The 122424-nt window shown below is 44.7% G+C and overlaps 1 protein-coding gene and 1 pseudogene across 2 annotated transcripts; one reads left to right on the top strand and one right to left on the bottom strand.

Annotated features, from left to right (window-relative positions):
* Window positions 1-25832: 25832 nt before the first annotated feature.
* Window positions 25833-84204, bottom strand: CD38 (CD38 molecule). Of its 2 annotated transcripts, none has more exons than XM_088836531.1 (8): window positions 83888-84204; window positions 50500-50629; window positions 47786-47918; window positions 39398-39483; window positions 35288-35361; window positions 33138-33224; window positions 32387-32472; window positions 25833-26105 (listed from the first exon to the last, which is right to left on the bottom strand). In XM_088836531.1, exons 1-8 carry the CDS (start codon window positions 84097-84099, stop codon window positions 26014-26016), a joined length of 900 nt encoding a protein of 299 aa, XP_088692657.1. In that variant the 5' UTR covers window positions 84100-84204; the 3' UTR covers window positions 25833-26013. The 2 variants fall into 2 exon arrangements, with proteins under 2 accessions (XP_088692657.1, XP_088692656.1); XM_088836530.1 differs by lacking the exon at window positions 25833-26105 and adding an exon at window positions 27789-29173 and having other exon boundaries at window positions 32386-32472.
* Window positions 73614-74858, top strand: LOC148777934 (F-box only protein 31 pseudogene; annotated as a pseudogene).
* Window positions 84205-122424: the final 38220 nt, after the last annotated feature.

Below are 122424 nucleotides of genomic sequence, written 5' to 3'. Positions count from 1 at the left end.
CATTCATATTCTACTGTCTTCCTCAGCATGACTTTACAAGATATACCTTTTGCTCTTTTGTGCCTTAAAAGAAGCTCTCACTAAAATCATCTTTGTACAGCAAAGCAACAAATTCTTTATGAATGGAAAAAAAAACTGCTGAGTCATGCTTCCAAGTTGCTGACTGGTAAAAACAAATTGTTCCATCACCACCTTGAACAATATGACTGCTATTCCAGGAGACATCTGTTTGCCCAGGAAGATAAGAAGTTGCAAATGATCTTGTTGTTTGGGTCAGGAACTTCCTGAGGTCAGATCGATTTAAGAGAACATCAGACTGCTTGATATTTCAATAGGTGGTTAACAAATAACAAGACTCATCTAAAACTGTGTGTGTGAACCCCTGCCTCATTGTGTCCATTAATCCTAAATGATTATGACATGATCCTTGCCCAGTGCTAATCAACACCCTGCATTGAAAGACCCACCTTAAACCAGACCCCAAAACCCATAAATATCTGAATATCCTAACTTTGTTTTCTCTACTCTGAGACTCTATTAAGACCTTTTCAGGGTGCAAATTTGGATTGACTGATCAACTAGTTATTTCAGTGGTATTTTGCAAGAAAAAGTACTTGAGAATAAATAAAACAGTCCATGGTATTTTCCAGGCCAGAATACTGGAGTGGGTAGCCTATCCCTTCTCCAGGGGATCTTCCCAACCCAGGGATCGAACCCAGGTCTCCTGCTTTGCATGCGGATTCTTTACCAGCTGATCTGCAAGGGAAGCCCTGAGAATAAATACAAATAGCTAACTAATCTTAGACCTGGGTTTTGTGAGTTTGTGTGTGTACCCTATGTGCTGTGAGGGACTTTCTGAAAACTGACACCCAAGTGAAGTCTTTTTTGTCCACGTACATTTCCCCTATTTTTTACCTGGTTTCTCCTGATCAGCTGACCTTACGGATCTCTTTTCTGAGGCCACCTCTGAAAGTGTGTATAAGCCCCTATACCCTTGTCTTTTAAAGCAAAATGCTGACTCAAGGGTTTATGATTATGGCTCACATGATGGTGGAGGCTTAGTGGGTCCAAAATTCTCAGGGCAGACATGCAGTCTGGGGGCCCAAAGAGGAGTTGCAATTTGAGTCCATAGGATGGCATCTTTCTTGGGAGAGGTCAATCTTTTTCTATCAAAAATGTCAACTCATTGGATGAGGCCCAACCACATTGTGAAGAGTAATCTGCTTTACTCAAAGTCTACTGCTTTAAATCTTAACCATGTGTTTAAAATGCCTTCCCAGCAATATCTAGAATAATGTTTGAACAACTCCCTGTGTACTAGGGCCTAACCAAGTTGACACAAAAAATTAGCCATAGCACAAACCCAAATTTCTGTTTCAAACAACAATAACAACAAATCCAACTTGGTTTATGTCATTTTCCCAAACCCCAAATATTACTATTTTCTACTTTTCTAAAGTTACCAGCTATCAGTTACCATTATCTTTAAATTGATTCAATTTTAAATTTAAATCCATTTTAAAAGGAAGGCTTATTTCAATGCATTAAACTAAAAGCTAATATAACTTTATATATATAGAAAGTGATTATGAAAATAAATATAATGTGAAGAAATTCAAGTTATTAAAGTCTAGCTAGATGAAATTCTCTGGCAGTCAAGTGCTTAGGACTTGGTGCTTTCATTGCCAGGGACCAGGTTGTATTCCTAGTCAGGAACTGGGATCCTGGAAGCCACACAGAACAACAACAACAAAAAATGTGTCTAGCTGGAAACCATAGTCTCATGTGAGTGAGTCATGTTTTCTCTCAGATAAAAGAAAATAAAAGAAAGAAGACAGGCTTTATGGGGGAAAAAAGAAGATTCAATAGCAGCAAATTGAAATCATTCTTTTTGATGTAATTGGACTGAGAATAAAACTTAAAGGGAATACTTTTTCTTATCACAAGATGTGCTACTATGCTCTTTCTGGGAATGGTCTAAAATCATTACACATGCAACCAAAAAGTGTCTCCTATGGATTCATATCTTACTCCTTGGGAGACATGGACTCCTGAGGGAGGTTTGAAGAGATAGAATACAGTGCCCAAATTTAAAAAAAAGAGAGAGAGAGAGACTGGAAGTATGTGTTTGACGGGGACCTAGGGAAATGCTACAGGCTCTGTAAGGAAATCTTTCTATTTCTTCTAAAAACCTTCAGTGAAATCTACATCTGACGTTAATGCGATCATTCTTAACCAATGTAAAAAAGTGTTGGGTTGTGCATCAAAGTTGCTGCAGGGCAAAAACAAAATGTACGATCAGAGACAGTAAATGTATGGGTTATAAGTCTATTTAATTCAAATGATTATTGAGCACCTGTCAAATGCAGGCACTGACGCACACCTTGGGAATACAGAAATGAAAACATGGTCCCTCCCTGTGTGGAGCTTGTACGTACGAGTGGGAGGGACGTGGCGGGAGTGAGTTGTCTCCCACAGGACAGAAGCATTTTTGTAGGGTATACATTAGTTTCTTCATCTTACTTTTGAGAGTAAGAAAATAATTTTAAAATAATATTGTGTTCTTAAGACAATGAATGAGATCCACTAGCTGGTTCAAGGTTTCCTGTTTTATTTCACTGCTTCAGAAGAGCGTGCTTAAGTCTGTCTCATCTGTCAGTTCTCTGCCTATCGATCCTTTTCAAGTCTGGAGCCAATCCATGTTCTACTGTTCACTAAGAATCACAGAGCTATGACACTGAAAGACGACACATTGGTGGCCCATTGTTTCCTGGGTGATTCTTGGATTACAAGAGCTTCCCTATACAGGAAATCTGGAAAGATACACTAAGTGATCAAACTTGTATTGACCATGTTTGAGCCTGAAGACAACTGAAAGGAAGCAAATCTCCCCACCCACCAGACCTTCAGGGCAGGTTTGAAACAACTTCTCACTAAACCCAGTAGTGACTCATCTGCTTTAATCACTTTCCCTGTGGCTTCCTCAGTAAACCTCTGTGATTAAACGAACTCATTTTTGCATTAGCCTGAAGCATCTTTTCAACACTGGAATTGAATTGAATGAAGAATGTGTTGCCTTGCTCTCCAGAATCAATGCTTTGCTTAAGTGAATGGAAGAAAAAAGAGTCACAGGACATAATTATTATTAGAAGTTCCTCTAAGCCCATATGCCACAACTACTGAGCCCTCTCTTGGTAGAGTGTTGACCAAAACGCAGGTGGGGTAAAGTCAAAGAACAGGAAGAAAGGAATAAGAATCAATCAATATAATCAATCTTTCCACGGAACTTTGCTTCAAAGGGGAGTTGAGAAATGAAATCACCAATGCAGGAAGAAAAAAAAAAGGTGTTTTTTTTTTTTTTTTTTTACATTTATATGTCTGCTTTTGTTAAATGGTGGAGTTGACTGTATGTTTGTGTGCTGATGAGAATAATGTAACAAAGATCCAAAAAATTGAGGTTGTAGAGAATAGAAGGGAATGACTAGGAAAATGTGCTTGAAGAGGCAAGCAGAGTCGAGAAGCTGGTCACAAAGTGACTGGCTTCTGATATCACCTGTGGTGTTAGCCCAGATGGTGAGTGTGCAATACAGTTATTGGTGGATGGAAAACTGCTTTGGGTTTCAGCTTCCTCACCAGTACTTAACTGGGGCTTACAGTGCTCATCTCACACAGACTCTCAGACAGTAGAGTCTGCCTGCAATGCAGGAGTCCTGGGTTCGATCCTTGACTTGGGACTATCCCCTGGAGAAGGAAATGGCACCCCACTCCAGTATTCTTGCCTGGAAAATCCCATGGATGGAGGAGAATGGTGGGCTACAGTCCATGGGGTCACAAAGAGTCAGACATGACTAAGCGATTTCACTTTCACTTTATAATGCTCGTCTCACACAGACTCTGTAGAGGCTGAATGAGTCAATAGAAGTGAGCCTCTGGTTCCCAACTGTACTCAGAAAATGACAGCTGGGATGGAGGTCCAGTGGTTGACTCTGTGCTCCCAATGCAGGGGGCCAGGATTCGATCCCTGGTGGAGGAAGTAGATCCAAAATGCAGCAACTAAAGACCCTGCATGCAGCAGTGAAGACTGAAGATCCCCTGTGCTACAACTAAGAACTTGCACAGGCAAAGAAATAAAAAATCATTGCTCATAAGACACAACTTCCAGCTCTGGAAATCTCTTTATTAGGAAGATGTACATCTGGGACTTCCCTGGTGACCCAGTGGTTAAGAATCCATCTTCCAATGCAGGGGACACGGGTTCAATCCCTAGTAAGAGAACTAAGATTCCACCTGCTGTGGGGCAACTAAGCCCACGCGTCTCAACTACTGAGCTCACTTGCTCTGGAGCTGGCAAGTAAAATAAATTAATTGGGCAAATAAGGTTGTACATTGATTAGATAAATTCAAGAAGCTAGTGAAGTTAGGTTTATCCATAAATAACATATCAAATTTTTAAAAATATTTCACTCAGCAAAACATCTTGGGATTCTGCATGAAATACCTCTTATGACAATATTAAATCAAAGGCAATAACAAAATCTGTCAGAGCAGCATATTTTCAAATCTTTAGAATCCCGTTCAGACAGGCACATTCTAAACATAAAAACTAATTTAAATATTTTGCAGCTTTTATAACAAAGTTAAGGTACAGGAACTGCTTCAGGCTGTGGGTCTGAATTTGTGAGAATTCACCTCCCTCTTTACTTAATTTCAAAGGGCAGATCAGCCAAATGGATGAACCAAGAGTCTAAAGTCAGCCAAGTGGCAATGTTTAGCTCTGCTGAAATGGAGGTAAAGGGAAGTTCCCTAGAAACAGGGAACCCTAGGTTTTAGCACTGAGGTTAACCTCTGCTGTTGGGCATGGCCAGTGGCTACATGCTGAGTTGCTTCAGTCATGTCTGACTTTTTGTGACCCCATAGAGTAGCCAACCAGGTTCTGACCAGCAGAAAGACCCTCAATTTTCAAACCCTTAATCTTCTGGGACTCTGTGTCTTAATCCATGAAGCAAAGGGCTTAGACCTGATGGCGTCACTTCACCTTCCAGGGTCTATGATTCTGAGAGTTTGGGTGAGAAGTAAAAAGACACCGGGGCCACTGCTAACCCACTAATGGAACTTGAACAGACTGTTCAACTTCTTTGAGTCTCAGTTGCATCATCTTTCCCCTGAGTTGTGAGAACCAAATCCTGTTTGCTTGAGAATGTGATATGAGAATCCGATTCCATTAGCAAGTCACTGTTGAGGGTACTCTGCTACGCCAAATGAAGAGGCTAAGGCAGTGGTCTCCACCGGGAGGGGGCAGGGTATGTCAGGATTGACCTGGGGAGTGTATTCAAAATATTCACATCCCTCCTACCCCTCAGGAAATAAGCCAGTGTGGTAGACGGGTTTCATCTCTTTTTAAAACGCTTAGCTTGATGATTCTTGTCTAGGGCCTAGTCTTGAGAAGAGTGGTAAGAATGCAAGAGGACCTCATTAGAAACTTTTGTGGTTGATTGACGGTGTCTTTGGGCTTCCCTTGAGGTTCATGGTGCTAAAGAATCTGCCTGCAATGCAGAAGACATGGGTTTGATCCCTGGGTTGGAAAGATGCCCTGGAGAAGGCAATGACAACCCACTCCAGTATTCTTGCTTGGAGAACTCCATGGACAGAGGAGACTGGTGGGCTACAGTCCTTGGGGCCACAAAGAGTTGGACACGACTGAGTGGCTAATAATTAACACATGTGCTAAGTCACTTCAGTCAAGCTCAGATCAGAAGTCTCATGGCATCGGTGCATGGTGGGCACTTCTTATCTGCAAGACTAATTTTATTGGGGCTTCCTCATAGCTCAGTTGGTAAAGAATCCGCCTGCAATGCAGGAGACCCCTGTTGGATCCGGGGGTTGGGAAGATACCCTGGAGAAGGGAACCACTACCCACTCCAGTATTCTGGCCTGGAGAATTCCATGGATTGTATAGGCCAGGGGGTCGCAAAGAGTTGGACATGACTGAGCGACTTTCACTTTCACTTTCTTTCACGCTCAAGAGAATAATAAACAACAGGTTACATTGGATTTAGGAGATGCCCACCTTTCCCCACCTTTCTTTGTCAGCTACAGGGACACTTATCACCTAAAATGTGTGGTTTCCTATCAGTCTAGAAATTCCTGGTTTTCTTTTTCTGTCTATGGACTTCCCAATCCCCACCATTTGCAAGATGTGTGATTTCCTGCCACCTGGCCCCTGCCTCATTTCTCTGCCCATCCTTAGCTACCTGCCTGCTATAACAATTTGACAAATAGAATGCAGCCAATGTGATGTTCTGGGTCTTGTGGGCCTAGACCCTAAGGAGACACATGGATTCTTCTTTTACTCAGAGGGGAATCCAACCAACCACAGAAAGAAATCTGGGTTACAGGTCCCAGACATGAGTGATTTCAGCCTAAACTACAGGAAGAGAGATGCCCACTCATACTAGTTTGTCCTCAGCCATTCCTGCTACTCCAGCCAATGCTCTGGTCATGTGAGTGAGGCCGTCTTGAACCCTGAGGTCCCAGGGCAGCCATACAGAGACCCCATGGGGGCAGACACGAGCTATTCCAGCTGGAAACTGCTCAGAATTGGGACAAGAAAATGGTAATTGTGCAAGCCACTAAATTTTGAGAAACTCAAGGCTCAGATGAGGAGTTAATTGCCTTACCCTAAGTCACAAAAGTGTGAAAGTGTTAGTCGCCAGGCTCCTCCCATCCATGGAATTTCTCAGGCAAGAATACTGGAGTGGGTTATCATTCTCATCTCCAGGGGCTCTTCCCAACCCAGGGCTACAGTCCATGGGTTGCAAAGAGTTCACTTTCGCTTAAGTCACAAAAAGAAGGACTGGCATAGCTGAGAGTAGAACACAGACTAGGCTCCTCAACACTGACAAAATTTCTAAAATGTGTGTGTGTGTATGTGTGTGGGTGAGTGTTCAAATTCCATGATACAACATGGAGAATCTTGGGTGGTAGAATTTTGTTGTTGTTCAGTTGCTGAGTCATGTCTAACTCTTCGCAACCCCATGGACCGCAGCATGCCAGGCTTCCCTGTCCTTCATTATCTCCCTGCTCAGACTCAAGTCCATTGAATCGGTGATGCCATCTGATCATCTCATCCTCTGTTGCCCCCTTCTCCTCCTGCCTTCAATCTTTCCCAGCATCAAGGTCTTTTCCAATGACTTGGCCCTTTGCATCAGGTGGCCAAAGTATTGGAGCTTCAGCTTCAGCATCAGTCCTTCCAGTGAACAGACAAGACTGATTTCCTTTAGGATTGACTGGTTTCATCTCCTTGCTGTCCAAGGGACTCTCAAGAGTCTTCTCCAACACCACAGTTTGAAGGCATCAGTTCTTCTGCACTCAGCCTTTTTTATTGCCCAGCTCTCACATCCGTGCATGACTACTGGAAAAGCCATAGCTTTGACTATATAAACCTTTGTCAGTAATGTCTTTGCTTTTTAATATGCTATCTAGGTTTGTCATTCCTTTTCTTCCAAGAACAAACGTATTTAAATTTCATGGCCATTGTCACCATCCACAGTGATTTTGGAGACCAAGAAAATAAAGTTATGACTGTTTCCATTGTGTCCCCATATATTTACCATGAAGTGATGGGACCAGATGCCATAATCTTGTTTTTTTGAATGTTGAATTTTAAGCCAGCTTTTCCACTCTCCTCCTTATCCTCCATCAAGAGACTCTTTAATTCCTCTTCGCTTTCTGCCATAAGGGTGGTGTCATCTGCATATCTGAAGTTATTGATATTTCTCCCTGCAGTCTTGATTCCGGCTTGTGCTTCATCCAACCTGACATTTTGCATAAGATACTCTGTATGTAAGTTAAATAAGCAGGTGATAATGCACAGTCTTGACAAACTCCTTTCCTAATTTTGAACCAGTCCATTATTCCATGTCTAGGTCTAACCATTGCTTCTTGAACTGCATACAGGTTTCTCAGGAGGCAGGCAAGGTGGTCTGGTATTCCCATCTTGTGAAAAATTTTCCACAGTTTGTTGTGATTCACAGAATCAAAAGCTTTAGTATAGTCAATGAAGCAGATGTTCTTCTGAAATTCTCTAGTTTTCCTATATTCAACAGATGTTGACAATTTGACCTCTGGTTCCTCTGCCTTTTCTAAATCCAGCTTGTAAGTCTGGAATTTCTCAGTTCACGTACTGTTGAAGCCTAACTTGAAGGATTTTGAGCGTTATTTGGCTAGCATGTGAAATGAGTGCAATTGTGTGGTAGTTTGAGCATTCTTTGGCATTGCCTTTCCTTGGGATTGGAATGAAAACTGACCTCTTCCAGTCCTGTGGCTACTGCTGAGTCTTCCAAATTTGCTGGCATATTAAGTGCAGCATTTTCACAGCATCATCTTTTAGGATTCAAAAAAGCTCAGCTAGGATTCTATCAAAACCTGGCCCACTGGAGAAGGGAATGGCAAACCACTTCAGCATTCTTGCCTAGAACCCCATGAACAGTATGAGAAGGCAAACAGATTACTGGGCTAAAGGTGGAAATTTTCTTACGGGCCAGAGAGATCCTGGGAGAGCAGGGATAAAGAGTTGAAAACCTTCCTGTTTGAGCCTCGGTGATAACAGAACATATTTGTTGGTTGCAATGATGTTTGCTGAGGTTAGGCTTCCAGTGGAGAACTCAGAATGAGGAAGTGGAGTCTCGGGTTCCAAGCCAAGGTCCCATGATGGAGATGCCCACTGTGTCAGGCATGTGCCTAAGACTGGAGCTCCACCTTAACCAACATGCTTGGACCAAGATCATGCTGCTGAGGACTTGTTCAGTTCAGTTCAGTTCAGTTGCTCAGTCGTGTCCGACTCTCCGCGACCCCATGAATCACAGCACGCCAGGCCTCCCTGTCCATCACCAACTCCCAGAGTTCACTCAAAGTCATGTCCACAGAGTCGGTGATGCCATCCAGCCATCTCATTCTCCGTCGTCCCCTTCTCCTCCTGCCCCCAATCCTTCCCAGCATCAGAGTCAACTCGTTGCATGAGGTGGCCAAAGTATTGGAGTTTCAACTTTAGCATCAGTCCTTCCAATAAGCACTTAAATTTAAACAACAGTGTTTCCACCCTGGGGGCCTGAGCCTGGGCCCCGTTGTCCAAGTATGACAAAGAGTTGGATCCCTTTGAGGAGTTCCTGCCTCCCAGAGAAGACCACTGGGCTTCTCGGATGATTGACGGGGAGGAGATGGGTTCCATCAAAATTCCCCTCCCTGCTCTTGATAGACTGCACTGTGCCTGATCACTGTCAGGCTTCCCAGGTAGCACTAATGGTAAAGAACCTACAGCAGTGCAGGAGACATAAGAGACACGGGTTCGATCCCTGGGTCAGAAAGATCCCCTGGAGGAGGAAACAGCAACCCATACCAGGATTCTTGCCTGGGAAATCCCACAGACAGAGGAGCCTGCTACAGTCCATATGATTGCAAAGAATCAGAAACGACTGAGCAACTAACACTTGCACTTTCTGCTCACCCTCAGATTTATCCTTCACTCTGCCCTGCTCTTCTCTGTATGCAGGGCAGCTGATCCCTGAGGGCTGCCATGTCTTCTGGCTTCTTTCAGTATCTGCAGGAGTTGATGGAGACACGAAGGTGAGGGAAAGGGCGACATGAGGGCTACCTTCCACCTTCTCTGCCTTTCCTTCAACAGGCTGGTCATCTCTGGGACTCCCTACTTCTGCCCAAGAGGCCCGCCTGGTCCCATCTCCAGCCCGGTGAACTGGCCCCTAGGATCGAGTGACAGGTTTTCCTCCCTTTGATTTTCCAACCTCAAAGTAGTGAAGGCTTCCAGCTGTTATTCTACTCTAGTCCCAATCTCGCTTCCTGGCTTCCTTCGTTACTGGTACAATAAATCCCTCTATTAAATGTATTTTCTTGTAAACAATTAGAGGGCTTTCCAGATGGCGCTACTGGTAAAGAACCCGCCTGCCAATGCAGGGGATGTAAGAGATATGGGCTTGATCCCTGGGTGGGGAAGATCCCCTGGAGGAGGGCACGGCAACCTGATGGGTGGGGGTGTGCTGGTAGAAGATGAGCACTTTGATCTCACAGCTCGCCTTGAACAGGAGCTACAAGAGAGACCTCTCAGTTTGGAGCAGGTCTATCCCTCCCAGTCCGGCTTGACCATGGCTGTAGTTTTGCCAGAACATGAAGCCCTCTTTGTCACGTCTCATGCAGCTGAGGTCCCTTTAAACCTAACAATTTTCCCTCAACATACTCCTATTTAATGTTTACCAAGACAACATCCATATCTGAAGAGAACAGTGAAAAACAAATACTTGGTAACCTTTAGGACTAAGCAGCCTTTGATTGGGTGGACCCCAAAGTGCTCTCACATAAGCCACAGCCAGGAGAATGCGCACAGTTTCTGATCTTTGCTTAAATTATGATTCCCCACTTCAAGCAGATAGAGTGACTGAGGATCATTGAAAGCTAATGGAGTCACTGCAGAACCCTGGGACAATGCACACTTTTGTCAATGGTGCTTCATAATTCTAGAATGATTTCTAGAAACTCCCTCAGAGTTTTACAGGGATCCAGATCTTTAGTTATTCAGATCAGTTCAGTTGCTCAGTCGTGTTCAACCTTTTGCGACCCCATGGACCGTAGCACACCATGCTTCCCTGTCCATCACCAACTCCTGGAGTTTACCCAAACTCATGTCCATCGAGTCGGTGATGCCATCCAACCATCTCATCCTTGGTCATCCCCTTCTCCTCCTGCCTTCAATCTTTCCCAGCATCAGGGTCTTTTCAAATGAGTCAGCTCTTTGCATCAGGTGGCCAAAGTATTGGAGCTTCAGCTTCAGCTATTAGTCTTTCCAATGAATATTCAGGACCGATCTCCTTTAGGATGGACTGGTTGGATCTCCTGGCTGTCCAAGGGACTCTCAAGAGTCTTCTCCGACACCACAGTTCAAAAGCATCAATTCCTTGGTGCTCAGCTTTCCTTATAGTCCAACTCTCACATCCATACATGACTACTGGAAAAACCATAGCTTTGACTAGACGGACCTTTGTTGGCAAAGTAATGTCTCTGCTTTTTAATATGTTGTCTAGGTTTGTCATAACTTTTCTTCCAGGGAGAAAGCGTCTTTTAATTTCATAGCTGCAGTCACCATCCGCAGTGATCTTGGAGCCCAAGAAAATCATTAGAGTCAGCCATTTATATCCCTTTATATTAAAAAAATTTTTTATTGCTTCACAATGTTGTATTAGTTTCTGCTGGACAGCAAAGTGTATCAGCCATACGTATATGTAAGTGCTGTGTATGTCCTGCCCTAAAATTCACTGTGATGTGCTTAGTTGCTCAGTTGTGTCCAACTCTTTGTGACCCCATGGACTGTAGCCCACCAGGGTCCTCTGTCCATGGGGATTCTCCAGGCAAGGATACTGGAGTGGGTTGCCATGCCCTCCTCCAGGGGATCTTCCCAATCCCGGGATTGAACTCAGGTCTCCCGCATTGCAGGTCGATTCTTTACTGACTGAGCCATCAGGGAAGCCCCAGAATACTGCAGTGGGTAGCCTATCCCTTCTCTAGGGGATCTTCCTGACCCAGAAATCAAACCGGGGTCCCCTGCATTGCAGGCAGATTCTCTACCAGCTGAGCTACCAGGAAAACCCACATATACACATATCCCCTCTTCACTGGATTTCCTTCCCATTAGGTCACCACAGAGTGCTGAACAGAGTTTCCTGTGCTGTACAGCAGGGTCTCAGTAGTCAGTGATTTTATACATAGTCGTGTTTGTTTATCAATCTAAATCTCTCCATACACCCCACCACCCCCTTCCCCCCTCGGTGTCCTTGCACTTTTCTCCATGTCTTTATCTCCATTTCTGCTCTGCAAATAGATTCGTCAGTACTATTTTTCTAGATCCCACATACATGTGTTAATGCACGATACTTGCTTTTCTCTTTCTGACTTAACTTCACTCCGTATGGCAGTCTCTAGGTCCATCCACGTCTCTACAAATGGCCCAGTATCATTCCTTTTGTGGCTGAGCAACATTCCACTGTATATATGTGCCGCGTCTTCTTTATCCAGTCCTCTGCTGATGGACATTGAGGTTACTTCCACGTCCTGGCTATTGTAAATAGTGCTGCAATGAATGTTAGGGTGTATATATCTTTTCAAATTATGTTTTTCTCAGGGTATATGCCCAGGAGTGGGATTGGTGTGTCATATGGTAGTTCTGTTTTTAGTTTTTTAAGGAACCTCCATACTGTCCTCCATAGTGGCTGTACCAATTTACATTCCCATCAATAGCGTAAGAGGGTTCCCTTTTCCCCACACCCTCTCCAGCATTTATTGTTTGCAGATTTTTTGTTGATGGCCATTGTGACCAGTGTGAAATGAAAGTTCCATCTCATTTTTTTTGTTTGAGTTCAAAATGGTCACCTTCCTTCAGCAAACCAGGAGCAAAACAACTTAGAAAACTCAAGCTTGCAAAGAATGTTCAAAAGAATGAGCCAGTAGCATTTGAACTATAGTCACAACTTGTTACTGTTTAGTTGCTAAGCTGTGTCTGACTCTTGCCATCCCATGGACTATAGCCCTTGAGGCTCCTCTGTCCATGGGATCTTCCAGGCAAGAACACTGGAGTGGGTTGCCGTTTCCTTCTCTATGGGATTTTCCCAACCTAGGGATCGAACCTGTGTCTCCTGCTTGGCAGGCGGATTCTTTACCACTAAGCCACCTGGGAAGCCCATATGGTCACAAGTAGAAGACAGTTTGAAGGGGGGCGGGTAAGTACTCACCTATTCACATGGCACTTCTGGCACACACTGACAGGATACAGATGGCGTGAATAAATAGAACCCCCAAATAACTAGAAGCTAAGATGGCCCTGCAGCATCCCTGGCAGATGTGGCATAGCCCAGTGGGTGCTCAGATGCCCCGCGAACCCTAGACCATCATTACTCATCTCCCCAGTGTCTGGAAGTCCTGGAAACTGATGGTTCTCAGTTGAGTCCGCTCCAATATTGTTTCTGATGAAGGGACCAGCTTACCTGCAAGTAATGAAACGTGCCTCTAATGACTATTCAGTATTCAATGTTCCAGACCTTTCCTCCAGGAGGGACTCCCAGGAGGACCATCCCAGCTCTCTTTGGGATCAGCTGGGACCTTTTCTAAGGCTGAATGGCAGATTCATCTCTCCTGGTCAAAACTGCTTCTTTCGTTTCCCCTCCCAAAGTGTTGGTCCCAAGAGCACGCTAATAAACTTTCTGCTCTCACATCCTCTTCTTCTGAGTCTATTTCCGATCAGCTTGTTTGAAGTCATGAAAGTATTTCCGAGTTCTCTGTTTTGAAGCAGAAAACTCATTTTTTGTCATTTGGAACCGTGTATTATAATAAGCGTGTGCTTATAATTTTGAAGTGTATGTTAACAAACAGATTACATAACAGTTCCCATGATATGACTGTAATTTTAAATATATATAAATACACACATTCATAATAATAAAGATCAAGGACATAGTCAGTGAGCTAAAACTTCTTGAAGACCTACTTTTTGACAGGGATGAAGCTTGGCATTACACCAAAAATATGAGAATGGTAATTATCCCTGGGTGATGGCATTAGAAGTCATTTTTATTGTCTTCTTCCTCTTTTTCTTAATAGCATATTTTCCAAATTTTGTTTTTTAATTAAATACAAAGTTATACAAATTATATATCAACCTTACATAAATAAACATTCATTTTAATGAACCTTTAAATAAATAAATGTTCAATAAAGTATTTCAATAAACATTTACTGTAATTTTTTGTTACATGTAACCCCAAATCTTCTCTTTATTCTCTGAAAAGCCCAATACCTTCAAAAACAAAATGTGTCAATGTGATAGAAGTTGAAGAGCAAGTTTTAAATTTCAAAATCTGGGATATGTTGAGTTGTCATTAATTCCCCAATACTGAAATAAACGGCCTGAGTGTTTTCTGAATCATCTGCATTTTGAAGCTAGAAAAGGGGACTTTGGGTACTTCCTGATGACCTCATTACATGACATGCAGCATTCTCGATTGCATGATAAAAAGAACATAAAATTTTCCCAGCATTTAGTCTTTGAGAAAGACACCGCAGGCATCAAGAAAGGCAAAGCCTGGACTTGAGAGTTTGGGACCACACCCTAAATGCCCTGGTATTCTTTATCAATCCAATCTATAATTTGTCATTCAACAATTGTATCCTCTAGTTTTTCTTGGCCACATGTCTATTTAGAACATATTCTTAACTGAGAATATTTGGTCTTCAGTTCAGAGAGAAAATACAATATATCTTCACTCTAAGACTAAAAGGACAAAATGTAGGCACAATTTTTAGATACATATTATTAATTATTATATTAACAATATTATATTGTGATATTGTATAGTCCTTCCAGTACAGCATATATTATTATTGAGTTGGTCAGAACAAACTTTCTGGTCAACCCAATGTCAATATTATTCTGTTATTATTAATTTAAAATATATTTTAGTATTAATAATATAGAATATACTATTAAGTCTCCAAAATCGATTTGTTTTGGTTGGTTTTTTGTGCATGACTCAAATAAGTGTATTCTATTACGTCTTTCAGGCAAAAAAATTTTTTGACTAAATTCAAATAAGAATACCTGCTGCTGCTGCTAAGTTACTTCAGTCATGTCCAACTCTGTGCGACCCCATAGATGGCAGCCCACCAGGCTCCCCCGTCCCTGGGATTCTCAAGGCAAGAACACCAGAGCGGGTTGCCATTTTCTTCTCCAGTGTGTGACGTATTGCTACATAATCCTTCCCAGTAGTCTATAAGTTTCTGCCAAGACAGAATGAAGGGTGAGAGGTAAAGATAAGCTGACACTTTGTAAAATGATGAGTCTGTCCATTATGGTGAGTCCAGGCCGAGGCACACCCAAACTACTTTAACGCGGGGTAACCTCAGAGATGGAAGTGAGGGTCTCTCCACGGAGATAAGGTGGAGACCCCTTTAACAGTGTTTCCCATTTTCTCTGGTCTTGGAACAGACAAGAGTGTAGCAAGGACTTTAGGGAAAACAAGAGTGTTCATGGTTTTCCTTGGAAGAAAAGCAATGACAAACCTAGGCAGCATATTAAAAAGCAGAAACATCACTTTGCTGACAAAGGTCCTTATACTCAAAGCTATGGTTTTTCCAGTAGTCATGTGCAGAGGTAAAAGTTGGACCGTGAAGAAGGCTGAGTACCCAAGAATTGATGCTTTCGAATTGTGGTTCTGGAGAAGATTCTTGAGAGTCCCTTTACAGAGAGATCAAACCAGTCAATCCTAAAGGAAGTCAACCCTGAATATTTATTGGAAGGACTGGTGAAGCTGAAGCTCCAATACTTTGCCCACATGATGTGAAGAGCCGACTCATTGGAAAAGACTCTGATGCTGGGAAGATTGAAGGCAAAAGGAGAAGGGGATCCCAGAGGATGAGATGGTTCGACAGCATCACCGATTCAATGGACATGAGTTTGAGCAAACTCAGGAAGACAGTGAAGGACAGGGAAACCTGACATCCTGCAGTCCATGGGGTCACAGACAGCCAGGCATGACTTAGCAACTGAACAACAATAACAGCAACTGTTACTAGGGGCAGTGAAGAATGAGAATGCCTCACTCACGCTCCACTCGTCTGAGATGCAGTTAGCGTAGGTGAACATTCACGAGGAAAAGGGCCACTGAAAGCTCTCTGCGCCTGCATTCTCACAGCACCAAACCCTCGCATTCTACTGCCCTGGTCCCCAAAGTTTCGAGGGCTGGCAGGGCATTTAAAGGGAACATACCTGTGAGCTGAGGTGAAAAACCCCAGAGAAGAGAGGGAGGATTTGCCTGCCTCTCTGCCCCCTAGTGGCCCAGGATAAAATTAGTCATCCACCGCTTATTACCTACTTAGAGTTTGAAGGCGAAGGCAATGGCACGCCTCTCCAGTACTCTTGCCTGGAAAATCCCATGGATGGAGGAGCCTGGTAGGCTGCAATCTTTGGGGTCGCTAAGAGTCGAACATGACTGAGCAACTTCACTTTCACTTTTCACTTTCATGCAATGGAGAAGGCAATGGCAACCCTCTCCAATGTTCTTGCCTGGAGAATCCCTGGGATGGGGGAGCCTGGTGGGCTGCTGTCGATGTGGTTGCACAGAGTTGGACATAACTAAAGCGATTTAGCAGCAGCAGCAGCAGCAGAGTTTGAGAAAACTCTGGGAAATAGTGACGAACAGGGAAGCCTGGCATGCTGCAGTCCATGGGTTCGCATAGAGTTTTTTAACAGAGTTATTTTTAGCAATAGTTCACAATCAAAGACATCGAGCTTGGGTCAGTAAGCAGGATGGCTGGACACTAAAGTCAGATGGTCCAAGTCCTGAGCCCATATTTTTAGCTACTGTCTTTAAAGAGATAGGGCTTTCCTGGTAGCTCAGTTGGTAAAGAATCCACCTGCAATGCAGGAGACCCTGGTTCGAAGGAAGATCTGCTGAAGAGATAGGCTACCCACTTCAGTATTCTTGGGCTTCTCTGGTGGCACAGTTGGTAAAGAATCCACCTGCAATGCAGCAGACCCCAGTTCGATCCCTGGGTTGGGAAGATCCCTGGAGGAGGGAAAGGCTACCCACTCCAGTATTCTGGCCTGGAGAATTCCATGGACTGTATAGTCCATGGGGTTGCAGAGTCAGACACGACTGAGAGGCTTTCACTCTCTTAAGGAGATGACTGTGTGGTACAAGCACAGATACGTAAATAGATCATTTCTATTTATCCCTCTATCCATGGAGCCATTCAGTGAGCATTTACTAAGCCCCTACTATATGTAGACAGGATGCTAGCCTCCAAAGATACAAACTCCAGGGAAACGTCAGGGTCCCAGAGTGCAGAGAACATGAGTTTGATCCCTGGACCGGGAACTAAGATTCCACACGCAGTGAGGCAAGTAAGTCCATGTGCCACAACTACTGAAGCCCGTGTGCCTAGAGCCCACGCTTCACAATGAGAGAAGCCATTGCCGTGAGAAGCCCACACACCGCAACTAGGAGAGCAGCACCCACCCCACAACTGGAGGAGCCTGTGCAGCCGCGAAGACCAGCACAGTCAAAAATCAATCAGACATTACAAAGCATCTGGAATCATGATAGAACTGGGTGAAGAAATGAATCCTGAAGTCAGGCATACGGGTATGAGGGCCAGCTCTGCCCCTAACTGCTTTTTGTATAAGTCATTAAACTTCTCACAGCTTCGGTTTCCTCATCTGTAGAATGGGGATAGTAATCCACTTCGTGGATCATGGTGAAAGCTAAATGGTATGATAGTTAACTTTATGTATCAACTTAGCAGGTCACCTACCAGAATCAGAAGATATTAAGAAGAGGTGGCAAGAATACACAGAAGAACTATGCAAAAAAGATCTTCATGACTCAGATAACCACAGTGCTGTGATCACTCACTTAGAGCCAGACATCCTGGAGCAGGAAGTCAAGTGGGTCTTAGGAAGCATCACTACAGGCAAAGCTAATGGAGGTGATGGAATTCCAGTTGAGCTATTTCAAATCCTAAAAGATGATGCTGTGAAAGTGCTGCACTCAATATGCCAGCAAATTTGGAAAGCTCAGCAGTGGCCATGGGACTGGAAAAGGTCAGTTTTCATTCCAATCCCAAAGAAGGGCAATGCCAAGGAATGCTCAAACTACTGCACAACTAAACTCATTTCACATGCTAGCAAAGTAATGCTCAAAATTCTCTAAGCCAGGCTTCAACAGTACATGAACTGTGAACTTCCAGATGTTCAAGTTGGATTTAGAAAAGGCATAGGAACCAGAGATCAAACTGCCAATGTCTGTTGGATCAAGAAAAAGCAAGAGAATTCCAGAAAAACATCTACTTCATTGACTATGCCAAAGCCTTTGGCTGAGTGGATTATAGCAAACTGGAAAATTCTGAAAGACCACTTTACCTGCCTCCTGAGAAATCTGTATGCAGGTCAAGAAGCAACAGTTAGAACCAGACATGGAACAATGGATTGGTTCCAAATTGGGAAAAGAATGTATCAAGGCTGTATATTGTCACCCTGCTTATTTAACCCACGTGCAGAGTACATATGCAAAATGCCTGGCTTAAAGAAGGACAAGCTGGAATCAAGATTGCTGGGAGAAATATCAATAACCTCAGGTACTCAGATGACACCACCCTATGGCAGCAAGTAAAGAGGAACTAAAGAGCTTCTTGATGAAGATGAAAGAGGAGAGTGAAAAAGCTGCCTTAAAACTCAGCATTCAGAAAACAAAGATCATGGCATCCAGTCCCATCACTTCACAGCAAATAAATGGGAAAACAATGGAAACAGTGAAAGACTTTATTTTCCTGGGCTCCAAAATCACTGCAGATGGTGACTGCACCCATGGAATTAAAAGACACTTACTCCTTGGGAAAAAAAGGTATGACCAACCTAGACAGCATATTAAAAAGAAGAGACATTACTTCACCAAAGTTTCATATAGTCAAAGCTATGGTTTTTCCAGTAGTCATGTATGGATGTGAGAGTTGGACCATAAAGAAACCTGAGCGCTGAATAATTGATGCTTTTGAACTGTGGTGTTGGAGAAGACTCTTGAGCGTTGGGCTGCAAGGAGATCAAACCAGTCAATCTTAAAGGAAATCAATCCTGAATATTCCTTGGAAAGACTGATGCTGAAGCTGAAGCTCCAATACTTCGGCCACCTGATGCAAAGGGCCAAGTCATTGGAAAAGACCTTGATGCTGGGAAAGATTAAAGGCAGGAGGAGAAGGGGGCAACAGAGGGTGAGATGATTGGATGGCATCACCAACTCGATGGACATGAGTTTGAGCAAGTTCCGGGAGTTGGTGATAGACAGGGAAGCCTGGCGTGCTGCAGTCCATGGGGTCACAAGGAGTTGGACATGACTGAGTGACTGAACTGAACCGAGCAGGTCACTGTGTCCAGCCTTTTGGTCAAACATTATCTTGATGTCTCTGAGAAGCTGTTTTTTTTTTTTCAGATGAGATTAACATTGCAATCTGTGGGCTTTAAGTAAGCAGATTACCCTTTATAATGTGGGTGAGCCTCATCCGAGAAGTTGAAAGGCTGAGTAGTAGAACAAAGACTGGCTTCTGCTGAACAAGAGAGAATTCTGCCAGCAGGTGACCTTCAGACTTGAACTATACCATTTTCTCCTCTTGCTCTCAGACTGATGGCCCTCCCTGCAGATTTTGGACTTGCTAGCCTTTGTAATCACAGACACCAACCTCCTAAAATCCATCTCTATCCATTGCCTGTCTATCCATCTATTACCTATTAGTGATCTAGTTATCACCTATCACTTATCTACTTATCCATCTAATCATCTATCATCATCCATCCATCTAATCTATCATCTGTCCATCTCCTATCTATCCACCAATTTAATCATCTCCCATGTGGCTCAGAGGGTAAAGAATCTGTCTGCACAGGAGATCCAGGTTCAACCCCTGGGTAGGGAAAATCTCCTGGAGAAGGGAATGGCAATCCATTCCAGAATTCTTGCCTAGCAAATCCCATAGACAGAGGAACCTTCCAGGCTATAGTCCATGGGGTCACAAAGAGTCGACACAACTGAGCGACTAACAACATCCTCCTCTATCTGCCTACTAATGGTTCTATTTCTCTGCACAACCCCAGCTAATACAAATGATTATTCATGAAGGCCCCTGATATATACCAGGGGCTCAATGGGTATTAGGTTTATCCCCGCTTCCCCAGAGACACTCAGGCTCCTTATTCCACCGTAGGAAGATGGTGGCCCAAAAACGTGCTAGGATTTGTCCACTACCTCAAAGTTCTGAGATCAACCAGGTAATCCATTTTGCGTTTCACAATTTAAGGCGTAGAACATCTCCATGACTGGAGTGACCATTTTCTTTTCTACAAAGACTCCCCGTAAAGGGACTTCAGAGTTTATCTGATCCACAAATGTACAAGGTGTTGGTCTGAGAGTCTATAAGGGTTGGGTTTTTTGTTTTTCTGAAACAAGGGTTTTTTTTTTTGTTTGTTTTGTTTTAGTTTTTAGTTTAAGATTTGAAAAGTGTCACATAAACCTGGACTGCTGGTTTATCTCGAGGAACTGGAAGTTCAGAGGACTTGAAGCAGGCTTCCTCTCCTGCCTGGCAACGTTGGGGCTGCAGCTGAGAGGTCACCACTGCCATAGACAGGATACAGGTCCTGAGGGCATTTTACTAATTTATGTTTCCAGTCGACATCTGCAGACATTCGAGTCTGGAACTCCACATGTCTTCCAGCTCCTTTAATTAGAAAAGCAAAAACAGAGACCCAGAAAGGTCTGGTGTACTTGCAGAAGGTCATGGAGCTGGGATTTTTCAGAACTGGGTCTAAAACTCAGTTCTTGCTTCCCAAACCCCTTAAAATATGCTCTATGCCAAATGAGCACAAATACTTTTATTGATGAATAAGGTGATTCCCAAGCTTTTCCTGTAAGACAATTATTTCAGTTATCAGATCAAGTTTAGTGTTAAAATGAATGCTGCTCTTTAAAATGAAGTAGATTATGACTTGTCTTACTCATCTCTGTGATTATAAGCACAATTTGGGGTCAGATCACACCTAACTCTTCCATTATTGTGGGCAAATTTGTACCTTTTCCTAATAGTTGTACAAATCACAAAGTGCAATAGTGAAAACTAAATGAACTATTTCATGTAAACTGCTAAGTACAGGGTCTGGATTATAGCAAGCATTCAACATATGTTGTAGAATTAAGACCTCAGAGAAATTAAAATATGACAAAATAGCAATGTAGCTAAACAATATTTCATCTGCAAATATGTATAAGTTCACAGTGATCCCATCAACTCAAACTCAACACCTCATTCGTCTTCTCTCAGTTTATATATTCATTCTTTGTAGTCATTTGGTCTAACCTGCAAAACATGGTACATGTCAAAACAAACCTATTGATTAAAGATAGATTTGTGGTTATTTTCATCCTTAGAATACATTCCAATAATACTGCACAGTCAGGATTTTATGTTCAAACAAGACTTGAAGTAATTTCTTGTGCCTGGGTGGTTGAATTATCAGTAAGATGCACACTAGGGTCAGTTTGTTGCTTGTTTGTATTGATTTTAAAATCTGCTTTATTTCATCCTTTATGATATAATTTTGTTTTTAATATGTTATACTTGTTTCAACCAGTAAGGACTGGGTTCATGGAATTAAAATGATGGAAAAGCTTTGTCTATCTCTAAAAATTTAGAGGTGGAGATGGTAGGGAAAACACACATGTAAACAGCTTGCATGTAAGTCGCTTTGGTGTGTCTGACTCTTTGCCATCCCATAGACTGTAGCCACCAGGCTCCTCTGTCCATGGGATTTTCCAGGCAAGAAGACTGGAGTGGGTTGCCATTTCCTCCTCCAGGGGACCTTCCCGACCCGGGGATCAAATCCGCAGCTCTTACATCTCCTGCATTGGCAGGCAGGTTCTTTGCCACTAGCGCTACTGGGGAAGCCCAGTGCATCACTATAACCGTGTCCTGGAGGTAGGGAGGAAGGCTGAAGGGCCATGGTGGTCTGACCGGTAGATGTGCTGTGCTTGGTTATTGTCGTGTTTGACTCTTTCCGACCCCAAGGACTATAGCCCGCCAGGTTCCTCTGTCCATGGGATTCTCCAGGTGAGAATACTGGAGTGGGTTGCCATGCCTTCCTCCAGGGGATCTTCCTGACCCAGGAATCGAACCTGGGTCTCTTGCATTGCAGGCAGATTCTTTACCAGCTGAGCTACAAGGAAGCCCTCTTGTAGCTGACTGATAGATAATGGGAGCTTAATAACACTTGCTGAATGAATCAGTGAATCAATGAATCAGTTTATCGTTTGGTGTGTGACTCAGTGCTAAAGAACCCGCCTGCCAATGCAGGAGACACGATTTCGGTTTCTGGGTCAGGAAGATCTTCCAAGAGTGGAAGCCAGCTCTTAGTGAATGGTCTTAGGAGGATCTCTGGCCAGTCGTTTCAGGTGGGCAAGTAGTCCCCACCTAGGATGATTCAAGGCCCACCTAGGATGAGAGACCCAGTTGGTTGTCAAGAGAGCCATTCCCTACCCTCTCCTCCACCGTCCATGAGGTCTCTGGGTCTCAGCTTCCAAACCAAAGGCTTGTCAAGCAACTTACTCTAGAATAAAAACAGGTTCCAACAGTATTTTTTTAATTTAAAAAACTAAACTTGATGGTACTCTATGTGTCAAGCACTGGTTTTTTTTTTTTATTTATTCTGCCATATATCAACATGAATCAGCCATAGGTATATGTGGTATATGTTCGTAGCCTCCTTCTTGAACCTCCCTCCCACCTCCCAGCCCAAGCACTGTTCATATATATATATGTATATATATCTATGTGACCACACCATGCAGCTTACAGGATCTTAGCTTCCTGACACAGGATTGAACCCAGGCCATGGCAGTGAAAGCGCCAAGTCCACCACCTGAAGAGCTAGTCTGAGAACCATGCATTTATCATCTCGCTTAAAGCTCAAACAACCCAAAGAGTTGGGCACCACTATCAGCCCATTTACAGGTAGAAAAGCTGAGCTCTGTTCTAAGCATTTTATGCATGTCAGGATCCGGGCATCAGATGGATCTGGGTGACCGTGACTGTGAGGCTAGCGTGGGAGGCAAGGGCCACACTCCATGTGCTTCACCATGCACCACCCACTTCAGTTATTTCTGCTCCCAGAAGCAGCAGTGGCCACATCTGACAGTGACAGACAGCTGAGTGTCCTTGGGGCAGGATGACTCCTCAACCTGACCTGTCTGTGGAGTCATTTGCAAAGTTGCCCTTTTAAAAAATATTTATTTGGCCGTGGGAGGTCTTGGTTCAGCACGCGGGACTTTTGTTGCAGTGCACGGATTCTCTGGTTGGGGTTCAAGGACTTAGTAGCTGTGGCGTGTGGGCTTAGTTGCCCTGTGGCATTTGGGATCTTAGTTCCTAGACCAGGGATCAAATCCACATCTCCTGCACTGCAAAGTGGATTCTTAACCACTTGACCACCGGGGAAGTCCTGGAAGGTTGCTCTTGACTAAGTGGCTTCCAAACTGTTCTCCTGCCCGCCTGGAAAACCTGCCAGCCTCTGCGCTTCCCTAGATAATGTATTTCTGGCCAGGGCTGCATTCAGTTGTTGCAGCTAAGGTCACCGGTTGATACACGTGTTTGGCGAACCTTCTTCGGTTTCTCTTCTCTGCAGGTCTGCAGTGGTTCAAGATTCCAAACACTGTTTCACAGTTGTGTTCCTTATTAATAGTCACGCATTTCACTATCTCATCACATCGACTCCTGGGAGGTCTCAAGTGAGGTTTCTTAACAGGACAAAGGTGTGTCATCACGTGATTCTCCAGACTTCCAAGCTGAGATTCTTGCTGGAAAGCAAACAGCGTTATTCGCTCTTCGATGTCTCTGATGGCACAGAGGAATGGTGAGGGTTTATCAGGTCTTCAACAGACTCTGTGGACCCCTCTGAGCATTCCCACCTCCCCCATCCCCAAGACATCTGCAATGACCATCCATCCTCTCTCCGGCTGCCCGACTCACTTAACCTTGGGGTGGGGTTGGCAAGAGGCCATGGTGTCTTTGGAAGAGCATCTCCAGCTTGTTTGATTCTTCCTCCAACCCCACAGAAAATTGTTGCAGGTTTTTTTCCCCAGCTTTATTGAGGTATGATTGACAAATAAATACTGATAAATATTTAAGGTGTACAACGTGATGCTTCAGTTTACATATACATTGCTCAATGATGATCACAATTACGCTAATTAACACATTCATCATCTCTCATAGTTGCCTGTCTGTGTGTGGGGGGGTGGTTAGAAAACTTGATATTTATTTTGTGGTTGTTGTTCAGATGCTCAATCATGTCGAATTCTTTGTGATCCCATGGACTGCAGCACACCAGGCCTCCCTGCCCTTCACCATCTCCTGGAGCTTGCCCAAAGTGCTGTCCATTGAGTTGGTGATGCCATCCAACCATCTCATCCTCTGCCATCCCATTCCCCTCACACCTTCAATCTTTCCCATCATCAGGGTCTTTTCCAATGAGTCGGCTCTTCACATCAGGTGGCCAAAGTATTGGAGTTTCAGCTTCCCTAGTCACTACGTCTCCAGAACTTTCTCATCTCGTAACCAGAAGTTTACAACACCCTTTGAGCAGCATTGCCCTTTCCCCACCCCTCTGGCTCTGATAGCCACCTTCCCACTTGTTGTTACTGTGAGTTTGACTTTCTTAGATTCCACACATAAGTGAGGGCAAGCAGTTTTTGCAGACACAATTGCTTTTAAACGAGTAATTCCACAAGGTCCTTTGTTATTCATTATTTGTATAATTCATTGATATCTGTTGTAAATATATTCCAAACTGGAGAGTCACAGATGTTGACGAACTTTCTCACTGAGTCACTTGTCTCTTAATCCCATGGTTTTCACTACCTTGTGCTGTTTGCACTTTGCTTAAATGATTTTTTAAAAAAGCATGATGAGCCATTCGAATTAAGTTCAAGGATAAACACTGTGTTAGGGATCAATTCAAACCCTTCTGTGCGTTGTGAGTGTGATCTGAGGGCCAGCTAACCACTGCCTCTTGGGGTAGCACCCAGAAACTGAGTCCCTGATGGATTGATATAAAAAACATATATTCAAATGATGGCTAGCACTGTTTACAATAGCCAATACAAAGAAGCAACCTAAATGCCCATCAGCAGAGGAGTGGATGAAGAAGATGTGGTACGTCTATCCAAGGGAATATCACTCAGCCATCAAAAAGAATTTGAAGCAATGCCATTTGCAGCAACATGGATGAACCTAGAGATTTGTCATACTGAGTGAAGTAAATCAGACGAGAAAGAGGTATATCGTATGCTATTGGGGACAGATTGGGGGAGGGATAGTTAGGGAGTTTGGGGTTGACCTGTTGCTGTTTAGTCACCAGTTGTGTCCAACTCTTTTGGGACCCCAAGGACTGCGGCCCGCCCTGCTCCTCTGTCCGTAGGATTTTCCAGACAAGAACACTGGAGTGGGTTGCCATTCCCTTCTCCAGGGAATCTTCCTGTCCCATGGACTGAACCCATGACCTCTGCATTGCAGACAGATTCTTTACCACTGAGCCACTTGGGAAGGCCACTGCTATATTTAAAATGGATAACCAACAAGCATATAGCACAGGGAACTCTGCTCAATGTTGTGTGCCAGCCTGGATGGCAGGGCAGTTTGGGGGAGAATGGATACATGTATATGTGTGGCTGAGTCCCTTCACAGTTCACCTGAAACTGCCACAGCATTGTTAATTGGCTATACTCCAATAGGAAATAAAAAGTTTAAAAAATGATGGTTAATGTAGCAAAAAGAAATTAATTGCTTCATTATTTAAAAACTGTGGGAAAACGTTAGGCTAACACTGCATTTGTAAAATGCTGTCTTTCCCTCATACCTTTTTATTTTTTGATTAATTTTTATTGGTGTGCAGTTGCTTTACAATGTTGTATTCATTTCTGTTGTAGAGCAAAGTGAGTCAGCCATACACATACATATATCCCCTCTTTTTTAATATCGTATTTTTTACTTATGGGAAGCTGTTATATAGTACAGGGAACCCTGTCTGGTGCTCTGTGACAACCTAGGGGGATGGGATGGGGTTGGGGGTTGGGAGGGAGGCTCAGGAGGGAAGAGACACAGTTATGACCAACTGAAGCTATCCTACGGCAGAAATCAACACAACGTCATAGAGCAATCATCCTCCAACTAAATAAATAAATACAAATGCCTTTTAAAGTTATGCTGTAGGTTTATTTCAGCATTTTGCTTCATACAATTTTAATTTGCCATACAAAACTTGTATCCATACACATAACCACTTGCCCTTTAAAAACCCACGAAAACACAGAGTCGTTCTGCACCATGTGGATTCGACCTGAGATGCCCAAGTCACAGCCTGGGAAGTGGTCCTCAGGAGAAACTGCTTGCCAGGAAGTAAGTCAGCACAGCTCCTAAGGCATCTCTTCCGTCAGGGAGTGTACAGGTTTGCGTGAGCTTGTTTCCAACGAGAGTTAGAAGGCGCAGAAAGTTGTCAAGCCGAAGAGAATGCATTTTGCCAAAATATTTGCTATATACGTGGCTTTGTCTGCCAAGTATATAAGAGACACAGATGCGGCGCGAAGCAGGTCAACAGAAGTGGGACTACGAAAGACCCACTAAGTGCAGCATCCCTGTGGACTGAGAAAAACGTGTGAACACACAGAGACATGTCCAGGCACACGCGCGCATGTGTATCCTTTCAGCCATCAGAACTGTATTTGAAAGTGTGCCGCAAATGTTACCAGGCCATAAACCATTACAGAAGGAAAACAGTGAGCAGCTGGAAAAGGGAAATTAGGTTACGGTTCATTCCCAGAGCCTTTGGGTGAATACGGTGGTGCGTAAAATTTGGGATAGTAACAGGATTTTTCCAGAGCACACAGGAATGAAGTGGGGAGACAAGGCATAGCAGGTTTATGAGTAAAATATGAGGTTTGATGGGCAATCAGTAATTTGGTAGAGACGTCACTTATAAGAAGAGGGATATAGAGGATGTACTTACAGAAAAAGTCCTTAGGGCTAGAGACACATGATTTAGTCACCGAGTCGTATCTGACTCTTTCGACCCTGTGGATTGTAGCCCGCCAGGCTCCTCTGTCCATGGGATTTTCCAGGCAAGAATACAGGAGTGCGTTGCCATTTCCTCCTCTGGGGGATTGTCCCAACCCAGGGATCAAGCCAGCGTCTCCTGCATTGCAGGTGGATTATTTGCCAGCTGAGCCACCAGGGAAGGCCCGTGATGCACGGTCAATGGCAAAGATGCAAAATCAGAACTACAGGGAGAGCGGAGGCACGGGTGAAACATCATGGTAACGGCGACACAAAGGTGGTGTCAGGAGCAAATCGCACCCCAGCCCCCATCCACCTCCAGGGTCCTCAGGGCACGCTGCGGCAGGCGTGACAACCTGGGACCTGCCTCCTCTTTGGTCCCCACAGCTTTGACCTTAAGCACTCAAATGAGCCTTCTTGGGGGGAAGATTCTCACAAACTGATGTTTACTCTATCCATGTCATCACTGAAAGGCGATGTTAAGGACATCAGTTTCCTGACACAGGGAGCCACCTCATGGGGTATCCTGGCAAACAAGGAAGGAGCATAAAGGATCCAGAACTCCCAAGCCAGCCCAACAATAAGGCAGAGTCTTGAGAAGAAAAACTCCTGGGTTACCCAGTGGATTCGCAGGGACCTATTTCTGAAGATGTTCTGCAGGTAGGCAGGAGGCAAGACTGAACCTTAACCAGAACTGGTCCCTAGCATCTATTTTCATGTCCAGCCAAGACCACATCCCATGAGAAAGTGGAGGACGGGCTGGTGAAGAATCCCTGAGCTGATGGCAGTGGCTGTAGCTGTAAGGACTCCTGACGGACTGGACTGTCAGTCAAGGGGCAGGCAGAAGGGAGTCTGCTATGGTCTAGTGATTTCTTACATATGACTCACTGTGTTAGACTGTCATTTTCTGTCAGCTTCTTTAGTTCTTGCCACACTTTGATGAGGGTGAATTTATAATCCTTTTTTAAGTGACAAAGAAGCTGAAGTTCAGAGAAATTAGGTATTTCACTCTAAAGCAGAGTGATGCCAAAATATGGACCCAGAAATGTCTGACTCCAAAAAGTATGCTGTTTTCAACAAACCTACTGGGTACCCTGAAGGATTTCCAAATGAGTTTATTAATTCTCCACTCAACGCATCTTATGTTTTGACAAGAACAACAAAGAGCTGGAAATATCCGGATGTTTAAAACTTAAGCAACACATTTTGAAATAACAATTAAATTAGAAAATATTTTTAAACTATGAAGAAAAGAGACATATCAAAAATTTTAAGAGCTGCAGCTAAGGCAACACTTAGAAGAACAATTATAGTTCTAAAATGCACACAGTTTGAGTACTGCAAGCTCAGTGATCTAAACTTCCATCTCAAGAAGCTGAATAAGGAAATGCAAAGAAATTAGAACCTCTCTATCTCTAGTAATACAGAGAAAAGTAAAACCTAAATAAGTAGAACGAGAAAATCAACAAAGTTAAATGCTGGTTCTTTAAGAGTAGTAAAAATGATCATTCCCAACCAAGACTAATTAAGTAAAATTCAAGTGAGAAACAAACTGTCATCATCAAGAACAAATAAATACATTTTAACTGACTCCTGTTTAAGTAAGACATCGAGATGAGAAGCAGGAAGAGGATGAAAAAATGCACCTGTTTTGAAGTCATCCAGGAAAATCACGTTTCAGATTCTATTGTATTCAATTTAATCCAACATACATTCATTAGAAGAGAACGCAAGAACTACCAATCTAATATTATCTGCCTAGAAAGGGCAAGCACATGAATTTTTGAAATAAAGTTGAGTTCAAATTCATTCTCTACCTTGACCTAAATGTATGACTTTTGGGAAATTACATAAACTTTCTGAACATTTTCTTCTCATTTAACAAATGGAGGGTAGTAAAATCAATCTCACAGGGCTGTTGGAAGGATTAGAGATAAAACACCAAACACAGGAGTAACTTACATCCTAAAGAATGTAACATGACCCATAACCATGGCATCTATAGTTTATCTGAAGGAAGGATACAGAAATATATCCTGAGATAAGGTCATTCATTTTGATATGTGACCTTTGCTGAAAAGTCTGGGCATTTATTTTTCTTGACTGGCCAATAAGTTTGGAGAGGTCATTCTTCAACAGAAAGGATGTTACCAACATATTAGCAATATAAAAGAATCATATGAAAAATAAAATAAAAAACTATATAAAATTTCCACTCTAACTTTATACAATAACTAATTGTTCTTGACTATTAGATCAAGATAAACACTATGTCAATAGCATAAGCTATTTTAAGATCCCGGAGGAAAAGGCTTCCATCTCTGGTGTTAATTTTATGACGAAAGCTCCCTCCCAAAGTCCCAACTTTCCACCATCATGTCTCCTGAATCGTGTGTGTTGATCTGTACTGCCAGGGCTCAACCATGCTGATTGACTCATCTGCAAGATGAATCCTCAGAATCCGCGAAGAAATTGGTCACGGCTGTGATGAGAAAGAAAAAAGGTCAAGAGGCAGTAAGATACACCCCATGGTCAATTCGCCAATGAAAGAAGGTCTTTCATTAACAGCAAAAGTATGCACGGACCACTGAGCGTCCACACAAGCACAGACCACTTAGCGTCCGCACAAGTTCCTTCTGCGGCAGTGGCGATACCGAGAAAGGTCAAGTCCGAGAGTGAATGACTAAAACTACAGCCCAGGTTAGCTTCATTTCATGCGCCAAGCCAGAGCAGTAGATAACTGGTGTCTGATGATAGCATGTGGAGACGGGAACGGATGTCTGGCTCACACATGTCACAATAGCTGCTGTGAACCTCAGCTGATGGTCAAGAAACAGCAGAAGCAGCAACCAAAGAGGAGAGACCCCATATTTTCCACTGAGGATTGGTTTTCTCTCCTTCAAAAACTTCCTGAGGAAGTGTTGGGTCAAAGCATCAGGCAGCAAGAGGTCACAGACTCTCTAGAAGAGGGCTGGTTGCTGTCAGCGAGAGGAGCCCGATTCTTCGCACAGAATACCTCCTATAGTATCAGCAGGTGAATGACTCTCGCTTTCATAAAAATCAAATCACAAAGCAACGGAGTTCAATGGGAGTGGCTGGCACATAGTGGAGGGGGTTGTCTAGTGGGGGTAAAGTGGTTCCTTAAATAGCAGTCAAATCTGATTTTGTTAAATGTGAGTCAAGAAAGAGAGAGAGAGCCTTAGAAGTAGCTAGCAGCATCCCTGGGCTTCTAAGATGGACCATCTCAGGCTCATCTCTAGCCCTCTGTGACCAGCTGGGCACATTGGCTCTAAGTACAGTCATCCATCCTCATCAACATTGTGATCTGTGATCCCCCACGTGAATACGTGTGTGTGTGTGTGTGTGTGTGTGCACGCTCAGTTGTGTCTGACTCTTTGAGACCCCATGTCTTATAGCCTGCCAGATTCCTCTGTCCATTCTTGTCTGGAATATTCCAGACAAGAATACTGGAGTGGGTTGCCATTTCCTACCCCAGGGGATCTTCCTGACCCATGGGTTGGACCCTCATCTCTTATGTCTCTTGCACTGGTAGGTGGGTTCTTTATCACTAGTGCCACCTGGAAAACCCACATGAATACATTATAGGTGGGAAAAGTATCCTCATCCTCAAGGAAATATTGCTATGGAAGAGGAGTCTACAGTCGACATCTGTACCCGTGACATTCACTTTGAGCTCCGCTAGAGATAAGCAAGTTTCTTGCAAAGTCATCAAACTGTTAGATACAGCAGTTCAATTCAACAGGAAACTGTTAGATACTACAGGGTACCCTGAGGGTCTGGTTATGCTGAATATATCATGACCTCATGGTTGGAGCAAACCAGCAGTGATTTCAAATATGGTCCCCAAGTTTAAGGCCACATGAACTGATGCTTGAGTGACAGGTGCTGGCCTCCTACGTAGGCCACTCCACAAGTCCAGGTGGGAAGGTATACTTAATTATTTTTGCAGGGTGAAGGATGAGTGAGCTCACCCAGAGCCTACAGTTTGGGCCACTCATGAGAAAAAAAAAAGGTGAATGGTTAATGTAAGTAAAGAGATAAAAGAGTTTTGTGAATGGCTCACTTACATTCCCTAATCTTGTCCTGGGTTTCGTATTCCATCTCTCAATGCAAAAGATCTTTGAGTAACTTAGACTGCTCAGATGTCTGCAGTGTCTCTCCTAGAGTGGCTCCTTTGTTCTGTTTTCCCACCTCACTGCTGTAGAAAGCTTGTGCTATGTGCTGGCGGTTTCCAGAGAGAAGCCAGCTGGCTGATGGGGAATTCAGGTCACTGGAGAGACAGAGGCTTCAGCGAATGTTCCTGGACCCTGTTCTCCTGCCTTTCTGACACGGTTGGTGGGAAAGGGTGGTGACAGGGAGTGATGGGAAGCATTTCAGCTTTGACATTCTTTGAGAAAGTGTTCCTCTCTGCATCTGTTCTATGGGAACTATCTGTCCCGTATCTATCCGTCATATATGGGAAAATTTCCAAAGATGCCTTTAGCACAGATCTCTGCCTGGAGTTAAATATTGAGCACACATCTTCAAAATAGTGAGGGGTCTCAGTTATGATAACAGAGTCGTAGGTGATTTTAAAAAACATACTTGGGGCTTCCCTGGTGGTACAGTGGATAAGAGTCCACTTGCCAATGCGGGGGACATGGGTTCGATCCCAGGTCTGGGGAGATCCCACATGCCGTGGAGCAAATAAGCCCGCATGCCACCAACCACTGAGGCCTGCATACTCTAAAGCCTGGGAGCCATGGCAAGAGAAGCCACTGCAGTGTGAAGCCCGCAAACCAAAGCTTGAGACAAGCCCACACGGCAATGAAGACCAGCATGGTCAAAAATAAACAAATAACTAAAATTTTTGAAAACAAGAAAAAAAAAAATCTATCTTTAATTTAAACTTTTCTCCAATAAATATGTGTTATGGGTAAACAGTTTTAAGATTCTACATTTTTTTATTAGAAAACCATAAAGCTTGCTCTTTATCATTTGAGATTATGACTGCAGTTGTTGCTCCACCCAAGGGGGCTGACTCTCAAGGGTCAGGGAGGCCAAGCTAGGACGTCTTAGAAATTACCCAGTCCATTCCAGTGTTATAGATGATGGATTGAAGCTCGGAAGGGGCGGTGGGCTTTAAGGAGAATAAATGTGGAGGCTTGAAGTCAGGCCTCCTGTCTGCTGTGAGTGTCTGCTTAAAGCCCTCCTGAGCATATCCGAGTGTTGGCATCTAGAAGAGTTAGGCACCCAGGGGCGCTGACCTGGGTGTGAGCTGAGCTGTTTGTGTCTGTGTGTAAGCCACCAAGTGTTAGGCACCTACAACTGAGACCCAACCAAAGAAACCTCACCTGCAAGATATGCCAAGTCACAAGGCTTTTATAAATCCTTTGCTTTTGGGAAAATGTGCTTCTACGCCCCTGAAAGCCAGGAGCTCTGGGTCAGGCCTCTCACATGGGAAAGCAGGAAAGATGCCCTCAAACCTGGGTCACCTTTAGAAGCAAATCCCTGCTAGAGTTGTGTGGGAAGGATGAGGAACAGGGCGGGGGACTGGACATCAGGCGACTGGCTGGAAATGGCTTCTGGGCTAAGCTGGGAGAGGGGTGGAGTTCGCTGAAGGTCACCACCCAGACCGCCACCGTCAAGGCCCAAAGGAAGAGCGTCTGCACGTGGCGGGAGAGCATCAGTTACCTGAGATTATCCCTGCAGGTAAATCTGACATTCCTTCCATTTAAGATGGACTCCAGTTCCTTTATAGAGGAGCCAGAGCATGAGTCCCTGGAGGAAAAAAGAAGAAAGTGTTAGAATAACAAGAGCTCATAAGCATTTCCTTGGAGTCGCTTGGTTTCTTCCAGGAGGCGGGCCCTGGGCAAGGCCCTCAGATGAAGACGTGAAGTGGAGGGAGCTTCAGAGAGCTCACAGGTCCACAGCAGAGTCAAAGGTGTGAACTAGGTAGAGACCCACCACGGAGACACAATTAAGAGACTGTCGAGTGAGTGAAAGTCGCTCAGTCGAGTCTGACTCCTTGCCACCCCATGGAACTTAGTCCATGGAGTTCTCCAGGCCAGAATACTCGAGTGGGTAGTCTTTCCCTTCTCCAGGGGATCTTCCCAACCCAGGGATTGAACCTGGGTCTCCCGCATTGCGGGCGGATTCTTTACCAGCTGAGCCACAAGGGAAGCCCAAGAATACTGGAGTGGGTAGCCTATCCCTTCTCCAGCGGATCTTTCGAACCCGAACCCGGGAATTGAACCAGGGCCTCCTGCTGAGTGGATTCTTTCCCAGCTGAGCTACGTTGGGATGGGGTAAAGGTGGAGGAAGGCCCTGTTCATTTCCTGAGCCAGTCTTTTCTCGGCGCCTTCAACCCTGTGGATTCTTTCATGTACTGATTCCTGAAATAAGCCTGAGGATAATATATAGGAGTACAGAGTAGTAACACATACCTGGGAGGTTTTCCAGGGTCATGTACCAGCCAAGCCTGTAGCATAACCACTGACCTCAAGTTATGGGCTTCCACTCGTCCAAATATGCTGAGATAGAAGAGACACAGAACATTATTAACCCCAAACTGAATTGTTGGAGCAGCCACAGCCCCTGTGAAAAGTCATCAGGCGAGGTGTCACTGGTTAGAACCTACCGTTTGGAAGTGACCCATGATTTGCATCAGAATCAGCCAGGTTTACTTATTCAGGATGACCCCAGATAAGTAAGATTCTCAAAGTAAGAGTCTTCATCTGTACATTGATGCTGATTCTTTACACACTTGCTATTCCAAGAAGATACAGTTCTCTTACACTCACTTAGAACAAGGTAAGGAGCTCATTAGAGTCGCAGAATCTCTGCCCACCACCACCTGCTGAATCAGAGCCAGCAGCCCAACAATTCTTAGGTGATCCCCACGCACAGTGAGTTTGAGAAGTGTGTTGTTGAAAAACCCTGGGGTCCTGTTCTGACCCCAGCCCTAAGCTCTCCCCATTAGGCTCCACCACTCCTGTTACAAGTACTTGGGCCCCTAATATCAGATTACAAAATTCTGAAATGTTCACACTTGCACCCAAAAACCCAAAAGGTTGGGGTCAGAAGACAAGAGGACAAAGGCTCCCTGATGGGCTCAAACGTTAACAGAGGACAAGGTGGGGGGCTTCTCTGGTGGTCCAGTGGGTAAGAATCCGCTTGCAGTGCAGGAGACGTGGGTTCAAACCTTGGTTGGGGAACTAAGATCCCGCATGCCATGCAGGCAACTGCAACTAAGACAGGATGTAGCCAAATAAATATTTTTAAAAAAAGAAGAAAGAAGGAACATTCATGGGACGTCTGGAGTGCCCCGTGGTGGCACTTTAGTCACTTGGTTGTGTCCAACTCTTGCAACCCAAGGACTGTAGCCTACTAGGCTCCTCTGCCCACAGAGAGGAATACACTGGAGCATGTGGCCATTTCCTTCTCCAGGGGATATTCCCAACTCAGGCATCAAACTCACATCTCCTGCATTGGCAGGCAGATTCTTTACTGCTGAGCCACCTGGGAAGCCCCTGGGGCACATTAATATATGTTCCCTCACCTCAATCAGCCTTATCCAGGGAAAGGTTGGAGAAGCAAGACTGGAAACGTAAGCAATGTGGCAGAACCAGTAAGTGCAGAAGTGGGTCAGTGGAGGAAAGCAGGGGTGAGACCAGGGTCAGTGGTGTGGGCGAAAGGAGATACTCAGCCAGCACGTCCTCTGTCTGGCACGTGGCTCGGCATTTTTCATGCCCCCTCCTAGTCCATCTTCACGTCACCAGCACCTCCTCAGGTTCACAGAGACCAGTGGGGCCCCGCTAAGGTCACCCAGGTAAGAGGTCATGACCGCTGGAGTCCCCGTTTTTAACCGTGACAATGAACTGATGACACTGCCTGCAAAGATGGATGCAGGTCAAAGGCGTGGCAGAGCTCCTGCTGTTCTCAGCAGCAGATTCCCTGGGATCCATCCTGTCCAGGGAGGAGAGAGGAGTCCTGGGCAGATGTTCGTGGACGAGAAGACTTTAGACAGGCGGAGGGAAGGGGGGGACAGGTCATGTGGGGAACAGGGTGAGCAAAGGGAAATGGGCAGGATTGGGTGCTATGAGAGACGGGGCATGCCCAGTCAGCCAGTCAAGTCCAACTCTTTGTGGCCCCGCAGACGGTAGCCCGCCAGGCTCCTCTGTCCATGGGATTCTCCAGGCAAGAATCCTGGAGTGGGTGGCCATTTCCTCCTCCAGGGGATCTTCCTGACCCATGAACTGAACCTATGTCTCCTGTGTCTCCTGCATTGGCAGGCAGATTCTTCACCACTGAGCCACCTGGAAAGCTCTACAGGATAGACAGCAGGCCTCGAAAAGTTAAGAGGAAGAGTTGGACCCTGTACAAGGACCTTTAGAGAATTTTAAACAATGGAGAAACTGGACAAAAGTTTGATTTAGAAACACAAAAATTTTCACCATAGAACACAACATTTTACCTTTTTTATCCCACATCTTCAGTCCTGAAGGTCGACATGAAAAGTATTTTCTTCTAAAGACAAAAGAGCCAGTAGGAGACTGTGTTAACCCTAACCCACAGGAGGCAAAGAAATAAGTACCTCATTTTATCAAAGGCGTTCTCGATGGATCCATTGAGCACCACCTGGACTGTACCACAGGCATTTTCTGCAAACTTAAAAACAGAAACACCATTCCTCAGCATGCAGACTTAATGCCAGTCTCCAGCAGGTCCATCCCCAACAGCTCTTAACATCAGCTGGTGAAAGAAGAACTGCCCGTAGGGTTCTACCTCAGACAGGTGAGGTCTAAGTAACGTTTACCCCAAACTACTGGAAGGCATATGCTTCCCTCCGGAGTTCTGGAAGCTGTTGTTCCAATCTGTGCCTGAACAACAAAGTTCAGCTTCATCGCTGCTAAGCTGGCGGTTCAGAAGGCAGAAGTCCGGATGAGCAAGAACAGCATCATTGCCGGAGAAGGACGGTAACACTGCTTTCCTAACACCACGCAGTGTAGACACCACACAGCTCATTCAGTGGGAGCAGACCCTTGCGCAGCAAGAAAGGAAGAAAGACAAGAGGAAACGCCAAGGAAACAGGAACCGTGACGGACGGTGGCCCTGAGGCTGCACGAGCCCACTGAGGGGCGGAGAGTAAGTGGACGAGTGAGTATTTCTGAGCACGGGGTTTTCAAAGATTCAGCTGGAATCTTCGCTGGACGCTGGGAAATAAGGTGAACAAAAGTGTGCCATCGAGGGAGCGGAGGACGGACGCGTGTATATGTGTGGCTGAGCCCTTCACTGCTCGCCTGAAACTATCCCAACATTGTTTGTTAACCGGCTATACGCTAATACAAACTAAAAACACTATGCAATCTGCTCTTTCTTCCAGGAGGCCCACCCAGCCCCCGGGACTATCTCTGCATCCCCTTCTCACACTATCCAGCTCTAGGGCATTGTGATGATGAGTTGAACGTGGGTTTAGCCCCTGGGACTGAGAGTTGGGAGCCTGGCCATCCCGCCCACCTCCACAGCGCGAAGCCTTGCAGCCAGGGCACTGTCCAGAGAGGGAGCCCAAGGAAAGTCCATGGACGGATAGCAGGGAAGGAGAGCAAGACGTCCAAATAGCCTGTGATGGAGAGCAGGGAGGAACCAGCAAAGGACAGAAACCAAGTCCTAACGCAGGAGCAGGATTCCGCCTGGTCGGGGTTGAGGCAGGTGCGCACAGAAAGGCCAGGCCAGGGCTGCCGTGCGGTCCAGTGGTTAGCAACCTGCCTGCCGATGCAGGGGACACAGGTTCGATCCCTGGTCTGGGAAGATCCCACATGCTGCAGAGCAACGAAATCCATGCACCTCAACTTCTGCAACCCCTGCGGCCAGAGTCTGTGCTCCCCAACAAGAGAAGCCACACCAGTGAGAAGTCCTCAGGCTGCAACTAGAGAAAGCCCGGGTGCAGCAACGATGAACCCAGTACAGCCAAAAATAAATAAAAGTATTTTAAAAATAAGCACAAAAGCACCTTAGAGTGAGGCCAGAAATACATAGACAGAGGGGAAGATGGTATTTCCGAGCGTGAATTCTGGATCGGGACTCAGACACCTGGGGAAAAACACTTGCTGTGTCTCTTGAGTGGAATGCTTATTTACCTGCATCTCCATTTTGTCATCTGTAAAATGGGTATGATGTTCAAGCTGCCTGCTTCACAGAGTTCTTGCGAGGATGCATGATTTTAATCCACATAAAACCCTTAGGACTACACCTAGCACACAGTAAATGGTCTGCAAATGTAGATTATTAAGACTGTCCCAAAGCTACCAATGATATTTTTCACAGAGCTAGAACAAATAATCTCACAATTTGTATGGAAATACAAAAAACCTCGAATAGCCAAAGCAATCTTGAGGAAGAAGAATGGAACTGGGGGAATCAACCTGCCGGACTTCAGGCTCTGCTACAAAGCCACAGTCATCAAGACAGTATGGTACTGGCATAAAGACAGAAATATAGATCAATGGAACAAAATAGAAAGCCCAGAGATAAATCCACGCACCTATGGATACCTTATCTTTGACAAAGGAGGCAAGAATATAAAATGGAGAAAAGACAGTCTCTTTAACAAGTGGTGCTGGGAAAACTGGTCAGCCACTTGTAAAAGAATGAAACTAGAACACTTCCTAACACCATACACCAAAATAAACTCAAAATGGATTAAAGATATAAATGTAAGACCAGAAACTATAAAACTCCTAGAGGAGAACATAGGCAAAACACTTCCGACATAAATCACAGCAGGATCCTCCAAGACCCACCTCCCAGAATATTGGAAATAAAAGCAAAAATAAACAAATGGGACCTAATTAAAATCAAAAGCTTCTGCACAGCAAAGGAAACTATAAGCAAGGTGAAAAGACAGCCTTCAGAATGGGAGAAAATAATAGCAAATGAAACAACTGACAAAGAATTAATCTCCAAAATATACAAGCAGCTCCTGCAGCTCAATTCCAGAAAAACAAACGACCCAATCAAAAAATGGGCCAAAGAACTAAACAGACATTTCTCCAAAGAAGACATAAAGATGGCTAACAAACACATGAAAAAATGCTCAACATCCCTCATAATCAGAGAAATGAAAATCAAAACCACAATGAGATACCATTTCACACCAGTCAGAATGGCTGCTATCCAAAAGTCTACATGCAATAAATGCTGGAGAGGGTGTGGAGAAAAGGGAACCCTCTTACACTGTTGGTGGGAATGCAGACTAGTACAGCCACTATGGAGAACAATGTGGAGATTCCTCAGAAAACTGGAAATAGAACTGCCATATGATCCAGCAATCGCACTCCTGGGCATACACACCGAGGAAACCAGAATTGAAAGAAACTCCAATGTTCATTGCAGCACTGTTTATAATAGCCAGGACATGGAAGCAACCTAGATGTCCATCTGCAGACGAATGGATAAGAAAGCTTTGGTACATATACACAATGGAGTATTATTCAGTCATCAAAAAGAATACATTTGAATCAGTTCTAATGAGGTGGATGAAACTGGAGTCTATTATACAAAGTGAAGTAAGCCAGAAAGAAAAACACCAATACAGTATACTAATGCGTATATATGGAATTTAGAAAGATGGTAACCTTAACCCTGCATACGAGACAGCAAAAGAGACACAGATGTATAGAACAGTCTTTGGGACTCTGTGGGAGAGGGTGAGGGTGGGATGATTTAGGAGAATGGCATTGAAGCATGTATATTATCATATGTGAAACGAATCACCAGTCCAGGTTCAACGCACGATACAGGATGCTCAGGGCTGGTGCACGGGGATGACTCAGAGGGAGGATATGGGGAGGAAGGAGGTGGGAGAGGGGTTCAAGAAGGGGAACACATGTACACCCGGGGCGGATTCATGTCAATGTTTGGCAAAACCAACCAATATAATATTGTAAAGTAATTAACCTCCAATAAAAAAAAAAAACTGTCCAGGAATCTAAGGTTGGCCAATACCCAGATCAGAGGATTCAACCAAGCCAGAGGTGCCTGGCAGCCAAAGCTCCAAAAAATGGCAGAAGCAAGGAATCTTCATCTAGAGCCTGAGACCTTCCATGATTGGCCACAAAAATACATGTGAAAATCTTTTGAAACACGCTTATGAACATTTTTCTCAGGAAAGAACCCTAAACTTTTGTTTCTAAAAGGATCTGGGATGCTCCCTTCTCCAAGTAAATTAAAACCAACCACCGACTGGGTGACCTCCTAAGCTCTTTGGTCTCCAAAGAATTTCACGTTGGTACTTACCCTTTTGTTTGTTTTTCTTCATAAAGTGAATTGTTTTATTTTAATATGTTTAATTGGAGGATAACTGCTTGACAACGTTGGGGACGTTTCACACTGTACAACGACATGCCAGTGCCAGTGAAGTCGCTCAGTCGTGTCCAACTCTTTGCGACCCCATGGACTGTAGCCTACCAGGCTCCTCCATCCATGGGATTTTCCAGGCAAGAGTACTGGAGTGGGTGGCCATTTCCTTCTCGAGGGGATCTTCCCGACCCGGGGATCGAACCTGGTTCTCCCGCATTGCAGGCAGACACTTGACCGTCTGAGCCACCAGGGAAGCCCAAACAACATGCACCAGCCATAAATATACATATATCCCCTCCCTCTAGAGACTCCTTCCCATTCTGCCCCCACCCCACCCCGTTCTTACTCTTTCGGACAGCACTTCCCAGAATACAGAAACGTAGTTGGTGCTGCAGTCTTTCTTCCAGTCTGGACACGACTGATTGTTCAAATCTGAAAGACATGGTTTGCAGAAACATAAAGTGGGAGAGAAAAGGCGAAACTCATCTCTGTTCTTTGAGGGCTGCCGGATCACAGTGGAGCCACTTTCCACGGCATCCCTGCCAAGACGGAGGACGGAGAACAGGTGCCTCTCGACCCAGGTTAGCTAAGTGCCCCCGGAACCCCTTCCCAGTCCTCAGCTTGCCCTCCAGGCCCCGGGATCACAGTGACCGCTTTCAGTCGTCATTCTGGGAAACTGCAGCAAAAGCTCATCTAACAGAGACAAGCCCCCGGTAGCACTTCCAGCCCCAGGAAGGACTGAGATCATTTCCTCCCTCAGCGCTTTCATTCCCGCACCCTGAGGCTCAGGCACCCTCAGTCTCCCTACACACACCCCAGCCAGCCAGGCTCGGCTGTCAGCGAGGACCCACAGACATAAGGCAGGGACACCTTGTGCTCCCTCTCCCGAGGATACCTGCCCTAACACACCAGCACTTATTTGGATTGCTTTCTATTGAGGTATAGCAGAGGATGAGCTGGTTAGACAGCACGACCGACTCGATGGACAGGACTTTGAGCAAACTCTGGAAGACAGTGCAGGACAGGGAAGCCTGGTGTGCTGCAGTGTATTGGGTCGCAAAGAGTTGGACACGACTTAGCAGTTGAACAGCTGCAACAACAAATAATTGACAAATAAAACTGTAAAATACCTAAAGGGTACAATGTAATGATTTGATATGCATACATATTGTGGAACGATTCTCCCCCATCAGGTTAATTAGTGCATCCATCACCTCATATTCTTTTTTCTTTTGAATGAGAACTTTGAAGTCCTTATGGCGAAAGCTGAGTGCAGAAGAATTGATGCTTTTGAACTGTGGTGTTGGAGAAGACTCTTGAGAGTCCCTTGAACTGCAAAGGGATCCAAACAATGCATCCTAAAGGAGATCAGTCCTGGATATTCATTGGAAGTACTGATGTTGAAGCTGAAACTCCAATACTTTGGCCACCTGATGCGAAGAGCTGACTCATTGGAAAAGACCCTGATGCCAGGAAAGATTGAGGGCAGGAGGAGAAGGGGAAGACAGAGGATGAGATGGCTGGATGGCATCACCGACTCAATGGACATGAGTTTGGGTAAACTCCAAGAGCTGGTGATGGACAGGGAGGCCTGGCATGCTGCGGTTCATGGGGTCGCAAAGAATCGGACACGACTGAGTGACTGAACTGAACTGATGGCTTCCATGGTGGCTCAGCAGGTAAAGAATCCACCTGCAATGCCGGAGATCCTGGTTCGATTCCTGGGTTGAGAAGATCTCCTGGAGAAGGGAACAGCTTCCCACTCTAGTATTCTGGCCTGGAGAATTCCACAGACTGTATAGTCCATGGGGTCACAAAGAGTTGGACGTGACTGAGCAACTTTCACTTTCTTTGATGTTCCGCTGTCTCAGCAAATTTCTGTTATATAATACAGAGTTAACAATTATGGGCACCATGGTGCACATTAAATTCTCAGATCTAATCTGTCTAATAAATGAAAAATTTTACCCTTCTTTCCCTATTTCCTCCACTTTCCAACCCCTGGAAACCACTTACGTAGTCTCTGTTTCTACGACTTCCTTTTTTTTTTTTTAAAGATTCCACTTATAAGTGATACCATGCTGTATCTTTTTCTGTCTGACTTATTTCACTTCGCATAATACCCTCTAGCTTTATCATATTGTCACAAATGATGGGGCTTTCTTTTTTCAAAGACTGAATAATATCCCATTTTGCATGTGTATATCACATTTTCCGCATTTGAGTACACAAGCATTTATTGAATATTATGTCCTGGAGACAGAAAGATGAATTAGATAACAGTTCTGCCTTCAGAGGCCCCAGTGATCTGCTAAAATCAAATAAATCAGGGAGACGTCAGTTTGGGTTGGGGGCGGCATGTGGCACCAGAAGGGAAGGTGATGCCGAACTTGGCTGTGCAGGATGAATAGGATGAGCTAGAGAAAGGGGCTCCACGTGGATGGAGCAGTGCGCAGGCACGGGGCTTAGAATGACCTTGTCAGAGCAGAGGGACGGGGAGGGGCTGGGCTGCTGATCCGGGGTATGAAAGACAGAATGCAGACTTTATCTTGGGGCAAAAGAGAGCTGTTTGGGTTTTAGGTTCGAGACAGAAGCAATCCCACTGGGATGGCCAGACGGAGGCTGACCTAAAGGGCTCGGGGGTGAGCAGTCTGTCCAGCAGGAAAGGAGAGGCTGTTAGTGAGCTGGATTCAGGCAGTGGCAACAGCCACAGGAAGGAATGGACAAGTTCCAGGTAAATAACTGGGTGTGGACTGACTGGGCATGGCGGAGGAGGGCAGACGGAGAGTGAAGGCACAGTCTGGCACAAGGTGTCACCGCGGCTTTGCACCAGCAAGCAGGTCCTGAGGGGCGTGGAGAGAGCCCAGAAGTCAGACACGTAGCAGACGCCTGTCTCCTCTGCAGCTCTGTGCACAGCTGACCCTACAGAAACACCCATCTTTCTGCTTCCCTCTTAGTATAGTTTGAATCGTGTACCCCCCAAAAGATGTGTGAAGGCTGTTTGCAGATGGAATCAAGTCACAACGAGACTGCTACTTCAGTTAAAGTAATTAATTTTAAAAAATGAGGCCGCTAGGTTGGGTGGGTCCTAGTCCCATCAGGCTGAGGTCCTTATGAGCAGGGAGGTTTGGTTACAGAGGCAAACACAGGGAGAAGACGCTGTGGAGACACGCAGGAAGAAGACAGCCAAGTGGGGATGGAGACAGAGGATGGAGTGATGTATCCGTGAGCAAGGTTTTCCAGCAAACACCAGAAGCTGGAAGAGTCAGAGTCTCTCCCCCTGGAACCTTCAGACAGAGCACGGCCCAGCTAACACCTTGGTCAAGGACTTCTAGCCTCCAGAAGTGTCAGAAAACAAATTTATATTATTTGATGCCACATTCATTAGATCATAGAGAGAGCAAGGGAGTTCCAGAAAGACACCTACTTCTGCTTCCTTGACTACGCTAAAGCCTTTGACTGTGTGGGCATGCCAAACTGGAAAATTCTCAAAGAGACAGGAATACCAGACCACCTCACCTGTCTCTTAAGAAACCTGTATGCAGGTCAAGAAGCAGCGGTTAGAACCGGACATGAAACAATGGATTGGTTCCAAATTGGGGAATGAGTATGACAGGACTGTACATTGTCACCCTGCTTATTTAATTTATATGCAGAGTACATCATGAGAAACGCTGCATGAATCAAGCTGGAATCGAGATTGTGTGTGTGTGTGTGTATGCGCGCTCAGTCGCTTAGTTGTGTGAGACTCTTTGTGACTCCGTGGAATGCAGCCTGCCAGGCCCCTCTGTCCATGGGATTTTCTCAGCAATAATACTGGAGTGGGTTGCCATGCCCTCCTCCAGGGGATCTTCCTGACCCAGGGATCAAACTCGCATCTCCTGCATTAGCAGGCAGGTTCTTTATCACTGAGCCACCTGCCAGGAGAAATATCAACAACCTCAGACATGCAGATGATACCACTCTTAATGGCAGAAAGTGAAGAGCAACTAAAGAGCTTCTAGATGAGGGTGAAAGAGGAGAGTGAAAAAGCTGGCGTGAATCTCAACTTTCAAAAAACTAAGATCATGGCATCTGGTCTCATCACTTCACGGGAAATAGAAAGGGGAAAAGTGGAAACAGTGACAGACTTTATTCTCTTAGGCTCCTAAATCACTGCAGAGAGCAAATGCAAAGATAAGATTAATGGACTCTAGCTCCTTGGACGGAGAAGGCAACGGCATCCCACTCCAGTACTACTGCCTAGAAAATCCCATGGACAGAGGAGCCTGGTAGGCTGCAGTCCGTGGGGTCGCTAAGGGTTGGACACAACTGAGCGACTTCACTTTCACTTTTCACTTTCACACATTGGGGAAGGAAATGGCAACCCACTCCAGTGTTCTTGCCTGGAGAATCCCAGGGACGGGGGAGCCTGGTGGGCTGCCGTCTATGGGGTCGCACAGAGTCGGACACGACTGAAGTGACTTAGCAGCAGTAGCAGCCGCAGCTCCTTGGAAGGAAAACTATGACAAACCTAGACAGCATATTAAAAAGAAGAGACATTACCTTGCTGACAAAGGTCTATTTAGTCAAAGCTATGGTTTTTCCAGTAGTCATGTATGGATGTGAGAGTTGGACTATAAAGAAGGCTGAGTGCTGAAGAATTGATGCTTTCGAACTGTGGTGCTGGAGAAGACTCTTGAGAATCCCTTGGACTGAAGGGAGATCAAACCAGTCAATCCTAAAGGAAATCAGTCCTGAATATTCATTGGAAGGACTGGTGCCGAAGCTCAAACAATCTGGCCACCTGACGTGAAGCACTGACTCATTAGAAAAGACCCAGATGCTAGAAGGATTGAAAGCAGGAGGAGAAGGGAGCAGCAGAGGATGGGATGGTTGGATGGCATCACCAGACATGGTCAATGAACGTGAATTTGAGCAAACTCGGGGAGATGGTAGGGGACAGAGGAGCCTGGTGTGCTTCAGTCCATGGGGTCACGAAGAGTCGGACATGACTTGGTGACTGAACAACAACAAAAGTGTGGTTCCTCATTACGGCAGCCTCAGGAAACAAACATAACTGCAGATGTGGGCTTGACCACCAATGACGGAAAATAAAGCTCTAGATCAGATGAGGAAGTAATCCTGAGGATTCCGTAATAATTAAATGCATTAAAAACAAAATAACACAAATTAGAACAAAAACTTTTGCATGTACAAATGTAAATAAATACTGTGGAGTCGAAAGATAAATTTGAATCATCTCCAACAGAGGCAAAAGTGTTGATGATAATGAAGTGAACATGCATTTTGTAAGGTGCTATAAAGCTTTTTTATCTTCACAACCACATCCAGAGAGAAGTTGCTGAGTTTGTCACCTACCTCCTCCCCACAAAGATATCTCCCCCTTGCCACCTGCTCATTAGATAAAAGTTTAAAGTCAAGGGAAAAAAAAAGGAGAGAAATTTTATAATAAAGAGAAATCAAGCACCTAAAGAGCAGAATAAGAAGTTTTTTAAAAAAGGAATTAGAAGGTTACAATGGAAACTGCTGCTGCTGCTGAGTCCCTTCAGTCGTGTCCGACTCTGTGCAACCCCGTAGACGGCAGCCCATCAGGCTCCCCTGTCCCTGGGATTCTCCAGGCAAGAACACTGGAGTGGGTTGCCATTTCCTTCTCCAATGCAGGAAAGGAAAAATGAAAGTGAAGTTGCTCAGTCGTGTCCAACTCTTAGCGACCCCATGGACTGCAACCTACCATTTTCATAATAAAGCAAATGAACAAGGCAAAATTAATGTAGCAAAAAATAAGGAAAAAGCATTTAAGCCAGACTGTAGAACAATTAAAACATAAATTTAGGAATGGAAAGACAGCAAACAAGATAAGGGGAAGAGGTTAAAATCAATAAAAACTGAGGCCAAAGAAGAAGGAAGCTGACAAAATAAAATGACTTTACAGGATTCAGTTGAAAAGAAAGCAATAATAAAGAACTCTAAATGGTAAATAGATGAGAAGTAGATGTTTACATACCTTTCACTTTAAGAAAGAATTGAAGTAGTAAATTGAAAAAAAAAAAAACCTAAAATGTTTTAAGGAAACACATTTAAAAGCTAAAAGGATTAAATGAATGACCATCAAACGCTAAAGCAGGTGGACTCTTTACCACTAGTGCTGCTGGGAAGCCCAACTTACAATAAGCGACATTTAAAAAGGAAAGCAAGAAATATGGCGAAAACTGGAAGTTAACCAAAAATAAAATAAAATGGAGATGCGTATTTATATGTCATATTTCTGGGTGGAAAGTTTAGATGAAACATGAATTGAAAATTACAAAATAAAAACACGATGGAAATATAGAAGACTTCAACCTTGCCTGAGGAAAACCTAAGCAAAATAGGGAACCCAAATGGGGCAGGGTTGACAGACTTCCCTGCCTTTCTGTAGACAAAACACAGAATATAAACAGTATTAAAAGAAAAACGGAAGCTGAGGAAAATAGATCTGTGACAGAAAACAGGCCGGATGTCACGTGGTTAAGAACACAGATCCTTCAGCCAGTAATCCTGGGTCTGCTCCAGCTCTACCACTCACGAGGTGACACTCACTCTGCAGCCCTGAGCCTCAGACTTCTCATCTGTTCAATGGGACCATCGCAGGAGTCCTGAGGGATTAAATGAGCAAACATTCACACAGCACATAAAACAGGGACTGGGACTACTGTAAGTCCCAGTAAATAGTGGCGATCATTGCTGACTTGTATCGAACTTCTTGAAGAAAGCAATAGACATCCCAATAAAAGGACTAATACACAAGAGCTGTCAGTTAGCAACAGGAATAGAAATGTCCACCATTAAATACACAAATATGCTGAGCCTCAGAATCAAAGATAGGCAAACAACAAGGTCCTACAGTATAGCACAGGGGACTACATGCACTCTCCTGGGATAAATCATAATGGCAAAGAATATTAGAAAGGAATGCATATGTGAGTTTAAATGAGTCACTTTGCTGTATGGCAGAAACCAGCGGAACACTGTAAATCAACTATACTTCAATTTCAAAAACTGGAGGAGCTTCCCTGGTGGCTCAGCTCAATTCAGTTCAGTCACTCAGTGGTGTCCGACTTTTTGTGACCCCATGGACAGCGGCATGCCAGGCCTCCCTGTCCATCACCCACTCCTGGAGTTTACTCAGACTCATGCCCACTGAGTCAGTGATGCCATCCAACCATCTCATCCTCTGTCGTCCCCTTCTCCTCTCACCTTCAATCATTCCCAGATCAGGGTCTTTTGAAATGAGTCAGTTCTCCTCTGCATTAAGTGGCCAAAGTATTGGAGTTTCAGCTTCAGCATCAGTCCTTCCAATGAATATTCAGGACTGATTTCCTTTAGGATGGACTGGATGGATCTCCTTGCAGTCCAAGGGACTCTCGAGAGTCTTCTCCAGCACCACAGTTCAAAAGCATCAATTCTTTGGCGCTCAGCTTTCTTTATACTCCAACTCTCACATCCATACATGACTACTGGAAAAACCACAGCTTTGACTAGACAGACCTTTGTTGGCAAACCAATGTCTCTGCTTTTTAATATGCTGTCTAGGTTGGTCACAACTTTTCTTCCAAGGAGTAAGTGTCTTTTAATTTCATGGCTTCAGTCACCATCTGCGGTGATTTTGGAGCCCCCAAAAATAAAGTCTAACATTGCTTCCACTGTTTCCCCATCTATTTGCCTTGAAGTGATGGGACCAGATGCCATGGTCTTAGTTTTCTGAATGTCGAACTTTAAGCTGATTTTTTCACTGGTGGCCCAGTGGTGAAGAATCCACCCACCAATGCAGGAGACACGGGTCGATGCCTGATCCAAGAAGATCCCACATGCCAAGGAGCAACCAAGCCCGTGGTCCCCAAACACGGAAGCCCCTGTGCCCTGGAGCCCGTGACAGCAACAGGAGAAGGCACAGCAGTGAGAGGCCCACACACGGCAGCTAGAGAGGAGCCCCCACGTGCCACAACGAGAGAAAACGCCCTCACAGCAACAAAGACCCAGTACGGCCAGAAATAAATAAATAAATAAAATCTTTTTTTTTTTTTTTAAAGAGTGCATCCTTTTGGTATTTGGAAACAATGCACGTCTGGGTTGAAGAAGCCACACAGTAAGTTTTTTTTTTTTGGTAAGTCTAGAGCAATAAAATAATATTAAGAATAAAATATATAAAGTAAAAGAATAAAACAATATAAAGTAAAAACACCCACATTATAAATAAAAAGAGAAGGAGAAAAAGAAGTCAAAGTGCAGTCAGAGTTTCTCGGTAGAAATGCCTTCCCACAGGGAGGTGTTCTCGGTCTTTCTGGGAAGGTAAAGGGACCGCTCATTCCTGGCAGAGCCACACACAGCCAGAGACAGAGACGCCCGTGGCCCGTGGCCTGTGACCCATGGCCCACTGGGGGCTGATCTGCAAATCAAGAACTTCTGCCTGGTTCCCTTGGAAGCTCCTCCTGCCCAAGAATTCTTTGGTCCTGAATGACACCCTTAGAGAAAGCAGACCACCAACCATTCCAAAGCAGGCTACACCTTCCCTCAAGAAGGAGAGAATCAGGAAGCTTGGACAGTCCCAAATCCTGAAGTCATTTATTTTTCTAGAAAACGTGAGCTGGCCTACAGAATGCTGTCTTCCATTGGCCCGAGGAGCATGAACAGAGCACCAGGCTCCTACACCCTGCACGTCCCCGGGGCCACCCCACACGGTCCCAGATCTCACCAGAAGAGCCGGGCTCTCCACACCAGCTGAGGCCATCCGCAAGGAAGCCCAGCAGCGTGTCCTCCAGGGTCAAGAGGCCCCGCCCTTTCGCATATTCACGAGCCAGCTCCTTTGTTTTGCTCCAGAAGACTGCCTAGGAAAGAATAAACACAATCTATGATTGAGATCAACTTACTAAGTTGAATAAAAACACCAAATCTGCATCTTTTTTAAATGAAAGAAAACACGGGAAACATCACATAAATCACCTGTATAAGAGTAAGGATGGCGGGCATCATCAGTTTCTGTGTGTGAGTGAGAGGGTGCGTATGTATGCGTGTATGCATGCTTGTGTGTGTGAGTGTGTGCGTGCGTGTGTGTGTGTGTGTGTGTGTGTTCTCTAGGTCACAATGTAAAGTGAGGTGATTTTTCTGGACTGCAGGAAAAAAAGCCTGAAAACCACTAATCGGTATCTTATAATAGGACTTCCCTGCTGGTCCAATGGTTAAGAAACTGCCTGCCAACGCCGGGGACACAAGTTCGATCCCTGATGTGGGAAGATCCCGCATGTCAAGGGACAACTAAGCCCGGGAACCATGACTACTAAAGCCTGCGCTCTCCAGACTCCCTGCTCTGCAGCAAGAAAAGTCACTGCACTAGAGAAAAGCCTGAGCTCAGCAACAAAGACCCAAAATTAAATAAATAAAAATTTAAAATAGAATAAAAAGTGCAGCCAAAATTAAATAAACAAAAATGTTTTAAAAATCCTAGAATTTTTAAAGCTCCAAATACATCTGGGGAGGCATTAAGAAGTTCCAAATTCCTAAAGTTCTTGGCAAAACAACTTTTTCTACACGCCATTTTCTGGGACGGTGCTCCTTGGTTCTTAAAGAGCTCTATAATCCCTGCTTTCTCCCTCAAATCTCCCCAAGCCCCTTACAAACAAAGGAAAAGAACAAATACAGTGAGCTTTGTCAGGGACCCTTGTGAAGGTCCCTTGTACAGTCAGATTTCAGAGCCATCTTCTGTTCCATGGAGCTGCTTATTCTCAGCAGGAGGCAGCAGAGGGGGCACGTTGCAGCCAGGCCCTGGAGTCCTGCTGCTTTTATAAAACCCAGCATCACTGCTTACTAGCCCTCTGACCTTGGGCGACTAAAGAATCTCTAAGCCTTGCGTTCCCCTTCCGTAAAATGGTGTGTGTGTGCTTAGTCACTTCAGTCGTATCTGACGTTTTGTGACCCGTGGACTGTAGCCCGCCAGGCTCCTCTGTCCATGGGGTTCTCCAGGCAAGGATCCTGGAGGGGGCTGCCAGGCCTTAGGGGCTTCCTTGGTGGCTCAGGTGGTAACGAGTGCACCTGCGATGCAGGAGACCCAGGTTTGATCCCTGGGTCAGGAAGATCCCCTGGAGAAGGGAATGGTAACCCTCTCCTGTATTCTTGCCTGAAGAATCCCATGGGCAGAGCAGCCTGGTGGGCTACAGTCCACGGGGTCACAAAGAGTTGAACATGACTGAGCAACCAACACTTGCCATGCCTTCCTCCAGGGGGTCTTCCCAGCCCAGGGATCGGGCCTCGGTCTCTTACATCTCCTGCACTGAGACCCTGGTCTCTTACCTCTCCTGCATTGGCAGGCGGATTCTTGACCTCTTAGCCACCATAGATAATAATGGTAAGGAACCCCTGAGATGCTGAGACGAAATGAGACAATACAAGTCACGTGCCTGTCTCCTGTCAGCGGTCCCATCACTTATTCAGCCAGCATCTCCTGGGTGGTAATCTACAAGCAGCTCCTCTGTGAAGGGCCTCGTGCTTGCTGTACCAACCAGAGCGCCATGGTAACCACAGCTCTAACAATGGGAGCAGATGCTGTAATTTGTGGCTTTAAGGCTTCAGGGCTACATGAAGATGATTTGGGGCACACTGAATTTTCACCTGAAACGCCGATTTTAGAAAAGATGCACTCCATGGGAGCGGGGTGTTCACGATGGAGGGAACACATGTATACCTATGGCTGATTCATACTGATGTATGGCAGAAACCATCACAATACTGTAAAGTAATTCTCCTACAATTAAAATAAATAAAATGTTTAAAAATAAAAGATGCACTCTGTTAGAGACCTTTTCCAGTATAATGAGTGTATTAAAATCCAGGCCTCTCTGGCTCTAAATCTTGAACCCTGTACATTTCAGCTGGGTACTTTCAAGACTATCAAACTCAGTCATCACTGGTCCCCCAACTCCACGAAGTTTCAGTATTCTTTCTGGTGAAATGGAGATACTGATGCCTAACCTGCCTGTTTCACAGATTCACAGTGGAAACCTAACAGGATAAGGTTCAGAGAGTCTTTTGTAAGCAAAAAGGACCCTCAGAAAATTAAAAAAGGCGTTGCTGTTACCATCATCACTATCACCAGAGGTTAAGGAGACTTTTGAATTTTATCAGGTGGATTACTTTTGTGTGGATTGGGTTGGGATTTATGCCAGGTTTGTTCTGCCAGTTTTTTGTCCAGCTTTCCTTTCCTCTTTCTACCTCCCCAATCCTATCTCATCTCCTGTCCGCCGGGGTGTCCTGAATACCTGTGACATCCTGCTCTCCCCAAGGCCCTCAAGCTCCCTCCCTATCAATCAAGCCTGCATCCTAATATCCAATTTTCCTCTTCCCTCGCCCTGATCATGACCTCTTCCCTTTGGCTTTTATGCTCAGTTTTTAAATCCATAACTTGGCCCCAGTTACCTTGCCACAAGGCACAGTGGGATATGCCAGGTCGATCAGTGGTTGGTAGTCTTCCTTTGTCGCTTTGCAGGGATCCTTGGAAATGAATGCACTCATGAATGCCTGCCTGATCCCTTGGCAGTCTCTGCTTCTGTGAGATAAGACAGGAAGCAAAGTAAAAGATGAATCGTTCGATTTCAAATATATGTTTAGAGCACAAGGCCTCCCAGGTGGCGCTAGCGGTAATGAATCTGCCTGCGATTGCAAGAGATGCAGGCGACGCGGGTTCTGTCCCTGGGTAGGGAAGGTTCCCTGGCATGGCAACCCACTCCAGTATTCTTGCCTGGAGAATCCCACGCACAGAGGAGCCTGGTGGACTACAGTCCATGGGACCACAGAGGGTTGGACACGACTGAGCGCACACACACCAAAGAAGTCTCACTGAGAAAGTCACCGTGCACCAAGTGGCTCATCACACCACGGAGTCTCACGCGTGCAGCATCGTCACAGCATGAACATCAGCCTCCCCTGCCCTCGAGGTTCCTCTCTGGTCAGAGAGACAGATCGGACACAAACAAGCAAATAAGAGAACAAAATAAGTACAGGTGATGATAAGAGCGTAGGGAATCAGTGGGGAATTTTGGTGCAATGACCACCTTAGGAAGGCTGGTCAGGAGATGGCTCCCTAAGACTAGATGTTGGGAAGGGGTGCGGTCCAGGCAGAGGGCCCTGCAAGTGCAAAGGCCCTGAGGCAGAAAAGAACTTGCTGATTTTGAGGAAGTGAGCGAAGAACAAGAGGAGCAGGGGGCAGCAGTCAAGTCAGGAAAGTAATTGAGAGGAGATCACGTGGGTCTTTTAGACCAAGGAAACGGTTCCGAATCTTACCTAATAACCAGGGGAAGATGGTGGATAGGTGGAAACAGGGAGGTGGCCTCTGCTGACTTTTGTTTGTTTTTTTTGAAAAATCATTCTGAAAAAAATCTGTGCCAGCCTCAAAGATGGAGAGAAGTCTTTGAAATAGAAACTCATACCCCACGGCCCCCTCCAAACAGCCCCTGGTGGAGAGCAGGCAGGCAGGTGAGGCAGCAGAAATGGATGGGAGGCGGGGGGGTGGGGTGCTGGAGGGGACCGAGCTGGACCTTCCCTTGTGAGTTTGTGTTGCAAGTGAACCCGAGCCCTTCAGGGGGGCAGGGAGTGGGTTTCCAATGGCAGAGCTCAGCTATCGTCATCAGGACAAACTCTGGCCTTTGGACTTGGCATCCCAAGTACAATATCAGATCAGACAGCTGGACCCAGGGGAGTGAGGAAGAGCCTCCAGTTTTTTATTCCCTCTGAGCCTGCTTTGTCCCTGCAGGGCACTAACCAAGCAGTTATTCCAAGGGTCTTCTGCCTCCTTGACTCAGGCTGGCCAAGTCGAGGGGCTCATTCCTCCTGATGAGCCCAGGAATCGGAGAATATCAGCGAGGCCCAGCCCCTATGGCCTTCCCTGGTGGCTCAGTGGTAAAGAAACCACCTGCCAACGCAGGAGATGTAACAGACGCGGGTCTGATCCCTGGGTTGGGAAGATCCCCTGGCGAAGCAAATGGCAACCCACTCCAATATTCTTGCCTCGTGGGAAATCTCATGAACAGAGGAGCCTGGCGGGCAACAGTCCATGGGGTTGCAAGCGTGGAACATGACTGAAGAGGCTTAGCATATGAAGGGTAACCCCCATCCCCTTTGCCTCCTGGCAGCATCCAGGGAGAACCAGCCTCGTTGAAACTCGGCCAAAATCTCATAAAGCAAGTCCAAATCCTTTAAGTCCCTTCTAACATCCTTAGATGGAGAAGGAAATGGCAACCCACTCCAGTACTCTTGCCTGCAAAATTCCATGGATGGAGGAGCCTGGCAGGCTATAGTCCATGAGGTCGCAAAGAGTCAGACAGGACTGAGCGACTTCACTTTCTTTCTACACTTCCTTTTGGAGAAGGAAATGGCAACCCACTCCAGTGTTCTTGCCTGGGGAATCCCATGGACAGAGGGCCCTGGTGGGCTGTGGTCTATGGGGTTGCAAAGAGTCAGACACGACGAAGCAACTAACACACAATATCCTTAGATGGAGCCCTCTCCTGCCTCTGTGCATCCCTAGGGGGTGAGTGTCCTGCTGTTCTGCAAAGAGCAATAAACCTACCTTGTTCAACCACGGGTGTTCTTGTGTGGGTGCTCTCAGGGGGTGGGGGTAGGTGGGCAGGCATTGATGGTAACCAGCAATCTGAACTGTTTTCCTGTTGTTCAGTCACTAATTTGTGTCCAACTCTTCGCAACCCCATGGACTGTAGCCCACCAGGCTCCTCTGTCCATGGGATTCTCCAGGCAAGAATACTGGAGTGGGTAGCCATTCCCTTCACCAGAAGATCTTCCCAAGCCGGGGATCGAACCCATGTCTCCCGCATTGCAGGCAGATTCTTTACCATCTGAGCCACCAGGGAAGCCTGTGAAAAATCAACATGCTTCATCAGTGTTCATGCCTGACAAGCTCCAGGAGCTGCTTCTGAAAGAAGTGATTTCTCGTAAGCAACTGGGTTGTGCTGGACTCCCAGGCTGATAGCAGTTTGCTGTTTGCTTCCTTAATTGCTGACCTAGAGTCAGTGCATGCAGGCTGGGCACCAATGTCAGGATTCAAGGTCATTGAGACGTCTTCCCCCTTCCTACCACTCAGCTCCTTCCCGCAGACGCCCACCAGCTCCCCTCCCACCATGAGTGTTCCCCCCTGTTCACCGCCGCCCCTTCTTCCTGCCTCTGACCCACTCTCGCTGGCGTCTCCAGTGCCCACAGGCGGGGAGTGCTAGAAGGAGCGCGGAGGGGGCGTGAGCACCGCAGCACACGCCACGAGCTCATCGTGGACGCATCCGACTTAACTCTTACACCAGCCCTCCTTGTGTGTGTGTGTGTTGGGTGGGGGACTACCCTCTCCCCTGCTTTGGAGCCACCTAGTCTCAGAGCTTAGCAACTTGCCCAAAGCCAAACAGTCAGCAGGCAGGACAGGTGCCTTACCGCCAAACTCCTCTCTTTCTGCTTAACAATGCTGCCCCCTTCAGGAAATTTTAAATCATGTCCCTACTTATCCCCGCTGCTGCTGCCGCTGCTAAGTTGCTTCAGTCGTGTCCGACTCTGTGCGACCCCATAGACAGCAGCCCACCAGGCTCCCCCGTCCCTGGGATTCTCCAGGCAAGAACACTGGAGCGGGGTGCCATCACCTTCTCCAACTTATCCCTAGTCAATCCTAAAAGAAATCAACCCCGAATATTCATTGGAAGGACTGAAGCTGAAGCTCCAATACTTTGGCCACCTGATAAGGAGAGACAACTTATTGGAGAAGACCCTGATGCTGGGAAAGATTGAAGGCAGGAGGAGACGGGGACGAGAGAGGATGAGATGGTTGGATGGCATCACTGACTCAACGGACATGAGTTTGAGCAAGCTCGGGGAGTTGGTGATGGACAGGGAAGCCTGGAACGCTGCAGTCCATGGGGTCGCAAAGAGTTGGACACGACTGAGCGACTGTACAACATAACAACTTTTCCCCAGAACGAAGTTGAGTCCTAACGGAAATTAGGATCCGGTGGCTCAGATGGTAACCTGCCTGCAATGCAGGAGTCAGTGGATTCTCAAATCTGAGGCTCCTGGAAGCCTGCGTTGACGGTGAAGACTGCCACCTACTGGGAGGAGAAAGAGATTGACGGCATTCACCGCGGTGGTGAGGATTTTCTCAGCAGAGCCTCAAAGTCAGAAGGCTCTTCAGGCTGAAGGAAAGCTCAGAAATCATTCATTCATTCACCTGGTGAATATTTATTGAGCATCTGCTATGTTCCAGGCACATTTATGAGCAAATAAGATACGCCAGTGAACAAAATAGACAAGACCCTCTGTCCCGGGAGAACTCCATTCTATCAGAGCAAGACTGATAATAGACAATAAAGATAGTGAGTATTAGAGTATCCTAGCAATTTATAAATTCTATGGCAGGGGGAAGGGAAATAGAACAGGAGAAGAGAGTCAGAAGTCATGGGGAGGAAGTGTCTGTGTTTCGTGTTCAACAGGGAGGACAGTGGATGACATCTGAGCAAAGGATCAAAGGAAGCAAGGAAGTTAGTCGCACAGACACCCACCACACTCTGGGTAGAAGGGACAGCGTTCACCACGGCCCTGGTGCCTGGTTGTTCCAGAAATAGCAGAGAAGCCAGTGGGGCGGGAGCAGCGAGCAAGGTGGACAGTGGGCGGAAATGAGGTCAGAAAGGCGATCCCACTGGGCCAGGCTCAGCAAGCCTCTACTCATGGGGAACTGACGAGACATACTGGATGCTGAACAGGGGAGGCACGTGACATTACTTAGGTTGCACAGCTTTTCTCTGACTGCTTTGTTAAATGTAGTCTGAAAATCGGAAAAGGCAGAGAGGTTAGCAACTTTCTGGGTTGAGCTGCACTCCCAGACCAGTAATCTGGATGAGTGCCAATGGTGATTCGCACCAGGGTGGCAGTGGACATGATAAATTCTTGACTCATTGCAGATTTCCTAACAGATAGGATAAGTAGTGTTAGAGAAATAAGGAGTCAATAATTCCAGGGTTTGGGGCCTGAGACACTGGAAGGATGGACTTGCCATGAACTAGGATGGAGAAGTCTTTGGGTCGAGGTGCTATTGATCAGGATATGTAATATATTGTATCGGTTCAGTTCAGCTCAGTCGTGTCTGACTCTTTGTGACCCCATGGACTGCTGCACACCAGGCTTCCCTGTCCATCACCAACCCTGGAGTTTGCTCAAACTCACGTCCATCAAGTTGGTGATGCCATCCAACCATCTCATCCCCTGTTGCCCCCTATTATGCTATAAACTATATATTAAATACTACACATTATGCACTGTATGAAAACTATATACTACATATTATATCAAGTTAGAATATATACGTATATATATTAAACTATAGGAATGCAAAAATCGGAAATATTAACAAATTTAACAAAATATATGCAACTTGTACTCTGAAAACAAAACATTGCTGTGAGAAATTTTCAAATGCCTAAGGGCTACCCTGGTGGCTCAGATATTAAAGAATCTGCCTGCAATGCAGAAGACCTGGGTTCCCTGGGTAGGGATGACTCCCTGGAGAAGGGAACGTCTACCCTCTTCAGTATCCTTCCCTGGAGAATCCCATGGACAGAGGAGTCTGGCAGGCTACAGTCCTTGGGGTTGCAAAGTCAAACACACCTAAGTGATTAACATTTCAAAGAAATAGATACACCATATTTATGGGTTGGAAGGCTCAATGTTAGGATGGTAACAAATCCAGCATGCTTTGTTAAAAATATTGACAAGTTGAGTCTAAACTTTATTATACAAGCTAGCCAAACCAATCAAAGGGGAAAAGCTAGAGGGCTTACATTATTTGATTTCAAGATTTACTAAAGAGCTTCAGTGATCTAGACAATGTAGGAATCATGAAAGAATTGAAATAAATCAAAGAAGTAGAAGAGAGGGCAGAAAGAAACCCATACATACTTGATGCTATAGATTGAATGTTAGTGTCCCCCCCAAAAAAATTCGTAAGTTAAACCTATTTCCCAAGGCGATAGTATTTGGCAGTGGGGCATTTGGGGTAATTAGCTTATGAGAGCAGAGCTGTCATGAATGGAATTAACATCCTCATAAAAGAGACCCAGAGAACTCCCTCCTTAATCCTTGTGAGGACACGGCAAGAAGGGGCCATCTTTGAACTAGGAAGTGGGTTCTCAGCACACACTGACTCTGCTGACATCTTGGTCTTGGATGTTCAGCCTCCAGGACTGTGAGAAATAAATTTCTGTTGCCCATAAACCCCCAGTCTATGCCATTCGGTTACAGCCTCTGAAATGGACTAAGATACGGTCAACTGACTTTCAGGAAGGGAGTCAGAGAAGGCAAGGGAAAGCTTTTCCATAAACGATACTAGCTGTGTCCGACTCTTTGCAACTCTATGGATTGTAGCCTACCAGGCTCCTCTGTCCGTGGAGATTCTCCAGGCAAGAATACTGGAGGGGGTAGCCATGCCCTCCTCCAGGGGATCTTCCTGACCCAGAGATCGAACCCAGGTCTCCTGCTTGGCAGGCAGATTCTTTACCACTAGCACCACCTGGTAAGCCCAAATAATACTGTAGCAAAAAAGTTTTCATATGCAAAATGAAAAGACCCTGATGCTGGGAAAGATCGAGGGCACGAGGAGAAGGGGACTACAGAGGATGAGATGGCTGGATGGCATCACCGACTCAGTGGACATGAGTTTGAGTAAGCTCTGGGAGTTGGTGATGGACAGGGAGGCCTGGTGTGCTGCAGTCCATGGGGTTGCAAGGAGTCAGACACGACTGAGCAACTGAACTGAACTGATAATGGACTTGTATTCAGTATAAATAAAGCACCTACAACTCAATAGTAAGAACAAAAACCTAATTTTTTAAAGATTGGCAAAAGACTTGAATACATACTTCAATAAGTCCGTGAGATGATGTTCAATATCATTAGTCATGAGGGAAATGCAAATTAAAACCACCATTCAAATACCTCTGCAAGCCCATTAGAATGGCTAACACATAAAAGCCCGACAATAACAGTGCTAGAATATTCATACCCTGATATGAATATGAATACCCTGATATGATATGAATATGTGTTCACACACATAAAACTATGCCATTACCTTGTAAAACAGTGTAGCAGTTTCTTAAACAGCTGAACCACAATTGCTCAGCTCTTTTATTTCTGGGAATTTACCCAAGAAAAATGAAACCACATGTCTACACGGTAACTTGTACACTAATATTCATAGAAAATTTACTCATAATATCCAAAAAGTGAATACAAGCCAAATAGCCATCAACAGATGAACAGATAGACACATTGTGGTATACACACAAGGGACTACAATTCAGCAATAATAGGGAAGTAACTATTAGTACAACACGGATGAATTAAAAAAAAAAAAATCATGCCAAAGCTGTGAAAGACACCAGAGACAAAAATATGGAGTATGTAATTCTGTTTGCATCAACTTCAAAAAAAAAAAAAAAGTAGTAACAGAAAGTAGAGGTACCCTACTCAATATCAAGACATTAGTAATTTAAACAATGTGGCGTGGTTTAGAGATAAAAAGATCATAAAACATATTAGAGCCCAGAAATGAGCTAATAAACCTGATATGCAACAAAAGTGGCATTATAAAGCCCTTCATAAGTAATAGATTATTTAATAGATGGAACTCACAGAACTGACTATCCAGCTATAGGGGAAAAAGTGAATTAGGTTCCTACATTATATCACACACAAAAATATATTCCAAAAGTATAAAACACTAATGAAAATCAAATGTTTTACAATTTTTAGAGTATATGTGACATTTTGTGACCTCTGGTAGAAAATAAGTTCTTAAATAACATACAAGGGACTTCCCTGGTGGTCCAGTGGTTAAAATTCCAAGCTTCCAATGCAGAGGGCATGGGTTCGATCCCTGGTCAGGGAATCAAGATCCCACATGCCCTGCAGTGTGGCCCCCCCAACAATAAACAGTTTTTTAAAGATGCAAAAAGGTACAGCCATAAAAGATAGTATGAGTATATTGGACTCTTCAGTAAGTCAAGGGACCTGATAAATAAAGTCAGGTCAGACCACAGGTAGGGAGAAGTTATTTGCAAGCCACATAACTGACAAAAATTTGGAATCTTTATACATTCAATATGAAGAAAAAAATTCAATATAAAAACAGGCAAAAGATAAAAATAGGCATTTCACAGAAGAAACCAGAATGACTGATAAACCCATTAGAAAATGATCAATTGTGTTAGTAATCGGGGGAACAAAAATTAGAGCCACAAAAGATGGGCAAAACATTTTGACAGTTTCCAAGTGCTGGTGAGGATGCATGGTAACAAGTAAATTCACACTGCTTTTGTGAAGGGAAATTGATACCACATATTTGGAGGCCAGTTTGGCCATATGTGACGTAGCAGACAACTTTGCTTTCCAACCTGAATGGATATCCTTCACTCTTCTTCCCTACTGGCAAAGCATGTCTCCTATCATAGAGATTCCAAATATCAAATGCTCACTTTGCAAGCCTCCTCTGCAGTTTGGGGAGCCATGTGTACCAATTCTGGCTAATAACATTCAAGGTGGAAGCACAGAGGCAGTTGAAGGAGGACTCTGGAAAGGATGCTATTCCTTGAGCAGGAGACTTGCAGGGAAGGCAGTTTTGTCCATCTCCCTGCTCTCTGTTCCTGGGTATCATGATATAAGGACGTAATGCCTGGAACTGCAGCAGCCGTCTTGTGACAAGAAGCACAAGGATGAAAGCCACCCTACGGAGATGTTTTCGAAATGTAGAGTGGCAGATATTTTGACTTCTAGAATTCTGTTTTACAAACCCAAGGATTTTATTGAAGCATAGTTTGGAATCTACTGTGAAAGTTTAAAAAGTTTAAAGTGAAGTCGCTCAGTCATGTGTGACCCCATGGACTGTAGCCTACCAGGCTCCTCTGTCCATGGGGTTTTCCAGTAGAGTACTTAAGTGGGTTGCAATTTCCTTCTCCAGGAAATCTTCCCTACTTAGGGAGTGAAACTGGGTCTCTCACATTGTAGGCAGACGGTTTACCGTCTGAGCCACCAGGGAAGTTTTAAAACAACCTAAATGTCCATCCGGAGAAGGCAATGGCAACCCACTCCAGTACTCTTGCTTGGAAAATCCCATGGGCGGAGGAGCCTGGTAGGCTGCAGTCCATGGGGTGGCTAAGAGTCAGACACGACTGAGAAACTTCACTTTCACTTTTCACTTTCATGCGTTGGAGAAGGAAATGGCAACCCACTCCAGTGTTCTTGCCTGGAGAATCCCAGGGATGGCAGAGCCTGGTGGGCTGCTGTCTATGGGGTCGCACAGAGTCGGACACAACTGAAGCGACTTAGCAGCAGAAGCAAATGTCCATCAATACAAGCCTAGAACTTGGTAAATCTATAAAGTGGAACGCTATTATAGAATGAGACAGAACTACACTGATAATTAAGATACACTATTAAGTGAAAATAAAATAAGACACAGACAAAAGAAGGTGTGCAGAAAAAATGAATATATGCATACGTGCTCATAAATTCAGAAAATATTTCTAGAAAGATATAGCTGAATCGAGTATTGCTTGTAACTGAGAAAGAAGAAAATTGAGGGAAGATGTACTTTGATTTTTATCTCTAACATGTTGTTTCTTGGAAATACGACAAAAGTTTGTTAGTTAATTCTGCATGATGAGTAAATGGATATTTGTTCCACAGATATTTCCATGTGTTTAACACTGTCATGATGTAACGTGTTTAAAAGAAAAGACTCGAGAGGATATATGAACTGAGGAGTAAGGAATATTGAACAAAGAAAAGGAAGAAGAAAACTAGACCTGTCAAATACAAAACATACAATGTTTAGCATAAATGGATATGTTCATAATCTTGGTTTCTGAACCTTTAAAATTATTTATTTTAAAGATCAACAATTCATGAATGGAACAGCACCCAATTTAGCGGACAGAAAGGAGCTCCAAAGAGCTGTACAAAATGAAATATGAGTGGGAACAAAGAAGTTATACTAGACAAGAAAAAAAAATGCAAGCCTTTTAAAATTTTTACCAAGAAGTATTTAAACATGAAATCAGATCCCCCAAATACAGTTTCCTTTGATCTGTCTCACACATTCCTCGGTTGTTTTAAATCTCTCCCAGTTTCCATACAAAACTGTATGCTTTCCATCTTTCTCTACTCTTAAAGACTCCCCAAGGAGATTTTATTACTGCTCTAGACAAGCTAATTCATACACAGACTTTTACTCCGAGAAACCAAGATAATGAAGGAAGAAATTTTATTATGCATTTTACAATATTTAAACTGTGGGGTGCCAAAGACAGAAACCACTTTATAATGTTTGCTTGATAGTCACAATAAGAGAAAAGAAACATCTTAAACCATGGCAAGGCAAATACGGATCATGGCTAAGTAAAAGCAGGGGTGGAATTGTTAACTCACTTCAAATCAAGCTTTACTAACTGCTTCAAAACATCCAGAGACTAAAGAGGTACATAGCTTTCTGCTATATAGATGCATTCAGGTAGGAAGTGGAGAACACAGATTAGCAATTTTTTCAATGTCATATTATAGAGGAAATTTGAATTATATCTATAAAACTACTTAGCTGAAGCCACCCATTTAAGCAGGTATACAGCTTCTTTTTGTGAATCTCCTTAATTTTTGTGGTATGTCCCACTAGTATTTAGAATTCCACTTTGGGGCTTCCCTTGTGGCTCAGAGGGTAAAGCATCTGCCTTCAATGCAGGAGACCTGGGCTCGATCCCTCGGTCAGGAAGATCCCCTGGAGAAGGAAATGGCAACCCACTCCAGTATTCTTGACTGGGAAAATTCCACGGATGGAGGAGCCTAGTGGGCTACAGGCCATGGGGTCACAGAGTTGAACATGACTGAGCAACTTCACTTCACTTCCCTTGGGGGTTAAGTGATTTTGTATTCTTCTCTACATTAAAAAAATTTTTTTTCCAAGTGTTCTAAAAAGGCATGTTTTATTTTTAAAATTAGAAGAAAAGTCACTGCAAGGAGAAGGAATGTCATTCTCATGCAGCACTTATTCAAGCTTCTGACCTCAGGTTTCACTTTTATCTTTAAAAACAACCTTCTCATCATCCCTCCCAGTTTCAGAGCAGGTATTTACTGGTGATATTAAAACAACAACAAAAAAAAAAAAAACATGATCTCCTACTGAGAGAGTCAATTCCTAGGCAGGTTGATAAGAAGTCCAGGGTTCCCAAGGAGGAGATAGGGGTCTGGAATTCTCAAGGAGGAGGAAAGGACAAACATTTTTTCCTCTACATTCCTTAGTCTTAGTCCCATAAAAGGTTTTTTCTTTAAGCCTGAAACTGATGATTACACAACAAACGACTCAGTTTAAACTCTGTCCTAAGGATTATATAACAACAATGTATCCTGCTTGAGGACAGTTTCTCCTTCCTGAAAACCTTCTGGCTAACCCTGTTATCTTAAAATGTAAATTACGGGAGTGGGTCTAGTAAAATTTTTACAACCTTGAGACATTCTTTTGATTTATTGTAATAATTAAATAAAAAGTATATGACTCCCTTGCTAACACCAGCAAAGGGGGCATTCTCCATGCCCTTCTGATGTCTATGTCAGAAGCTTTCTCTGAGCCTTTTCTTAACTTGAATAAAACTCTGCTACACAAAAGCTCTTGAGTGATTAAGCCTGGTCCCTGGTCCCGAAGCTAAATCTTCTTCTTCGGAGACCACGAATCCAACATTGTTCACCGTCAGCTACCACTACTCTCCACTCAGATCAGCTACGAAAACTTGTGAATATAATCGCTCGTTCCCTTCCACGCACACACGAAAGCAATTCTTGATTTCCTCCATCGTTCAGTTTCATGTTTCAGCCTCACCATCTGTTCTTTACACCATGAGTGTGCGACGGTCACTCAGTTGTGTCCGACTCTTTGTGACCCCATGGACTGTAGCCCGCCAGGCTCCTCTGTCCATGGGGTTTTCCAGGCAAAAGTTCTGAAGTGAGTTGCCATTTCCTTCTCCAGGGGATCTTCCCAACCCAGGGAACAAATATCCAGGACCCCGCATCACAGGCAGATCTTTGCACCACAGTTCATTTAAAGAAAACTTTGTCCTGGTAGTTTTCTGAACTGAGGCAAGAAAAAGATCTTTAATGGCAAAAAAAAAAAAAAAATGCCTGACCATTTCTAAAATCATTCATTGCAAAAATGAAAAAAGAAACTCTTAACTGACCCATATTTAACTGAATCTCTGCGTTAACCACCACCATTTTTCACTCCCTCTATACAAGTTGCCTGTCTTCTACACAATTAATAGGCTACTTCCTAGTATACCCAAGAGCTTCCATTTTTACTCATTTGGTTCTTTATTTACCTATTCTTAAGTAGGTGTATGCCTATTCTTTTTGCTTTAATTATACCTTTTGGCTCAGAGGCTAAAGCGTCTGCCTGCAGTGCAGGAGACCTGGGTTCGATCCCTGGGTCAGGAAGATCCCCTGGAGAAGGAAATGGCTACCCACTCCAGTATTCTTGCCTGGAGAATCCCATGGACAGAGGAGCCTGGTGGGCCCCAGTCCACGGGGTCGCAAAGAGTCAGACATGACTGAGTGACTTCACTTCAAACTTTATACCTTTTCATTAAATTATTCGCAAATAAATTGGATGAGTGAAAGAAGAAAAACTTTTTTTCCTGTGAAAACTAAGTTGAAGTTTTGGGTAAAAACGACCAGGTGAGTCACTTTAAAAATGTGGCTGAATTTGATATTGGTAGGTCAGTTGTCAAAGACCTTAGAAACCGTAGAAGTTTAGAAGCATTCTTTACTTAGACAACTTCTCAGTCCACTTCAAAGAAGCTGTCTCTCAAACTAGCCCCGATTTCTCCCATCTGTGATCCCCCCTTACCATCCAATCACCAGGTCATTTCTGCTCTCCTTTCCAGCAAGACTCCCAGGGAGAGCTGTCTATTTACAATTTCCAATTCCTCTCTTCCCTTCTTCTTCAGTCCACTATGACAGGCTTTCACCACGACCACTCCTCTAAAACCCATCTTGTCAAGTCATTGATCCGTTGGTCAATTTTCAGTTTTCTTCTTATTTAGCCAGTCAGAAGCACTTGAATAAGACAATTAACACATCTTCCACATGAAACATCTGCTTGAATTGCTACGCACAGTTGACTTTCACATTGATATCTTCAGCCCAGACCTCTCCCCAGTACCCTAGACTCTCAGAAACCAGCATCATTTTCAGTGTCTGCACTTGAATGACAATGGACAATGCAAAGTTAATATGTAACCAAACTGATGGTTCCCGTCCCAACTTGCTTCACCCCAGGCTTTCCCTTGTTAATATAGGGAAATGCATTTTTCTGGCAACTCAGCCCACAAACCTCAGAGTTTTTATTGTTTCTTCTTTTTTTCTAACATCCTATATTCAAGTCCATAGCAAATAACATGAAATCTCTTTTCAAAATCTATCCAGAATATGTCCCCTTCTCTCCCCCATCCATCAAGACCAAATCCGCGATCACTTCCCACCTGAACAACTACATGAATTCCTGCAAGGCTTCCACGCCTCTTCCTACCCTCTCTCCTCACCCCAGCAGCGGAGGGATCCCTCTAACAGGGTGCCAGACAGTCATCCACCAGTGTTCATCACTCTACGCATCACTGCATCACTAGTGGGATGCAGCCTATATCCTAAGGACCAAAAGAGCCACAAAGATATTTACACATTTTGCTAATAACAATAATAATACACATATAATTATTTAATTATTTCATATATACATATGAAAGAAAATACATGATTATGTTAATGCTATTAGGAACCGAGATGTTTAGTATGAAAGAAAGATACAAACAAAAAATTTAAAAGATTAAAAAATTTAAAAAGATTAAAAACCTTGCATCCTTCATGTTGGAATAATCAGTATGAACTCATAACTTCTCTTTCTTGAAAAGGATCTAGCATCACCTACTAAAGAGGCTAAATAGTTATGACAATACAGTGGCAATTAGCATTCTGATGTTGTCTGAATAGTGATGTAAGGAACTCATTAAACATATAAAAAAAAATCATGAGTTCAAAATGATACTTTAAAAAACTCATAGGTCACCTCTGTAAGTTGATAGAGCACTAACCAATTCGTTTTTCCATAAATTGATTTTCTTAAAAAGGTAAAGAATCAAGCATCTCTCCTGTTTTTCTTTCATAGACTCTATTTCAGGACAACCAAATGGTTGATGAAAGATAGGCTTCTGTTTGTAAGGATCAGAGTAAGAAGTGCAAAAGGAATTTTACAATGAAAAAATATCCATTTTACTCATTACTATTAAATGCACATGTTTTTATTTTTTAATGCTACTTGGTGATTGTACATATAATATCTGGCTTAAGATTTTTTAATTTCAAAAAACATTTTATTTTCAAATTTATAATTTTCATCTTCTTTTCCGTCCATTTCCAGTTTCTGTTGTTCAAGTTACATTTGTCATTGTAGACTCTTCTGTTTAGTTTGTACTTGCTAAGTCTTTTAAGGTTGAGAAACTGATGAACAGTAAATAGGACATTTTCTATGGATCAGAGTAAAAGCATTTTGACAGAAAAAAAGAAAACATCCGTTTTACAGCTCCTATGGAAATAATCAGTCTTGGCAGTCATCAAAGGCTGCTAAACTAATTCAATGAAAAGTTGTTGTGGAACTTTAAAATGAATGAATCAGGTGGTTAATGGCCAATCTTGTCAACGCTCCTAGATGCGAGACATCGTGACATTATGTGTCTCCTGAGGTGATGGCCAAGGAATTCCACAGCTCCCTCTATGAAGCATTCCTGACGACCCCCAGATCTAATCTGACTCTAACCTAGCTCTGTTTGCAGGTCATACAGAGACAGGAGATGTAAGAGGCGTGGTTTCAATCCCTGAGTCCGGAAGATCCCCTGGAGGAGGGCATGGCAACCCATCCCAGTATTCTTGCCTGGAGAATCCCATGGATGGAGGAACCTGATGGGCTATGGTCCATGGGGTCGCAAAGAGTTGGAAACAACTGAGTAACGGAGCCCACTTGCCACAGGGACTAGAGGAGAACATAAAACCAGGAGCCAAATCCAGCAGGTAGGAAATTCTACAAGACAAATCACCCAATCTCATCAACAGAGTAACAGGCTTTTAAAAGTGATTATGAATTAAAGGATACTAATAATATATTCTTGAAGATACTTAGAGGATACTTCAGATAGCTGAATGTACTGGGTGAATCTATATTTGAACAAATCAATTATAAAACTACATGATTTTTAAGAAAATCATAGAAAACTGACCACAAGTTGGATATTGGACAACACTGAAAAAACGCTCTTTATTTTGTTGTATGAGAGTATGGTATTACACTGGCTTGAATTTTTTTAATGTTATTTTTCATTCAAAGTTCAGACTGAAGTATTCACAGACAAAATAATGTGAAATCTGGAATCTGCTTTAAAGAAAGTGCTTTAGGTTTGCGATCCCCAAGCTTTTGGCACTAGGGACGGGTTTCATGGAAGACAATTTTTTCCATGGACGGGGTGGGGGTGGGGTAGTTTCAGGACGATTTGAGTGAATTACACTTATTGTGCACTTGGTCTTTTATTATTACATCAGCTCCACTTCAGATTATCAGGCATTAGATCCAAGAGGTTGAGGAACTCTGCTTTAGGGGAAAAAAAAAAGTGAGAAGACAGATTAAAGAAGAATAGCAGGATGTTGATAATTCTTGAAGTTGAGTAATGGTCAAAGGGGGTTGGTTATTATTTTCTCTAGTTTTATATATGTTTAAAGATTTCTGTAACGAAAAGTCCTGATCCTATGTGTGTCCTTGCTGTCTCAGTGCCTTTGCACATGTGTTTTCTTTTGCCTAGAATGCTCTTCTGCAGACTTTTCTAGTTTTTGCTCTCCTTCTTTCTTCAGGGCTTTACCAACCTGTCGCCTTTCACTGAAACCTTCTTTATTTTATTACCGTACTTAAAACTCTAAGCACTCCTTCCAGCACATGTCACCATCCGCCCCACGACATATTTTTTCCTTCTAGTCTGAGACACACCTCCCGCTAGAATATCTGTGCATCTGAGCAACAGTGTAGTCTGTTTTGCCCACTACTGTATCCCCAGGATCCAGCAGAGTTTGTGAGAGGTAACAGAATCTCAATAAAAACTTACTGAATAACTGTGCTACAAAAAACAGACACGATTTGGAAATAAAGCCGAAAGGTGGGCACACATCCTTTCAATGTCCCTTCGGGTCACTGTTCAACAAGTTGGTTGTTACTCAGTTGCTAAGTTGTGTCCAACTCTCTGCAACCCTCTGGGGCCAGGCTCCTCTGTCTTCCACTGTCTCCCAGAGTTTGCTCGAATTCATATCCATTAGGTTGGTGATGCGATCCAACCATCTCATCCTATGCCTCTCCCTTCTCCTCCTGCCCTCAATCCTTCCCAGCATCAGGGTCTTTTCCAATGAATTGTTTTTTTTGCATTAGGTGGCCAAAGTATTGGAGCTTCAGCATCAGTCCTTCCAATGAATATTCAGGGTTGATATCCTTTAGGATGGGCTGGTTTGATCTCTTGCAGTCCAAGCGACTCTCAAGCGTCTTCTTCAGCATTACAGTTTGAAAGCATTGGTTCTTCAGTATTCAGCCTTCCTTATGGACCAAATCTCACATTCGTACATGACTACTGGAAAAACCATACCTTTGACTATACGGACCTTTGTTGGCAAAGTAATGTCTCTGCTTTTTAACAGGCTGTCCAGGTTTGTCACAGCTTTCCTTCCAAAGAGCAAGCATCTTTTAATTTCATGGCTGCAGTCACCATATGCAGTGATTTTGGAGCCCAAAAAAATAAAATCTTCCACTGCTTTCACTTTTTTCCCTTCTATTTGCCATGAAGTGATGGGACCAGATGCCATGATCTTAATTTATTAATGCTGAGTTTTGAACCAGCTTTTTCACTTTCCTCTTTCTTGACAAGTTTACTCCAGAATGAATTAATTATCTAGCAGGTTGTGTATTTGTCTCTTCTTCTGATTCTCAAACCTTGTGAAGTTTGATGGTAACTTGTAGATCTTGTCTGTTACAGATGCAAATAATTTCTGTCTGATAGAAAAGATATTCCCAAAGGTTATGGCTTCTTATTGCCTTGCAGAACATCAACCAGTTTAAAATCTAACCTACCAATCTATTCTAATATTCCCTTTAAAATACTGATAAGTGATGTAGTGCTTCCCAGTGTTTTCTGAGTGGACTTTATCATTTTGCAGATTCCCTCATAAATGAATAAATAAATCTTTGACATGTGTTGATTCTGTACGTTATAAAAGTTATACTCTAAGCATTTTGAAACTCCTGCTTTGACAAATGAATTCAAATAAATTATTCATTTCAAATAAGTTGTGGGACTTCCAAGGTGGTCCAGTGGTTAAGACTCCTAGGCTTCTACTGCAGGGGGCACAGGTTCAATTCCTGGTTGGGGAACTAAGATCCCTCATGTCATGTAGTAGCAGCAAAAACAACAACAACAAAAGCTCAAAAAAAGATTGTGATGAGCTGTGCAAATGTTGGCAGATATTCTTGGCTTTGTTTTGCCTCTTGAGGCTCTGATTCTGCCTTGCTGAACTATACAACACACATCTGGTCCACTCACAACAAGACTCCTTTTCAACTGGTAGAGGACATCTGGTCACCTACGGTCCCTCCCATCAGATTTGTCTTAACCGCACGACTTTAGGCCCTTCGTCCTGAGTCCCCTCTGGCCGCCCCTACTCCAGGACCGCTCTCATTTGTCACTCACTAGTCCACTTAAGCATCCATACCTGAAAGTGAAGGGGAAGAATATCCCCAGGTGGAATAAATAACATTTTACACTTATCTACTTATAAGCAACGTGATTCTGCTGCAGAATCACAAATAGACGTCATCTCTTGGGACCATTCTAACCAACTGCTGGCATCTATCTATTGGGCAGGCTGAGGTTGAACCCAGGCTCACCCCCATGTGCTATGATCAGTCGGCAGTGGCTTCCAGGGTTAGAATGCCTGGTATGAACCACATCCTTCCTGACCCAGTTCCAAGAAGTGAGAGTTCAAGACGTGAGATAAACCACAGAGACTGTGTCTGATAACTAGCGCAGGTGTGGCGCTCCGCGGCCTCACCTGCAGAAACCTGTAGTGTGTCCTGAAGCACAAATATTAGGACCTTGCCTCACTAGATGGAGGCCTGTGACCTCACCCAGCAGCCCAACGACTCGCCTTTGAGACGACGGAGGAGGACACTGGCTGCCTCCTCTGGAGACAGCAGAAATGCTAACACACTGGAATGGGTTGCCTCTGGCCTCGGACTTGCTTAGAACACCCTCCTTTAGAAACCATTGAATGGGATGGCTCCAGGCTTCGCAGTCCGTTCAAAAGCCAGTTCTACCATTTAGCCAGCTCCAACCGTGGGAAAAGCAGTTCCTGTCTGTTTCCTCCCCGTTTGAACGGGCCTGATGATTCCAAGGGTAGAAAGAGATGAGCTTCGGTCCCCACTCTGCCATGTACTAACTTCAAGAGTGTCTTCACGCACTATACAGTCACAGAGAGCCCTGAGCTCAGAAAGACCACACTTAGAGTTTAATGCTCCGAAGTCGCTGTCTGAAAACTTTTAAAAACTGTGCCTTTGCTTTTGTGTTTCTACAAGAGAAGCCCGATAGGACACTGGAAGGAGCGCCAGGGCCTTGAAGCCTGGCTCACATATGGTCCCCCATCCGCTGCTTTTCCACCTCCCTGGGGCAGGGTTTTGCCTGTGAGGACCGTTCCTTGCTCTGCCCACCAGCAGGAGGGTCCGGTGGAGTCACGCACCCCTTCCCTCTGTACCAAGTTGCGGGGAGCAGCCCAGCACCTGTGAGGGTCTGCACTCTTCCTGCCAGTAACCCCCATGCTCCCAGGGGACCCTGCAACCAGGAAAGGTTAATTTTGAATTTCTGCGGTATCTGTTTCTGTGGCTGGAACCTTCATCTTGCCCCTTTTGTTATTATCTGTGTGCACGATGGCTGGCCTCAGGGAGATGAGCTCAGCCGCCCACCTGTGAAGGTCTGCAAGGAAGTGAAACTAACACATGCCCCTGCCTGAGACTTGCCATTGTGGGGGACATTTGTAAGGACTGAATAGTCTTTTTAGTTAGTTTCCTCACCTCCCCGCATCTCTGATCCATTAAAGAACCTGGCTGCCAGGCCCCACAATACGGTTCTTTTGAGGTGCTAGCCTGCCATCTTCTCGGTCTGCGGCCTCCCAAATAAAGTCCTTTCCTGACCGCAGTGCCCCGTCTCAGATTCATTGTGGTGAGCTTGGACTCAGTAACAACCCGACCTCCAATAGCAAGTAAAAACCACCTGGCAGGGCTTCCCTGGTGGTCCAGTGATTAAGAATCCACCTGCCAATGCAGAAGAAATGAGTTCTATCCTTGGTCTGGGAAGATCTCACATGCTTGGGGGCAACTAAACCCGTTTTCCACAACTCCTGAGCCAGCACTCTAGAGCCCATGGTTCCTGACAAGAGAAGCCACCGCAACCAGAAGCCCTGGCACCACAGCTAGAGAGGAGCCTCCTCTGACTGCAGCTAGAGAAAGCCCACATGAAGCAACCAAGACCCGGTACAGCCAAAAAAAAAATCACATAAAATAATAATGATAAACCACCATGTCTGACTCTGTGTGACCCCATGAACCGCAGCCTGCCAAGCTCCTCTGTCCATGAGATTCTCCAGGCAAGAATACTAGAGTGGGTCGCCATGCCCTCCCCCAGGGGATCTTCCCAACCCAGGGATGGAATCCATGTCTCTTACGTCTCCTGCATCAATGGGAAGTTCTTTACCACTAGTGCCACCTAGGAAGCTCAACACCACAGAATAAAAAGAAATCTTCCTCCTGCTTTTTGAACAACAAGCAAGTCATCTTTACTTGTACGAGAGTCCCACAAGTTACCTTGCAAGCTCTAACTGTCGGAAATCACTTAATCATTTATAATATCTGTCTCGGTTCCATCCCTACAATGCGTGTCCTGAGACTTCCCTGACAGGACGCTGATAATGTTGAGCAAGAACCCCCACGATAAAGCTCCTAGCGCACTGCAGACAACCCATACACATGGATTTCCAACCTCTATCCCCTCGAGATTCCTAAACAGACTTTAGGCAGCTGTTTTCCAAGGGTTTTTCCCTCCAAAGAGGAAAGGAGGAAGCAGAGAGGCCGTGAGTGCTCACTGTGGTACTGACTAAAGCTTTTCTTTATTCATGGCCACTTCCTTGGGTTATTAATAACGATACCAGGGCGGGAGCTTGGGCGGCAGGCGGCTGCAAACTGCACCGACCTTTCCAAGAACAACGTCAGAAGCAAAGCCCGAGGCCAGAGAGCCTGGTAGTGGCCCCTCTCCTCTCTCAGCTCTGTTTCTGGCCTTACTCACCCAGCCGTCCAATGGGTGCCCAGCGCCTCCAACTAACCCCTCCTTCTAGAAGATTCTACCCACCCCCAGCTACCTTTCCCCAGATATCCTGGGAGCATCCCGAGGCCCACAGGCCCCACACTCAGCTTATGGGCATACGTACTCCACTCCACCCTTCCCGCCACAGTTAACAGCTGCAGGGTCCGACTTCCCTCCTCGTAACCATAGCAGCAGCGCAGATCCTCGTTTCACTTTCCACATTCACTCGGGTTCACCTGAGACTCTCTGGCCACTGGTCCCTGCTTCAGAAGCCCAGAACGAAAGACAGGCTTGAAGGAAACCTGATAATCACAGAGAGCGCAAACCCGAGGCCTGTGCTGTGCTGATGCAGTTCTTGGTCTAACTGGGAAGAGGGACGATGAGCAGCTGGCCACTCCACATCACAAAGGGAAAACACACTGGCATGCCGTCCCGTGCAAGGACGGTCACCCTCTCACAGACTCGTGTGCTGAGAAAGTCCAGGTTGTACACGGGCCAACATGACCCTCTAACCAGCAGGAGCCTCCCGAGGGCCCACAGCCGTCAGATTTTTGGTCCACGGGTTGGCCAATCTGCCGCAAGCAGTAGCATCTTATCTATCTCCCAGACTTTGTTCAACAGGGTAATACACACTCTTGGCAACAGCCTTTTGTGGAAACCCTACCGTTAAAGGAAGACTTCATGCATGACCTCTTTCATCAATCCCTTCCCGATTCAGGCTCTCCATGTGGCTTCAGTTTGCTGAATCGTGGTGGTGCTGTTCTGACCCTTGGTACATGGCAATTCACGTACCAATATTTTCTGGTTTGATGGGTACCTGAGTACATCCCACACGGCCCTGGGGAATCCAGCAAAGGGCTAATAGCAGAGAAGCGGCCCCTCCCTGCTCAGGGCACCTCTCGTCTGGGTACAATCGTCTTAGCTGCTGTGTATCGCACTGTCCCTTGTTCCCGTTTCCAGGCCAGTCCTCCCAAACCTGCCGAGCAGGACCCCTGTTTTCTTCCTCCCTGAATCCTCCACGTCTTGCCCCAGCTCCACACACACACGAAAGCCCTAAAAGTTCGTATGAGTCTGCTATCGGGTACATTTTTTTACTTATACATTTTTCGGGAAGTGGAAGTTAAGGAAATGCTGAAGTCATTAAAATGGGAGGCATGGGGAAGTAAAAATGAAGCCCTGGCCCTGAGAAATCTTATTGGAAATTTTGAAAAGGAAAGAGAAACCAAAACAAATGATGAACCAGAGATAAAGGCATCAGAAAAGACAGTGGATGCGATCACAGAGGGGTTCATTAGCAGTTGCGAAAAGATCAAAGAAGAATCTTCTCTGATTAGGGCTCTCACTGCTTATGTATCAACAAGCACGGCACGGACTTAAGCAGGCTCAATTCAGCAAGACTCTATAAAGTGATGAAGGACGTGCTGGACCACAGGGAATGCAGAGATGAATTAAACAGCCCCTCTCCATCCAAGGGGAATGGCAACCCACTCCAGTATTCTTGCCTGAAAAATCCCATGGACAGAGGAGCCTGGTGGGCTACAGTCCACAGGGTCGCAAAAAGTTGAACACAACTGAGCATGAGCAAGCAAACAGGGTCTCCAGCCAGGACCCTAGCTTGTCTCGGTACGGGGACAAAAAAAATCATTTATTATGATTTTGTTCATTCCTATTGTTTGTAATATACTGGCTTGTATATTGTTGTTACTTAGTCTCTAACTCGTGTCCGACTCTTTTGCAACCCCGTGCACTGTAGCCCACCAGGCTCCTCTGTCCATGGGATTCCCAGGCAGGAATGCTGGAGAGGGTTGCTATTTTCTTCTCCAGGGGATCCTCCCGGACCAGGATCCAATCCACGTCTTCTGCATTCCAGGCGGATTCTTCACCACTTAGCCACCTGAGTAGCCCCTGCCAGCTTGTACATCACTCATTTAAGCCAGCTAAATATTTTTGCTTATTATATTCCAGGCACTCTTTTAGATCCTCAAGATATATCCCTCAACAGAATGTCTCTAGACTAAATGACCATATATTTAATGAAGCATCTGCTAGATTTTTAACATTTTTAAATCTAGTTTTTTATAAAAGCAATAGAGTAGAAAGAGATCTAACAGAAGAACAAAAAAGATAAGGAAACGAACACTTCAAAGCTAACATAAAGGGTGAAGCTGTCCACAACACCTCTGTCACTCCTCCCATGGAGTGGGCGGGTGTTGTTTCTCTGCCTCCCAAATCTGGGTTGAAGGGGTGACTGTTTTAACCAATGTGGAAGTGATGCTGTGCTGGTTACGGGTCTAAAGCTTCAAGAAGGCCTCTGCTTCTGAAAGTTTGGGAACTCGGGAGAAATCCAGCCCCACCACAGAGAGATCGTATGGTGATGCCATGAGAAGAGGGGCCCTGAGAAGAATAGAGAGAGAAAGCGAGGCCACCACCCCGGCCGACACCACGTGCCACGGTGCCATCTTGTAAGTGCCACGTTTTGGATGTTCTGGCCAAGTCAGTCGCTCAGATGACTACAGCCCTAGCTGGCACCATGTGAAGCAGGCCATCCAGCTGATCCCAGACAAGCCACTCAATTGGGAAAGATAACAAATGGCTGAGGCTTTAAGCCCCTAAATGTCAGGGTAGTTTTTGACGCAGCAAAAGATAACCAAAACAGAAAGTGCACCTGGAAGCGAGCCATGGCCTAACGGAAACCTGAAACATGTTCTGTTCAGTTCAGTCGCTCAGTTGTGTCCGACTCTTTGCGACCTCATGGACCGCAGCATGCCAGGCCTCCCTGTCCACCACCAACTCCCGAGTTTACTCAAACTCATGCCCATTGAGTCGGTGATGCCATCCAACCATCTCCTCCTCTGTCGCCCCCTTCTCCTCCTGCCTTCAATCTTTCCCAGTGTCAGGGTCTTTTCCAATGAGTCAGCTCTTCGCATCAGGTGGACAAAGCATTGGAGTTTCAGCTTCAGCATCAGTCCTTCCAATGAACATTCAGGACTGATCTCCATTAGGATGGACTGGTTGGACCTCCTTGTATTCCAGCATGTGTACGATGGTTCCTTTTCTGCGTCGGCTTGGCTAGCCCGTGGTACCCAGAGATTTAGTCAGAGGCACCTGGATGTGTGTTGCATTTAAATGGAGGCACTTTGAGCAAAGCAGGTGACCACCCACGGTATGGGTGGGCCTCAGTCAGTGAGCTCAAAGCCTTAAGAAACAGACTGACTGCCTGACCTACCGCCGCATCTACCTCCCGCCCAGCCGCCCGGATGACCTCATCAGACCGGGCCTCTTCAAGGGCACCTACAACAGCCATGGCCTGGAGATCGTCATGCTTAGCTTTCATGGGAAGCGTGCCAGGGGCACAAAGATCACGGGTAACCCCAACATCCCTGCCGGGCAGCAGACAGTGGAGATTGACCTCAGGCACCGCATTCAGCTGCCTGATGCCGAGAGCCTGCACGACTTCAACGAGCTCTCCCGCATTGTCCTGGAGGTGCGTGAGCAGGTGCGCCAGGAGCAGGAGCAGGAAGGCGGGGCTCAGGACGCCGAGGACCTTGGCCGGCAGAGCCCCCAGCCCTGTGAGGAGCCGCCTGCCGAGCCGGCCCAGGCTCCTGGGGATGGAGGGGCCACGGCCGCGGCTGAGCCACCTGCTCAGTCAGGGCAGGGGCAGCCGTTCCTGCTGCCAGTGGGCGTGAGCTCGAGGAATGAGGACTATCCCCGGACCTGCAGGATGTGTTTCTATGGCACCGGCCTCATCGCTGGCCACGGCTTCACCAGCCCTGAGCGCACCCCCGGGGTCTTCGTCTTATTCGACGAGGACAGCTTTGGGTTCATCTGGCTGGAGCTGAAGTCCTTCAGCCTGTATAGTAGGGTCCAGGCCGCCTTCCGGAACGCAGACGCCCCGTCCCCGCAGGCCTTCGAGGAGATGCTCAAGAACATCCAGTCCCTCACCTCCTGACGGTCTGCCTCCCCACAGCGGACGGATCAGGGCTGGGAGGGCAGCAGCATGCACTCTGGGGGACTCGGCCAACACCCGACACCCCCCTGCTCGCAGGAGCCTCGGCACGGCCACCCAGACGCTTTCCACGGAGTGCACCGCACACCTGCATATCTGCCAGTAGCAATAGGAAGGCTGAGCATGTCTTGGAAAAAACAACAGAACCGGAACAAACTGACCTGGAGGATGGGCCTCGGGGCATATAGGGACTGAACTAGAAAGACTGGCCGTTTTCTAGGGAGAACACAACCCTCCTCCAGGAAGGGTCACTTTCATGCGTGGGGGTCTGCTGCCTCCAGCTCATGGAAGGAATCCTGGGGGAGGCATGCTGGCTCCACCATCCCCTCTGCAGGGAGCAAGCTGGAGGGCCATGGTGGCTTCCACGCAGCCTGGGCGGTGGGGGCGCTGTGTGCGGAATAGGAGCTCCAGGAAGATGGGGTATGGGGCTCGAGACCCACTTCTCCACCTACTTGCTTGGCTTTTGGACAAATGCACGTCACTCCGATCTCAGTTTCCAAGATCAGTGAAATGGGGCCGGTGATATGGATCACGAGGAGACCCCCACTGCAGGCTGTCTGGTAGCTCGGTGGCCCTGGTCCAGCACCACCCAGCCCTGGTCCCCGCAGCACTGGGTGCCTGCCTGGCCTCTCTCAGGTTTAGAACTGAGACCTGCACTGCAGCTATTCCAACAGGCAGTCACTGAGCACCCTCCCTGCTCCACCGCCCCATACTCACTGGTGTGAGACCATGAGCTATAGCTGCTGGTCTCAGAACTGGGGACAGGGCCCCTCGGAGACGACCCATGTCTGCTCCCCTGCGTGGTTTACGAGGTGCCACTCTTGAAAGGGGCAAAACATCAGGAAGGGTCATGCCAGGTGTTTGATGCCCCTTTGCAGGGGAGAGGGCAGCTTTCTGGAAGTGTCAGGGGACCAGGCCCCTCCAGCGTGGAGACGCCAGGCGCTGACCCTTCTGCTGGCACTTTCCCCGTTGTGTTGACCCCTGCATTTGGGAACCCCCACGAGGCCTGATCTTGCCATCTCCTGAAGAATGGAGCCCCATGTGCCTGGGCACAAACCTGCTGGAGTTCTGCTCAGCCCTCCCTCCAGCCTGCAGAGCATCACCACACCTGCCTGCCAGGGCCAGTGGGTCCCCAGGGTGGACAGATTCTGTCGCATCCCAGCTGCTTGTCCTTGTTGGGTGCCCCAGAGAGGGGGCAACTCTGTGGTGCCTTCACGTAGAGCCCAACCTGAGGTGCCCCATGAAATGTGTCCTATGTTTCCTGGTAGAGTTCTTCATGACTGGCCCTTTTCTCAAGTAACTTCAGTCCCTGCTTCAATCCATTTGGCAACTTGGACTTTCCTTCCTTTGCTGCCCAGAGCAAGAAGCTCTGGGCATGGCCCTGAAATGCAAACTAGGCTTCCCAGGACCAGGACTCTGTGGGGTCCGCCCTGGGCCATCGCCGGGCACCGCTGGCTGAGCCTCATCAGAGACACCAGTGCACACCTCCCAGATCCAGCAGGACCCGCGGTCGGGTGGGGATGTGGTCCCAGTTCCCGTATCTTTCACAGGACTGAACCTCAAAGCCTGTCGCCCTACCCCCTCTCAGCGCGGCTGTTCTTCTCTTGTGCCAAGCGTGGCTGTCCCCGATGGTGCAGCCACAAAGCCTTGAGGACAGTGAAAACGGAGGACAGCTGGGCGCTAGGCTGTTCCTCTTTAGGTTTCACCACTGTTTAAATAAAATCAAGAAAATGCGTGTTTAAAAGAAAAAAAAAGAAAAAAACTGACTTTCCCCAGAGAAAAGGGAACTCTGCCAGCAGAGGCCTTCAGATTAGAGCTGCAGCATCAACTCTTCCCAGGATCTCTAGCCTGCCTGCCCAACCTGAAGATTTTGTCTTGTTAGACTCCATAATCACGTGAGCCAATTCCTTAAACATTATCGACTAGAGGATTTTTGCAGAAACTAATGCCTATGGCCAGCGATTTGTTACATAAGTGAATATTGAATAATGAAAGATTTTATTCTTTTTGTTGGCCTAATAGTCACATCGTCTGAATCAGAAGTATATTCTGAAGAACTATCATCTTCTGAGATCCTAGTATTTGTGTTGCTTGGACAATCAGAGGAAGTATCTTCATAAAATTCACTGAAAAATGCCTCTTCACTCAAAATTTCATGATGTGCCATTTTTTTTAATTTTATGGTAATAAGCTTGCTTAAGACATACATAAGGCTGGAACAAAAAACTAATGGAGCACAATGTGAATGATATCAGCCACAACCTGTATGATGAACACTTGATCAATTTTTAGCTCTAACAGCTTTGCACGGTGATGTTAGCTGTATCCCCCTTAAAAGCACGTTGCCGCGTCTCCGGTCAGTAATACGTTAAATGAGCGCTGCCTCTCTTTCTCTCCCTGCCTCCATCTCTCTGTCTCTCTTCCTGACTACAGCGTGAATTTAGCATTTAGTACTGAGTGACAAGCTACAGTTATTAATAGAAAGCCCTCAAGAAGACTATTTGTGAAGGCTGAACAGACAGGACACAAATTGTTATTGGAGGCTGGGGAAACAAAATCTGTGCTCTGAAGACCTGTTACCTGCCATAATGGAGCTAACAGAAACAGACCTAGTGAACTTAGGGTTTTGGCTAAGGAGATTTCCAGGCAGAATGTTGGAAGTGCCAACTCATTTCTTCTAGCTGTCTGTGAGAAAGATCCAGGGAGAAAGAGAAATAAACCAAAAGAGAACTGTTCATTTCTAAGCAGATTCAAGAGCAAGCATTTCCAAGTCAAGATTTGTTAGGTTTGAAATAAAACTGCTTTTCACTCCCAGTCTTTCCTAGTAAAAGAATTTCAAAGCAAGAAATGGCCTCAAGGCAGTGATCACATCCAGGGTGCTGCCAAGAAAACACATTCATGGGGTCAAGACTTCAGAGGTGTGATGGAAGGTTCTGAGACATCATGGAGAAGAAGAAACTCAGCACTTTCAGCATCCCAGGTGACACCAGCCTTTCAGCTGACCCTGCCACCGTGCCTTTCGTGGAAGTGATGTCTGAGCTCTTTGGGATGCTCCAGCTGAGCGAAGCCCCCCAGTGACTTCGGCCCCAGCCGACATCACAAGGAACAGAAGAACCACCTAGCCAAGCCCCATCAATCCTCAGAGTCATGCAAAATAGTAAAATGGTTTATGTTTTAAGACACTAAGTTTGGGGGTAGTTTGTTACTTGGTAACAGATAAGCAAGATACAAATCACAGATCATTTGAAACTGAAGAGTAATAAGGGAAAAGACCTACCATAAACCTACTGACGGCAGTGGAGGAATAATTATCAGCGGCTAACAAGTCCCTTTACCTAGCACTGCCATATTCTGTCTGTCTTCCTTGACACTCAATTTTATATAGCTGCAATTATTATACTCATAATTTTTATGATAGTTTTGTTTTGCATGATATTACTTGTCACATTTTAATATGTTAGACATAGTTTGAATAAAGTATGCAGGGGTAAGAAGAGCTAGATCAGAGCAGAAATACCAAGTTGAACAGTTGGCATGAATTGCTGCTTTGGCCCACTATAAATGACCAAGGCAGGAGAGAGTAGTCTAGGCAAGAGATGGATGCAAAGGAGGATCACAGAAATGGTCTCAGCTTTCATCAGGGAAAAAAGGGTACGACTACAAAGGAAATAGCATGCTGGACTTTCAACAACATAGGAGGAGGAAGTTATTAATCAAAGAGCCATGACCTTGAAGTTAAAGTCTCTGGGGGAACAGAAATTAAAAGGGCTACAAAAACAGCAGGCAGAGAGAAAGAAAACACCACATATGTAATCTACAATATATGAAGAATTCTCATAGAGATAAACAAGCAACTCGGTGGAAATTAACAAGGATCTGAATAGGAAACTCACAGGAAAAAAATATAAACGACCAATAACCATACACAATATGCTAAGAATCACCAATAATCAGGGAACACTTAGTTGCTATTGTTGTTCTGGTCAGCAATGAAGAGATTGTGGGAAAGTGTGACCTCTGATGGATGGTGATGGGAGTATAAAATGATACAGTTACTTTGGAGAGAATTCAGAAATATTTATCAAATTTTAAAATATGCATCATACTCCCTTTGGCCCAGTAGAAATCTATCCTATAGAAACACTCCCATACGTACACAAATATATGTTGTTGTTTAGTCTCTAAGTCGTGTCCGACTCTTTACAACCCTATGGACTGTAGCGCCCCGGACTCCTCTGTCCTTGGGATGCTCCAGGTAAGGACACTGGAGTGGGTTGCCATTTTTCTCCTCACAGAGATCTTTCGGACCCAGGGATCGAAACTTTGTCTCCTGTGTCTCCTGCATTGCAGATAGATTTTTCACCACTGAGACACCTGGGTAGCTACATATATATATATAAACTATATATATATATATAACAAAAATTATATATTCGACAAAAATATTCATTGCAACATGTTTCTCCCCAACCAGCATGGTAGCTTCACGAGAGTGGGCACTTTGTCCTTCAATCCTGTATTGTCAGAACTAGATCACTTTCTGAAACATAGAAGATGCTCAACAAACATTTATTGAATGAATGAATGGGACTGAACACTGGAAACTAATTTTTTTATCAGCAGGAAATATCTACATCCACCCTACAGAATGGTGGCTTCCCCAGTGGCTCAGAGAGTAAAGAATCTGCCTGCAATGCAGGTTGGATTCCTTGATTGGGAAGAACCCCTGGAGAAGGAAATAGCAACCCACTCCAGCATTCTTCCCTGGAAAATCTCATGGACAGAGGAGCCTGGCAGGCTCTAGTCCATGGGGTCGCAAAGAGTCAGACACGACTGAGGACTAACACACACACACACAGAGGAAATATTTACATCCACCCTACAAAATACTATTAGCTGTTAGATGGTGCTAGTAGTAAGAACCTGCCTTCCAATGCAGGAGACATAAGAGATGCAGGTTTGATCCCTGTGTCCTTAAGATCCCCTAGAGGAGGACATGGCAATCCACTCCAGTATTCTTGCCTGAAGAATCCCATGGACAAAGGAGCCTGGCGGGCTACAGTCCACGGGGTCACAAAAGAGTCAGACATGACTGAAGCGACTTAACCTGCACAACCTACGTGTAATGACACTGAATGATCTCCGGGACCAATTATAAATTTAAAATAATAATAGTGATAATTACAGTAGAAAAATTTTTTCATCATTGGAGGATTGAGTTACTGGATTGTGATTTAAATAAATCTAATCTTAAGCACCTACTTTTTTTGTTTTTTGCTTTTACTTTTATTTGGATTTGTGTGTGTGTGTGTGTGGCATTTATTCCCAGGTCATAAGTTTCTGTTTCTTCAGTTTCTTCTGGGATATCTTTTTCTTTTGTGAAACCTCCTCTTCTGATTTAGGAATAATCTGTTCTTTTTCAGTGAAGATCATCTCAGTGTGGCCGGGAGAACTCATGTATGGGTTGATCCGAACATGAGCTCTACAAGTCTCACACCAACAGCAAACGGTTTTTAGAGGTCACCTTTAGGCCGATTGCTGGCCTTGGTCCATGTTTATTATCATTGAAAGATGTCTGTGATATTGCACTTCCCTCAAAAATAGCATGTTGAATGTTTAGAATATATCAGGATCTTTCCTCCTTATTCTCATCATTCCCCCCATGTGGTAGGTACTGCCGTTCCATTTCACAGCTAAGAACATTGAAGCTCAAAGAAAGTAAGTAATTTCCCCAGAGTTATGCTGTGACAGAGCTGGGATTTGAACCCAGAGTGACTCCAGAGTTCCTGCTCTTAAACTACCCAAGGATAAAGTGACCGTATGTTCTGTTTAAGCCCAGTATAATGATTAATAGTGTCCCCTTTCTTTCCAAAATGTTCCAGACACAGTCAATGCATTATGGTCCCTCTACCTACAGAAACTACATAGGTAGCAGAGTGTTAAGAGTTCCATTTCTGGAGCCAAATTTGGGCAGTTTGCTCAAACTCTCCAATTCAGTTTGCTTGTATGTAACATGGAGATAGGGCTGGTAATGCCTCAGATTGTTGTGAAAGGGCTAAATGGTTTGACATTTTTTAAGTGCCTGGCACACAGGAAGTACCAGATTAATTATTAACCTGTTTATACAAAGTGTGTGTGTATGTGTATTGTGAGATATCTGGAAAGATGTTCAAAAAATAGTAACAGGATATATAATGGGGATATAATTAATATTATATATATACACACACACACACACACACACATATATATTTGCCAACGGATGTGTCTTTTTGGTACTGTGTGTTTTGAATACTGAGTCTGTATTTAACGCTAGCAAAGTCATGCTCAAAATTCTCCAAGCAAGGCTTCAGCAGTATGTGAACCGTGAACTTCCAGATGTTCAAGCAGGTTTTAGAAAAGGCAGAGGAACCAGAGATCAAATTGCTGGATCATGGAGAAAGCAAGAGAGTTCCAGAAAAACATCTATTTCTGCTTCATTGACTATGCCAAAGCCTTTGACTATGTGGATCACAATAAACTGTGGAACATTCTGAAAGAGATGGGAATACCAGACCACCTGACCTGCCTCTTGAGAAACCTGTATGCAGGTCAGGAAGCAACAGTTAGAACTGGACATGGAACAACAGACTGGTTCCAAATAGGAAAAGGAGTACGTCAAGGCTGTATATTGTCACCCTGCTTATTTAACTTCTCTGCAGAGTACATCATGAGGAACGCTGGGCTGGAAGAAGCACAAGCTGGAATCAAGATTGCTGGGAGAAATATCAATAACCTCAGATATGCAGATGACACCACCCTTATGGCAGAAAGTGAAGAGGAACTAAAAAGCCTCTTGATGAAAGTGAAAGAGGAGAGTGAAAAGGTTGGCTTGAAGCTCAACATTCAGAAAACTAAGATCATGGCATCTGGTCCCATCACTTCATGGGAAATAGATGGAAAACCAGTGGCAATAGTGTCAGACTTTATTTTTGGGGGCTCCAAAATCACTTCAGATGCTGATTGCAGCCAGGAAATTAAAAGACGCTTACTCCTTGGAGGGAAAGTTTTGACCAACCTAGATAGCATCTAGGGGCAGGGACATTACTTTGCCAACAAAGGTCCGTCTAGTCAAGGCTATGGTTTTTCCCGTGGTCATGTATGGATGTGAGAGTTGGACTGTGAAGAGGGCTGATGGCTGAAGAATTGATGCTTTTGAACTGTGGTGCTGGAGAAGACTCTCGAGAGTCCCTTGGACTGCAGGGAGATCCAACCAGTCCATTCTAGAGGAGATCAACCCTGGGTGTTCATTGGAAGGACTGATGCTAAAGCTGAAACTGCAATACTTTGGCCACCTCATGCGAAGAGTTGACTCACTGGAAAAGACTCTGATGCTGGGAAGGATTGGGGGTGGGAGGAGACGGGGATGACAGAGAATGAGATGGCTGGATAGCATCACCGACTCAACGGACATGAGTTTGAGTGAACTCCGGGAGTTGGTGATGGACAGGGAGGCCTGGCGTGCTGTGGTTCATGGGGTTGCGGAGAGTCGGACACGACTGAGCGACTGAACTGAACTGAACTGAGGCGTCCTGACAAGCGCTAAAAAGCCACCTGACCTCTATGGCATCCTGCTTGCTATATGGATGTGAACGCCCTAAAGATGATCAACCAACAGGAATTTAAAGACTATTAAATTAAGTGAAAATAAAATGATTGCTTTTATCATTACCATTTCAGATTGTGTATCACTTGATTTGAGCTTCCGGGGTAGCTCAGCTGGTAAAGAATCTGCCTGCAATGCAGGAGACTCCAGTTTGATTCTTGGGTGGGAAAGATCCCCTGGAGAAGGGATAGTCTACCCACTCCTGTATTCATGGGCTTTCCTGGTGGCTCAGATGGTAAGAATCCGCCTGCATTGTGGGAGACCTGGGTTCAATCCCTGGGTTGGGAAGATCCTCTGGAGGAGGGCATGGCAACCCACTCCAGTATTCTTACTTGGAGAATCCCCATGGACAGGGGAGCCTGGGGGTCACAAAAGGTTGGACATGAATGAGTGACTAAGCACAGCACATCTCTGGATTTAATTGATACGTTAATTGAAATCTAAAGGAATGGCTCAACTTCTACATTTTCTCTCAATTAACTAATTGTAAGCAAAACACTTGAGACCATGGCAATCTTTGGATTAGAACAATTTGCAAGTAAGAAATTTAAGTCTCTGCGCTAGAACCTGAACTCACGGGCACCCGCAGGGAGGCTGGTGGGAGGGGAAGGGGGTGTCTCTCTGACCGTTTCCTCCCTCCCCCGCCCGGGGTCAAGTGTGTTCGGAGGCAAAACTGATTTGAATCTCACAGGTGGATATTGCGGCTAGCCTGCCCGCCTTTGGCAGCCTGGAAAAGGCAGCCAGCACATCTTTACTTTCCAGCTTATTCTACTTCATGTACAATTTCAAAACTGAGTTTTCCGGGTGAAACTAAGCCCTGGTAATGGAAGTAGGGAAATCGGTTCACTTTGGGGAGAGATTAGTGGCTAGCTGGGATAGGGCCCGAGAAACCTTCACAAAAGTTTCCATAGACTGGGTGTTTCCAGGCTCCCTACAGATTCATAAAGCAGATGCACTTTTGCGGCTGTTAGAATCTTAATTTTTATCCTTGCTGTTACTTTGTTTGTTACTTTGTTTTGTTACTGGGAGCTCTGGTTACATTCATTTCAGGGCGCACAAGGAGAATCTCGGGGCTGGTATGTTAATGAATGAAATGAATGTCGGTGATCCGGCCCTCCAGACCCTGTCCTCCCGCGATCCCAGGCTCCGCAAACCACTTAATCCAGTGTCATCTGCAACACCCCGGAGACTTGGGAGGCAAGAGATGGCGAACAGAAACCCCGAGCAAAGTAGATAATGCCAGCAACTCACCTGCCTCCCGTTGACGTTCCGAACCAGTCGCCGGGCGGTGGGCGCCCAGAGGGGCTGCGGCCCCCAAATGGAAGGCCAGGCTCAGGGCGTCTCGGACAAGTCCCACCCTCCGAGCAGACGCGCCAGGAGCCGCGCGCTCTCGGCGGGCTCCCTGGGACCACCGGCCGCCTGCACCTCTAGCAAGTGGCGCGCGCAAACGCGCGTCCGCACTGCCTACTCGGCACCGCCCGGCGGGCTCTCAGCTGACTCGGGACAGTAGGTGCCTTGTTGCCAGCAAATCCAGACGGCTGCTGCTCGGCGCGCGGCGTCCAGCTGTGCCCAGCTGTGCCCAGCGCGCCCCGCCGAGCGCCGCCCCCACCGCGCGTGGGGCCCCGCGGGGCGCCTGAGACGCCCGCTCACCTGGAATCGGGCCGGATCTGCTGGGTGTAGGTGTCGCATCGCTCCTGGATGATTTTCTGAAAATTGGGGGTGCTGCCTTTCCCGTGCCACCTGTTGAGCCCGGAGTAGCGCCACTTGTAGATTCCGATCGCCCCCCCGGTGATCCCCGCCACCAGGAAGCACAGAAGAACGCAGTAGCAAAGCTTCTTTCTCTGCGTGCAGCAGTCGGCCATGGGGTCCGATGCGGGTCGCCCGGACCAACTTGGACTAGAGGCTGCAGGAGTCCGAGCTGCCGGGAAGGAGAGCGCTAGCCCAGTTCTCAAACTGCACTTCCCCTTTAGCGCTCGCTAGCCTTTTCTCTCGCTTCCTTTCCCACTCCTCCCCCTTCCTTCGAAGTCCCTCCGTGGCGATCGCTCGACCAATTAGGATCTCAAGGTCTTAAAAAGCCTACATCCTGCAACTTTACTGTATTCATTGATTAGCTCTAGTAGTTTTCTGGTAGAGTCTTTAGGGTTTTCTGTGTCGAGGATCATGTCATCAGCGAACAGTGAAAGTTTTACTTCTTTTCCAATTTGGATTCCTTTAATGTCTTTTTCTGCTCTGATTGCTGTGGCCAAAACTTCAGAACTATGTTGAATAGTCGTGGTGAGAGTGGGCACCCTTGTCTTGTTCCTGACTTTAGGGGAAATGCTTTCAGTTTTTCACCATTGAGGATAATGTTTGCTGTGGGTTTGTCATATGTAGCTTTTATTATGTTGAGGTCTGTTCCTTCTATTCCCACCTTCTGGAGGGTTTTTATCATAAATGGATGTTGAATTTTGTCGAAGGCTTTCTCTGCATCTATTGAGATAATCATATGATTTTTATTTTTCAGTTTGTTAATGTGGTGTATTACATTGATTGATTTGCGGATATTGAAGAATCCTTGCATTCCTGGGATAAAGTCCACTTGGTCATGATGAATGATCTTCTTAATGTGTTGTTGGATTCTGATTGCTAGAATTTTGTTAAGGATTTTTGCATCTATGTTCATCAGTGATATTACACTGTTGGTGGGAATGCAAACTAGTACAGCCACTATGTAGAACAGTGTGGAGATTCCTTAAAAAACTGGAAATAGAACTGCCATATGATCCAGCAATCGCACTCCTGGGCATACACACTGAGGAAACCAGAACTGAAAGAGACACAGGTACTCCAATGTTCATTGCAGCACTGTTTATAATAGCGAGGACATGGAAGCAACCTAGATGTCCATCTGCAGACAAATGGATAAGAAAGCTTTGGTACATATACACAATGGAGTATTCAGTTCAGTTCAGTCGCTCAGTCGTGTCCGACTCTTTGTGACCCCATGAATCACAGGACGCCAGGCCTCCCTGTCCATCACCAACTCCCGGAGTTCACTCAAACTCATGTCCATCGAGTCGGTGATGCCATCCAGCCATCTCATTCTCTGTCATCCCCGTCTCCTGCCCCCAATCCCTCCCAGCATCAGACTCTTTTCCAGTGAGTCAACTCATCACATGAGGTGGCCAAAATATTGGAGTTTCAGCTTTAGCATCAGTCCTTCCAATGAACACCCAGGATTGATCTCCTTTAGAATGGACTGGTTTGATCTCCTTTAGAATGGACTGGTTGGATCTCCTTGCAGTATAAGGGACTCTCAAGAGTCTTCTCCAACACCACAGTTCAAAAGCATCGATTCTTCGGCGATCAGCTTTCTTCACAGTCCAACTCTCACATCCATACATGACCATGGGAAAAACCATAGCCTTGACTAGACGGACCTTGGTTGGCAAAGTAATGTCTCTACTTTTTAATATGCTGTCTAGGTTGGTCGTAACTTTCCTTCCAAGGAGTAAGCGTCTTTTAATTTCCTGGCTGCAATCAGCATCTGCAGTGATTTTGGAGCCCCAAAAAATAAAGTCTGACACTGTTTCCCCATCTATTTCCCATGAAGTGGTGGGACCAGATGCCATGATCTTCGTTTTCTGAATGTTGAGCTTCAAGCCAAACTTTTCACTCTCCTCTTTCACTTTCATCAAGAGGCCTTTGAGTATTACTCAGCCATTAAAAAGAATACATTTGAATCAGTTCTAATGAGGTGGATGAAACTGTAGCCTATTATACAGAGTGAAGTAAGCCAGAAAGAAAAACACCAATACAGTATACTAATGTATATATATGGAATTTAGAAAGATGGTAATGATAATCCTGTATACGAAACAGCAAAAGAGACACAGGCATATAGAACAGTCTTTGGGACTCTGTGGGAGAGGGTGAGGGTGGGGTGATTTGGGAGAATGGCATTGAAACATGTATATTATCATATGTGAAACGGATCGCCAGTCCAGGTTTGATGCATGAGACAGGATGCTCAGGGCTGATGCACTGGGATGACCCAGAGGGATGATATGGGGAGGGAGGTGGGAGGGGGTTCAGGATGGGGAACACATGTACACCCGGGGCAGATTCATGTCAATGCATGGCAAAATCAACCAATATAATATTGTAAAGTAATTAGCCTCCAATTAAAAAAAAAAAAGCCTACAGCCGTTCACTTCCTAGATGGCAAGAGTGAATATTGACATTTTAGGAATCAGCGAACTAAAATGGACTGGATCAGATGGATTATATTCTTTGCAGCCAAAGATGGAAAAGCTCTATAAAGTCAGCAAAAGCAAGATCATGAACTCCTTATTGCCAAATTCAGACTTAAATTGAGAAAGTGGGGAAAACCACTAGGCCATTCAGGTATGACCTAAATCAAGACCCCTATGATTATACAGTGAAAGTGACAAGTAGATTCAAGGGATGAGATCTGATAGGCAGAGTGCCTGAAGAACTATGGACGGAGGTTCATGACATTGTACAGGAAGCAGTGATCAAGACCATTCCCAAGAAAAAGAAATGTAAAAAGGCAAAATGGTTATCTGAAGAGACCTTACAAACAGCTGTGAAAAGAAGAGAAGCAAAAGGCAAAGGAGAAAGGGAAAGATATACCCATTTGAATACAGAGTTCCAAAGAATAGCAAGGAGAGATAAGAAAGCCTTCCTCAACGATCAATGCAAAGAAATAGAGGAAAACGATAGAATGGGAAAGACTAGAGATCTTTTCAAGAAAATTAGAGATACCAAGGGAACGTTTCATGCAAATATGGGCACAGTAAAGGACAGAAATGGTATGGACCTAACAGAAGCCGAAGATATTAAGAAGAGGTGGCAAGAATACACAGAAGAACTATAGCGACTGTCTGCCTCCCTACCTGTGTACGTGCAATGCCTACCTCTACTTGTCACTTTGAGAAACACTTGCTCAGCCTCCTGTCAAGGTTCTGCTTAAGCCTTCTTTCCAGCAGCATCAGTGTAAGTTCTGGCTGGGTAATGTGGGGTAAGTTACTTGACCTCTCTGTGCTTCAGATGTAAAGTGGGCACCGTAGTCATACTTACTTTACGGGGTTGTTATGAGGATTGAGTGAGCTCATAATTAACAAGGGCTTCCCTGGTGGCTCAGATGGTAAAGAATCTGCCTGCAATGTGGGAGACCTGGGTTCTATCCCTGGGTTGGGATCCCCAGGAGTAGGGAATGGCTACCTACTCCAGTAAGCCTGCCACAGAGGAGCCTGGAGGGCTATATAGTCCATGGGGTCACAAAGACATGACTGAGCGACTTTCACTTTACCTCTTCACTTATCAAGTGTAAAGCTAGGCACATGATAAGCGCTAACATGATATGTTAGCAATTCCTACCTACTCCCTGAGGCTGTCGGCAGGATACAGTTCTATAAGCCATGAGGTGTTGCTTGGAACATGTCTGGCATGTGTCTGGCATGCAGTAAGTACTCAAAGTTGTGATTCGATAAATAATCCAACGGCTTTTCCCAGCACCCACTGCATTGCCTCTCTCAAGTTTCTACACTAGGAGCATCTCTGATATTTCAGCAGAGACCTAAGGAAAGTGACTTCCTGGGGCAAAAAATTCCCATACAGAGTGGAGAGCAGGTGCCAATACCCTGGGGCAAAAAACCTCCAGAAGACAGTGGAGGACAGAGGAGCCTGGTGTGCTGCAGTCCATAGGATTGCAAAGAGTGAGACAGAAGTTAGCGACTAAACAACAACAAGGAAAGCTCTTGGTCTGTTTTAGAAGCAGCAAGGAGGCCATTGGAACTGGAATGCAGGGCTGAGGGAGGCAGACCAGGAGAGAAGTTCAGAGGGTAGGAGGAAGGCAGGTCACCTATGGCCCTGCAGCACAAAAGAAGGACTTTTCGGTCCGTGGATTTTATTTTTAACCTATTTAAGGTCACTCAGTGACTTGATCAGATGTGACACTTTAAAGGCTCCATCTGGCTTCTGTATTGAGAATAAATTGTAGGAAAGTAAAGATAGAAAGATGGACACCAGTTCTGATGGTTGTAACCAGGATAGTAGCAACAGAAGCAGCAAAGGAAAAAGGAAGTTGCTTTCCTGATGTAGTTTAAAAGCAGAAGCAAGGGAATTTACTTATGAGTTGGATGTAGGGTTCACCAGAAAGAGGGAAGTCTAAGATGACTCCAGGAATTTTAGTCTGAGTAACTGACCAGAGTAAAGACAGAATTGCCATGTACAGCAAAAGGAAAACTGGGGGCGAAATAGATTTGGTTTGGGGGGAAATGCATGAAGCAAGAGTTTGGTTTTAGGGGAGTTAACTTTGAGATGCCTATTAGACTATGAGAGGACACACCAAGCAACTGATGGGATATAAACATTTGGCTTCAGGCCAGGGGCTAGTCCTGGAGATGTAGGCATGGAAATCTTTCACATATAGTTAGTCTTTTTGTTTTTTATTATTCACATCTTAGCCATTTGTAATGCTTTAGAATTTTTATGTTATTTCTTTATTTATGACTGAGCTGAGTCTTTGCTGTGTGGGCTTGCAGACAGTGGGGACTACTCCCTAACTGCAGTGCACAGCCTTCTGCTTGCTGTGACTTCTCTTGTTGCAGAGCACAGGCTCTAGGTACATGGGCTTTAGTTGTTGCAGTATACCAGCTTAGTAGTCACAGCTTCCAGGCTTTATTGCCCCGCGGCAAGAGGGATCTTCCCAGACCAGGGATCAAACTCAAGCCCTTCCCCAATCCTGGGTCTTCACAGATGCCATCACCTCTTCAGCCCCCTCCCCACCCCTGCTCCCACCCCCAGCCATGTCGTCCTGATTTCCTTCAATGTGACTTCCTCCAGAAGTGTTTCCTGACCCCACGGAGCTCCCAAACCGGGTTAGGTCTCCAAGTTGTATACTTTCCTAACAGAAGAACACAGATGCCAGTGACAGCACAGAGCCCAAACCTCTGGTGTGGCCCACCGAGGCCAGGAACACGTCCTCTGCTGATTTCTTCAAGAGGTCCTCCTCAGCTGGACCAGGATTTGCCTGAGGCCAGTCTGCAGGAATAGTGCTTATCCTCTCAGTGTCCTGGGACTCACAGTGGTGTCCGCAACTGCTGGGTGAATGAATAAATTAATGACTCACAGGCCAGAGTCTTATTTCTGGCCCCTGCTACCCCATCCTTTCCCAACTAGATTCAGAGGGTTACTTTCACAACCTCAGCTCTACATGAAGTAGTATGAATGTGGGGTGAGAAAAGTTGGTTTTGACCGAGGGTTCATTTTCCTCGTCTCTGACCTTGTGCCCTGCCTTCCTCCACTCCCTTCTCCTGGGTGTGAACTTTGTTTTATACTGAATATTGCTGCTGCTGCTGCTAAGTCACTTCAGTCGTGTCCAACTCTGTGCGACCATAGACGGCAGCCCACCAGGCTCCCCCATCCCTGGGATTCTCCAGGCAAGAACACTGGAGTGGGTTGCCATTTCCTTCTCCAATGCATAAAAGTGAAAGTGAAGTCTCTCAGTCATGTTCTACTCTTAGGGACCCCACGGACTGCAGCCCACCAGGCTCCTCCATCCATGGGATTTTTCAGGCAAGAGTACTGGAGTGGGGTGCCATTGCCTTCTCCGATACTGAATATCGAGCAAGATCCAAAATCAGTTACTCCTATTCCTTAAGTCTTCTGTTATTATAGCATCTAAGATCTGCCACACAAACAACCCCTTTTAACAAACTATTTGTTTTTGGAAATGGGGGAGTTATTTCATGTTTAATGGGTACAGTTTCAATTCAAGAATGTAAAAAATGTGAGAGATGGACAGTGGTGAGAGCCGCACAACAATGTGAACGTTTTCAGTGCCACTAATCTCTGCAGTTAAATATGGTTAAATAGTATATTTTATATTATCCGACTTTTACCAAAATAAGAAAAAAACATTAAAAGAAAAGATAAATACACATGGAATAAAAGCCAAATAGAACCAGGTAAATATGTAGAAAGTCATTCTTTCTCCTACCCTGGATGTTCCTTTTACCATATAATAAATAGAGAGTATTCATGGAGACACATATGAACAGACAGGTAAGCTTTCATTGTTTCATTAAAAAGTACAGCATATTGCTAGCCCTGGCATGGACCTGGTCTTCCTTACATAGTGACGTATTTGGAAGACATTTGCTAACAGCACATATTCTACCTGATTCATTTAAATGACCCTAGTATTCCACTGTACACTTGTTGTTCAGTCACTCAGTCGAGTCCGACTCTCTGCGACCCCATGGACTGCAGCACACCAGGCTTCCCTGTCCTTCACCATCTCCTGGAACTTGCTCAAACTCTTGTCCATTGAGTTGGTAATGCCATCCAGCCATCTCATCCTCTGTTGTCCCCTTCTCCTCCTGCCTGCAATCATTCCCAGCCTCAGAGTCTTTTCCAATGAGTCAGGTCTTCTCATCAGGTGGCCAAAGTATTGGAGCTTCAGCTTCAGCAACAGTTCTTCTAGTGACTATTCAGGATTAATTTCCTTTAGGATGGACTGGTTTGATCTTCTTGCAGTCCAAAGGACACTCTAGAGTCTTCTCCTACACCACAGTATCAAAGCATCAATTCAGTAGTACTCAGCCTTCTTTATGGTCCAACTTTCACATCCATACATGACTACTGGAAATACCATAGCTTTGACTATACAGAGTCAGACTGCCTAGGTTTGTCATAGCTTTTCTTCCAAGGAGCAAGCGTCTTTTAATTTCATGGCTGCAGTCACCATCTGCAGTGATTTCGGAGCCCAGGAAAAGAAAGCCTCTCACTGTTTCCATTGTTTACCATCTATTTGCCATGAAGTGATGGGACCGGATGCACCATGCTTTACCTAAGTAGATCCATATCAATGGGCATTTAGGTTTTTCATTGCTTTCTTACATTAAATACTGTAATTTTTGTGTTAGCATATTTTTTCACATATTAAACTAGTTACACTCCTAAAAGATTTCCTGGGTCAAACAGCACAACCATTTAAACTTTGTAAGGTATTGCCAACCAAAGAGATTGTACCAATTGAGTCTCACATCCACAGTTAGTTTCAGATTTGCTTTGTCTCAGTTTCTGATTATGAATCAGGAGTGACTTGGGAGCACTTCAGCTTTCATTTCCTGCTGTTAAATCCAACAAACACTTGAGAAAATAATATCTAAAAGGACCCTCTCATCCTTTGCTCCTGCTAAGTCTTGATTTATGAACCCTCTCACCTTGTATTCTTTCTTTCTGCAAGTCAGGTGTTCAGCTACAAATGTCAGACATCCTCGTATGCCCTGGGAGAAGAAGATTACAAAGACACAAAAGGGAACCACCCTCCCTCCACACTATCTGGATATGGTATGATTTGAGGCAAATTACATTTTTGAATTTCAGTTTTCTCATCTGTAAAATGGGCACGGTATAATGCTTACTCAGGTCAAAGTGGGGCTCGATTGGGGTAATATACATACTTGGGCAGGTTAGGAGCTCAACACATAGTGCAATGCACTCAGGCTCAAAAAATGACATCAATCCAATACATCCAGGACCCATCACATGCCAGGCACTGTGGTGGATTGCTGAGGGCGGGGAAGGAAACTAGCTTTGAGGAGTGCCTGTGTAGGGCAATTAAGAACACAGACTTGCTTGCGTTATTCACAATAGCCAAGACATGGAGGCAACCTAGGAGTCCGTCGATCGATGAATGGATAAAGAAGATGGGGTATATATTTACAATGGACTATGACTCAGCCACAAGAAGAATGAAATATTGTCATTTGTGGTGTCATGGGTAGACCTAGAGATGATCATACAAAGTGAAGCAAATCAGGCAGAGAAAGACAAATATTATATCATATCACTTACTCGTGAAATCTAAAAACTAATATAATACAAGTGAATGTATTTAGAAAACAGAAATGGACTCAGGGACATAGAAAGCAAAACTTATGGTTACCAAAGGGGAAAGGAAAGGGGGAGGGATAAATTAGGGATATGGAATTAACAGACACACACTGCTGTGTATAAATCAGAAAAGCAACAAGGATTATCCATATAATACAGGGAGCAGAATTCAATGTCTTGTAATAATGTATAATGGAAGATAATCTGAAAAATACAGATATACAATTGAATCAATTTGCTATATACCTGAAACTAACACAATATTGTAAATCGACTGTACTTCAATTTTTTACCCAAAGTGGAAACTTAATTGCCCATATTTTTTTTACCATAATGTTATAACAATAGAAATAATGATCGAAAAGTTAAATCTACAATAAGAGCACAGGTTTGCCAGTTAAGTAGACCTGAATGATCTCTGCCATTTAAAAGTGAGAGAAAGTGTTAGTTGCTCAGTCATGTCCAACTCTTTTCGACTTCATGGACTGTAGTCTGCCAGACTTCTCTGTTCATGGAATTTTCCAGGCAAGAATACTGGAGTGGGTAGCCATTCCCTTCTCCAGAATATCTTCCTGACCCAGGGATCAAACCCAGGTCTCCTGTATTGCAGACAGATTCTTTACCATCTGAGCCAAAGATCCTATTTTTTCTGCCAGTGGGGCAAGTAACAAAACATCTCTGAAGGACAAGTTCCTCTTCTGCAAAGCAGAAGAGCCATCAACGAAGACCCAGCGAAACCAATAATAAAAGACTCACCAGCTAAAACCAATCCATCCAGTAAGCATCTGTTGGTCATCTGAGAAGTCAAGTGCAATGGTGATGGGAGGGGAGAGGAAAGGCTATAGTTAATTACAAAATTATTCTTCCTCCTTCAGTAGTAATTGCCAGTATCAATTGCTGTCAAATACTTTGTGTACAATACCCTACAGCGTTGCCATTGTGTAAATTCTGTTAGTCCACATGAGGACTAAAAATGATGAGGAAATCAGAGGCTTAGAAAGGTAAGCAATTTGGCCAAAGTTAGTTAATCAAGGAGGGGTTTGAACTCAGACAATCTCATTTCAAGCCTGTCCAGCTAACCCTACTTCTAAACCAGCAGATAACCCTAAAGCAGCAGATAGTCAGTGGGTTCCGACTGTGTTCTGGCCCAGCATTGACAGACTCAACCTGTTGCTACAGAGGATTTGTGGTCCAGAGTGGGAACTTCTGGAAACATGTTTTTGGGTATGCATCCATGGCAGCTGTGAACTCTGAGCATCATCCGGGGCTTAGGATGGACCTATTTTCCTAGGAAGGCATTTGTCTTTGCAAAGTGTTTTCAAATCAGAAGGGTGAATAGTTGCTGAATATCAAAAACATCAGAAACACACATCCATTGATGTCAAACACATCACAGCCTCTCATCTGGGGATTTTTTTCTTCTCACCTTCTTGTGAAAACAAAAGCTGTACAATGACATTTCCCACATCCTGAAACTGAGCACAGCCACGTCATTCACCCTTTATTCTGTATTTTCAATGAAACAGAATTAACACGACTTGGCAGAAAGCCGTGAATTGCTTTTAATTCACTCCGAGCTGTGTGTTCTTTTTGCACTGCCCTGGCTTGCTAGTTGTGATAAATCAACTTCAGCCTCTCCCTCGGTCAGTGCTCTAACCTCCGCCTAATAGATCTGGCAACTTAGCTCTCCTCGCCCTCCACCTCTTTGGTCGACTTACTTGCCCTTTCGTGAACTTTTAGGTGACGCTTACACACCCCATGTCTAGAATCTTTTATAAACTTTCTCATTCCTGTCATAAGCATCTTATGCACCCGAGACTTCCTGTATGCTTTTGTTTGTTTGGTCGGTTGGGGATTTTTGGGGTCATTTTCCTCATTCCTCTTTGCCCTACTCTAGACTTTAATTTGGAGAAGGCAATGGCAAGCCACTCCAGTACTCTTGCCCAGAAAATCCCATGGATGGAGGAGCCTGGTGGGCTGCAGTCCGTGGGGTCGCTAAGGGTCGGACACGACTGAGCGACTTCACTTTCACTTTTCACTTTGACACATTGGAGAAGGAAATGGCAACCCACTCCAGTGTTCTTGCCTGGAGAATCCCAGGGACGGGGGAGCCTGGTGGGCTTCCGTCTATGGGGTCACACAGAGTCGGCCACGACTGAAGCGACTTAGCAGCAGCAGCAGCAGACTTTAACTTGAAACAATCTTTTTCTCGGGTGTGATCCCAATGAGCAGCAAGTCTCCGACACCTGGTAGACACAAAACTGTGTAAAACTGTGTCTCGACGAATGTTACATTTTAATGCAGATATTTCTTTGTTTACTCATTCATTCATCTTGCCTTAAACAGTCCCTGAGCACCTATTATGTTCCGTGAACTGATTCATTTTTTTAACCTCCCCCCGCCCGCCATTTTTATTGAGAAATAACTGATATACATCACTGTATAAGTTGAAGGGCTTCCCTGGTGGCCCAGATGGTAAGGAATCTGCCTGCGATGTGGGAGACCTGGGTTCAGTCCCTGGGTCAGGAAGATCCCCTGGAGAAGGGCACGCAACCCACTCCAGTATTCTTGCCTGCAGAATCCCGTGGACAGGGGAGCCTGGAGGGTTACAGTCCGTGGCATCACAAAGAGCCACAGCTGAGTCACAACTGAGCATACACACTCACACAGACACCGAGCAATTTAAAAACTTACTTCTTTTGGAACTTAGATTCTAACAGGAGGGAGCAGACATATAGTGGATAAAATACGTGAGCAAGCCACAGGCCATGTGAGGTAGGGATGAGAGGTAGGAAACAAAATAAGCAAGGAATGAGATAAGAACTGGGAGAGGAGAGGAAGGGCGGCAACACTGGAATGAAGGCCTTCCAACTGAGAAGGCAGCCTTTGCGTGAGGATCTGAAGAGGGTCGGGGAGCCACAGAGTCCCAGCAGAGGCAAGAAAAGAGCAAGTGCTGAGCGCCTGGTGTGTTGACAGAAGAGCAAAGGTCAGATAAGAGACGCTAAGTGCAGAGAGAGCAAGATGGGGAGAAGTGGGAGAGGAGGCTAGTGGCGTGGAGGTGTGATGGCATGTGATGGGGTAGATGGGCACTCATGGTGCCGAGAAACGGAGTAGTCCTGCCATACCAGTAAACAAGGCTGTCATAGTCATCAGCAATTCTGGCTCTCCAAATGTGAATCTCTGAGCCCTAAGGGCACCCAGGAAGGAGAAGAATCCTTGCACAATCCAGCAGTCAACAGGCTGCAGCCACTGCCTACGGTGAGCACTGAGGAGCTCAGGATGTGAAAAACACAGGATACTGGCCCCAGATGGCTGAGATGGGTGGGAAAGGAATGATTTCCGTGAGCTCAGACCCTTGCATCTTCCCATATGTGGAAAAGTCCTAAATTCCTTAACTTGGTATATCTGATTTTCTTTAATTCACAAAACACTTTTGATGTTCAGACTACCTGCCTCTTCTTGCAAAACTTCTATATAACCAACCTCTCCACCATCACCACCTCACCTCCTCGGAGCAGTTCTCTTAGGGCTACTTCAGATGCTGTCTCCCAGGCTTAAGTCCTAAAAATTCCCACCGAGTAAAACATAACTCTCAACTTTTAGGTCATGGTTATCTTATAGGTCAACAGTGCAGTAGGGTGATATTTTCTGACTCGGTTTTATCAGGTTCACTCTGGCTGCTTGTTGGGAATAAGCTACAGTGGGGCAAAAGCAGAAGCAGGGAGAACCTTTAGGAGGCTATGCTGCCACCATCCAGATAGGAGATGATGGTGCCTTGAGCCAGGTTGACATCTGTGGAAGCTGGATGAATTCTGGATTTATTTTGAAGATAGATCTGACAGGTGTGTTTATAGAGTAAAGACACAGAGGGAAAGGTCAAAGACCACTTCAAGGATTTTGGCTTGAGCAACAGGAAAGCTGGAGATGTCATTCACTGAGCTGAGGAAAACAATGAAAGAAGAGTTCGTGTGGCACGTGTTAAATCTGAGATGCTCACATGACAGTTTTGAGGAGCCAAACATCAGGACAGGCTCTACAGACATTTACCCATTCAACCCCCATAACAACCTGTGAGACAGGGAGGATTCTTGGCCCCATATTGCAGGGGAAGACTGAGACCCAGAAAGGATGAGTGACTCACCCAAGGCCCCTTGGCCACAGGGTCCTGGAACTCGGCAACCGGGATTCAAACCCAAGTCATGGGTATGGAATGCATGCTCTTCTATGCCATACTTCCTCTTAGCTGAGAAAACACATACACACACGCACACACACACACACACACCCTCATTCCAGTCACTTAAAAAACTCTTCCCATTGGCTCGGAGCCAGTCATTGTAGCCAGGGGCTGACACGTTCTGGTGACATTAGGTCTGAATCTCCTGTTGCCTGATCTGGGAGGTGGAGCCCCCATGGGGAGGGGGAAGTTCTCCACAGGAAAAATCAGGATATCATCCCCAGAAGAAGGGAGAGTAGATGCTGAATTTCAAAGACAATAGGAAAGCACACTCATTGTCAAATTTAGCCTGGGTGAACTTAACTTGGGCAAAGATTACAAGTTAGTAATTACACATATGCATCGCAAACCACCCAGAATTCCCGAAAGTCATGCCAAAATCTTCTCAATGATTTCCTTTATAAGATGTTTATTTGGGTCCCTCAGACACTTATGCTTTCCATTCTTATATTCCAACACAAAGGGGCTAAAGGTCAAATATCTCTGCTGGGAGGAGGAACACATTCCTGAATATTTAGGAGACAACTGTGAAATTATGTTTTCTCAGTCTTTTTTTTGTTTGTTTAGAGCAGGCTAAAAACAAAATAAGCAAACACTCAAAAGAAAGCCCCAAATCAAATTCACTGAAAGGAAGGATATTGTATATCATTCACTGATTTTCAAAAAAATTTTTTAAATAAACAAACTTTTAGAGCAGTTTTAGATTCACAGCAGACGTGAGCAGACAGGAATGAGTTCCCATATACCCCTTCCCCAAACACCCACTGCCTTCCCTCCCACAGCCTCCTCCACCACGGAGGCGTATTTGTTATAATTCATAAACCAACCTGTTGTTGTTCAGTCACTCAGTCATGTCTAACTCTTTGTGACCCCATGGACTGAGCATACCAGGTTTCCCTGTCCTTCACTCCTGGAGATTGCTCAAACTCAAGTCCACTGAGTTGGTGATGCCATCCAACCTTCTTGTCCTCTGTCGTCCCCTTCTCCTCTTCCCTTCAATCTTTCCCAGTATCAGGCTCTTTTCTAATAAGTTGGCTCTTTGCATCAGGTGGCCAAATTATTGGAGCTTCAGCCTCAGCATCAGTCCCTCCAATGAATATTCCAGATTGATTTCCTTTAGTATTGACTAGTTTGATCTCTTTGCAGTCCAAGGGACTCTCAAGAGTCTTCTCCAACACCACAGTTCAAAAGCATCAATTCTTCAGTGCTCAGCCCTCTTTATGGTCCAAATCTCACATTCAAATAAGACTACTGGAAAAATCATAGCTTTGACTAGACCTTTGTTGGTAAAGTATTGTCTCTACATTTTAATATGCTGTCTAGGTTTGTCATAGGTTTTCTTCCAAAGAACAAGCATTTTTAAATTTCATGGCTGTGGTCACCATCTACAACCATGAAACCAACATAGACAGCACATTAAAAAGCAGAGAAATCACTTTGTCGACTAAGGCCCATGTAGTCAAAGTTATGATATTTCCAGTAGTCATGTTCGGATGTGAGAATTAGATCATAAAGAAGACTGAGTGCCAAAGAATTGATGCTTTCAAACTGCGGTGTTGGAGAAGACTCTTGACAGTCCCTTGAACAGCAAGAAGATCAAACCAGTCAGTCCTAAAGGAAATCAGTCCTAAATATTCATTGTAGGGACTGTTGCTAAAGCTGAAGCTCCAATACTTTGGCCACCTGATGCAAAGAGCCAACTCATTAGAAAAGAGCCAACTCATTAGAAAAGAGCCTGATGCTGGGAAAGATTCAAGGCAGGAGGAGAAGGGGACGACAGGGGATGACAGAGGACAGATGGTTGGATGGTATCACTGACTCAATGGACATGAGTTTGAGAAAACTCTGGGAGATGGTGAAGGACAGGGAAGCCTGGCGTGCTGCAGTCCATGGGGTCACAGAGAGTTGGACATTTAGTGATTGAACAACAAATAAACCTACATTGACACATCATAAGCACCCAAAGTTCATATGCTATGTTAAAATTAGAATTCCCCGGTGGCTCAGATGGTGAAGAATCTGCCTGCAATGCAGAAGACCCAGGTTTGATCCCTGGGTAAGGAAGATCCCCTGAAGAAGAGAATGGCAATTTATTACAGTATTCTTGCCTAGAGAATTCCATGGACACTGGAGTCTGATGGGCTATGGTCCACAGGGTCACAAAGAGTAGTACACGACTGAGCAACAACACTTTTATATTAAGATTGATCCTTGGAACTGTATATTGAACAAGTTTTGACAAATATATAATGACATGTAACTGAAACTGGGGAGGTCCTGTGGGCTTCTGAACACAAAAGGCTTTTTTTGTTCCCTATTTCTTGTAAGACTCCAACTTCCATGATTTTTACAGTGTTCCAAGGGGTGGATTCCAACAGTTGCTAATCAAGGGAGGAGCCAAGAAATCACCTGAGGCAAGATCAAAGGGACCAGAGAAACTCATCAAGATAAGGAGGCAGGAGGTATTTGGATGTCCCTGACTGATGCTAAAGCTGAAACTGCAATACTTTGGCCACCTCATGCGATGAGTTGACTCACTGGAAAAGACTCTGATGCTGGGAAGGATTGGGGGCGGGAGGAGAAGGGGACAACAGAGAATGAGATGGCTGGATGGCATCACCAACTCTATGGACATGAGTTTGAGTGAACTCCGGGAGTTGGTGATGGACAGGGAGGCCTGGCATGCTGTGATTCATGGGGTCGCAAAGAGTTGGACACGACTGAGCGACTGAACTGAACTGAACTGAACTGATCTCCTGAAGGAAATCAACCCTGAATACTCATTGGGAGGACTGATGCTGAAGCTCAATACTTTGGCCACCTGATGTGAAGAGCTGACTCACTGGAAAAGAGCCTGATGTTAGGAAAGATTGAGAACAGGAGGAGAAGGTGGGGACAGAAGGAGACGATTAGATGGCATCATTGACTCAATGGACATTATTTTGAGCAAGCTCCGGGAGATGGTGAAGGACAGGGAAGCCTGGCGTCCTGCAGTCTATGGGTCACAAAGAGCTGGACAGGACTGAGCAGCTGAAAAACAACCATCTCCCCACCCCCCGCTCCAGGGTTAAGTGATTGGGAGATTCATCCCCTGAGGTCTAAAACTCCAAGACAAGACTAGCAGGACAATTAAGGGAGGAGCCTAGACCACATATTTCTCATTCTGAAAGTGAGAAGACATCCTTGGCCACACAAGTGCAGAAAGCCTCCTTGGAGGTCAAAAGGGAATGATGTCAAGAGACGCTCTACCCATATGCCTCTTTGTATGGGTAGGAGACGCATGTGCAAACCTGGGAGAATCCTGAAATACACCAAATATGGACTGTGAACCAAGCAAATCAAAATGGCTGGCCAAAGGAAACCCAGAAGAAATGTCCCGTAAAAGTAATTCGAGTTGCCATGAAGGCGTGACTCAGCGATTCTCTCTCTCTGAGTCCGCCCTTTGTCTCTCTGCACGTATTGTACTCTTTTTTGCTCCTGGTAAATATTTTACTTGCTTCACTACTTTCTGTCTTTGTGGAAATTCTTCTCTGCAAAGCCAGGGCCTTATCTAGCGGTTAGGAACTGGTGCTCTCACAGTCCTACCCAGCCTCAGTCTCTGGACATATGTAATTCTGAAAATTAAGAAGACTACAAAGAAGAAAATAAAATTACTCATAACTTCACTCAGAAATAAATATCATTAATAATAATAACTTACTATTATATATATGATTTTCCTAACATTTATACTCTAGGATTTTAACAGATATTTTACTCTCTAAGTAGTATTTCTAACAATGTCTAGCCTTCCACAGTATTGTCCTACCATGGCTTATTTGATCATTATCTCAATTTCAACTGTTTCCAATCTTTTGCTATACTATGATAGCATCCAGGAAAAAAAAAAAACAACCTTTGAGCATATCCTCTATGATTTTCTCAAAATAAGTTCTGGAATTTGAATAAAATAGTATTCTTATTTAAAATTTATTTTTAATTAAAGGATAATTGCTTTACAATATTGTGTAGATTGAAAATATTATTCTTTGTGTTAGAAAAAAATGACATAAATCAGAAGGAACTGGAAATTAATACATATTTTAACCCTATAAAACCTGATGGACCTTTTTCCATATTGAGACATGGGGAAGTCATTCTGGCTTAAAAGTGATTTAGCTTAGACTTTATGCTGACTAGGACAGCCCGTCTTGTGGCCCATTATAACGTACATTGTACATTTGCTTTAACCATTTAAAAATCAAAATGGAGTAGCTATGGTTCAGGTGCCCAAAATGGAACCTGATGGCCATTGTGGGTGTGGTTTCAGACGCATTCCTGCATCACTGAGAACCTGAGTTTTCAGAACTGAGTCAGACTCAAGGACACCACCATGCTCAAAACCATATCTGCTAACAGAGCTGCAGCCCGGTGGTCTCAAGGTCTCCCCTTGTAACATGCAGCCATTTCAGACCCCTAACTACCCTTACTTATCAAGCTCTCTTACTTTTTACAGCTTCCAATTATGATTCTTGACAAACGACTTAAGAAATTTTATGGGTTTTGCCTTGATAAGCCTCTCCCATTTTATAGTCCAGTGGAAAACAATTCAACTGCTTCTTGAGCCTGTGTCTCCTGGGCTGTAGCCTCCAGTTTGGCTCAAAGAAACCTCTTTCTATTCCTGTTATAGATTGTTTGTTGATTACTGCCATAGGCATTGTTAGATGTATTTCACATCCCTCTTCAGGTGCTTCAGTGAATTTTTCCTGATAGCTGGATCTTCTTGTTTTAAGTGATGTGTCATGACTTTTGTTTGGCTCTTTTCTTAAGACTTGGAGTCTTTTAAAAAAAAATTATTTGACTGCTGTACCAGGTCTTACTTTTGGCATGAAGGATCTTTAGTTGTGATGTTTGAACTCTTAGTTACAGCACGTGGGATCTATTTTCTTGACCAGAGATTAAACCCAAACCCCCTACATGGAGAATGTGAAGTCTTAGCCCTTGGACCACCAGGGTGGTCCCAAGACTTGGAATCTTAAAGGAGTAGCAGTAGATTCCGTAGGGGAAAGGGACCTAGGGAGAATTTCCTAAGCAGAGGACACAGGGGGAAATTCTTAGCAGGGGACAGAGGAGGAAGTTCTTAGTGAAACAGGGGGAATTTCTGAGCAAGTCACACAGATGGCATTTCTAGGCAGGAAAGGGATAGAGGGAACTTTGGAGTGAAGTGAGTTGGCTAATATTTTTTAACATGGCTAAAAATTAGAAAGATCTGTACTTTACAGTAAAATGAAACTAAAAGAAAAAGGGAAATTGTGCTTCTAAAGCCTACCAGCTCCCAGACTGGCAGCCGTCCCTGGAACTCCAGCTGAATTCATGTACATCTGAGATAGAGCCAGTCCTTGCAAATACTTATCTCACCCCGAAGTGGCCAAGATGGGGCTCTCTTGACAGTCCCAAACTGCCTTTCATGTGTGCAGTTAGAGAAAGTTAGCCCGACAAACAGTTTATTCAAAATTTTGACACCAAGAGAACAAAAGTATTCCCAGGAGAGATTAAAGCCATAACTGCTTTTATCAAGTCCTTGAAATGTAAACACAGCCCACATGGCTGAAGACCACGACGGACTCAATTGTCCTGTGCTGCGTGGGCTAAGGCCTTCAGTCCTGTCTGTTTCTTTGTGACCCCATGGACTGCAGCCCTCCAGGCTCCTCTGTCCATGGGATACTCCAGGCAAGAATATTGGAGTGGGTTGCTGTGTCCTCCTCCAGGGATCTACCCAACCCAAGGACTGAACCCATGTCTCTTAGGTCTCCTGCCTTGGCAGGTGGGTTCTTTACCACTAGAGCCACCTGGGAAGCTCTATCTGACTCAATTAGTAGAAACTAAAAGGAAAAAAAGGTAGGGGGGAGACCTTTGAAAAGCAAGTAAAGTTAATTTTTTCTTATGATTATTTATGAACTCATGCACTGCAAATAAGATTATTCATGTACATAATATATATAAAATAGATATATATTTAAATATATTTTTAAAACCTTGTAGCTCAGTTGGTAAAGAATCTGCCTACAATGCAGGAGACCTGGGTTCAATCTCTGGGTTAGGAAGATCCCCTGGAGAAGGAAATGGCAGCCCACTCCAGTATTCTTGCCTGGAGAATCCCATGGATGGAGGAGCCTGGTGGGCTGCAGTCCACAGGGTCGCAAAGAGTCAGACCTGACTGACAGCACACACAACAATGAATTTTATACTCTAATACAAGATTCACGACTAAGTTTTAAAATGAAAACTAGGCGATCTCTCTGTCTATCTAGATGTCATCTATATGTTACAAATATGGTATGTTTCTGTTTCTGGATGGTATTGTCAAAATTAATCCATAGAAGAGTTCTATTCAGTTCTGTTGAAATGTAAGTGCTTACAGGGACTTCCCTGGTAGTCCAGTGACTAAATACTCCACCCTTGAAATGCAAAGGGCCCAGGTTTGATCCCTGGTCAGGGAGCTAGATCTTACATGCTGCAAATGAGGCCACATATGGCCAAATAAATTAAAATAAATAATCTCCCATCACTTCATGGGAAATAGATGGAAAAACAGTGGAAACAGTGTCAGACTTTATTTTTTTGGGCTCCAAAATCACTGCAGATGCTGATTGCAGCCAGGAAATTAAAAGACGCTTACTCCTTGGAAGGAAAGTTATGACCAACCTTGAGAGTATATTAAAAAGCAGAGACATTACTTTGCCAACCAAGGTCCGTCTAGTCAAGGCAATGGTTTTTCCCGTGGTCATGTATGGATGTGAGAGTTGGACTGTGAAGAAAGCTGATCGCCGAAGAATCGATGCTTTTGAACTGTGGTGTTGGAGAAGACTCTTGAGAGTCCCTTATACTGCAAGGAGATCCAACCAGTCCATTCTAAAGGAGATCAATCCTGGATGTTCATTTGAGGGTCTGATGCTAAAGCTGAAACTGCAATACTTTGGCCACCTCATGCGACGAGTTGACTCACTGGAAAAGACTCTGATGCTGGGAAAGGTTGGGGGCGGGAGGAGAAGGGGACGACGGAGAATGAGATGGCTGGATGGCATCACCGACTCTGTGGACATGAGTTTGAGTGAACTCCGGGAGTTTGTGATGGACAGGGAGGCCTGGCGTGCTGTGCGACTGAACTGAACTGAAATAATCTTCTTAAACTAAATGCTTGCAGATTAAATATTTCTAAATGTAACATGTTGCTGTTGTTGTTCAGTTGCTGAGTCATCTCTGACTGTTTTTAACCCCATGGACTGTAGCCCACCAGTCTCCCCTGTCCATGGGATTTCCCAAGCAAGGATAGTGGAGTAGGTAGCCATTTCTTTCTCCAGGAGATCTTCCTGACCCAGGTATGGAACTCATGTCTCCCACTTGGCAGGTGGATTCTTTACCACTGAGCTACCTGGGAAGCAAATGTACCATGAAGTAGTCTTTTTTTAAAAAGGATCACAAGATGAGAAGAAGGTTAGAATAAGACAGCAGTAGAGTGCTGTAACTCAAGAGTCTGGACCAGGCCTGTATGATCCATCCTACTAGTTCAACTGAACTGTTTTCCAAATGTTTGTCTCCCAGTCAAAACCAAAGGCTATTGCTTTACTTCTAGCTGTCTCTTGCCCCAATGTATAAGATGGAAAGAAAATTATTTAGTATAAACTTGTCACAAAGTATAGCTACTGAACACAAGCTAAGCAATTGTTGGATCTGTTATCACATTCCCAGGTCAATACAAGACTGATATGTGCTGTGCTGTTCTGTTCTTAGTCATTCAGTCATGTCTGACTCTTTGTGACCCCATGGACTGTAGCCCACCAGGCTCCTCTGTCCATGGAGATTCTCCAGGCAAGAATACTGGAGTGGGTTGCCACACCCTCCTCCAGGGGATCTTCCCAACCCAGGGATTGAATCCAGGTCTCCTACATTTCAGGTGGATTCTTTACCAGCTGAGCCACTAGGGAAGCCGAAGAATACTAGAGTGGGTAGCCTATCCCTTCTTCAGGGGATTTTCCTGACCCAGGAATTGAACTGGTCTCCTGCACTGCAGGTGGATTTTTTAGCAACTGATCTACTAGGGAAGCCCACAGATTTGATATAAGCCTCTCATGATCCTTGTCACCAACTTTTCAGATCTTCCTAATGTTAGCAACTACAAAGACTGACCTCCCTAACCTTTCCTTAGGGGAACCATTAACCAATACTGACTTCCCTGGCCAGGCTCCAGAGTAACCTCTTACATGCTGCTGCTGCTGCTAAGTCACTTCTGTTGTGTCCGACTCTGTGAGACCCCATAGACGGCAGCCCACCAGGCTCCTCCATCCCTGGGATTCACCATGCAAGAATACTGGAGTGGGTTGCCATTTCCTTTTCCAATGCACGAATGCATGCTAAGTCGCTTAAGTTGTGTCCAACTCTGTGTGACTCCATAGACAGCAGCCCACCAGGCTCCTCTGTCCACGGAGTTCTCCAAACAAGAATACTGGAGTGGGTTGCCATTTCCTTCTCCTCTAGAAATATAAGTAGAGTAAATTCAGTACTCAAAGGATAATCCTTAATATAAGAATCTATGAGGATGCATGAGTTATCTTACAACAGGAGGCCCTGGTAAGAAACACAGAACTAATAAGCTACCACCAACTGGAAGAAAAGGCAGAGCAAACAGAGATCAAATCGCCAACATCCGCTGGATCATCGGAAAAGCAAGAGTTCCAGAAAAACATCTGTTTCTGCTTTACTGACTATACCAAAGCCTTTGACTGTGTGGGTCACAATTGGAGCCTATTATACAGAGTGAAGTAAGCCAGAAAGAAAAATATCAATACAGTATACTAACGCATAATTAGAAAGATGGTAACCTTAACCCTGTATACGAGACTGTAAAAGAGACATAGGTATATAGAACAGTCTTTGGGACTCTGTGGGAGAGGGTGAAGTTGGGATGATTGGGGAGAACGGCATTGTAGCATGTATATTATCATATGTGAAATGAATCACCAGTCCAGGTTTGACCCATGATACAGGATGCTTGGGGCTGGTGAACGGGGATGACCTGGAGGGAGGATATGGGGAAGAGGGAGGTGGGAGGGGGGTTCAAGAGAGGGAACACATGTACAAACGGGGCGGATTCATGTCAATGTATGGCAAAACCAACCAATATATTAATGTAGGGTAATTTGCCTCCAATAAAATAAATTTTAAAAAAACTGTGGAAAATTCTGAAAGAGATGGGAATACCAGACCACCTGACCTGCCTCTTGAGAAACCTGTATGCAGGTCAGGAAGCAACCAGTTAGAACTGGACATGGAACAACAGACAGGTTCCAAATAGGAAAAGGAGTACGTCAAGGTTGTATATTGTTACCCTGCTTATTTAACTTATATGCAGAGTACATCATGAGGAACACTGGGCTGGAAGAAGCACAGGCTGAAATCAAGATTGCCGGGAGAAATATCAATAACCTCAGATATGCAGATGACAACACCCTTATGGCAGAAAGTGAAGAGGAACTCAAAAGCCTCTTGATGAAAGTGAAAGAGGAGAGTAAAAGTGTTGGCTTAAAGCTCAACATTCAGAAAACTAAGATCATGGCATCTGGTCCCATCACTTCATGGGAAATAGTTGGGGAAACAGTGGCAACAGTGTTTATTTTGGGGGTCTCCAAAATCACTGCAGATGGTGATTGCAGCCAGGAAATTAAAAGACGTTTACTCCTTGGAAGGAAAGTTATGACCAACCTAGAAAGCATATTAAAAAGCAGAGACATTACTTTGCTAACAAAGGTCCGTCTTGTCAAGGCTATGGTTTTTCCACTGGTCATGTATGGATGTGAGAATTGGACTGTGAAGAAAGCTGAGCGCCGAAGAATTGATGCTTTTGAACTGTGGTGTTGGAGAAGACTTTTGCGAGTCCCTTGGACTGCAAGGAGGTCCAACCAGTCCATCCTAAAGGAGACCAGTCCTGGGTGTTCATTGGAAGGACTGATGCTAAAGCTGAAACTGCAATACTTTGGCCACCTCATGCGAAGAGTTGACTCATGGGAAAAGACCCTGATGCTGGGAGAGATTGGGAGCAGGAGAAGGGGATGACAGGGAATGAGACGGCTGGATGGCATCACCGACTCGATGGACATGAGTTTGAGTAAACTCGGCAAGTTGGTGATGGACAGGGAGGCCTGGCATGCTGCGATTCATGGGGTCGCATAGAGTCAGACATGACCGAGCGACTGAACTGAACTGACTGAACTGGAAGAATTCAGGAAAGGCTAAAAAGAGAGAGGAGGCTCCAGTCCTACATCCTACCAACCTCCCAGGATACTCTACACTGGGATCCATCTTTGCTGAGCAATGCGTGCGCCACCAGGACGGACCCTGAGTCAGACTGATTGGCCAGAAACCATCTGGAAACTAACCCTCTTACTGTAAAACTCAAGATCTTGAGCCTCTTGGCAGAGTACTCCTTTTGGGTTCCCTGCTACTCTCCACTTGGTCATCCCTTCCCAATAAGGTCTCTTGCTTTGTCAGCATGTGTGTGTCTCCTCAGACAATTCATTTCTGAGTGTTAGACAGGAGCCCACTCTGGGGCCTGGGGAGGGGTTCCCCTTGCTGCAAACGCTTTAAGGTTCAAATTTTTTAACATATTAATGTGTTCAGCCCTTGTCTGATACCATCCCCCATTCTTGCAGACCAAGCACAATACATCCCAGGATTCCCTTGTTCTTTCCCTTCTTCATTGAAAAATGTCCTGAAGAGAAAAACGTGAGTAAGTAGGCCAGCGACTCCCACGTGGCAAATACGACACAAATGGCTTTTGGAAAAGCTTGTAAGAGAGACAGCCCATGGTGTGATGTTGTGCTGACAAGATTTCCAGTAAATGAGATGGTCAGTGAGAGCCCCCTGGGAGGGATTTACATTCCTCCCCCAGCTTTTATTTTCACATGTGGTATTGAAATTGACCCACCTTCCCAAGGATGGTCACATAAATGTCTTTATAGCTGTGCCAACTGCACATTGGCCCTTGCCATGGGCACTTGGCATCCACCTCTAGAAGGATTACATCATGAGCTGCTGCAGTTGCTAACCTTCAACACCCTCTGAAAGGAGTTCAGGGTAGAGAGCAAAAATGAGGCACTCTGTGCTTGGGGGAAAAACTGGCAGGACAGGTCTTCAGGTAGTTAGGTATTTTCAGGAACAGATTTTATGTGTCCAATTCTTGTATCTCCTTATATCTAGAAAAGCACCAAAATCCTTCATGGTGATGAAAGTTCCTCATGACTAGCAGAGCTTCATGAGACTAGTAGAAACCTTCTGGGAAACTATGTGCTTGATTGCATGTATTTCCCATTCACCAAAATCTCATCTATACTGACATTTTTCCCCCTGCCTCTTTGAGCAGTTCCTTTGAGCTATCTGATATACTATCTCTCAGGCTGCAGTCCTCATTTTGGCCCAAATAAAACTTATCTCACAACTCTTTTGTTGTGAATTTTTCTTTTAGGTTGACAACTGGAAAATAAAAGGTTTATTTTTATCGGGTTTACATTACCCATTGCCTATATATAAGGAAACACATGACTTCCTTTTTGTCTTCATTACAGACTCAAGAGATCCGTGCTAGCAGAATACCAGGGTACCTGGTATTTTGGGGTTTTTTTTTTTTTGTATTTTAATTTTATTTTTGTATTTTTGGTACTTTTGGGAGTCTTGGTTCCCAGTGCAGAAGAACGTGTAAACAGAAATATAATTAAAAATCTATCAGCACCATTGGTCAAATAGCCAAAGAGACTGCAGAAAGCATTGCCACATAACAGAGATGCCTAAATTCCTGAGTCCAAGTAAGATTAGATAACAAAGGTGCCTTAATTCTCTGCTGGTTAAACGAGGAGTTGTTTGTGCTGTTGTTCATACTACTTTTTGCCTTCACATCAATACCTTAAAAAGGATTAATTTTACGGTATGTGAAATATATCTCAACAGAGATGCTAAAAAACAAAGACCTGCCTCCATGTCTTTTACATTCTCCGGTGCAGCACCCTCTCACCTTTCTTGAATCTGATATGAAGCCAGCCCATTTCGTATTTGGTGTCACTGGAGAAACAGGGAAGGGTAGGGGACCGAAATGGAGACAGGTGTGTTCAGCATTTACTAGTCTGTGATCCCATCCAGGGAAAAGGTGGCTTTTGGGCACTTGAACCCTGCAGCTCCTTCCAGCCCTGAAACATAAAATCACTCTCATAAGCAGAATGGTGTGTTTTTTGTGCTTTTTAGGATTTCTATTTATTTATTTGGCTGTGCTGAGTCTTAGCTGCAGCACATGAGACCTTGGATTTTTGTTACAGTGTACAAACTCTTCAGTTCAGTTCAGTTCAGTTCAGTCGCTCAGTCGTGTCTGACTCTCTGTGACCCCATGAATCACAGTACACCAGGCCTCCCTGTCCATCACCAACTCCCGGAGTTCACTCAAACTCATGTCCACAGAGTCGGTGATGCCATCCAGCCATCTCATTCTCTGTCGTCCCCTTCTCCTCCCGCCCTCAACCTTTCCCAGCATCAGAGTCTTTTCCAGTGAGTCAACTCGTCGCATGAGGTGGCCAAAGTATTGCAGTTTCAGCTTTAGCATCAGTCCTTCCAATGAACACCTAGGATTGATCTCCTTTAGAATGGACTGGTTGGATCTCCTTGCAGTCCAAGGGACTCTCAAGAGTCTTCTCCAACACCACAGTTCAAAAGCATCAATTCTTCGTCACTCAGCTTTCTTCACAGTCCAACTCTCACATCCATACATGACCATGGGAAAAACCATAGCCTTGACTAGACGGACCTTAGTTGGCAAAGTAATGTCTCTGCTTTTTAATATACTATCAAGGTTGGTCATAACTTTCCTTCCAAGGAGTAAGCATCTTTTAATTTCATGGCTGCAATCAGCATCTGCAGTGATTGCAAACTCTTAGTTGAGGCAAAAGGGATCTAGTTTCCTGAGCAGTGATCGAGCCTGGGTCCCCTGCATTGGGAGCATGGAGTCTGAGCCACTGGACCACCAGGGAAGTCACAGAATTATTTATACTCCTCTTCTTATCACTCATGAGTTGGGAAGAAGGAAGAAAGGGGGCAGAGGCAGAGAAAAACAAAGAAGAAAGGAAAAGGGGGAAGAGGAAGAAATGAAGAGGAAGCCTTTGCTATGTGGACACACTATACTGGGCTTAAAACAAAGGAGAACTCTGTAGGGCCCTCCTAAGCACAAAAGCTCCTCTCTGTCCCCTGTTTCTTATTTTTAGAAAAAGACTTCAGTCTCCTAAGCCTGCCCTGAGTTTCAAAGGACAGACTTAAGCAGTTACTAGTTGGGGAAGTAAGGAAATGCAGAAACAAAGGAAAAGAGGTTAAACAGGGAAATTAATAACAATAGATCAGCAATAAAGCAGAATCCCAGTTACTCATCAAGGGAGATATATGACAATCTGATAGACATCTGAGTTGTCCTCCTAGAAATAAGACCCCTATCCTGATGAAGGATGCTGACCACAAGCACAGATACTGCAGGCTGGTTGGAACCAGAAGGTTGATGACTGAGACTCTCAAAATGTCATTGTGTTACCTTCACCACCAACCAATCAGAAAAAAATCCGCAAGTTGCAACCCTCCTGCCAAATGTTGCCTTTAAAATCTTTTCCCTAACAGTCATCAGGGAGTTTGAGTCTTTTGAGGACAAGCTGACAGTTCTCCTTGCTTGGCGCCTGCAATAAACACTGGACTTTCCTTCACTACCACCCAGTGTCAGTAGGTCGGCTTTGCTGCATGTGGGCAAACAGACCCTCAGTAACAGACTCTTTATACATATGAAGTTATTAAACTCTAAAAATAACTCCGTGAGATAGGCATTCTCGCTGTTACTTACTTTATAGATTTGGAAACTGAGTGTGATAACGTCAGACTTTCTGAGGCAGAGTTGATGGGGATTCTGTTAGTCAGATCTTTTCTTTTTTTCTATTTATTTATTTATTGACTGCACTAGATCTTCGCTGTTTTGTGCAGGATTTCACTAGCTGCAGCAAGGCAGGACTACTTTTCCTTGTGGTTCATGGGCTACTCGTTGCAGTAGCTTCTCTTCTTATGAAGCAAGGTTCTAGGTGGGCAGGATCCGTAGTTGTGGTGTAAAGGTTTAGTGCCAGGTGGACTCTTCCCAGACCAGGGATGGAACTCATATCCCCTACAAGGGCAGGTGGATTCTTATCCACTCTGTCACCAGGGAAGTCCTGTTGGTCAGCTTTTAGACTGCACATCCACGGTCCAAGCTTCAGTTCCTTTGCTCAGAGATCTGGGCAGTAGGCTCTCTACTGGCCCAGTGATGACATTTGGATATTATTCCAGATTCTTTCCTAATTCCTTCACCCTCCAAGAGATGTTGGAACTTAATATCCTATAATGCACTATTGGGAGATAGTTCTGTTTTACATAACTAAGAACTGTGACGATGGCAGAGGCCAAGTAACTTCAGACCCATCCATTGCAAAGCACTGACTCCTTTCATAGGAATGGCACTAAACTTCATTCCAGGCACGGACTCCTATGCACAGCACTGTGAGAGAGCATTGCCCTGTGAAGACTGTATGGCAGTCTTCATATGCCATGACACCACCCACAGTGAAGACCAGCATGCCAGTTGTGATGGCTCAGGTGGGAAACACTTTGTTCTGTTTCATTATGAGAAAAGACACCAAACACCTTATACATATTAAAGCCTTTAATTGATATTAAACATTATTAACCAAAACGCTGGTGTTGTTGGTGGGAATGTAAATTGGTACAGCCACTATGGAGGACAGTGTGGAGGTTCCTTAAAAAGCTAAGAACAGACCTAACATATGGCCCTGCAGTCCCACTCCTGGGCATATATCTGGAGAAAAATATGACCCAAAAGGATACACACAACCCCAATGTTCATTGCAGCACTGTTTATAATAGCCAAGACAGGGAAGCAACCTAAATGTCCATTGACAGGGAAATGGATAAAAAAGATGTGGTGCATATATACAATGGAATATCACTCAGTCATTTAAAAGAACGAAATAACATCATTTGCAGCCACATGAATGAACCTAGAGAGTGTCACACTGAGGGAAGTAAGTCAGACAGAGAAGGGGAAATATTGTATGACATCCCCTTGTATGTGGACTCTAGAAAGAAGTGATACAGATGGGCCAATTTACAACATGGAAAGAGACTCACCGACTCAGATTGTATGACATCCTTGTATGTGGACTCCAGAAAGAAGTGATACAGATGGGCCAATTTACAACATGGAAAGAGACTCACCGACTCAGAGAATGAACTTACGGTTGCCAGGGGAAAGGACTGGGGGAAGGGATAGTTAGGGAGTTTGGGATAGACGGGTACACACTGCTATACTTTAAATGGATAACCAACAAGGACCTACTGTATAGCCAAAAAAAAATGATGGTGTTGTTAGATTTTTTAAAATTAAACATTTACTCAGTAATGACTTTCCCATAAATAAAAGTAGTTCTCTGTAATGTTAACAGGAAGGGGTGGTGAAGAGAAGGTGAGATGCTTTCTTTATCAGGAGGACCACCATTAACAGCAGTCCTGGAGCTGTGCTTGGTCCTCTGATAGACAGGAGAAGCTCCACTTTGCAGCTAAGGTCACAAGATAGAGACATAGCAGAACTGGTGTCTGATCTTGGGCCCAGAAAAGCACTCTGAAGACTGACCATCATGGAAAGAGACCTGGTTAGCCACAGCATAATTCTACATCACACAAAAGCATTGTGAAAGTCACTCTAAACCTCACCCTCCAAGGTCACCAGCAGGAATAACAGCACAGAACACCTGCAGAATGCTACAATAACCCAAGTTTATGATGATGGCCTGACTCAACCAGAAAAGATTCACTTTCCATTCAGGACACCATCTTCACAAGGCCAGGAGGTGCATAACGCATTCTAAGTCAAAATGTTTTTCAGTTTTTCTTAACCTAGGCACCATGTTCTCGAGACATTTCCACTTAAGCTGCAGATAATGGTTGAGTGTACTTTCTGGGTGTGGCTTGTACTGAAAAATATAGATTTAATATATTTTTTTGAATACATCCCAACCCAAGCCCTGCCTTATGGCACAAACCTTTAACTACAAACAAAAATGCCTGAGACAAATGTTGGAGATTTGTAAGAGAAGTTTTCAGGTAGATAGGAGTTTCATGGAGCTAAACCCACTTTTCTCCTGAGGGTTTTTAATGGTTAAGTTTTACTGCACAGTCTATCTTCACAACATTTAAATGGCCAGGTTTTCTTGTGGTTTTCCTTTATGAGAAAAACTTCCCTCCATTTGTTACAAGCCAAACTTGGGCCCATTCATCTCTGCACAGTAAAACCAAGTCTACTGACACCAGTGGTGGAGGAAAGTACAGCATTTATTGTCAACAACAAACAAGGAATCTGGGTGGCTAATGTTCAAAAGACCCGAACTCCTTCATGGATTCCATGGAAAGGTTTTTAAGGACAGGGTGAGGGAGAGAGTTACAGGGTGTATGATCAGCTCAAGGACATTCTTCTGACTTCTTAATGGTGAGGTCGTTGGGAGTCAATATCATCAACCTTCTGGTTCCAACCAGTCTGGGGTCTATGTGCTTCTGGGTAGCATAGAGTTAACTTTTTCTACCTGGTGGGGGTTTTAGTATATGCAAAACAGCTCAAAGGATATGGCTGAGAATATTATTTATAGTCCTTGAGGAGGAACTAACGATCCTTTGTTTAATGGCTAAATAATTTTTTTTTTTTTTTAGGTCTTGCTTGAGTGTTTTCCTGTTTCCACATTTTCTCACTTCTCTGATTAAACTTATTCTTTGGGACTTAGGGAAAGCCTAGGAAGCTAAAGGTTTTCTACAAACAAGAGACAGGCAGAGGACATCAAGGACATGGGGGTTGTCTGTCCTGGGAAGAGCCCATACCTAGGGCTCTGCTCGGTTACAAATCCACCTTGCTGTGTATTAGCAGAAATATTGGAAAGTGACTTTTTTCACATTTGGTTGTTATTGTTAATGGTGTGGTTGTTTTTTTGTTGTTGTTGTTGTGTTTTGTTTTACTTTTTTTTTCAAAGTCCATGGTTACTTGCAATATAAATACTGATTTTACCATGTAATTTTGAAGCACATGCTGCTGTTGCTAGGAATGAAAGATATTTCAGACTGTCTTTGGACTGCTAGAGCATCTATCAGTCAGCACAGTACTTGCCTGGTAGATGAATTCTCGGTTCTTGGATTGTATTACCTCTGTCCCTGAAACTTTTAGACCATTGGAATTAAAAGCTGGTGTCTTTTAAATAATCAAGAAGATTGTTTCTTTGGAAGTAGAAAGGTAGGGTATTTAACTCCATTGACTCCATTTCTAGGAATTTATTTTGCAAATATCCCTGCCCACATAAGAAATGATGAGTATACTAGATTACTCACTGAAACCTTGTTAATAAGAGAAAATAAATGCCAACAAGTCAAGTGATATTCCCAACAGGGAATGGGTTGAATAAAATATCACTCCCATGGAATATTATGTATTAATATCTGTTTTTAAAAAATAGTGAGGAATCACTCCGTGTGTTGATACAAAGTAATCCCTAAGATATGTTGCTGCTGCTGCTGCTAAGTCACTTCAGTCGTGTCCGACTCTGTGTGACCCCACAGACGGAAGCCCACCAGGCTCTCCCGTCCCTGGGATTCTCCAGGCAAGAAGACTGGAGTGGGTTGCCATTTCCTTCTCCAATGTGTGATAGTGAAAAGTGAAAGTGAAGTCGCTCGGTCGTGTCCGACCCTTAGCGACCCCATGGACTGCAGCTGTGTTACGAAACAGAAAAAAGCAAGACACAGAGTATTGTGTATTGAACACTTCCTTTTGTATAAGAAAAGGTAGGGAGAAATAATATTTCTCCCTCAGTTCAGTTAAGTTCAGTCGCTCAGTCGTGTCCGACACTCCGCGACCCCATGAATCACAGCACGCCAGGCCTCCCTGTCCATCACCAACTCCCAGAGTTCACTCAAACTCATGTCCATCAAGTCAGTGATGCCATCCAGCCATCTCATTCTCTGTTGTGCCCTTCTCCTCCCGCCCCCAACCTTTCCCAGCATCAGAGTCTTTTCCAGTGAGTCAACTCGTCGCATGAGGTGGCCAAAGTATTGCAGTTTCAGCTTTAGCATCAGTCCTTCCAATGAACACCCAGGATCGATCTCCCTTAGAATGGACTGGTTGGATCTCCTTGCAGTCCAAGGGACTCTCAAGAGTCTTCTCCAACACCACAGTTCAAAAGCATCAATTCTTCAGCGATCAGCTTTCTTCACAGTCCAACTCTCACATCCATACATGACCACGGGAAAAAACATAGCCTTGACTAGACGGACCTTTGTTGGCAAAGTAATGTCTCTGCTTTTTAATATATTATCAAGGTTGGTCATAACTTTCCTTCCAAGGAGTAAGTGTCTTTTAATTTCATGGCTGCAATCAGCATCTGCAGTGATTTTGGAGCCCAAAAAAATAAAGTCTGACACTGTTTCCACTGTTTTTCCATCTATTTCCCATGAAGTGATGGGACCAGATGCCATGATTTTTGTTTTCTGAATGTTGAGCTTCAAGCCAACCTTTTCACTCTCCTCTTTCACTTTCATCAAGAGGCTTTTGAGTTCCTCTTCACTTTCTGCCATAAGGGTAGTGTCATCTGCATATCTGAGATTATTGATATTTCTCCCAGCAATCTTGATTCCAGCTTGTGCTTCTTCCAGCCCAGCGTTCCTCATGATGTACTCTGCATATAAGTTAAATAAGCAGGGTGACAATATACAACCTTGACGTACTCCTTTTCCTATTTGGAACCAGTCTGTTGTTCCATGTCCAGTTCTAACTGTTGCTTCCTGACCTGCATACAGGTTTCTCAAGAGGCAGGTCAAGTGGTCTGGTATTCCCATCTCTTTCAGAATGTTCCACAGTTTATTGTGATCCACACAGTCAAAGGCTTTGGCATAGTCAATGAAGCAGAAATAGATGCTCTTCTGGAACTCTCTTGGTTTCTCCATGATCCAGCAGATGTTGGCTATTTGACCTCTGGTGCCTCTGCCTTTTCTAAAACCTGCTTGAACATCTAGGAGTTCACGGTTCACATATTGCTGAAGCCTGGCTTGGAGAATTTTGAGCATGACTTTACTAGCGTGTGAGATGAGTGCAATTGTGCAGTAGTTTGAGCATTCTTTGGCATTGCCTTTCTTTGGGATTGGAATGAAGACTGACCTTTTCCAGTCCTGTGGCCACTGCTGACTTTTCCAAATCTGCTGGCATATTGAGTGCAGCACTTTCATAGCATCATCTTTCAAGATTTGAAATAGCTCAACTGGAATTCCATCACCACCACTAGCTTTGTTCGTAGTGATGCTTTCTAAGGCCCACTTGACTTCACATTCCAAGATGTCTGGCTCTAGGTCAGTGATCACGTTATCGTGACTATCTTGGTCGTGAAGATCTTTTTTGTACAGTTCTTCTGTGTATTCTTGCCACCTCTTCTTAATATCTTCTGCTTCTGTTAGGTCCATACCATTTCTGTCCTTTATCGAGCCCATCTTTGCATGAAATGTTCCCTTGGAATCTCTAATTTTCTTGAAGAGATCTCTTGTTTTTCCTATTCTGTTGTTGTTTTCCTCTATTTCTTTGCATTGATTACTGAGGAAGGCTTTCTTATCTCTACCTATGTGCCTGTATTTTCACAAAGAAGCGAATGGTTATCAGACTGAAAGGGAGGGAGTAAAGCAGATGACAAGGGTGGGAGGGAGGCTTTTTATGTTGTTTTTATTTTTGAACCATGTGTATGCACTGCCTTTTCAGAAATAACGTAACAGTCACCCAATATATTCTAAAACAACTTGTAGTGTACTAGAAAAATGGACAGTTCGGATAGCACGTGTTTCCCATCTTATCAGGCATGCTTATCAAATCAGCCTCCAGATGAGAAATGAACAAAATTAAGTGTGAATGCAGCTGCATCCTTTGTGATTCAAAACCACACAGAGTGGATGACAACACCCTTCCTCCCCACGCTGGCTCCTCGGCGCTGACCCCAGGGACCCTGAGAACAGAGCCAGCAGACCGAAGTGCTCTTAGATAGCAGCCCTGGTAGACGTGTGCATGGCTAAGACAACTTGGGAATTCAGAAATCTTTCCAAGCTGCACATGCTCGTCTCAATGGGTCCCTTGATGTCAGAGCTCACAGTGGGGTCACCACATCCCCAGCGGTCTCTATCTCAGTGCCTTTTGAGGCCTCCATGTGTTTTGCACAATATCAGCTGTGTTCCGAGCGTCTCCACCTCACCCTCTCTGTGAGTCCTCATGGGGAGTATTTCATCTCTGGTCTTAAAGGCTGCCGCAATCTGTGGCTTCTGTCAGGACTTGCCTTTCCTGCTCAGTTCCCATCGGTGACATGTATTGAAGGGACCGAGGACTGGACGTCCCCAGTTTGGCCCCCAGATTCTCCAGCTGCCTCCATTTGGCTCTCTGTCCCCATCTTGCCCCAGATGGCTCTCCCAGAGGGAGGAAGGAAAAAGCTATGCATTTCCTGTCTCAGACAATTTGTCTCCTATAACAAAATACAAAGATCAGGTAGCCTCCAAACAACAAAAATTTCTTTCTCACAATTCTGGAGGCTGGAAAGTCCAAGATGAAGGCACCAGTGTGTCCTTGTTCCAGTGATGTCCCTCTTCCTGGTCCGCAGAGGGCACCTTCTCCCTGTGTCCTCCCATGGCAGAAGGGGTGAGAGACCTCTGGGATCTCTTTCATAAGGCACTGAGCCTATTCATCAGGCTCCGCCCTCATGGTGTAAGCACCTCCCACCAGCCCCACCTCCTAATACCGCCATCTTCGGGAGTTAGGATTTCAACATATGAACTGGGGGGCACACAAGCATTCAGACTGCAGCTGTTGCCCTAGCTGGCTCCCTCCTTACAGGCGGCTCTCACCTGCTGGATTCATTGACAGAACGTCACTGCTGACCTCTCTATGGGACTCTTTCCTTCAAGATTCTTGCAGTCATTTCATCCACTGGTCCCTTCAGTCAATGTTTCTTTGTGGTTCATTCACTCAGTCGTGTCCGACGCTTTGCGACCCCATGGACTGCAGCAACCAGGTTTCCCTGTCTATCACCAACTCCAGAGCTTGCTCAAACTCATGTCTATTGAGTCAGTGACATAATCCAACCATCTCATCCTCTGTCATCCCCTTCTCCTCCTGCCTTCAATCTCTCCCAGCATCAGAGTCTTCTCAAATGAATCAGCTCTTTGCATCAGTTGGCCAAAAATTGGAACGTCCAATGAATATATTCCAATGAATATTCAGGATTGATTTCCTTTATGACTGACTGATTTGATCTCCTTGCAGTCCAAGGGACTCTCAAGAGTCTTCTCCAGCACCACAGTTCAAAAGCATCAATTCTTTGGTGCTCAGCTATCTTTACAGTCCAACTCTCACATCCATAAATTACTGGAAAAAGCATAGCTTTGACAAGCCGGACCTTCGTTGGCAAAGTAATGTCTCTGCTTTTTAATATGCTGTTTATGTTGGTCATAGCTTTTCTTCCAAGGAGCGAGAGTCTTTTAATTTCATGTCTGCAATCCCCAAAAAATAAAGTCTGACACTGTTTCCACTGCTTCCCCATCTATTTCTTGTGAAATGATGGGACCAGATGCCATGATCTTTGTTTTCTGAATGTTGAGCTTCAAGTCAACTTTTTCACTCTCCTCTTTCACTTTCATCAAGAGGCTTTTGAGTTCCTCTTCACTTTCTGTCATAAGGGTGGTGTCATCTGCATATCTGAGGTTATTGATATTTCTCCCGGCAATCTTGATTACAGCTTGTGCTTCTTCCAGCCCAGAATTCCTCTTGATGTACTCTGCATATAAGTTAAATAAGCAGGGTGACAATATACAACCTTGACGTACTCCTTTTCCTATTTGGAACCAGTCTGTTGTTCCATGTCCAGTTCTGACTGTTGCTTCCTGACTGGCATACAGGTTTCTCAAGAGGCAGGTCAGGTGGTCTGAAAATTTCTTTCAGAATTTTCCGCAGTTTCTTGAGATCCACAGAGTCAAAGGCTTTGGCATACTCAATAAAGCAGAAATAGATATTTTTCTGGAACTCTCTTGCTTTTTCCATGATCCAGCGGATGTTGGCAATTTGATCTCTGGTTCCTCTGCCTTTTCTAAAACCAGCTTAAACATCTGGAAGTTCACGGTTCACGTATTGCTGAAGCCTGGCTTGGAGAATTTGGAGCATGACTTTACTAGCATGTGAGATGACTGCAATTGTGGGGTAGTCTGAGCATTCTTTGGCATTGCCTTTCTTTGGGATTGGAATGAAGACTGACCTTTTCCAGTCCTGTGGCCACTGCTGAGTTTTCCAAATTTGCTGGCATATTGAGTGCAGCACTTTCACAGCATCATTTTTAAGGATTTGAAATAGCTCAACTGGAATTCTGTCACCTCCACTAGCTTTGTTCGTAGTGATGCTTTCTAAGGCCCACTTGACTTCACATTCCAAGATGTCTGGCTCTAGGTGAGTGATCACACCATCATGGTTATCTGGGTCGTGAAGATCTTTTTTGTACATTTCTTCTGTGTTTTCTCGCCACCTCTTTTTAATATCTTCTGCTTCTCTTAGGTCCATACCATTTCTGTCCTTTATCGAGCCCATCTTTGCATGAAATGTTCCCTTGGTGTCTCTAATTTTCTTGAAGAGATCTCTAGTCTTTCCCATTCTATTGTTTTCCTCTATTTCTTTGCATTGATCGCTGAGGAAGGCTTTCTTATCTCTCCTTGCTATTCTTTGGAACTCTGCATTCAGATGCTTATATCTTTCCTTTCCTCCTTTGCTTTTCACTTATCTTCTTTTCACAGTTATTTGTAAGGCCTCCTCAGACAGCCAGTTTGCTCTTTTGCATTTCTTTTCCATGGGGATGGTCTTGTTCCCTGCCTCCTGTGCATGTCACGAACCTCCGTCCAGAGTTCATCAGGCACTCTATCAGATCTAGACCCTTAAATCTATTTCTTACTTCCACTGTATAATCATAAGGGATTTGATTTAGGTCATATCTGAGTGGTCGAGTGGTTTTCCCTACTTTCTTCAATTTCAGCCTGAATTTGGCAGTAAGGAGTTCATGATCTGAGCCACAGTCAGCTCCTGGTCTTGTTTTTGCTAACTGTATACAACTTCTCCATCTTTGGCTGCAAAGAATATAATCAATCTGGTTTCAGTGTTGACCATCTGGTGATGTCCATGTGTAGAGTCTTCTCTTGTGTTGTTGCAAGAGGGTGTTTGCTACGACAGTGCATTCTCTTGGCATTCTCTATTAGACTTTGCCCTGCTTCATTCCGTGCTCCAAAGCCAAATTTTCCTGTTACTCAAGGTGTTTCTTGACTTTATACTTTTGCATTCCAGTCCTCTATAATGAAAAGGAAATCTTTTTTGGGTGTTAGTTCTAAAAGGTCTTGTAGATCTTCATAGAACCATTCAACTTCGGCTTCTTCAGCGTTACTGGTTGCGGCATAGGCTTGGATTACTGTAATATTGAATGGTTTGCCTTGGAAACGAACAGAGATCATTCTGTCGTTTTTGAGATTGCATCCAAGTACTGCATTTCAGACTCTTTTGTTGACCATGATGGCTACTCCATTTCTTCTCAGGGATTCCTGCCCACAGTAGTAGATATAATGGTCATCTGAGTTAAATTCACCCATTCCAGTCCATTTTAGTTCACTGATTCCTAGAATGTCTATGTTCACTCTTGCCATCTCCTGTTTGACCACTTCCAATTTGCCTTGATTCATGGACCTAACATTCCAGGTTCCTATGCAATATTGCTCTTTACAGCATCGGACCTTGCTCCTATCACTAGTCACATCCACAACTGGGTATTGGTTTTGCTTTGGCTCCATCCCTTCATTCTTTCTGGAGTTATTTCTCCACTGAGCTCCAGTAGCATACTGGGCACCTACCGACCTGGGCAATTCCTCATTCAGTATCCTATCATTTTGCCCTTTGATACTGTTCATGGGGTTCTCAAGGCAAGTATACTGAAGTGGTTTGCCATTCCCTTCTCCAGTGGACCACATTCTGTAAGATCTCTCCACCATGACCTGCCCATCTTGGGTGGCCCCACACATCATGGCTTAGTTTCATTGAGTTAGACAAGGCTGTGGTCCATGTGATCAAATTGACTAATTTTCTGTGATTATGATTTCAGTGTGTCTGCCCTCTGATGCCCTCTCACAATACCTACCATCTTATTTGGAGAAGACTCTTGAGAGTCCCTTGGACTGCTAGGAGATCCAACCAGTCCATTCAAAAGGAGATCAGTCCTGGGTGTTCATTGGAAGGACTGATGCTAAAGCTGAAACTCCAATACTTTGGCCACCTCACGTGAAGAGTTGACTCACTGGAAAAGACTCTGATGGTGGGAGAGATTGGGGGCAGGAGGAGACGGGAACGACAGAGAATAAGATGGCTGGATGGCATCACTGACTCGATGGACATGAGTTTGAGTGAACTCTGGGAGTTGGTGATGGACAGGGAGGCCTGGCGTGCTGTGATTCATGGGGTCGTAAAGAGTCGGACACGACTGAGCGACTGAACTGAACTGAACCACATTTTCATCCATCGGTGGAAGCAACCATTGGATGAACATTAGGTTGCTTCCATGTGTACCACTGTGACTTCTCATGAATGTTATCAAGGGTGCAGACAGAATGTTTCTGCACTTCTCCCTGCCTAATTTGCCAGCCTTACCTCTTTGCCAGCTTCTTAGGTGGCACTAGTGGTAAGGAGCCCACCTGCCAAGGCAGGAGACCTAAGAGACACGGGTTCAGTCCTTGGGTTGGGTAGATCCCCTGGAGGAGGGCACAGCAACCCATTCCACTATTCTTGCCTGGAGAATCCCATGGACAGAGAAACTTGGTGGGCTACAGTCTATAGGGTCGGAAAGAGTTTGACACAACTGAGCAACTGACCTGAACTGATTGACTGAGTGGGATTCCCTGGGGCTCAGTGGTAAAGAATCCATCTAGAAGACATGGGTTTGATCCTAAGTTGGGAAGATACCTTGGAGAAGAAAATGGCAACCCACTCTAGTATTCTTGGTTGGGAAATCTCATGGACAGAGGAGCCTGGCAGGCTACAGTCCATGAGAATGCAAAACAGTCAGACATGACTTAGCAGGTGCTAAACAACAAATTGGCTGAGTAGGATAAATTTGTTAAATTAAGTGCAAACATTTAAGACAGACTCAATAAGGTGAGGACATAAACACTTGTATATATTAATCTCCATGCCTGGAAATAATTCCAACCCCTCTTTGTGCTCCCAGCTCTCATCTGGCTGAATAGCCCTTATCTTTCCCATCTCAACTTACAGGTCTCCTCCTCCAGGAAGCCTTCCTTTCCTGATACTGCACTGGGTTAGGTCCAGACTCTGCAATCCCCAAACACCCTGTGTCTCCACCACATATATAGAAAGAAAGAGAGCAATACCCAGTTTAAATATCAGGGTCAAGAGAGTCTTTCTCCCTCTCTGCCTCCTGCCATCCTTCCTAAATTCTATTAACAGCAGCAGTGGTAAACAAGAACTTCATTCTGACTATAATTCTATGCAGGTCACTGTGTCACCCAGAATCCAATCCAAACAAGCACAATGTGTTCCTCCAAGAGCTTTTGACTGTGAACCAGCTATTCCAAAATAGTAAAGCTTTACAAGGTACCATTTTAGAGTGATCATGTCACATTTCTATCATAAAATCATGCAGGTGCAGTTGGTAGAAGTCAAATCAAACCCTTTCTATTTCTTTTCATTTTACAATATTATATTGGTTGGTTTTGCCATACATTGACATGAATTTGCCCCAGGTGTACATGAGTTCCCCCTCCTGAACCCCCCTCTCACCTCCCTTCTCCCTTTATCCTCCCTCTTGAAACCCTTTCTATTTCTGCACAGAGCAGAAACACATACACTCAGACTGGCTTT

The sequence above is a fragment of the Moschus berezovskii genome, chromosome 5 (genome assembly GCF_049115385.1).
Source record: "Moschus berezovskii isolate FMDL1 chromosome 5, NW_MosBer_1.0, whole genome shotgun sequence".
Classification (NCBI taxonomy): Eukaryota; Metazoa; Chordata; class Mammalia; order Artiodactyla; family Moschidae; genus Moschus; species Moschus berezovskii.
Note: the sequence above shows the minus strand (reverse complement) of the source record. Positions and strands in the feature narration are given on the sequence as shown.

What these genes read in the sequence shown, in the direction of transcription:
- CD38 (XM_088836531.1), bottom strand. Translation starts at nt 84,099, where the DNA reads ATGGCCGACTGCTGCACGCAGAGAAAGAAGCTTTGCTACTGCGTTCTT. An exon ending in GGGAAGTGCTGTCCGAAAGA is followed by an intron (nt 35,362 to 39,397) that starts GTAAGAACGGGG and finishes TCTGTTTTTAAG; the next exon opens with TTTGCAGAAAATGCCTGTGG. An exon ending in TACCTGCAGGGATAATCTCA is followed by an intron (nt 26,106 to 32,386) that starts GGTAACTGATGC and finishes TAACTCTCGTTG; the next exon opens with GAAACAAGCTCACGCAAACC.